Genomic DNA, 144,179 nt, shown 5'->3' with positions numbered 1-144,179 from the left:
CAGTGCACGTGGGGCAGACAGCAAAAGCTGCTCAATGATGTTTGCATAAAAGCTCGTGAGGCCTTTTTAATCTCTCATCTCATCCTTGAGATAAGAGGTGAATACAGGGTCAAGATGAGGAAAGTCTCAAAGTCAGCCTTCCTGCTGGCAGCAGACCTGTGATTTTCATTAATTCTCCATCATGTGAGCTCTCTCTCCAGAGGCCAGCCACCTGCTCTGGAGAAACAGAGGCAAAGCGTGATGGCTTTAATATCTCCAGCTCAGATCCTCGTCCTTGAATGAGTCAGAAAAAATGGCATTCTTGCCACTTGCAAAGTGTCTTTCCAAGAAGCAGCAAGGTTTTGTTTTTTATTTTCCTTTTTTCAAGCAGGTCATCATTTGTCTCCATGCCACACCCAGGAGTTACTAGGCCTGTAATTGCCACCTTCCAGGTGAAGCAACAAGCCCAGAATGGTTTAGGGGACTGGTCTTTGTCGGAGAGTGACTCACAGGACCTGAACTAGTTACCACGTCAACCGGCTCATGGAGTTCTGGTAAAGGCCAGGTCAGCATTCTCCACTTTAGGTCCTCTGTCCCCGTTGGGTGTTGCTTCTTGACTCCTTCCTACAAATTCAGGGTTCAAGGGTTCTCAAATAGTGTCTCTGCCTTCACTTCCGGTTTGGTGGTGGGCCCATAAATAAATAATATTCTTTAGGTAGCAGCCACTAGGCAAGAAAAAAGAAAAAGTCCTAGCTTCCAGGTAGGACTAAGAGGCTAAGCTGCATAGGTCAGCAGTTTAACTTCCTGCCCTTCTCACTCACTACTTGTGGAAAATCTGTAGAGCCAGAGCCAGGATTCAAATCCAAGTTCTATCTTCTGTTGAATTATTAAAAGACTAGCCACCCACCACCACATCTACAATGCCTACATTTAATTCAATAGGTTACTAGTGGGCTCATTTCTACCATGGGGCTCTAGATATTGATGATGTTAATTAAAAGCCATACTTTGCAAACCTTTGAGTTGGAAAGAAACAAAGCCAAAAAGATATGGAAGAACACAGAAAGAATGAACGATGGGGAAGCTGGGTGTGGTGGAACATGCCTGTGATCCCAGCAGGTTAAGGCCAGTGTGGGATACAGGGTGAGTTAAAAGCCAGCCTGGGCTACTTAGCAAGAACCTGCCTCAAAAAGAAGAAGAAGAAAAAAAAAAGAACAAGCAAAACATAAAAAAAAAATGATGATCACACTGAGCAAATAAAAGCCAAGCTCAAAAATAAATAAATAAATAATAAATAAGATACCATATGTTTTCATTCATATGTGGAAGCCAGACCTAGTAGATGTGTACCTATTCATGGATATAAAATATACATATTTTACTTGTAATATAATTACATATATATATATATATATATATATATATATATATATACATGAATAAACAAAGAACATGAATCCACGGGACAACTTAGCAGGAGAAAGAGAAAGGGAAAAAAAAGACAGAGGATGATTCATTTTGAGATACACTGCAACTATAAAAAACCTCAAGGAAAGCTGCTGATCAACAGAGGGTTGAGGGTTGGGGAGGGTTGGGTACTAACAGGATAGGGCTGGGCTAAAAAGAGGGGGAATGAGGATTAACATGGCCCAAGTAGACTATTTGCACATATAAAAATAAAGCAGTGGGGTGGGGGAGGATGGGAAGGGATGGGAAGGGATGGGAAGGGGAAACAAAGGAGGAGGCTACAATGCTTGATAAGAAATGTATTCATTATCTTGCCCATGTAATTGTAACTCCTCTGTACAGTATTTTCACAATAAAATAAATAAATAAATAAAAAGCAGTGAATCCTTCTGAAATTGTTTTCAAAAGAGGAGAAGGGAGACTAATAAGGTGGTACAATGGACTGAACTTCATTGTACACCTAATTGGAAATGTCATAATGAATCCCTCTATAACTAATGTATGCTTGTAACAATAGGAATAGTAAAAGAATGATCAGATAGGAAGGAGGGATCCATGAGCTACCAGTTTAGCTGAGCAAGTAGATCTAGGCTGGGTGTGACCAAAAACAACTCACTACACCCTCCCTGCATACTCCCTGGTATCTAACTTGTGGATCCAGGGCCTATTCCTCACAACAACCATAAACATTGAGAATGAACTTGAATCCAGGGCATCTATGGTGTGACTTTTATACATCTCCTTCCCTTTTTTTTTTTGGTTGGTTGTGGGGCTTGAACTCAGGGCCTGGGCACTGTCCTTGAGCTCTTTTGCTCAAGGCTAGCACTCTATCATTTTGAGCCTCAACTCCACTTCTGTTTTTCTGGTGGTTAATTGGGGATAAGAGTTTCACAGACTGTCCTGCCTGGGCTGACTTTGTACCACAATCTTCAGATCTGTCTTCTGAGTAGCTAGGATTACAGGTGTGAGCCACTGGCACTTGGCTGCATCTTCTTCCTTTAAATGTATCTCCTAACTGTTGGGAATGTTCCTTCTTTGGGCAAGAACATAGCCTTCCTTCCAACCACAAAGGCATAGAAGATACTCAGTTTATTTTGTAGACAGTTCTTTGGCTGAGGAATCAGGAACATGCTAACTTATATAACATGTGATTGCTTCACCAGCTAGTATCCATCTTGGTAGCCATTATACCTGTTCATTTTTATAGGGAGCTTATCCTACTAGAGGGGGAAAAAAAAGATGAACATGTGGGAGACCCAGCACACAGAATGCCAACCCAACAATGGCCCAAAGCTTGGGTGGGGCCACAGGAACGGGGGCATCATCTCTGGGAAGAGTGAGAGCATCTAAACAGTGGGGCATGCAATTCCTGTCCAGATGCCATGGTAGGGAGCTCTCTTACCCAATGAGGACTCCCGTTAGTTTCCAGATCTGGGAAATGAGAAAGTTGACTAGATTTATCGCTAAAATCCCTTTCAACTCTTAACGTCTCTGCTTTGATGGCGGCCCTGATGAGCCTCCAGGGTAAATCTTCATAGGATCAAAATAGCACAGATGGTTTGGGGCACATTTTGTACTGAAGAGATCAACCACAAACCACAAGGCACAGTACAACAAATTGCATTTCCTTTGGGCATATGAGGATGAATGTATTAAAGGGAATCTTGTGCCAAGCATGCTGTACAAACACTGTCTAGGGTTACGACCATCTATATCCAGCTCCCAGGACAGCTACTGAAGCTGCCAAAGAGCCACAGGCTTTGAGTGTGACATGTTTGTATTGTGAGAATACACAAGGTTTCTCAGGGTTTAAAAATATTTCAAAAGTGTTTGCAGGGACATCTGTAGTTGAAATGGAGGCAACTTTTAGTTAAGGGTCTTGTAAACATTTCTCAACCAATATATATTTAGGGATTCCCAACTGCAAACCAGGAATAGCTTATAACCCCAGTGGACCAGTTATTATAGCTGAAGGACAATGTAAAGGAAACAGGTGTCCTGTCTTCCAAATGAAATGTTCCACACCAGGTCTGGTAGTGCATGCCTGGAATCCCAGCAGTCAGGAGGCTTAGGAAAGAAATGATTTTGATTTCACAGTAGTCTGGGCTCTGCAGTCAGACTGTCTCAAATGAAGAAAGAAAAAAAGAAATTTCATTTTCTTGGGTTTTAGATACACACACACACACACATATATCCAAAAATATGCATATACATATATTGCTCTACATATATGCAGATATATGTACATATATGTCTCCATAATGGGTTAAAAGTGAATCTATCCAACACTATTTCCTTCTTTTTTGTTTCCACCAAATGTATCATCTTCATTTCTGCACCACCCCTTCTTCCCTGTCCTATTTTGAGGGTATGATCTATTTTCCTATCTACCCACCAAACAAACTCAAGTTCATTTCACCTCCTTCTATGTCTTCCTTCTTCCAGCCAGTGAGAATGGAGTTTTCCTGACTCCTCTAGACTATTTTCTACAGTGCTCAGGTTTACTCATGGACTATTTTGTGTCATTTTTCTCTTATTTATACTGACTCTTTTTTTAATTATTTCAAATTCGGCGAGCAAAGAATTATCTCATTTAGCTGAGCGCCGGTGGCTCACGCCTGTTCAGAAGGCTGAGATGGGAAGATCACTGTTTAAAGCCACCCAGGCAGACAAATCCTAAAGACTCAGATCTCCAATTAACCAGCAAAAAGCCAGAAGTAGAAGAAGTCTGGCTTCAGTGCCAGCATTCGGAATTAAAGCTAAGGGAGAACTCTAGGCCCTGAGTTCAAGCCCTAGTACCAGAATAATTAAAAAAAAAAAAAAAAAGAATTATTCATGCACCAGAACAGAGCAGGAGCTACTATGTACGTGATTTACTGTGCTCCCCAACGCCCTAGGGTCCCCTTGCCATGGCCTGCATAGTCAGTGGGGACCACCATGCTGAGCTGGAAAGATCTGTCAAGATAGCAGAGGCTGGGGTGGCTCTGGTGGCCAGACTCCAACTGAAGGAGCGAGATGTGTGTTGTTCAGGATGTGGCAGGTACAGAGGTCGCTTGGTTGATGAAGCCTCTGATCCCAGACTACCGGGTGCCTGCTGAGAGCCTGCAGACGGAGCTGGCCGGCAGCACAACTCCTATGTGCTGGGATTGTGGACTCAAATGGGACTTTCTTCCACCCAGCCCCTGGGAGTCCTTTCCCACTGGGGAGCCCAGACTGCCCAGCCACCTCCGCATGCTTCCAGTCCAGGCCTGGTTGCAGGGCCTCTATGTTCCCCGTCTCTCCCTCAGAGACTTGAGTCAGCCCTGGGCTCAGCGGAGCGCACTCAGCTCTGGAGACCTTCCAGGGACTCTTGGTCTCTGCCACATCTGGTGACCAATGTAGAAATGACACATTTACTTGAATGGAGTCTTTGGTTCTCCTGATAGTTTAGGAACGATCTCATTCTTCTTTCATATATTTCTGTGTCTGACAGGAGGATACAGGTAAATGACTGCCAGAGGAAGAGTTTGCCTTCCCCTTTGCTTAAAGCTGGAGGACAGCACAGAGCAGAACGCAAACCTTGAGTCTCTAGGTCCAGCCTTTTGGCAGCTGTCACGTTTCCTAGCTGAAGAGCACCAGCAGCACCTCAAAGGGGTCTGCCTCTGCCTTTGACCACTCAGGTGGCTGGCGTCCCAGGATAAGGAAAGGTACAGAATGTGTATACAGGGGTGAGCTTTACTCTAGCTCTATTTGCTCTCAGGATCCATGCATATCCAGATGGGGATGAGGCAGGTAGATGAGACCCTCCCAGAGTTACTTTACAGGAATCAGCCCAGAAGACAGGGAAGAGATGGACAGAAAGCCATGGTTTCTGGTCAGCCCCAAGAAGGTGCTATGATCACTGAAGTTCTGGGGGGGCAGCCATTTATAGAAAGGTATAGGGCCCAAAAAGAAGGGAATGGAGGAGAAGGTTTATGCTGGTGAGTGAAATTAATCACCAAGATTTTGCTACCAGAACACCTAGAACTTAAGATTTCTCACCAAGACTCACACTTGAATGCATTCAATGTCATTAGTATAAACATTCTTCATGGCCTGGGCACTGGTGGCCCACACTTGTAATCCTAGCTATACAATAGGCTGAGATCTGAGGATCCCAGTCAAAAGCCAGCTTGGGAAGACAAATCTGTGAGACCCTTGTCTGCAATGAACCAGTGAAAAAGAAGTAGAGCTGTGGTTCAAGTGGTCAGCTTCGAATGAAAAAGACAAGCAAGAGTATAGACAAAAACAAACAAACAAACAAACAAACAAATAAAATGTAAAGAAATACATGGTTAGAATTGGTCACATCAATGGTTGTATCAAGTTTGGGAAACATCTTTAGGTCTTTCACGGTTCTGCCTAGTTCTATAAGCACTCAGGGAGCCCATTTTCTCTGTAACTCCCTACTTAGCAATGGCAGATAGACAAGGTATTCATTCCTGCTGGTGATTATATAAAGAATCTGAAAACTTACCAATCCTTATTTAGAGCCCCATGAATGCTCAGCATGGCTCCAAACACCTGTGGCCACTTTTAAAGTACATCATTCTTTAAGCCAAAGACAGTATCTTCTAAAGATAGCTAGGTAAAGAAAGACCTCATTGGCTCTGGGCCACATCTGCTGACAGTATCATCTGAACCGGCATGGTGCTTGGCAAGAGCTAAAAAGTCACACTCTATTAATTTAGACAACTGTGGCTGAAAGGGGACCCTTGGGAAATTATTAAGATGCTAGAGGGATGTTCCATGACTTGGTTCTATCTATTATCACCCCACTTTTCTTTGTTACTTTACCCTTGGTACTGGGGCTTGAACTCATAGCCTTATGCTCTTACGTGGCTTTTTCACTCAAGGCTGGTGCTCTACCACTTGAGCCACCCCTCCAGTCAGGTTTCTTGCGAGTTAAATTGGAGACAAAAATCTGATGAACTTTTCAGCTAAGGTTGGCTTTGAACCATGATCCTCAGAGCTCAGCCTCCTAAGTAGCTAGGATTACAGCATGAGCCATTGGGCATCTAGTTCCAGCATTTTGGGGGGGGTCAGAGGAGCCTGTCCTGGGCCTCGAATTCTGGGCCCGGGTGCTGTCTCTGAGCTCCTTTTGCTTAAGGCTAGTGCTCTATCACTTGAGTCACAGCTCCAGTTTGGCTTTTTATGTGATTAATTGGAGATAAGAGTTTCAGGAACTTCCCTGCCCAAGGCTGGCTTTGAATCCTGATCCTCAGATTTCAACCCCCTGAGTAACTATAGGCATAAGCTACTAGCACCCAGCTCAGCATCTTTCATATTTGTTGTATTATATCTATATCTATATCTATCTACATATATCATGCTGGGAAGCAAAGCCAACATGGCAAACCGTCATTCCACATACTAGATAGTAACTGATACTTGTGCTCTTGAGAATTACTAGTAAGCTGTCACGGCTTTGAAAGGAAGTCTTAGCATCTATTTAGCCTGGGTGTCTGTTTTTCCTTGACCCTGAAGAACATCAGTTATAGCCTGGAAGGATTCTGATAAGTTAACCCTTTCATTTCTGGTTGCCTAAGATTTTTTTTTTTTTCCTTAAGGCTAGTTAGTATTCTCCTACTTGAGCCAAAGCTCCTACTTGTGACTTTTTGGTGGTTAATTGAGGAGTCTCACAGACTTTCCTGCCCAGGCTGGCTTTGAACTGCAGTCCTCAAATCTTAGCTTCCTGAGTAGCTAGGGTTACAGACATGAGCCATTGGTGCCCAGTTTCAATTTCTTTATTTTAAGGTGAGAACTGCAGACAGTAAGTAGAACCAGCTTAGAAAAAGAGGTGTTAACACCAAAGCAATAATAAACTGGCACACTTTAACAAAGACACAAAGTAAAATAAAGACTTGGACTAATAATGTAGCTTGTAGCAGAGCACTAGTCACACAAGTGCAAAATTTTGGGTTCAATTCCTGAACAAACAAAAACAACAAATCAGAGAACTTTAGCATGATAATCCAGAAACATGATTTGAACGTAATCTATGTAATCCATTGTTGCACACAAGCTAATGAGCAAATAAGTTAAATAAATCACTGTTCAGGGAATAACTATACTTTCCAACCTTTTCTTGATTGTGAAGATTATTTCTAAAACTCTTCTGCATAAGAAAGAATTATCTTTTCTGGTTTTTCACCACCCGATTTTCTGGTAATGGCTGTAATGAGTACATTATCAGTTCCCTACACCTTCTCCCAACACTATTTACCCTTGCCTGTGAAGCCTGGGGAAGCTCTCACCCAAAGCAAACTCGGCCTGTGGACCTTTCCATGAACAACTCAGGAGCCAGTGGGTAAGATCAAGTATCACACTGTCTGTGCTACTACTTCTTCTCCTGGGACTATCTTGACTTCAGAATATATTCCATTTGTTTCTAGAATAAATAAACCGCTAGACAAGTTCCATATAGTTGAAGATCTACTGAACTTTTAAATAGATTTTACCTTTATTCTGAAGTTTTTCAAAACATGAGCTAAAGTTCAGAAGGGAAGCATTATTGTAAAAAGAAAGACAAAAATCTTGGATTAAGAAATCTGTAGCCAGGTGCCGGTGGCTCATGCCTGTATCCTAGCTACTCGAAAGTCTAAGATCTAAAGATCACAGTTCAAAGCCAGCCTGGGTAAGAAAGTCTGTGAGACTCTTGCCACCAGAAAATGAAGTGGTGCTGTGGATCACAGTGGTAGAGAGCTAGCCTTGAACAAAAAAGCTCAAAAAAAAAAAAAAGTGTCTAGGCCCCAATGCTAAGCCCCACGACCAACAAGGAAAAAAAGGAAAAAAAAAAAAAAAAAAAAAGAAATCTATGATAAAGCTAGGTATGGTGGTACATGCCTGTAATCTCAGCACTTGGGAAGTAGAAGTAAGAACACCACCAGTTCCAGGCCAGCCTGGGTTACATTGTGAGATCAAAAAAAAAAAAAAAATCAAAACAAAATGAATCTGTAGTGAAAATATATTACATGCAGAAAATAAGGCATTGTTTGCACCTGAAAATATGCATGTTTTCTTCTCGTTCTTCTGTAGTGTGTGGGTTCTGTCCTGTGCTACTTCTGTACTTCTTATTGGTGTTACACAGTTGACTCCATAGAGTTTTCTCTATGTCTGAGTTTCCTACAGACTCTCCCAGTTTTTATAGAGCTTTACCTCTCCAGTCCTCTCTTACCCCACCCCTCAGTAGTCTGAGATGCAGGCAGAGCTCATCTCCAGAGCTATCCAATAACCAACTTCATCCTAAAGCTCTACCAGCCTGGCACTAAGCCACTGCATTAGCACAGTACATTCAGTTGGATCATAAATAACAATCAACACTTCCATCGCTTAGAAAATACTAAAAGTTTGGGATATGTGAGAAATAGGGAACACAGACCAAATGCATTTCACGTTATACCAAAGCAATATTTTATTCAATTGGCCCCTAATAATTGAAGGATTCTTACTCCCTTTTTTCTAATTAAAAAAAAAAGGTTATCTTGATTAAAAATTTAAACTGGTTAAACCTGGGTTTTTTTGGGGGGGGCAAAGAAAAATGATTTGAGCAGGTGAGGTTGATTGTGATCCTTGTAGATATGTGTGGAAATGTCACAGTGAAATCTCTCCTTGTAAAACTAAATGTATGATACAAAAAAAGAAAGTCATCTTCCTCAATAGAAGAAAGAATCATAAGAAGAAATCTCCCTGAGGTTAAAAATCACGTTGTTGATTTCTTGGCACCTTGTTCAATATGAGCAAAACCACTTCTCATAGACTTGCAATAAATATTTATAGGCTGATGAACTGAAGATAGGATATTACCACAAGGCACACGTATGAGAAAATTATTATCATGGGAAGAGATGAAAAAGGGACATAACCACGTTTCTCTGACGTTTGGTGGCACAATCTGTACCCTGTGTATACCCGTGAGGCGGCAGATCAATTCCTAACACAAGGTTAATTGTCTTTTTGAAAAGGAGCCGTCCTCACACCCTGCCTGCAGGCTCGCGTGGATCCAGTACCTGGACGGCTGCCACAGACCCTATGTTTTCTTGGTTGCCATGTGAAAAAAAGACGGTCCTTGTTGCTATGCCATCACAGAGCCCTGAGCTCAAAAGTCAAACAGAAAAATATGCTTTTGATGTCATTATCAATACCAAGAAGAGCCCCAGTGGCACAAAGAATAGCCTCCTTCACTCCTTCTGCTTCAACAAGGGCTATTTACCATTTTGAGAGGTCCTGCCTCTCTGCCAAATGTGGCACAATGTCCCTTTTATTAATCTCTGGCCACAAGTGCCATACAGCACACAGAAAGACTGCTGGCCCCGCTGAAGAACAAGAATGTGCCCAGGAGACACCGAGAAAATTACATGTGGGCCTTGACTCCCCTAAAATAAATAGTGAGGGTTACAGATGGAGCTCAAAGCTCTGTGTGTCCTGCTTGGAGCCCTGGGGAAGCCCATGGAAGTCTTCCTGAGGTGAAGCCTGGCAAAGATTTGGTTCTAGCTCATCACTTGAGGCCACTGAAAATTAACTTAATCCAACAAATATTCATGGAGTGCCCAGTACTACCAGACACTGTAGCATCAAGGAGATGTAGCCATGAGGCAGGTACATCTGGCCCCTGCCCTCGGGCTTCAAGTCTAAAGAGGAACCTTCAAAAACAGAGGAGCCTATATGTAGAAGGCTGAGACTGGGAGGATCACAGTTTGAGGACAGCCCTGGCAAAAAAAGTTCCCGAAACCCCTTTGCAAACCAGTAGCTGGGTGTGACAGAAATTGGAAGCTAAGATTAGAAAGACTACAGTTCTAGAATAGCCAGGACCAAAAATAAATAAATAAATCTGGGACCTTCATCTCAACAAAATAGTGCTTGTCCAAGCTAAGCAGGACACACACACAAAAAATAGGAGGATCACAGTCTAGGGGTAGACTCAGACAAAAGAGGGGGGGGCTGGAGGCATAGCTTAGTCATATAGCATATACCCAACAGGTGTGGGGCCCTGTGTTCAAACCCCAGTATAAGCCTCGGACAAACCACCAGGGAAACAGCTTAAAATACCAAGTGTCTGCCATTTATTTCACTGACTTATCTCATCCTTAGCAGGATTTTTAACTTCTTTTTTGCACATTTTAATGAGTACATAATACATCAGAACAGTACTACACATATGTAACTGATAATATGCTCATAATGGGGGAAAGTTTTATCTTTTGTTTTTTGCCAGTTGTGGGGCTTGAACTCTGGGCCTGGGCGCTGTCCCTCAGCTCTTCAGTTCAAGGCTAGTGCTCTACCACTTGAGCCACAGCACCACTTCTGGCTTTTTCTGCTTATGTGGTGCTGAGGAATCGAATCCAGGGCCTCATGCATGCCAGGCAAGCACTCTACCACTGAGCCACCTTCCCAGCCCAGGAAAGTATTTTTACATTTAGGGATGGGTGAGCAGAAATACTGGGCCACAGAACTCACTGGGCTTTCCTGAGCCTGATATGTCACATTTGCAAGTCTTTGTACTAGTTCTTGCTTGGGCCTAAAGAGTCTCTGCCTTCCCCAGGGTGGTCCTGGCAAACTCCTTCACCCATACCTCTGTTAATCCTCTCCAGCAGTCAGAGGGTACCCCATCCATCCAAGGCTCCCATCGCATCGTGAACACCCTCCTATGATAGAAGTTGTCATGCGGGGTTGTCACGCTCAGTTCACATAGCCAGTCCTGGACCAGCTGGCTGAGCAATCTGGTGGTGAGCCCTTGGAGTTCAGGGCTCTCATCATTTACATAATGTTTTCAAAGGCCAACACAGCTGCCTAGCCCAAAAGAGACTCTTAAAATTTATGTGAGAGCTGAGCACGGGTGGCTCACACCTGTAATCCTAGCTACTCAGGAAGCTGAGATCTGAGGATTGTGGCTCAAAGCCAGCCTGGGAAGGAAAGTCCATGAGACTCTTATCTCCAATGAACCACCAGAAAAACCGGAAGTGGCACTGTGGCTCAAGTGGCAGAGTGTTTGCCTTGAGCTGAAGAACTCAAGGCCCAGGATTTAAGCCCTAGAATTCAACCGCTCCCCCCACTTCAAAAAAATTATGTGAGAAATGCATGCTTAAGAAAAAAAAAAGGGGGACTGGGAAGGTGGCTCAGTGGTAGAGTGCTTGCCTTGCATGCATGAGGCCCTGGGTTCGATTCCCCAGCACCACATAAGAAAAAAGAAAAAAGCCGGAAGTGGCGCTGTGACTCAAGTGGTAGAGCGCTAGCCTTGAGCTGAAGAGCTAAGGGACAGCGCCCAGGCCCAGAGTTCAGGCCCCACGACTGGACCCCCCCCCTACAAAAAAAGGAAAAAAAGAAAGGAAAATAAAAGGGGGGTGAGCAAAGTTTCAGGGGCTCATGCCTGTAATCCTAACCACTCAGGACACTGAGTGTGAAGCCAGCCCAGGCAGAAAAGTCTTGAGACTCTTATCTCCAATTAACCACCACAAAGCTGTGGCTCAAGAGGTAGCTGGTAGCTAGCCTAGAGCAAAAAAGCTCAGCGACAACACCCAGGCCCCCATGAGTTCAAGCCCCTATATAGACAAACACAAAAAAAAAAATCAAAAAGAACCCTTGAATACATCAGAACCACAGAACATAATTTTAGCTATAAAATAATACCACTGGGCTGGGAAGGTGGCTCAGTGGTAGAGGCCCTGGGTTCGATTCCTCAGCACCACATACACAGAAAAAAGCCAGAAGTGGTTTGGTGGCTCAAGTGGGAGGGCACTAGCCTTAAGCTGAAGAGCTGAGGGATAGCACCCAGGCCCAGAGTTCAGCCCCCATGACCAACCAAAAAATAAATAAATAAAAATAAATAAAATGATACCATATCCAATTTAAGAAATCAGTATTTTAGGAAGATATTTATTGGCATGCATTAGTTGTAGAGGGGTGTTTCATTGTGACACTTCCATCCATGTACATAACGCATCCCCATCACCCTCCCCTTTTCCATCATGCTCCCTTATCACCTCACTCTTTTTTTTTTATTGTGAAAATACTGTACAGAGGGGTTACAATTACATGGGCAAGATAGTGAGTACATTTCTTATCAAGCATTGTAGCCTCCTCCTTTGTTTACCCTTCCCATCCCTTCCCAGCCTCCCCTCCATCACCTTCCCACCTAATCCTCCCCCCACCTTGCCTCACTCTTAAAACAATTTCATCAGGCACCTGTGGCTCATGCCTGTGATCCTAGCTACCCAGGAGGCTGAGATCTGAGAATTGCAGGTCCAAGCCAGCCTGGGCAAGAAAGTCTGTGAGACTCTTATCTTTAATTAACCACCAAAAAGCCAAAAGTGTAGCTATGGCTCAAGTGGTAGATTGCTAGCTTTGAGACAGAAACAAACAAACAAACAAAAAACTGTAGCCATTGTCTGGGCCCTGAGTTCAAGCCCCAGAACCCATGTGCATATGCACATGCGCACACGCGCGCGCGCGCACACACACACACACACACACACACACACACACAATAATAAAATTTAACAGGTGTCACTGAGCTCTGAATTTTTAAGATTTCAAATGCGTATATACTTATATGTGTGTGCATGTATGTATACGTATAAACATACAGAGACAGAGAGAGAAAAAGCTGGTATTGAATTCCTGATGCTCTTGCCTCAGCCTCCTAAAAGCCAGGCTTACAGATACGTACTACCATCCCTGGCTCAAACTTTAACTGGAGATAAGAATGTCCAGGACTTTACAGCCTGGGGTGGCTTGGGACCCCAATCGTCATATCTCAGCCTCCTGAATAACTAGGGGCATAAATGTGAGTCCAGGGCACCCAGCTCAAATGTATGTATGTATTTATTTATTTAGTCTGTCATGGGGCTTGAACTCTGGGCCTGGGCACTGTCCCTCAGCTCCTCAGCTCAAGGCTAGCACTCTACCTGAGCCACAGTGCCACTTCTGGTTTTCTGAGTGGTTTACTAGAAATAAGAGTCTTCGGACTTTCCTGCCTGGGCTGGTTTTGAACCGTGATCCTCAGATCTCAGCCTCCTGAGTAGCTTGGATTACTGGCATGAGCCACCGGCGTTTGGCTCAAATGTATTTCTTTTTTGCAGCTCACAGCATCACTGAAAACCACTTTAGTTACTCTTCAGAGCTTCAGCCTTATAATGCTGAATACAGCAATTGGAATAAAAATATCTGAACTCTGCCTTAATCTGTGTGTGTGTCCATGGCTGTAAATTAATCTCTCTCTGAGCACATTTATTTAGCCATTTAGCAAGCTTTTCCTCCATATGTACTGTGCATCAATCTCTGGGCTTAACACCAGGGCTACCAGCAGCAACTAAGACAGTATTACAGAACTCCCTGCAGAGTTTCTCACCTCTAAATGGGGAATCTGAGTAATTCACATTCCTCTTAGCTAACCAGGCTAAAGAGCAGAAGAACAGGATGCAGACAATAATATACATAAAAATCTCTTCTAAAATATTAATGCCATCGAAATGTTCATAATGTGTAGCACAAATACTTATCACAGGACCAAAACTGAGGGAAGAAAAACTGTGACATTTGCACCCCGCCCAGCAAGTGTGTGATCCTACACACCACACCAAAGCCCAATAATATGACCTACTCTCAGATTTTTTCAGAAAGCACTTGTACCAACCAACAATAATCACTGTTTTGAATCCATGAGACTGAAATGATCTCATACATGTGTGTGGGGGGAGAGGGAGGGATAATGCTTAAATTCAGGATATGGGTGCTCAAGACTAGCACCCTATACTTGAGCCATAGCTCACCTCTAGCTTTTTTTGGTTGTTAACTGGAGATGAGTCCCATAGACTTCCCTGCTTGGGCTGGCTTTGAACTGTATTCCTCACATCTCAGCCTCTTGACTATCTTAGATTATAGGCATGGGCCACCAGTACATGGCAGATTATTATATATTTCTAGTAACATCTGTGAAAGTTACAAATAGTACTACATCTGTGTATACTGAGATCCCATTACCAAATGATTCTAAAGTGGAAGTCTGACCCTAAATAGTAAAAAACTTCAACAATACAGCACCAGACTAAAAAATTTTTTTTCTTTAAATAACGTTCCCGCCGGGTGCCAATGGCTCACGCCTGTAATCCTCGCTACTCAGGAGGCTGAGATCAGAGGATCTCGGTTCAATGCCAGCCTGGGCAGGAAAGTCCCGTGAGACTCTTTTATCTCCAATAAACCACCAGAAAACAGCAAGTGGTGCTGTGGCTCAAGCGGTAGAGCTAGAGTGCTCCTCTTGAGCTGAAGAGGGCAGGGACAGCGCCCAAGCCCAGAGTTCAAGCTCCACGACCAACCAAAAAATAAATAAATAAATACTAAATAAATAAATAACGTTCCCTAGCCCATGCTAGAATGGTATAACTATCTTTGTCCTTGCATAGGTCTAAAACTACGAATAACCAAATAAAATCACCTAACTAAAAACAGTCTTCCACTCCATATGAATTCCATAAGACAGAGAAATCCAATTCTTCACCAAACTTCCTCTCATTTCAAAGGAGGAATAGTCTTGAAAACTAATTTTGAAAACAATTTCACTTTCCACTATAGATCAACCAACAAGTATCTATTTTATATTTAATTCTATTCCTATAACAGAGGAATGTTGTCATGAGAGCTACATCCAGTCATCTTTAGAACACTTGTTAAAAGTCAAACCTTCTTACCTTCTAGTGCTTGTACAAAAGTGGGAAATTACTCTGTATCAAGTAGAATTAGCTTTCGGTAACTCTTTGCAATGCAACATTTTTAAATAAATATTGATTTTGTGCTTCTGGCAAAAAAAATTGGAAAGATGGGTTTAAAACTGACATCTATAAAAGTATTTTTCCCATTCTTGGCACTCATTTCTGTATCATTGTGGTTCTTTGATTAAAAGGAATCCTGGCTGATGTAAGCAAAGAAGGATTTTGCTAGAAGCATACAGAGGCTCTTAGAAATTCAAAGAAAGGCTGAAAAACTCAGCCCCATAAACAGGAATTGTACAACTCTGTACACAGCCCTGAAAACAGCCCTAGGTCTCATTAGAGAAGTATGGAGAATGCTGGAAGCATTTAAAAATAGATAGGTAAGAGTTTTACAGAGACATCACATAGCTTGTAAATAACAAACACTACAACATTTTGACATGTTAGTAAGAATCTCTGAGGTAGGGAGCAGAAAATATGGTTTGTCAGGACAGATTCAAGATGATGAATACAAACTGAAAAGCTTTACCAAAGCTGCTCGGTAGAAGGCCCTCGCCTAACATGTGCTAGGTCCTGGATTTGATTCCTAGCACTGCAAAAAAACTAAAGAGATTTTACAAAGCAAAAGCCACATCCATTACCAATGCTGGAATACTCATCTCGGACAACGGATATTTAATTTAACTGAGGTTCTTGATTCCCAAGGTAAATATCTATCTCCTATGAATCAACAAAAAGCTGGAACTGGAAGTTGGGGTCCAGTGGTAGAGAATCAGCCACAATAGGTAAAAGCCAAGCAAGAGCCTGAGGCCCGGAGTTCAAGCCCTAATGACAAGCACGATTTTTTTTAAAAGAAGAAAGAGAGAGAGAGAGAGAGAGAGAGAGAGAGAGAGAGAGAGAGAGAGAGAGAGAGAGAGAGAGAGAGAGAGAGAGAGAGAGAGAGAAAGGGAGGGAGAGAGAGAGAATGTGGGAGGGAGGGGGAGAAAGAGAGGGAGGGAGGGGGAGAAAGAGAGGGAGGGAGGGAAAGGGGTCCAGTGGTAGAGAATCAGCCACAATTGGTAAAAGCCAAGCAAGAGCCTGAGGCCTTGAGTTCAAGCCCTAATGATAAGCACATTTATTTTAGAAAGGAGAGAGAGAGAGAGAGAGAGAGAGAGAGAGAGAGAGAGAGAGAGACAGAGAGAGAGAGGGAGGGAGGGAGGGAGGGAGAAAGAGAGAGTGTATGGGAGAGAGGGAGAGGAAGGGAGGGAGGGAGGGGAAAGAGGGAAAAGGAGGAAAGAGGAGGGGAGGGGAGGGAAAGGAAGGGAAACAGGGGAGGGTGGGAAGTGGAGGGGAGGAGAATATATGGAATGAATGCAAAGTATAGGTTAGGCTTCTTCACTCATTCACTTCATACATGAGATCCTAACATCAAGAGCAAGAATGAAGAAAAGGAGATAAACCAAGTTCATCTGAGGAATCTACACTTAAAATATAGTAACAATTGTAAAAGGTGGACTGTTAGAGATGGAGAACCAGGGAAGGGCAGGAAGGAGAAAAGGAGAGATGACTATGGAAATGATTGAAATACATATGTATAGACATGAAACTTACATGAGAAAACTTACTCATTTTTCTTAAGCAGGGTGGAAGGGAGGGAGAGAAGAAAGAGTAAATAAAAGCAGTGAATTTGATCCAAGTACATTATACTCACATATGGAAATATCACAATGATTGTACAATTAATTGATGCTAATAAAGTAACCAAAAAAGAGAAGCAGAAAGACTACAATCTAATCAAACTGCAATCTAGCAACCTCATTTAGGTTTCTAAAGTGACGTGTGAAAGTCTGGAAATTTCCGTCAGAACAAGCAGCTGCTTAAAATATGACAAAATGAAGAAGCACTGTCTCCCAGGCTAAGGAGACAATATTTTTTTAATGTGGCTTAAATTTACAACAACTTCTACAACTTCTAAATTCCAATACAACTTTATTTATAAAAACAAGGCAGTGGAACACAAGTGGCCACCATCCATATACTTTGTCTATATGTGGCATACATGATCTTCATATTTCATTCAAGCCTTTCATCAGGTAAAAGTTCTTGTTAAAGCTGGGTACAGTAGCACATACTTGCAATCCTAGCACTACTAGGTAGAGGTAAAAAGATTCACCGTTCAAGGCCAGCCTGGGCTTCTAGCAAGACTCTTATCTCAAGCCCCCAGTCAGTTCATATTTTCAGGCCAGGCATGGAGGTGCACACATGAGTGATTTCAGTAGGAAGGAGGCAGAGGCAAGATGCAGAGTTTACAGATAGCCTGGGCTACATTGGTTAAAAAAATTATAATTCATATTTCAACATGAGGAAAACATTTGTACACGCTCATTTCATAATAAGGAAAATGCTTCCTGAATATGAACTCAATTATGTTGTCCTGTTTACCACTATTAATAGCAGTAACAACATCTAACACTAAAGTTTCCAACGTGCTAAAACTTTTGCATAGACATAGTTGCAAACGTCTTATTTGTGCTTCTCATTTGATAGAAAAAGAAGCCAAACTTGAGTTTGGCCTAGTCAGCAAAAGAGCTCAGAGTCAGCCGCATTCATTTTATGTAAAACCCCCCCACAAGATTGAATATCTCGGGGCTGGGAAGGTGGCTCAGTGGTAGAGCACTTGCCTTGCATGCATGAGGCCCTGGGTTTGATTCCTCAGCACCACATAAGAAAAAAGCCGGAAGTAGCGCTGTGGCTCAAGTGGTAGAGCGCTAGCCTTGAGCTGAAGAGCTGAGGGACAGCACCCAGGCCCAGAGTTTAGGCCCCACGACCGGACCCAAAAAAAAAAAAGAAAGAAAGAAAGAAAAGATTGAATATCTCCCTTTAAAACCCTCTTTATCTTCTCCCAAAGTAATTCTTTTAGTACACTTGAAAATTCAAAATTATACCCAAATACCTCTTTATAGCTTCAGAGATCTTTACACTCTTTCTATCTTGAATCAGAAAGTCCCAGATCATTTGAGTTCTGTAATACTTCAAGTCCTAAAATCAACATCTAACCTACAGATCTTATCATGGTGTAAAAAGTTCTCTTATAAAATTACTGCCTGACCCATTCTTACAAAGGGAGTATAAGGGTCTTAAGCAAAATGTCCAATGCTTTTTAATTGTTGTTGTTGTTTAATTTTTGTCTAGCTTTTTTTTTGAGACAGAATCGCATGATGAAGCTCAGGCTGGCTACGAGTTCCAGCCCTTGATCTTTGTCCAGAAGAAGGGACAGAAAAGGCTTGTGGGAGAGAAAAGATTGCTTTATGAAAGCACACATTCAGGAGGCAGGGACAGGAAGATGGTGGTTCAAGGCCAGTCTAAGGCAAGACCCTATCTCAAAGATAGGTGGGTGTGGTGGTGCTTATAGTCCTAGCTACTAGAAGAGATAGAGATAAAAAGGCTTGTGGTTCAAGGCTGAGGATAGCATGGGCAAAAGTGCATGATTCTATCTGAAAATTACGTGCGAAAGGACATGGCTCAGGTGACTTGAGTGCCTGCCTATCAAGTATGAGGCCCTGTAACACAAAAACAAGCATACATTCCTCCAAACATTCTCATTTTGTCACGTTCTGCCGTTTCATGCCACACAAATAAAAGAATGAGTTTTAAAAACGTGTGGCCTAACACGGCACATATATCTTCATTCTGAACCATGTAGCTTTAAGGAATTAACTGCATTTCTCAGATTTAACCACAGTACATCACTGTGAATAGGTCTGGGTGTAGTTTTTTAAAGTGTTTTTTCTTCATGATAGACTGTACTATAAGCAATCTGAAGGCTCAGTTCTCAAGATTTCAGACATCTTAACTAGTTCTTGCTGTGCCATATTAATAATAGCATTTTTTATTGCCATTCCTGGGGTTTGAACTCAGGGCCTGGGTATTGTCCCTGAGCCTTTTTGCTCAAAGCTGGTGCTTTATCACTTGAGCCACTGCTCCATATGTGGCTCTTTTGATGGTTAATTGGAGATAAGAGTCTCATGAACAAACTCCTGCCAGGGCTGGCTTTGAACAGCAGTCCTCAGATCTCAACCTCCTGAGCAGGTAGGATTACAGGGGTGAGCCACCAGCACACAGCTAATGACAGCATTTTTTGAGTAAAATAAATTCTCATATCTTGTTATAGGTAGATGCACTTGAAAAGGAAAAAACTGCATCCAGGTGCTGATAGCCCATGCCTATATTCCTACTCAAGGATCACAGTTTGAAGCCAACTTGCACAAGAAAAATATGTGACATTCTTATTTCCAATTAAACACCAAAACCAAAAACAAAACAAGCAAAAAAAAAAAAAGAAGTGGAGCTGTGGCTCAAGTAGTAGAACACCAGCCTTGAGCAAAAAAGCTCAGGGACAGCACCCAGGTTCTGAGTTCAAGTCCCAGGACCAGCACCAAATCAACAACATATAAAAACCCTCCAGATAAATGTGATAGAGTAAAATGTCCTTTCACATAAACCACTAATAAAGACGTAATTTCCCCAAGTATGACTGTTCAGTGACTAGGGCCTTCTGTCTATACCCATCTATTTAGAAGCGCCGAAGAGAGTTGAAGATTAGAGTTGAAGATCAGAGATTTGAGTCCTGGCTAGAGGATCATGGGAGGAATGCTGGGGAGGTCATGAAAAATGAATGGTGTATATATATAATATATAAATATTATATATATATAAATGTGGTATATATATATATGTATGTATACACACACACACACACACACAATGAAATTCTATGCTTTCATCAGAAAGAATGACACAGCCCCATTTGTAATGGGAATATTTGAAAAAAATCTTATTAAGTGAAGTAATCCAGACCCAAAGAAACATAGATCCCATGGTTTCCCTCATTGGTAGTAATTAGTATATGTCTAGGATACTCCTAACAGATGAGTAGAATAGCTCAATAGCTACGTACATATGACCACATAAGATGATGCTAAGTGAAATGAACCCCAAGACATGGACACAAGAGGTTTTTCTTTGTTGGTGCTGTTTTCAATGTACCATGTGATTTCTTTTTTCTTTTTCTTTTCCCTATGACTTATCCCCTGTTGTCATTGTATTTGATGTTGGTGCCCTGGGTATTGTAGATACATTTACTTCAATTAGGGAAGGGGAAACATCAACATGGTGGGACAAAGGACAAAAGGCAAACCAATGCAACAGCGATACATACAAGACAATACTCGAAAATGAACTGTACAACTTGGTGGGGGGAGGGAAAGTGGCAGAAAAATGAGGGAAGGGGTTCAGCAAGAAATGTGCTCACTACCTTACGTATGACAATGGAAAGAACGAAAGAACGAATGAAAGAAAGGAAGGAAGGAAGGAAGAAAGGAAGAAAGAAGTTGGGTGCTGGTGGCTCACACCTGTAATCCTAGCTACTCAGGAGGCTAAGAGCTGAGGATCTCAGTTCAAAGCCAGCCGGGGCAGGAAAAGTCTGTGAGACTCTTATCTCCAATAAACCACCAGAAAACCAGAAGTGGTGCTATGGCTCAAGTGGTAGCGTGCTTGCCTTGAGCTGAGGAGCTGAGGGACAGTGCCCAAAAAGGAAGGTAGGAAGGTAGAAGGAAGGAAGGAAGGAAGGAAAGAAGGAAGGAAGGAAGGAAGGAAGGAACCTCCATGGGGGCACTGTCTGTGTCTGCCAGGGAGTTCTCAGGAGGTCAAGTTGCGACCAGGAAATCACTGAATGTAGATGGAATACAGACAAGAGAGAAGATCTGAAAACGTCCCAATAGTCTCCCAGTCTTCACACTGTCTCACTCCGTCCCCCAAAAACATTCTTTCAGAACTGCTGACAAAGAGCCAGACCAACTTCCTCTTCTTCTCTGTGTTCCCTTTAAGGAAAAAAAAAATGTTATCTGGTAGCAAATCATTACCCCAGATGCAAATCATCAAATTATTCTGTCACAATCAATCCTCCTGCAATAATGGTTTCTAAGGCCTTCCTGGCCCCAAACATCTACACCTGCCCGTGAAAGAAGCAGGAGTAAATGATAAGGCAGTCCTTTGCATCAGACTCCCTCTCTTCCTGGCTTAAAGTCCCCCACTGGGGCTGAGTAGAAAGTGCTGAACCTGAAGCCAAATGTGTTGGTTCCAATCCTGCTTCTTAAATTTCATGGATGTTTCTCAATGGGTTTATCCAGAGCTTCCCGCTCCCTCTCTACCCTTCCTCCACTCTGACCACTGTCAGCCTTTTTCTCTTTCTCCCTCTCCTTTTCTCCCTTTCCCTCCTTCCTCCCCCCTCTCTCCACCCCACCCCTTCACCCGCCCCTTAGTTTTTTTCACTCAAAACTGGTGCTCTACCAATTGCGGCTCTCTTTACTTCCAGTTAATTGGAGATAAAAGTCTCATGAATTTTTCTGCCCAGGCTAGCTTTAAACTGTGATCTTCAGATCTCAGCCTCCTCAGTAGGTAAGTATATAGGTGTGAGCCAGCACTGCTCAGCTGAGCTGGTCTTAGGCAACATAAGCAAAATAAAAATCATTTTTAAATCACAGTCCCGTGTCAGGACTTGAGTATAAAAGTTTGCTGCCTCTGAATATATCTCATAAAAATATAAACAAAAGGCTTCATGCATCCCATATGATCTATATTAATTGGCTTTTATTCCTACTAGTTATGCCATAAGACTCGGTCCACAATCAGTGCTACAGCTTCCAACACAAAGTGAAGGCAACCACGTTGCCTTTGGTATAAGCTTACATCTCAACAGGACAGAGTAAAAAAAAACAAAAAACAAAAAACAAGCATGTCCCTGTCATCATCAGTTTCTACTTTATAGAGAAAGAAGGGGGAAAAATGGACAAAATGTGTGATCTAAAAGCCCTTTTCTCAGCTTATCTAAGTAAAAGCACATTCTGTGGCTCTGCCAGGCAGACTGCATGCTAATTACTCCTGAAGCAGCTCTTGCTTACACTGAGCTGACTTATACAGGGCTTTGGCTGGAGCCCTTTTCTGGGTGGAGGTGTTTCTTGGAAAGACACCAAAATTCTAGGACTGCAGAAATCATTCTTTACAACTTGAACTCGAGCCATTTGCAGCTTTAGTCACACCAAGTTTTGCTGGACTTCTATTACAGAGAAAATTTGAACATCAGGGGCTGGTTGGGGGAGGGAGAGAACTTGAGGATCTGAATATTGAAAGCAGCCAGGTCCAGAATGGACTGAAGCATCTCCTAACCTGCCCAACCTGCATGGTTTCTGGGTTTTTTTTCTGTGGACACTTCTCTGTAGAAGTTACCTGAGTCTTATTTCTCCTTATATTGATTTCAACCACCAGGTGCTGGCCACCTATGCCTGTAATCCTAACTACTCAGGAGGCTGAGATCTGAGGAGGGGGGGGGGGGGGAAGGGGAGACTCAAATGCGACAGCTTCTTATAGCCAATTCACCAACAAAATAAACAAAAAAGCCAGAAGTAGAGGTGTGGCTCAAATGGTAGAGATCCATCCCTGAGCAAAAAATGGCAAGTAAGAGAGAGCATGAGGCTGAGTTCAGGTCCTAGTTCAAAAAAAAAAAAAAATCATACCCTACATTCCTCTCCCTCTCTCCCTCCCTTTCTCTTCTCTCCTCTCCTCCCCCTATGCCCCGCACCCCCCCCCCCCCCACTTCTCTGAGGCCAAATGACCTATGTGGACCATATCTGGATCATTACCGCAGCCAGCAGTCACTGAATCATTCTCATTCTGGAGTAGCTGCTCTGTGTGGGTAAGGTCGATCCACTTTTGGATTGATTCAGTCTCTGGAGGATCTAGGCTGGTCAAATGCAGCCAGGGGAATACCATTCCTCTCACCACAAAGTTGCAGATAAGACAAAGACCACAAGACACGGTTCTGCCCCAGTATCTTAGGTCAGTTAAAACAATCCCAAAAGATCAAAGCTCAACTTCCGTAGCTGGCTGACAGCTATTGGCCTGCCCAGTTTGTTGTGAGAGGTCACGGGATGACTACAGGAGATATCCTGGTAGAGGACAAAGCTAATGCACAGAGCAGGGAATCATGAGCAAGGGCATGGACGAGAAATGGACCTGGAATTCTGGCCAACACTCACCTGAAACGTAATGTTATGTTGTCCCCAGTGATTTAAGTCACTCTGTGTTGCCCTTTTGAATGATCAATTATTAAACTTCAATGATGCTTTTCTTCCCCTCTGCATTGCATTTGTTCTTGTAACCTCAACAACTAGATGGAATTCTGAGAGAATGGACTCAAACCAAGTTCTATATTTACCCTTCCCATCCCATATGGCCTGCCTTGGTTCCTTCCATTTTAAAATGGAGATGATGGGGGCTGGGAAGGTAGCTCAGTGGTAGAGTGCTTGCTTTGCATACATGAGGATCTGGGTTCAATTCCTCAGCACCACATAAACAGAAAAAGCCAGAAGTAGGCGCTGTGGCTCAAATGGTAGAGCGCCTAGCCAAGAGCTGAGGGGCAGCAACCAGGCCCAGAGTTCAGGCCCCATGACCACCACCAACAACAACAAAATGGAGATAATGGAATTATTATAAGCATACTCTACACACTGAGTAAGATCTGATGTTCTCTCAGTCTCTCTGTCTCTTTGGACATTCCTGGGGCTTCAAATCAGGGCCTGGGAGCTGTCCCTAAGGTTTTGTACTCAAGGCTAGTGCTCTACCACTTTGAACCACAGCTCCACTTCTGGCTTTTTGTGGTTAATTGGAGATATGGGCTGGCTTTGACCCTCAGATCTCAGCCTCCTGATTAGCTAGGATTACAAGCCTGAACCACCAGTGCCCAGCTCTGCTATCATTCTAATCTAGTAAAGAATTAGCTTGTTTGGACATCCACGTCTTCAGAACCTGTAAAAATCTACCCCTTCACTCACCCTCTAGGAAGATTATTATCTTTAGCCTTTTGTCCCACGTTTCTCTCAAAGCTTACAAGAAAGCATTACACCATACCAGATACAGTGGAGGCAGGCCTGGGCTACATAGCATGACCCTTTCTCAAAGAACAGACAGCCAGGCATGGTGACTCATGCCGATAATTCCAGTTACTAGGAGAGTTTGGATCAGAGGATTCACAGTTCCAGGCCAGTCTGGGGGAGGAAAAAAAAATTATAACAAGACCCCATCTTAAGAAAACAAGCTGTTGTGGTGGTACCCATTTGTGTTCCCAGCTATGAGGGAGGCTGGAGGAGGATTACTGAGTTTCAGGCGGCCCATGCTAACCACAAAACCCCCACAAAATCCTACATGGAAAATAACAAAAGCAAAAGGGCTGTGGCTCAAGTGGTAGAGGCTGCTTAGCAAGTGTGAGGCTCTGAATTCAAACCCCACTAATGAAAAAACAAACAAACAAAACCCCACACAGCCATCAGTAGCTGCATGAAGGTTAGGGTAGAGACTTAAGCCTTCCTCAGCTGCTACAAGCTGCGACCCAGCTCTTCTGCAGCTGCCGTGGGCTTCCCCAAGCCGGAGCCCTGGCGTTTGTCCCCTTTGGCCACACCCTGGCAACAGCTGCTATACAAAAACCAGACATCCAGAAGGATACCTCATCCCACCAACAGGGTGTACATTAGACTCCATCTCCCCTCCCTATCCAGTCTTGACAGTGTTGGACAAGATAGTGGAAGTGATGGTGTGCACACTTCCCACCCAGCCACAGATCTCCAGGCTTCTGCTGGCTTTGCCATGGAGAGCGGCTGTTTGTGCAAGTGCTTCCAGCCCCTCGAGCCCTCGGCCCCCAACCACCTAATAATTCCCAAATACAGCCACTGACATACATGCTTCCAAGCTTAGTGAAGGATCTCAGTTCTAGTAGACACTAGAAAAGACTGAAATGTATGATCGTTCTACAGATGCTTGTTGGTCATGGGAAAGTACTACTGAACAGCCAAGATTTTAGAAGAAGCTCTTGATTCAAATAAATACTAGAAAAAACAGGGGAGAAGAAGGGCCTTCCTTCACCTGACATTTATCTTCTTTGGAGATTGGTATACTTTATTTGGGGATTTACCCATTTCCACATGAACAGGAGACATCACTTAAATAGCAACATGGGTCTTTGCAACAGTAATCCCAGGGAGCTGGGACAAGCCATGACACCTGTAACCCCCACACTTGAGTGGCTAACATGGGAAGATTGGGAGTTGAAGGCCAGTCTGGGCAGTAGTGATAACCTAACTATCTCAAACAACCAACAACACGCAGTTGTTTTATACATGCCCTTGCTGGCTTGAGTGTTGTTACAAACCATCTATTTGTAATTATTTTCCTCTTCCCCTTCCCCTGACTCCCCCTTCTTTTTTGTTTTGTTATTGTTAGTTGGAAGAAGTGGAGCTATGGCTCTAATGGTAAGAATACTAGCCTTGAGCACAAAAGCTAAGGGAGAGTGCCCAGGCCTTGAATATAAGCCCCAGGATTAGTACATAGCATGCGCGCGCACACATGCGCACATGGAGAAATCAGCCATGGTGAGGGATGGGGGATGTACTCAAATACATTTTTTTTCTTTTTGGTATTAACGACTGGAACCTAGGGCTTCCTGAAGAATAGGCAAGCACACTACTACCAACCTCCTTCCAATTTTATGTGACAGGGTCTAGCTAACCCTATCTGGGCTAGTCTCTAACTTGAGATCCTCCTGCCTCTGCATCATCATGCTCAGCCCTAAATCCATTCTTTGGTGTGTGTGTGGAGGGGGGGGGGGATGCTTGAATTCAGGGCCTGGGCACTGTCCCTGAGTTCTTTTACTCAAGCTAGCTTTCTACCACTCTGTGCCACAGGTCCACTTCTGGTTTTCTGGTGGTTCACTGGAGATAAGAGTCTCACAGATTTCCCTGCCTGGGCTGGCTTTGGCCTGTGATCCTCAGATCTCAGCCTCCTGAGTAGCTAGGATTACAAGCGTGAACCACTAGTGTCCAGCTTTCCAAATCCATTAAGATGCAAAACTACAAAAATACATTGGACAAGGTAGTGAGACATTTGATGACAAAAGAAAAGCCTGAAGGTCATGCGGTCAAAATGGCAGGAAAAAACAAGATATTGTGGTGCTGCGACCAAACTGCAGAGAAGTGTCAGCACTGGGCATCCGGCTCCCCGTTTCACATCTGGAGCATATGATAATCACAACACCACGCTTCTCGGCATATTGATTTAGTTTAACAAAGTTCCTTCCCATGGAGTAACTCCATTTGATCCAACACCACAAGGCCTACGTGGGTGGAGAGGATTGCATTCTGCAGGGAAGGACGCTAAGGTTTGTGGATAAAGACAAAGAGCAAGGAGACGAAACTGAACGAAGCCAGTATTGAAATGTCACATCCCGGTTTGGTATTTGGTTTCCTTCACCTCATCACTGATGACCCAGAAAGCAAGGCCAGGCAAGAGAAAGCAGAGGCAAAGCCGTGGGTGGGTATGAAGCAACCAGGAAGCAGGTGGCCCGGTCATCACTAAGTGTCCAAAATCATATTGTAAAAGGGCAGCTGAGGACAGAGGACTACGCAGCGACACCAATAACAAGCTAGCCAGAGCTTCCACCCCTCCATCTATTCGGAGGCCAGGCACGCGGCCGCTTGCATCTTTAAATTCTAAAGATGGTATTTCCTTGTACTAGCTTGTCTACTGATGGCATACAATCCTCATTCGAATCCTGAGTATTTGATGGACTAGTCCCAGAGGTAAAATGATTGGGGGAAACAAATTACAGAGCTTAAATTTTTTTTTTTTTTTTTTTTTTGTCAGTCGTGGGGCTTGAACTCTGGGCCTGGGCACTGTCCCTCAGCTCTTCAGCTCAAAGCGAGCTCTCTACCACTTGAGCTACAGCGCCACTTTCGGTTTTCTGGTGGTTTATTGGAGATAGGAGTCTCACGGTCTCTCCTGCCCGGGCTGGCTTTGAACCGCGATCCTCAGATCTCAGCCTCCTGAGTAGCTAGGATTACAGGCGTGAGCCACCAGCGCCCGGCGGTTAAAATTTTCCAAAGTAAAACAGAAGTGGGTAACATTTAGTCAGAAATTGTATGTGTGTGTGTGTACACCCATCCCGGGGCTTGAACTCAGAGCCGGGGGACTGACGCTGAGCTTCTTTTACTCAAGACTAGTGCTCTTGAGCGTAACTCCACTTCTGGCTTTTTTGGTGGTTAACTAGAGATAAGTGTCTCATGGACTTCCCTGCACGAGCTGGCTTTGAAGCATGCACCTCACTCAGACCTCAGCCCCCGAAGTAGCAAGGACTACAGGTGTGAGGCACTACTAGCACCTGGCTTCCTCTGACTTTGATGGGTCATGTATCCCCCTCCCAAAAAAAAACTCCTGAACGAGATGTGTCATCACAATCAATCCCCTTTCTTCAGAGAAGAAACTGAGGCAAGACAAGTAGACGGTCTCAACGTGACAGAACTGGTCAATGGAGAGACAAATCCCGGCAGCCTGGTTCCATATTAAGTGCTGTTAGTAATCACTTGGTCTTTCCTGCCAGGTGTGGTGGCCAGAAGTCACCTGTGGTGATGCAGTGAGTCCAATAACAGTGATTCATTCCAGCAACCACTCGGAGATTGCTTGCTAATACAGGAAGGCCTGGAATGAGATCTCACCACCTCACAGGAAATACTTTCAACTTCATTGCCATTGTACAGATGAGGAAACAAAGGCTCAGAGAAGTGATCTGTCTAAGGTCACAGCTACAAGAGATAAAACGGATATAATGCTTACCATCCAATCCTCATCATAACTCCATAAGGTAAATTACATTATGAGTCATCATTGGGAATTAAAAACTTGCGCAGGGCTCTGCAGGAATTAAACCTGTAGGAAGACTGAATTAACTCTGCCTTAAAGTCCTCCCCCAAACTTAATGTTGACACCTAACTACCAGGGCAGGGTAGGGCAGAGCAGAAATCCAAGGCTCAATCTAACTCCTGAGAGAGAGAATCTATTTTTACTAACTCCTGACTTGTGCCTGTGGTGGTTTTCAGGCCATAAAGTGCTAGGAAGGAGAGCGCTGGGAACTGAGAAGGGACACTTAAGAAAGAAAGCATCATGAAGACAAAGCACTCTTCACACAATGTAGTATTTGTAGAAAAAATAAAAAGGAAGCAACTTTAGCCCCCAGAAAAGCTTTACTTCAATTTTTAAATTAGAAAATGTTTTTAAAACTGGGAAACAAACTTTTATTCCCTTTATTTTCGACCATATATATTTTTAAAACATCAACAAGGAACATTTGTCTTTGCTAACACTAAACTGGATAAATCCCTACTTCCACTTCCTGGAAGGAAGTGTGCAAAGCTGGGGTAGTTACCAAACCTCCAAGGATCTTTCCAAGATTCTCCTTCACCGGGGCCTGAAACACAGCCATCTAGAAACCAAAACGGACTGGGAAATTCAAGACAACAACTAGAAGGAACTGGGGAGCATTGCATTCGGGGGGGGGGGGGGCAGGGACCCGCGTGCCAGCTCTGCCTGCAACGCTATAAGGCTGGGTGGCTTTGTTGTTTCTGTTTTGTTCTGTATACCAGGCAAAGTGACTTGAGACCACACGCTGGGAACAGGTCGGACCGTAAATCCAACGGTTAATTACATGGCCAAGAAAAAGGAACGAGGAGGGAGGCCGAAGGCACGGGGCTGTTTCTGGGTCTGGGAGACCTGACGAGGCTTCATTCCTGCTGCAGCCCGAGGACGACCCTGGGGTCCAAGGCCCCGAGTGCGCGCGCTGGGCAAGGTGACACCGGGGCGGCGGGCCTGACACGGTGGCTCACGCCCCCTTGCGGACCCAAAGGAGAACTGACGAAATGCCCTCGGAGGGAGAGGCTCCGGGTCTCCGACAGACAGGTTCTCGGGGTGGGGTGGGGGTGCTAGCCACCATCCTGCCAGCGAGGCGGTGCGATCCGCCTCGTTTTTACAGACGGAAAGCAACGGAGTGTCAGGAGAGTGAAGCGGGACGCGCCAGCCAGGGGGACACCCGAATCTGAAGACGACCGGAGGAGGAGAGGGGCCGGGGCAGGCGCGGACCCCCACACCGCCCCTCGGGCTCTCGGGAAAGAAGAGGTGCGGGGTGCCGGCAGGAGGCCAGGCGGCTCCGGGACGTAGGAAGAGCGCAGGGCGGGTGGGGGTGAGGGCGCACAGGGGCGCGGGGCGGCGAGGGCGCGCGGGGACGCAGCAGGCAGCCCAGGGCGCAGCACGCCCCACCTCCCCGCGTCCCCGTCCCCGCGGCCCGCGTCCGCGGCGTGTCCTCCCCGGTGGCTTCCGCCAGGCGCGGACACAGCGTGGGTCCCCCCGTCCACGCGCGCCGGCCGCGGTCTTTGGGAGCCGCGCGGGACACGCGAGGCATAGAGCCCCGGTGCGCGTGCGCGCAGGGCTGCAGCGGGCACGGGCTGGCAGTGCCAACGCGAGCCCACCGGGGCTGCGCCCCTCGCCTTACCGTAGCTGCTCCCCGGTCACCAGGACTTCAGCCATGCGCTCCAGCTCCCGTTGCTGCGCCCCGCCAGGCCCGCCGGTGCTGTTGCTGTCGCCGCCACCGCTCCCGGAGCTGCTGCCCTCCTCCATGGTCCGTACCGCGCTGCTACCACCACCGTCTCTGCTGTTTGGCTGAGGACTTGGGTGTTCAGATCAGTCTGCCCTCACTGAGGCCTCCCTCCGCCATCTTTGTTCCGGGCAGTCCCGAGGCTCTGCAGCGATTGGCTGGAGAGGGAATCCCTGCGGGTAAGCTGAACAGCTCGGCGAGTCCGGCCGCTGTGAACTCCTGTAGGGGGCGTGGCCAGGGCTTCGGCGTGGCCTGGGGGCGTGGCCGAGGGAGGAAAATATCAACACCTGGGCGGGGCGGGGCGGGGCCGGGCGGGGCGGGGCGGGGCCGGGCGGGGCGTGGAAACCGAGCTGTGGGCGCGGGCCAGGTACGAAGTCAGAAGGTCTATTCTTTGGGTAAAGAAGGTTTGGATAAATAAAGGTTCGTGCAGTGGAATCCTGCGCTTTTATTGTATTTTCTATTCATAAGGTGCAGAGAATAAAACTTAGAATAAGCCGACATAGTGAGCAATCGACTATCCACATGTCACTAACAGGGCACATGCATGTCCTAACCCCACTTAGCAAGAACAACCTTCCTTACTGACCGTGTCATCAAGACAGAACGCGGACCCCTGGCTTCTCCCCTAAATGTGCTTCATCTTCTCAACAGTCATTGTAACTATGACTTGTTGACATCCACTGCATTAAAAATGCAAGCAGGCAGTGCGTGTCACTCTGGCTACAGGGTTGTGCTCTAAAAAGACTTTAGTGTTGATGGTGCAGGCTTGTGACCCAAGCACTTGGGAGACTGAGGCAGGAGGACTGTGAGCTCCTATATCAAAAAATAAGCACAAAGCTGGTGTGATGTTGCATACTTATAATCTCAGCTACTGGGAGGCACGGATTGAGGGGATTGCAGCTGGAGACCATCTAGGCAAACAAACAAAAAACCAGTATCCCATCTCAACGTAGAGCTGGGCACGATGGCACGCACCTACTACGTCACCAGCTACGTGGCAGCACAAACAGGAAGATCCTAGATTGGCCTAGGAAGAAATAAGTATAATGCTCCATCAGGAAAATAAAGCAATAAAGGCTTTAATAAAGGGGTGGCTCAACTGACAACTACCAGGTCTGGAGTTCAAATCCCAGTATCATCAAAAAAGAAAGAAAGAAGTCGATAAATTAAATGTCAAGCAAAAAAAAAAAATTAAAGTACTATGAGCCAATAGAGAAGGAAGTAAATACTTTCAAATGACAGAATTGGTTCAAAGCATACTTAGAAGTTATCGTTCAACATTCCTCCTTCTAAACTTTTGTTTTATTTTGTAAAGCTCCACTATCTACATGCAACTGAAAGATGTCTTGCAAGAAAGTATTAATTTTTAGAAATAGCTTCACATTTACCTGCTGAGAAGCTGTAGGGACCGTACCAGCCACCACAGGCTGCCCTACCTGTCAATATACAGATAGCTCTCCGGAAGACTAGCATCTGGCCCTGCAGGGGACAGAAAGATAGGACAGGCAAAGCTCCTGCTGTAATCTCTTGTAGGTAAACTGTATCAGTATCATTTGAGCCATATTTGGAAGTATTTATTATCTTATCATTATTATTATTATTATTTAGACATTATTGTCATGTAGCCCAGGCTAGCCTCAAACTAAATCCATCCTTCCTTAGCCTCCTAAGAACTGGGATTACAGGTGTGCACTACCATGCTTAGTTCAGACTATGTTGTTTAAGGAAAGATGGTATGAACTTTTCCCAATGTTGCATAAGACTATTCCTTATCAACAACTGAAAATCCACAATTTGTTGAGCACTTATTTTTGTGCTGTATGTGGTACCTTATTTATACTGTTTGTCATCACAACAAAACCTGAATGTTAGATATTCTAGCTTTCAAACTATAAATAGTCAAGCTTGAGTATAGAAAAAAAGATGAGTAATTTGCCTAAATGTCACACCTAGAATGCTCAGCAACTCTTGAGCCCTAATTCTATAGATTCCTAAGGCAGTGCCTAGTCACGGTCCAGAAAGGAAGTAACTCCCCTGTGTGCAGCCAACACTCGCTATTAGATGACTCTTGTCAAAAGAAATTACCTGAAAGCCAGGCGCTGGTGGCTCACGCCTGTAATCCTAGCTACTCAGGAGGCTGAGATCTGAGGATCGCGGTTCAAAGCCAGCCCGGGCAGGAGAGACTGTGAGACTCCTATCTCCAATAAACCACCAGAAAACCGGAAGTGGCGCTGTAGCTCAAGTGGTAACTCGCCTTGAGCTGAAGAGCTGAGGGACAGCGCCCAGGCCCAGAGTTCAAGCCCCACAACCGACAAAAAAAAAAAAAAAAGAAATTACCTGACTGATGAAATGATATCCCCTTCTGTATAACACCTCAAGAATAACAATAAAATTATTTTTCAAATAAAGAAATTATGCTTCTAGCTTTTTATTAAAAAAAAAAAAACAGTGGTAGAAATGTATGAGAGAAATGGCTGTGAGTAAATGAGCTTCTAAGAGCTTCATTCTACAGAGTCAATCTAAAAACATTATCTTGTGCTCTGCTACCTGAGCCACGCTTCCAAGCCTGCTTTTTGCAGGTTATTTTGGAGATGGAATCTGACGGACATTTCTGTCCTAGATGGCCTCTCACTAAAATCCTCCAGATCTCAGCCTTCAGAGTAGTTGGGATTATAGACCTGGGCCACAGATTTTTTTAAAAAAAAATCTGGGCACACATTTGAAAACAAAACAAACAAACAAAAAAAACCCTTTTATCACAAGTAGATGTCCCATTAACCTGCTTCCCGTACCCATAATTATTACAGAGATTATCACAAGTATCTCCCTCAAGTGTCCATTTCTTTTGCAAGCATGTGTGTGTGTGTGTGTGTGCGCGTGCATGCGCACACCTGCCAGTCCTGGGGTTTGAATTTAGGGCCTGGGCGCTGTTCCTGAGCTTTTCTGCTCAAGGCTAGCGCTCTACCCCTTGAGCCACAGCTCCACTTCTGGCTTTTTTGGAAGTTCATTGGAGATAAGAGTCTTAGAGACTTCCCTAACTGGGCCAGCTTTGAACTGTGACCCTCAGATTCTCCGCTCCTGAGTGGCTAGGATTACAGGTGTGAGCCACCAGCACCAGGCTCAAGTGCCCAATTTTCACATGAATTCTGTCATACATTGATTACACTCTTTTTTTTTTTTTTTTTGGGTCCGGTCGTGGGGCCTGAACTCTGGACCTGGGCGCTGTCTCTCAGCTCTTCAGCTCAAGGCTAGTGCTCTACCACTTGAGCCACAGCGCCAATTCTGGCTTTTTTCTTTTTTCTTATGTAGTTCTGAGGAATCGAACCCAGGGCCTCATGCATGCAAGGCAAGCGCTCTACCACTGAGCCACCTTCCCAGCCCATGATTACACTCTTATTCTAGTGACTTACCCTCTTTGGATCTGGGTTTCATAATTCCTGAGTCCTGTGGTTTAAATGAAATAAGATGGTATAAAGTTTCCATTAGATCAAGTTTTAAAGATCCTGTAAGGTCCATTCCTGGCTGGCGAGCAGACCCCGCCCAGTACCTGTGTTACCTAGGCAACTGGGACACCTGGAAGAGGTCACATCTGCTTCCGCTGAGGTCACATCTTAATCTGATGTGGCCACACCTTTTTCCCACCTGGTCCCACCTCTTAACTGGTCCCACTTCCCTTTACCTGGACACACCTTTCCCCGCCCCTACCCTATATAAGGCCTAACCCAGGGCCAGACATCCTTTTTTGCCAGCCGCGTGGAGTGCTAACCTTGCCTTGTTCCAGCAGGTCTACTAAATAAACCTACCTCTTACCTGAATACCACGTGCATGGTGCTGTTCTTACTCAGCTACCTCTTTTTAAAAACCTAACAGATCCATTTCAGTAACAAAAATGTGTCATTTGAGGACAAAAATATTAATTGAGGGAGAGTGAGCAGCAGCCTTTATTGTTCTTGCTTGACAAGGTGTGTGGGTGATGTGCGCGTGATGTGTGTGTGTTTACAGGAAATGAGAACCAGTGTGCTGGTATTGCTTTAACCTTTCCTTTAATGATCTGCTGGTTTAGAAGACCAAGCCTTTTACCTAACTTAGGGAAAGTTGAATCAGCTGACTTTGGACAACTTGTCTGCCCCAATGCCAGGAACCCTGAGGCACCTGGTCCCAGAATGCACTGTGACCCGTGGGGGGTGGGGGTGAGGGTAGGGTGGATGGTAGAGAGAAGGGCATTGATCACTCAGCAGCAAGACGATTTTAGAAGAGTTGAGGAGCCTGACCCCTTTGCTTTGATTCCCAGCTCCTCTTGTCTAAGTCCATTCCGGTCACAGAAGTTTCTGCTCTCCTGTGGTCAGTTTATCACCAGTCCCATTGGGCATGGGGGGGGGGAGGGGGAAGGAGATTAAATGAAATGTAATAAATGAGAAATGTAATAAGTGCTCTGCTTTTCTTCCCTCTCTCCCTTGTTCTTTTCCTTCCTCTCTCCCTCCTTCCCCTTTCACTCTCCTTCCTTCTTTCTTTCCCTTTTTCATTTCCTCCCTTTTCTTCCTCTTCAAGATAAAAGTCTTTCTTTGTAGTTCTAGCAGACTTCACCCACCGGATCCTCCCTCCTCAGCCTCCTCAGCTCTGGGCTAGCAGGCATGTGTGGGCATGCCCCAGTGTAACAAAAGCTCCTGTTGCAGATGGAAGCCATGCAGTGTGAATCCTTTCTTTCGCTTATCTTTCTTGCTATTTTGGTGCTTCATGACAAATGTGTCCTGGAGTTTTATTGCAGAAGGATCAGCTTTCTACCTTTATGAAATAAACCAAGATATGCAAGACACAAGCCCAGATGTTGACAGAGTCCAGAGGGAAAGAAGAATTCTGTCCAATTGCCATCCAATTGCCAGGATTTCCCTCCCTCTCTCTGTGTCTGGTTGTTGGCATCATTGCTAATGATGCCACTGGTTTTCTGCCCACACTGAATAGCACTGGTGTAATAACTGTACTTTGTCTTCCCAAGGCCACTGGCAAATGAGAGGGTGACAGAAGTCACAGAAAGGTGACTGAACGTGAGAATAGCATCAACTCAGAAGCAATTCCTGTTTACTCTTAATGCACATCTGCTTTATTCTTAATGTACATCTGTTTGGCTTCTTCACTCAAGGATGGATCTTTACCACTTGAGCCACACCTCCACTTGTGGCTTTTGGATGGCTAATTAGAGTTAATAGTCTTCTGCTCTGGCTGGTTTTGAACCACTTCGGTATAGTTAGGATTATAGGGGTGAGCCACCAATGCCTGGCCTATACTTGTCTATCAGATCTTCGTTCTTGTGACATCTTCCTGGACTCCCCAAAGATTACTGTCCCTTCTGTGAATTTATTTCCAACAGAAAGTTTAGATTGCTCTTAACCATTCATGGAAACCCTGATTCTTTAGCCACCATTAGTTTTATCCTGAATGGGAGAAAGTGGATGATTGAGCAGACATTTCTGCTTCAAGATCTTTTAGCAAAGGTACAGGGCTTTTAAAAATAGATATTAAAAACCCAGGTGCCGTTGGCTTACACGTGTAATCCTAGCTACTCAGATGGCTGAGATCCAACGATTGCAGTTGGAAGCCAGCCTGGGCAGAAAACTCTGGTAAGACTCTTATCTCTAACACACAAAGAAGTTGGAAGGGGAGTGGTGGCTCAAGTGATGGAGCACTAACCTCGAGCAAAAGCAGCCCAGGAATAGTGCCAGGCCCTGAGTGCAAGCCCAAGGATGGGCACAAAAAAAAGAAAAAAGAAAAAAAAGAAAAAGAAAAGCAAGCAAGAAATAGTGAAACTTCTTTCACCCTCATTTTTAGTGGTGAAATTGTGTTGGACTCAGCTCTTTGTAGCAATTGGAATCAACCTTACAGAGAAAGCCTGGGCCCTGCTGGGTTCTCTCTAGTGCAGCCCGGATTTCCTCCTGTGAAGTCCCCTAAAAGCTTGATTCACTCACTGAAGGGCTCCAGGACTTCATACCCTGGTGTGTGCTGCCACCTACTGACATTTTTTGCAATGACATGAATAACCGGATTGCCTCTAGGAAAACAGCCTGTTGGGAAGTTAGGGAGGAGGCTGAGGTTTGTCATCTTACCAGGAGCACGTCTGGCTTTCAGTGGTCAGGGGCTAAGATACTAGATATTCTCATATTCTCAAGAAATTGAGGGTGCCAAAAAAAATCTCCAAATCTCTTCCTTGGGAGGAACTCTTTGCACCATTTTAATATAATCCTGAATGGTCAGAAATGAAAATTACATTGTGCATGGAAAAAAGATTGGACCATGTTCTCTCACAAGCCCTACCAGAAAAGGTGCATCTTTGCACAAAACAACTCCACCTGCCGTTTGACACGCAGCGAGCCCACACAACTTAGGTCTGCATTTGGTGGGATGCATCTAGGATGATGGATCTGCGTGTGAAATAAGAATTACATTTTTGGCCTCTCTCCTTAGGAGGTGGAGATCCAAGGATTGTGGTTCGAAGCCAGCCTGGCAGGAAAATGAGATTATTATTTTTCAATTAAACAGAGAAAAGCCAGAAGTGGAGGCTCAAGTGTTAGACTGACAATCTTGAGAAGAAAAGGCTAAAGGACAGCACCTAAGCCCTGAATTCAAGATCCAGAACCAAATAATAATAATAATAAATAACCAACTAATAATAATAATTACACTATTGAACCAAAATTTAAGATGCCAAATAAAAAGAAATGATGGTAGTTTTCAGCTAAATATTTATTCTCTAAATCTGAAATGATTCATTATAAGTGGCTACAAAAGTCTGAATAACTCATAAAGCTTTCTATACTCATTGAAGTTTTGAAATACACATTATTTTATTACATATGATTTCTCTTCTATTTTCCTTCCATATGCTTTCGTAAACGCATCATTAATTTTAAACTATGTACACAAATCAAGGTTATATTATCGCAAACCTAATATAAGAAGATGTGAGAATTCTCTTTAAAAAATTTTTTTGCTAATTTGAGATACTTTCTTACTTTGAAGGCCAAGCTCACCTGGGGGTCATTGTGTAACCTAAGGTGGCCTTGAACTTGCGATTCTCTTGCCTCTGCTTCTTTAGTGCTTTTTTGCCTAGGGCTGACCTTAGATCTCAGCCCTCCCATGTGGTCCTCCTGAGTAACTAGGATTACAGATGAACACTACCACATCTGGCTTGTTGGTTTACATGAGGTCTCACTAACATTTTGCCAGAGCCGCCCACAGATGGCTCTCCTCCTAATCTTTTCCTCCCAATTGGCTGAGAATACAGATGTGAGCAACTGCTCACTCTCCTCAATTCCATATTGAAAATTTTTGAGAGTGATGGAAATATATCTTGATTTGGTAGTGGGTTCACAGCCATGTGTTTTTGTCAACTTATTAAGCCATTTTAAAAGGGGTGCAGTTTATTTCATTTACTTTATATCTCAATAAAATTAATTAAAAGACAACACAAAGGAGCTCTAAAGTAGAAGTGTGCTCTGTGACTTTGTAGGGACTTGGATGCTGACTAGAGATTCTGGATGGCTTACTTTTTTTGTTAGTCATGGGGCTTCAACTCAAGGCCCAGGTTCTGTCCCTGAGCTCTTTTGCTCAAGGATAGCACACCACAACTTTGAGCCACAGAGTTTTCTGGTGCTTCATTGGAGTAAGAGTCTCATCTATTTTTCTGCTGAGGCTGGCTTTGAATCTTGATCCTCAGATCTCAGCTTCCTGAATTGCGAGGGTTACAGGTCTGAGACACTGGTGCCGGGCACAATCCCTTTTCTAACTCAATGAAGAACAAAAGAAGGAAGCTGGTTCTCCTGTGAACTACAAAGCAATACCGCCATCTTGTGGAAAATGCCCAAATGGTTTTACAAGCAAAGCATGAAATTTTATTTATCAAGAGGTGTGAGGTTTAAACTACGCTATGTGATTTCCCAATCATGAGATTAATCTTTCTGTAAATTAGAACTTCCTTGTTCTGAAGTTATTTGAAGAAAATCAGGTTTCCAAGACGCTACAATACTATTTTATTCTATTTCTCCCACTGCTTGCAATTACTTTTTTTGTCTCTTTTTCCATGCTGGGAATTGAACCCAGAGCTTCCATGAGCAGACTAGTCTGGCATTCCCGCCTTACCAGGCGCTTAGCTCCTCCCATTTCAGCAGTGCAATACCCCCCCTCCCCAGACCTGAACTCCTCCCTGCCCTAGTACTCTCCCCGGATTGATTGGCACTCCCATCTTCCACCCAGACCTAGCTGTGCATGCAGAGTACCTCCCTCTCTAGCCTGGGAATTACAAGGATTCACCTGGATCTGGGCAGGGGCCATATTGCTCCTTCTTCCATGGGGAAGATGGTCCCACTAATAAAGTTCCTTATAAACCTCCTTCTGTACGTGACTGTCTCTCTGGTCTTCAGGATGGCGGGGATGGATTCTTTCACACACAAGCTCTGTGTCACTAAGCTATACCCCCAGATGTTTCATTTCATTTTAAGAGAGAACTTAAGTCCAACTCCCTGCAGGAATATCAGATTGATAGAAGAAATGCTTTGTTATCATTAAGCCAAAATAAAATAGTTGAATAATTAGTATCAATAAGCAAGAATGAAATAACCCACATGTACGTATGAGACCGTTTATGCTTTACAATGAATTTAGAGGAAAATACTTACATCTTGGAATACTGAGGTCAGAGTTGAGATTCTACACCTGGCCTGGTGTAATGAAAACATCAGGGCTCTCTCTTGCTGCTGCTCTGCTGCTGCTGCTGCTGCTGCTACTACTGCTGGTGTGTGTGTGTGTGTGTGTGTGTGTGTGTGTGTGTGTGTGTGTGTGTGTGTGTGTGTGTGTGTGTGTGTGTGTGTGTGTGTGTGTGTGTGTGTGTGTGTGTGTTGCTAGTCCTGAGGCTTGAACTCAGGATCTAGGATCTGTTTCTGAGCTTCTTTTGCTCACAGCTAGCACTCTACCATTTGAACCACAGCACCACTTCTGGCTTTTTCTGTTTGTGTTGTACTGAGGAATTGAACCTGTTGAGGAAGAACACAAGCTAGCCACTTAAGGGACAAACAGTTTTCGGAAAAACCAGTTTTTGGAAAAGTTCTCGGAAAACCCACAATCGAAACTGCAATTATACCCCTAGCAACTGCAAGTTAGAAAAAGGGTTGAGAAACATGACCCCAGTTACTGGAAAATGGACAAGTTGGTCAAGTTCCTGGAAAAAGCAGCTGTAGGGTCATAAACAGTTAAAAAAAAATATATTGTTGCCTGCATTCCTATAGTTAGTATTATGTATCCCAACCAATGATCTGCTTGCTATGTATAGTTTAACCAATCCTGTAATCACTAAGTTGGAAAGCCCCTACTCTTACTGGAACTGATTATGCCCCTAACCAATGAGCCTACCCTGAAATTTGCCCTTGAAATGCTGACCAATTATGTAGAAGCCTGCGAACCTTAAGCCAATCATGTAACTGCTAGGATGGAAACCCCCTCCTCTTGCTGGAAACCCTATATAAACCCTGCTGAACATGTGGCGGGGACTCACAACTCTGACTCACAGTGTTGGTGACTATTGTGAGTCCAGGCTGGAGCTTGCAATAAATGACTCTCATGTACTAGCATTGGATTCGGCTCCTTGGTGGTCTTTGGGGGTCTGCGGCCTGGCACAACAGAACCCAGGGCTTCATGCATGTTAGGCAAGCACTCTACCACCGAGCCACCTTCCCAGCCTCTGCTTGTTTTTACATAGCATGTTTTTCTTTAATCATGCAACCGTACTGATTGATTATCCAAGAGTCACTTCTCACTAGGCAGCACCTTCAAGTTCAGCCTGTCATTTCCCTGGTGTTTTCACATAGTTTGAAAGAGAGTAATAGCCAGGTGTTGGTGGCTCGCCCCTGTCATCCTAGCTACTCAGGAGGCTGAGACCTGAGGACCATGGTTCAAAGCCAGCTTGGGAAGAAAAGTCCGTGAGACATGGAGCTGTGTGGCTCAAGTAGTACAGCACCAGCTTTGAGCTAAAAAGCCAAGCAAGAACGTGGAGGAGCTGAGGTCCAGCCCCAGTACTGGCACAAAAGAAGATGTTAATGAAGGAAATGAACCAATCTATCTACCTTGCTAGGCGCTTTAATTACCTTGGGCCTTGTGTCCAGTAAGAGAAGTAAGGCAAGACAAGAAATGGGGAGACTATGGAAGGGTTGGCATTGATCAAGATGCACTGTACTCATGAACTGGCATGTTGAATTGAAACTCCTTAAAGACCATACCATTTTAATAAGCAAGAAAGGGGAAAAAGCAACCAGGAAAGTAGTAGGAAAGTTTATTAGGAAAGAAATATAATATAGAAATATGGTGGGAAAAGGAGATGGTTATGTGACTTGATGCTACAATTAGAGCGCACTTCAGTTCATCTTCAGCCATGGGGTGGGGGTGGGGCACACAAGTTTTAAAGGAAGCATTGGGTTTCAGGTGCTAGGCAGTATCTCAGTATCTCAGTTCTAGTTCTTCAGAAATCAAAACAAAGTCGTTAGCTGTTGGAGACCCGAAACCTGCCTGAGAATGCTCTGGCCTTTTTCAAACACCTGATTAAGCCATGACAAATAGCCGTTCTCAGAAATTCCAAGGTGCACATTTAGATAACTTCCTATAACAGGCTGAGCCGGTCAATTATCAAAACCGGTGGACCAAAAAGACCCTGCCCTGACTTCACTGTAAAGAAATTTCCGTCCACCCCTCCCTTCCATACAGTGCTTCCCCTTCTTTCTTTATAAAAACCTAAGTTTCTTTGCCAATAAATGAGACCTTGACACGACTCAGAATGGCTCTGTCTTTCTTAATGCGCTTGGTCTCGATCCTCTCTTGCCCCCCTTGGTTCTTTTAGGAGGTGCCCTCTCGGATCCCCCACCAAATTACCTGGCCTGCTGGACGGGCCAAGTGGCGCCCAACGTGGGGCCCGAGACGCGGTGACCTACCGGACAGCGGACAAACAAGGAGCTCCTGACACGCGAGGTAGAGACGCCCGGACCGCATCGCTCGTGGACCCGGAAAGGTCTTGAGGTAAGCATTGCTGTCAACTGACCATGGGAAGGAGTCTGTCTAAAGAAGGTCTTTTCATTAAGGAAATGAAAAGTAGTATTAGGGAGAGAGGAATTAGAGTTAAGAAAAAGGACTTGCATAATTTTTTTTTTGTTTTGTGGAGGAAAAATGTCCATGGTTAGTATTACATGGCCCAGGAATTCACCCTCTTACCTGGAATAAGGTAGGAAGGGACATTAACAAACTCCTCAGAGACGGAGAAAAGGTTCCTGAAGCCTTTTTTAGTTTTTATGGGGTCATCAGGGACATCTTAAAAGATGTGGAGGGAGATGGACGATTTTCCCATCTCTTAGCCCTTGCGGATGACCTCTTTACTTGTCCCCTGGCAGAACATGAACCTTGCTCCAAGGTCAGTTCGCCAACCGCCCCTTTAAAAAATGAAACTAATTTAGAAAAAGGGACATCAGGCCTGGATGAGGCTGCCACTGGCGCGGCTTCGCCCTCCCCATCCCTTATTGATGAGCCTATCCCCACTAAGTTGTCCCCCCCTTTATTGAGGCCACCTCCTCCAAATAAATCATTAAAAAATAAGGCACTCTATCCTGTAATTCATCAAAATGTCCCTGAAGATGATTGGCTTGACCCCTCACAGCAGGCCAGCCTCGAGATGGAGGCTGCCAAATATGAGGAGGAAAAATATGGGCCCCGCCCTCAATATCAGTCCCAAGTTTTTATAGCAGACCGGGTACATCCCAGACAACTCCACTGGCACTCTCCGCCCCCATATGGGCCATGTCCCCCCAGTGCTCCAAGCGCCCCCCCAAACGATTCAGTTCCTCTTACCCAGATTCCAGGGGTAGAAGGACTCTTAAAAACTAAAGACTCCCTGTTAAGACAGGTCTCCTCTTTAAAAGATGTCCTTTCCATAAAAAGGGAATTAAGAGATCTCACCCAACAAATACAGGAATTACAGACTGACCTTACAGGAGAAGCTGGCTTTGTTTTGCCCCGTGTGGGTTCCTTACCCAGAGCACAGGCCAGCCCAAGGATAAGTAAAAGTAATAAGACACCAACTTCGGTGTCACTCTCTTTTCCAGTAATGACCCGTTCTGGTACTCAGGGGAATCAGGCAGACACCACCCAGGGTGATAACTCTGAGGATGAAGATGCTGAACAAGGGACCTCGGCCTGTGAGGGAGAGGGGGAGGAATTAGAGGAGGAACGAGGGGGAGGTAATGTGGGCCAGGCCATATATAAAAAATTAAAAATTAAACATCTAAAAGGCTTACATTCAGCAGTAAAAAATTATGGTATTAATGCACCCTTCACCCTTTCTATACTTGAAGGACTGGGCCAAGGAGGCAGCCTGCTGCCTCACGAGTGGGTTAAAGTGGTTCAGTCAGTCCTGACTAGAAGCCAGTTCTTAACCTGGAAGGCTGAATTTATAGATAAGGCAGAGGCTCAGGCTATCATAAACAAAAAACATGTTCAGATGGCCATTACCATCTGAAGTTGCTTTTTCTGTTTGCAGTCCTTCGACTGCCGTGCAGCGCCTGTCTGGTTTCCTCTGTTTCTGTTTAGTGTTGATTGTCTCTGTTGTCTGTCTTGTTGTCCTTAAAGGGAAGGGGCGGCAACTAACAACCCCCTTAAGTCTGACTTTAGATCACTGGAAAAAAGTTACAGCTCGAGCCCAGATTGTCAGGTTTTAGGAACTTGCTTGCTTGTCAATTATGAAATTGCCACTGACCACCTGCGAGTGGCCCCAGTTAGATCTCAGCCTTGGGCCTTGGTTCAGGGGGTCTGAGCGTGGGGGAGAACCTGTCAGTCTGAGGGGACGGCCGCTAGGGATTTTTTTTTCCCTTGCCTCAAGATGACTGGGAATTCTCCTCCGCCTTGGAAGGCCCTTGGGTCAACGCTTGCAGGAATCAAAAAAAAAAAAAAAAATCCTCCGGAGGTGAGTAGGGGTGTTGAGTCCCCTGGTAAGTGAATGGTGGTGAGATGTCGCCCCATTCACTGAGACCTGATTTTGTCTTTGAGGCCACTTGTTTGTCTTGTTTAGTGTGTGTGTTCATTTTATGTTTTCTGAGGTAGGGAAGATTTGGGTGAGTGTGACAGGCTCACTCAGCAGACTCTGGATTCAGCTTGCTGAATGAGAACAGCACAGAGATTCAAAAGACTAATTAGTGAATTGCCTTGCTAGATAAGCAAGCTCTGGGAAAATAAAGCCCAACAAAGGTACCTAGTTTAAAAGAAATACTGTCTTAAATTTTTGTTTAAAAACTTTAAAAGGTGTATGTACAACTGATTTTGATTTTTGCGCGCTTTAAGATCTGTGTGAGTGTTTTGTGTGTGTCTGTGAACGTGTTCAAAGATAAGAATTGTCAGCATGCTGTAACAATTGAGTGAGTTTAAATTTAAAAATTCAAAAGGTGATGAGGTTTGGACATTACCAAAAATTTTAAAGAATCTTCACATTGTTTTAAATGGCTTTGTAAGGATTCTTTAACTTGCAAATTAAAAAATTTGGTATTTAAAAACTAATATTTTAAAATGCATAAGACAGTTTATACTGTAATCAAGTTGCCTGGCTTAACAAAAGTGCATTGGCTGTTTGGGATCTAGTTCCCTTGGCTAAAATTTGGGGATAAGTATTAGGAATTTAAATGTAAAGGTTAGTTTAACACTGTCAAAGATGTTACTTGTTCTGTCTGTCTAAAAACTGTGTATTTCATTCGAGAACCAAGAGAAGAGACGGGGAAAAACTTAGAAGCCAACAGAAGACCTATCTTTAGGGGTGAGGGGTGAACAAGCAGAAGTGCAGTTCAGCTTGTCATGCATGGTGGGACAGGCCCTGGGAGGAGTCCACGCATGGTAAAAGAGGGCAAGCTGACGCAAACACAGTTCATCTAACCCTAAATAGTCAGATTGGGTGTGTGGCCATTCCATAGAAGGGGCTGGGTGGCCCATCTTTGTTCTCTCTTTTCTCTGCAGATAGACACTGAAAACATGATGGTTAAAATGAGTGATGTGATGATCTGATTAGTATTGCTAAAACCTCCCCTTGGATGCGTTAACATTAAAATTAGGAAGGCCTTAAAAGAGGGCTAAAAAGTTATTTATATAATGTGGCTTACTTTCAATTATGTTCCACAATTAGGATGCTTTTAAAAGTTATAAAGGTGTTAAGTCTAGCTTCGTGATATAGTAAAGGTGACTGTAATTCTTGCATTAAGGAAAAATTGTCATTTGAGTTTAAAAATCTTAATGTGTGTCTGTTTTAAAACAAGCAACCAAGAGGCAATGAGTGACACTTGGCCTCAAGATTTCAAGGGATCTTTTCAAAATGCAAATAAAAACTAAAGTATAAAATATTAAAGGTAATTAATAAGAGGTTTAAAAAAATAGAAATGGATTTTGGATATAAAGTTTAAATATAAAATTGTTCTTAACATTGTCCTCAATGTGCACAAAGGAAAAATTAGGATTACCAAAATAATTGCTATTCTAGTTTGCTCTTATAGGTTTTTTAAGTTTCCAGCAAGCCCAAAGCAAAGCACAGAGGATTCTTACAAGTTGTCAGATGTAACTTTGACTCTTAATGTTTCAGGTAAGAGCATGCTTAAAAGCTACTTCTATGTTGACCACCTTGTTGCTTTTAATTGGAGTAAAATGGCCTTTTGTAAGACTCATTGATCTGCAAACTGGTTCAAAGCCAGCCTGGGCACAAAAAGGTTCCTGTGAGACTGTCACCTCTATTCAGCCAGCAGAGTACTAGCCCTGGACTAAAGAGTCAGGGGACAGTACTCAAGCCCCAAGCTTGAGACTCACAGTGGCAGAGTACTAGCCCTGGACTGAAGAGTTAGGGGACAGCATTCAAGCCCTGAGTCTGGGACTCAAAGTGGCAGAGTGCTAGCCTTGAGCTGTAGGGCTGAGGGACAGTGCTCAGGCCCCGAGTTCAAGTCCAGCGACCAGCTAAAGGGAAATGCCAATGAGGCATTTATCCCAATGTGGAGAAGACACTCCTGGGACAAAAGCAATGGAGGAGCATCCAGAGGCAGTAAAGTCACTGCTTGGATGGCAGAAATGTCAGATCCTAGAGTCATTTGTGCATGGCCCTTCAAAACTGGTCAGAGCCGGGAGGTCATGGAAAGAGTTTGTAAGCATGCCTAATGTCCATGACTATCTACCTTGTAAGGGACAGGAACTTGCCAGTCCTCTGTGATAGTAATAAAAAGCTAATGTTATAAAATGTGGGAGATAGTTTAAATCTCAACCCCTTTATGTGCCAAAAGCTCTAATTGGCAGCTCTAATTGAGCTGACACTAGTTACATAAAGTTCATCTGCTCAGGAAAAAGTTTGTAAACCTGAGAGTGTGTTTCTATTGATATCATTGATATCTGTCTAAAGGCCTGCAAAGGTAACTTAGGCATTATTTGGGATCATTAGAGATCACATTCCTAAGCCATCTAGGAAGATGCTTTTGCAAACTAGAGTGCTAAACAAGCTACACTGCTGTAGCCAGAGAAAAGGTCTGTGCAGTTGTCAAAAGTTAAAATATTATTCTTAATGACATCTAACCCTGATAGCCTCTTTGTAAAATAGGCTAAAGTTATAGGTCCCTGGCTAGGTAAGGTCAACGCTCCTGAAGTCAGCTTGAAGAAGTTACAGAAGATGGACCTTCGCCCTTCTACCCCCATTTTAAGATCAAGGGTCCAGAGTCAGTTTAAAAAAAAAAAAAGAGGCAAAATAGATTAAAAAAAAAAAGACATAAAGAATAGTGTTAACAGTTGTTGGTGTGCAAGGTGTGGAGACTGCATCTGTCAGAGATGGTTGCAAAACTAAGCCTTCTGAGCCTTCTGTGTCTATTTACAAAAATATCTGGTTAGTAAAAAGGTTGTGATTTTGGTAAATTGTCCTGGGCTATTGTTTAAAGATCTTAAAAACCAGCAGGATCAAAGCCTGCCAAGCCTATGCAATGTATCCTTGACCAGTCTGTGTAGGAATTTACAGCCCAGCATGAGGTGTGACAGTCCCTTGGAGCCACTGAGAGACCCTGCTGTTGCTGCTGCTGCTGCTGCTGCATACCCAAATGGGTAAAGTTCAACGATGGCCTGACAGCCACCTGGAGAAACTCCTGCCTGATTCCATCACCTGAGTCGGCTTCCTGGTTGACTGCTGCTAAATCTAAGATCTTGTGGTACATTCTTTTGGGTGATATCCAGAAACCCTCTATTCCCACAGTGGATACTGGGGACAAGAATATCACTGGCTTGCTTGCCTTAGGCACTTCAGTGCATAGTGACTGGAAATCTACTCTATGGTCACAGCCTAGTTTGGCTCTGGTATGGTAATAACCTGAGTGTGTTATCAGTGGAGGTAATACTCTTAGCTTTAAAATCTAGCAAGCTTCTGCATCACAGTGGTGCCTTAAGGCTGTTTTAAGATAAAGGTTCTGCAAGCCAAAGGAAAATTGGGCAGTTTTAAACTACAGCCACAAAGATGCTCAAAAAATCATAAAAAAAGAGGGTAGTAAAGAAAGCCTTGAAAAAAAAATGTAAGGGGCTCTGGTACTGTTATTTTTGTTACAATCGGACCTTGTATACTCAACAGACTGGTGTCTTTTGTAAAAGAAAAAGATCAGCGCAGTCCTTCTATTAGTTCTGAGATCCAAATGCCAAGCATTGAGAACAACTGACACCCCACAAGATAATATAGAGACACCCCTACGACTGAGATAAGAACCCCCTAAATTTTAAGATTAAAATTAGCCCAAAAAATGGGGGAATAAAAGATTAAAAATTAGAGTTACATTTTACAATTGCTAACTGCTGGTTTTGCTTCTGTAAACTTGCTTGCGCTAGCACTGACCTTTCCCCTCCCTGGAGATATATAAAAAGTTTCAGAGTCTAGATGTTGGCTAAAAAGTAAATTCCCCAAATGGCCAAATGGGACCCAAGATAAGAAACAAGGAGTATGTTCCTCTGCATTCCTGTGTAAAAACTCCCGATTTAGGGGGCTCAAGATAAGGGCCATTTGATGAGCCCAGCAGACTAGGCCAAGTGTTAATCACAAGCCTGTAACACTGTAGATTCCCTAACCCTTACCTCCCAGAGTGACTACCTCAGTTTGATCATCCGCGCTAATTGCTTTATTGCAAAGAGTGTTATAAACTTCCCCAGGTAGTATGACATTGATGTTGGGATATCCTCTTTTTCCCTGTGCAACAATGTTATTAATGTTTTGCCTCCCTATGCTCACAACAGAGCCAGGTTTTTGTTTGTGGCAATAATATGGCCTACACTGTACTTCCACAAAATTGGACAGGGCTCTGTATTCCAGCTATTTTGCTCCCAGACATTGACTTGATTTCCGGAGATGAGCCAGTACCCATTCCTGCCTTTGATTATTTTGTTCCCCGACATAAAAGGTTGGTACAATTTATTCCCCTACTGATAGGACTTGGAGTGGCTGGTGCTTTAGGCACTGGGACTGCAGGATTAGCCACTGCTGTCTCCTCATACTCCAAGCTTTCACAACAATTAGCTGATATTACTAAAGTTTATCAATCTGTTAAAGATCTTCAGGATCAGTTAGATTCATTAGCTGAGGTGGCTTTACAAAATCGCAGAGGTTTAGATCTTTTAACTGCTGACAGAGGTGGCATTTGCTTAACTTTACAGGAAAAGTGCTGTTTTTATGCCAATAAGTCTGGCATTGTAAGAGATCGAGTTAAAAAACATCAGGAGGAGATTGAAAGACGGTGACATGAGTTTTTGAGCACCCTATTTGGGCTGCTTGGGGGGGACTTTTACCCTATGTTCTTCCCCTCTTGGGTCCCCTTGTTGGATTACTTTTGCTTATTTCCTTTGGCCCTTGGGCTTTTCAACGGCTAACTCAGTTTATTAAAAACCAGATCGATTTGACCCTTACCAAAACCGTTTCAGTGCACTACCATCGAGTGGAAACCCAAGAACAGGCTGTTGAGGCAGAGCAAGGGCTCAGGTTCAGCGCCTCACGGTCCCGACCCCCCCCCCCCCCCCCAGCTAGAGAGTACTCAATGACAGGATTAGTATGGGGCCTGCGCTGGAGGCACAACGTACAGACCAGACCGGCTCAACATGGCACGTTGCCAGAAGCAGGAGGCACCCCATATAGCCTAAGACAGGGGCTCTCTCAGCCGGGCCAAAAGTCAACTCTGGCCATTTTTATAAAAGGAGGGGGAATTGTTGGAGACCCGAAACCTGCCTGAGAATGCTCTGGCCTTTTTCAAACACCTGATTAAGCCATGACAAATAGCCGTTCTCGGAAATTCCAAGGTGCACATTTAGATAACTTCCTATAACAGGCTGGGCCGGTCAATTATCGAAACCGGTGGACCAAGAAGACCCTGCCCTGACTTCACCGTAAAGAAATTTCCGTCCACCCCTCCCTTCCATACAGTGCTTCCCCTTCTTTCCTTATAAAAACCTAAGTTTCTTTGCCAATAGATGAGACCATGATGCGACTCAGAATGGCTCTGTCTTTCTTAATGCGCTTGGTCTCGATCCTCTCTTGCCCCCCTTGGTTCTTTTAGGAGGTGCCCTCTCGGATCCCCCACCAAATTACCTGGCCTGCTGGACGGGCCAGTTAGCAACATCACATTAAGGAGAATGCAGGCTGAGCACTAAAGGTATTCCCATTGTGTGTGTGTGTGGGGTGGCATCTGTCCTGAAAAGCTCCACTGTTCCTTCTGAGTTTAGTCCTTTGTCACAAACATGGTGATTTATCAGTCCTGTGTTTCCTTCAGCAAAATTAAACACAAGATGGAAGCTGAGCATCGAGGCTTTTTGTTTTGCCTGCTTTTAGTTAATTCATGGCTGCAAAACACACTGAAGCACCTGTTGTACATAGACTTTCAGTAGTAAAAGCGGGCTGTCTCTAGGGTGCAAACAGCACTAGCCGTTGGGGTTGAGGATTTATTGGGAATGCCTGTGAGACACTTGCAGCCCAAGTCCAGCCTGCGGAGCTGAGCTCACCTGAAGAAAGGAAGTTTAATGCCTCCTGATCTTCTTTTCCATTTCCTGCTCCTTTTGCATTTCCCCATCGCTATGGGCCAGCGGCTGCCCTTCCCTTCCTACCACCAACTAAAGTTCCCTGCCCTGTTCTAGTATTTTCATATTATCCCAGAAAGAATGGGGGAAAAATACCTACTCATTACCTTTGAATTGTAACCCTCACCCACCTCCCACATAACCACATTCTTTTTGATGTGTGTGTATGTTTGTGTGTGTGTCTGCATGCCAGTACTGGGTCTGAACTCAAGACCTACAAAATGAACTAACTCAGCTGCACAGCTAATGAGTTGAATGCTAGGTGCAACCACCTCTCATTGCTTGAGTTCTATAAATGTTACACAGGGCATTTTTTTTTTTTTTGGGTCTGGTCGTGGGGCCTGAACTCTGGGCCTGGGCGCTGTCCCTCAACTCTTCAGCTCAAGGCTAGCGCTCTACCACTTGAGCCACAGTACCACTTCCGGCTTTTTTTCTTTTTGCTTATGTAGTTCTGGGGAATCGAACCCAGGGCCATGAGGCTTGCAAGGCAAGCGCTCTACCACTGAGCCACCTTCCCAGCCCCACACAGGGCATTTTCCACGTAGAAGGGACATGCTTTGAAACACACCCCTGTGTGAAGACAACTTACTGCTACAAGTTCTTCTCAAAACTTATCACTGCAAAGCTGGGTACTGGTGATCACACCTGTAATCCTTGCTACTCAGAAGGCTGACATTGGAGATTGCGGCTCAAAGCCAGCCTGTGCAGGACAGCCTGAGACTTTTTTTTTTGGGGGGGGGCAGTCGTGGGGCTTGAACTCTGGGCCTGGGCTCTATCCCTCAGCTCTTCAGCTCAAGGCAAGTGGTCTACCACTTGAGCCACAGCGCCACTTCCAGTCGTTTATTGGAGATGAAGAGTCCTGTGAGACTCATATCCACTGAACTACCAACTAAGCTAGAAGGGGAGCTGTGGTTCAAGTGGTAGAGGGCTAGCCTTGAGCACAAAATGCAAAGGTCCAGTGTCTAGGCCTAGAGTTCAAACCCCAAGACCATCACCACAAAAAAAAAAAAAACCCTTACCATTACACTCAGCTGTGCTCACTTGAACAATTCAACCCTTGAAAAGCAGTGTGAGTAGTGGCAACACCAACACCAATAAACATCACATAGGCCTGACCAAAGAGGCAGTTCATCATCATATTAAGAGTAGGTTGAGCTGGGTGGCTCATGCTTGTAATACTAGCTACTCTGGAGGCTGAGATTTGAGGACTAGTTCCATATCAGTCTGGGCAGGAAAGTCTGTGAGACTCTTATCTCCAATAAACCACCAAAAAATTGGAAGTGGTGTTGTGGCTCAAAGTGGTAGAGTGCTAGTCTTGAGCCAAAGAGCTCAAGGGCAGGGCCCAGGCCGAGTTCTAATCCCAGGACCTCCTCCTCCCAACACACACACACACACACACACACACACACACACACACACACACGAGTGAGTTGGTGTTTGATCAAAACGGTAGGCTAGTTTTTAAACTTTTAATATAACTTCACGAAGGTGTTGTACAGAGGGGTTACCATAAGTCAGGTAATGAGTACAATTCTGGTTCTTTTTAGACAATGTAACGCCTTCCTTTCTTCCCCTCCCTTCCCTGCCCACAAGTTGCATAGTTCATTTTCTACACCGTGTATATGACTGCCTTTGTTCATCCTCCCTCCCTCCCTTCTCATCCTAAAAAGACAATACACAAAAGCAAAAACAAATGACACACTACCACCAAACCCGTTTCCACTGCCTGGAATTCACTGTGATAAGCAGTAATTTGGACGTTCAGGATACACACACACACACACACACACTCATATAGCGATGTAGTCTTTACATATAGTATATGTGCATATAGTGTTTTTTTTTTTTGGGGGGGGGTCCAGTTGTGGGGCCTGAACTCTGGGCCTGGGTGCTGTCCCTCAGCTCTTCAGCTCAAGGCTAGTGCTCTACCACTTGAGCCACAGTGCCACTTTCGGCTTTTTTCTTTTTGCATATGTGGTGCTGAGGAATCGAACTCAGGGCCTCAGGCATGCAAGGCAAGCGCTCTACCACTGAGCCACCTTCCAGCCCTAGTGTTTTTCCATAGCATCTTTAAAACATATCACAATATGCTATACATAAACAGAATACGCAACATACAGAACACATTGGGGCTGGGAAGATGGCTCAGTGGTAGAGCACTAGCCTTGAGCTGAAGAGCTGAGGGACAGCACCCACGCCCAGAGTTCAGGCCCCACGACCGGACCCCCAAAAAACCCAAAACATATAGAACACGTACTGCATATGTAAAAGGCCGAGGCTGGCCGAGCCCGTGGGCGCCGGGCTGCAGGAGCGCGGGGCGGCTAGGCGCGGCGCTGCTTGGCTCAGGAAGTGGGTTTTGGCGGGAAGGGAAGGGCGGGGCGTGGCGGCGGAAGACGGCGCGGTGAGAGCTCGGGGTCGGCCGGGGTGGCAGCTCCGGCCCCCGTCAGCTTGCCCAAGCTCGGTGCCCCGGAGCGCCACACTCGCCACCCCTGCGGGGTCCCGGGACACCGCGGTCCCCGCGGCCCGCCCCGGAAGCGGGCTTGGACGCTCCTTCCTCCCTCCCCCGCTCCGCCCGGGGCTCGGGATGTCCCCGCCCGGGGCCGCGACTCAGAGGACCCGCGATGAGGTGGACGCCACGCTGCAGACCGCCAAGCTGGACGCGGCCGAGCTGCTGCCCACCGCGCACTGCCTGCGCTTCGGCCCCGGGGCCAGTGGCGCGGCCGCCGGCGACTTCTGCCTGCTGGAGCTGGAGCCTGCGCTGTGCCAGCAGCTGGAGGCCGGGCACCGGTGAGCCGGGGTGGGGACCGGGATGGGGGGCCGGGGGAACGCCAGCATGCGCCCCGCCTTCCTCCACGTGCGCCAGGCCTTCATCTGAGCGTGCCCCGCTTCCCGCCCCGCCTCGCCGCCGTGCGCCCCGCCTCCTCCCCTGCGCGTCCCGCCTCTCTCCACGTGCGCCAGGCCTTCATCTGAGCGCGCCCCGCTTCCCGCCCCGCCTCCTCCCCGCGCGCCCCGCCTCCTCCCCGCGCGCCCCGCCTCCTCCCCGCGCGCCCCGCCTCCTCCCCGCGCGCCCCGCCTCCTCCCCGCGCGCCCCGCCTCCTCCCCGCGCGCCCCGCCTCCTCCCCGCGCGCCCCGCCTCCCCCGCCATGCGCCCCGCCTCCTACCCGCGCATCCCGCCTCCTCCCCGCGCGCCCCGCCTCCCCCGCCATGCACCCCGCCTCCCTCGCCATACGCCCCTCTTCCCTCGCCGTGCGCCCCGCCTCCTCCCCGCGTGCTCCGTCTCCCCCGTCGTGTGCCCCGCCTCCCTCGCCGCGCGCCCCGCCTCCTCCCCACGTGCCCCGCCTCCCCCGCCGTTCGCCCCGCCTCCCCCGCCGTTTTGCCCCGCCTCCTCCCCTCGCGACCCGTCTCCCGCGTCGTGCGCCCCACCTCCCCCGCCGTGCACCCCGCCTCCTCCCCGCGCGCTCCGTCTCCCACGTCGTGCACCCCGCCTCCTCTCCGCGCGCCCCGCCTCCCCCGTCGTGCGTCCCGCCTCCTCCCCGCGCGCCCCGCCTCCTCTCCGCGCGCCCCGCCTCCCCCGCCTATCGCCTTCTGCTGTGTGCCCCGCTTCCTGAGCTGATACACCCAATACCAAGGAGGGAGGGAAGGAGAGAGTGTGTGAGTGCGCGCGTGCTGTACCAGGTAGGAAGGAGGGTGTGTGTATCCACCATCCCCGGGGAGGCGCCGGAGCCTTCTGCAGCTTCAGATGCCCAAGGTCCCATTAACAAGTGCTTTTATTGAGTTTACTACAGGAGAGTAGGTGCAGAAAGTAAGGTACCAATATCTTTGACAACGCCAACATATCACATAATTTTGTATGCAAGTGATAAATGACTTCCTCATCTTGGGAAGTGGAGGTAAGCACTAAACAAACGACTTAGGATTTGTATAAGCTTTGTGTACCCCCAGGCTCCCAGACCGCTTGGGGGTAGTAATCTGAATCTCTGTTAAGTCAGGATGTTTGATCTTTGCAGGGCAAACTCCAGCATGCTGAGGGTCTCGTTAGAGAATGGCGTTCCAATTCTCTTTCCCTATCAGACCTCCTAGTTTCCCTTACCAATACAAGGGGTGTGTTTGTGTGTGTGTTGGTCCTGGGGCTTGAACTCAGCCCTGTCCCAAGCTTTTTTTTTTTTCTCTCGTTGTTGAAGGCTAGAGCTCTAACACTTGAGCCACGGCTCCAATTGTGGGTGTTTGGTGGTTAATTGGAGATAAGATTCTCCTGGATTTTCTGCCCAGGCTTGTATCAAACTACAGTCCTCAGATCTCAGCCTCCAGAGTAGCTAGGATTACAGCCATGAGCTACCACTATTGTAATCTTGATTTTGAATAGTGATGTATATCAGAAAAATCCACAGAACATTTTATCATTCCGAAGCAAAATATGATAAAAAATAATCTAGTAATTGTAGAGTTCTTGCGCTCCCTCCCACACACTGTATTTTTTTTAATAAACGTATTTTTTTACTGTGAAAATACTGTACAGAGGGGTTACAATTACATGGGCAAGATACTGAGTACATTTCTTATCAAGCATTGTAGCCTTCTCCTTTGTTTCCCCTTCCCATCCCTTCGCGTCCTCCTCTGGCCCCCCTCCTCCCCACCAAAGTTGTAAAGTTTGACTTTCGACATAATGACTTGTACTTCTCATTGTTGCAATGGGGCCTCCTGTATCCCTGTTTTAACGATTTGTTTTTTCCCTTCCCCTCCACATATATCAACATCATATATAGTGGAAGCAGGGATTATACCGTTGGGGAGGGACATTCAAAGCAACAAAGACATAATCTTATAAATATGGTAGAAACAATCACATGAAAGATCTTTTTTTTTTTTGTCAGTCGCACACACTGTATTTCTTTTATGCAAACAGTAGGTAGGAGATATATGAAATCTAAGGTTGCATTGCACACTTTGGTAGTTTGGGAGGCCTCCAAACAACAGACTTGCTTGAGACCATTCACTGGAGATATCAAACTTTGTCATTCTAGCTCAGCTGCAAATTTGCTGCCAAGGTCTTGGATTTCAAAGCCACAGAGGCCTGGCATGGTGCTGCATGCCTGTAATCCCAGCAGGGGATTATTTCCTCAGGATGCTGAGGAAGGAGAGTCCAGAGTTCCAAGCCAGCGTGGGAGGTTAAAGTAGTTCTTGAGGACAATCTGGAGAAGCCCAGAGAACCCCCACAGCCAGCTGCAGAACTCTCAACAGTGGCTGTCTTCTAGCTCCTACAACTTGGTTCTCTTCTCCAACACGTGTATCTTATCAGGCACATTCTCTCATAGGTTTCCTTTTTACCATTTTATTTTTGTTGGTCAGAAGGCTTGAACTCGGCCCTGGACACTGTCCCCGAGCTCTTCTGCTCAAGGCTGTAGGCACTACCACTTTGAGCCACAACTCCACTTCTGGTTTTCTGGTGGTTAATTGGAGATGAGTCTCAAGGGCTTTCCTGCCCAGGCTGGCTTTGAACTGTGATCCTCAGATCTCAGCTTCCTGAGTAGCTAGGATTACAGGCATGAGCCACCGGTAGTTGGCCCACAGTATTTTTGAGAGAAGCAAAGGGGAGAGTACTTCATTCATTTCCATGCCAGCTGAGCTGGTGGAGACTGAGAAAGGACTTCAGGCGTGAGGGCCTTCCCTTTTGTCCGGTTAGTGGTAATTAGCTGACAAGCAACAGAAGGACCTGAAAAACAGGCACTTATTTATTTTCTTTGAGCAAGGGTTGGTATAAACGATTTCAAAGTGGGAAGAGTGGAATGTAGAAATGAACATTGAAGAGCAGATACTTGGGCTTATTAAATATTATTAGCACCAGGAATTTTTTTTAAAGTTGTTTTTAATTTTATTTAACTTGAGGTTTAGTTACAAAACTTTCCAGTTTTCTATTTCATGCTCATTATTTACTTGAAAGAAGTAGTTGGGAGGTGGAGATCAGGATGATAGTGGTTCCAGCCTAACTCGAGGGAGGAAAAAAAAAAGTGAGATCCTGAGGGGGAGAAAAAAAGTCTAAACACAAAAAGGGCTGGGGGCATGGCTCAAATGGTAGACTACTAGGCCCTGAGTTCAAATCCCAGTATTGTCCTCCCCCTACTACTACTAAATAAAAAAGCGAGCAGTTCTTAGAAGATGTGACGCTTTGTACCTGAAGAAAATTAGGGCCAGTTTTCCCATCATCAACCTCATCTTTGTCTTGCGTGTTTGCTCTTTCTGGCCCTTCCTTGCTTCTCTCACTTTCCTTCAGCTGGGATGAGCTCCTTTTGTTAAATCTTTTGTGTACTTGGTAAACATATTCTTTTTTGTGATTTTTCATTTAGTACTTCAATTTTCTTTTCTTAAGGCCCCAGTGTGCCCACACACATGCTGGTTAAACCAGCTAGGCTCTGTTGATTGCTCAGAAGAAAACAAAGATGATGACAAGTGGATTCAGGTGTCCAGATGCTTATTCCTGGGAAGCTTGTTAGAACTGCAGACTCCGACCTCTCTTCCCATACCTTCTGTTGCCCAGTTTGCTCTGTGTGTTTGTGTGTGCATGTGCATGTGTGCACTAATCATGAGGCTTGAACTCAGTGCCTGGATGCTGCCTCTGAGCAACTTTATGCTCAAGGCTAGTGTTCTTCTACTGAGTCACAGCTCCATTTCCAGACTTTCCTGGCTGGGCTGGTTTTGAACCACCATCCTCAGATCTCAGCTTCCTGATAGCTAAGACTACAAGTGTGAGCCACCAGTGCCTGGCTTTAGTTTGTTTATTAAGAAAATTTGCTTGATTGCCTGTGCATAAGTTTGAAAATAGTGACTTTTTTTTATGCCAGTACTGGGGCTTTAACTCAGTTATGGTATTGTCCCTTAGCTTTTTTGCTTAAGGCTGAGCGCTACCATTTGTGCTACAGCTCCACTTACAGTTTTTTTAGGTAGTTAATTGGAAATAAGAGTCTCATGGAATTTCCTGCTTGGATGAGCCTCCGATCTCAGCCTCCTGAGTAGCTACGATTACAGGTATGAGCCACTGGTGTACAGATAAATTGTAAACTTTTAAAATTGGTTCTGGGGCTTGAACTCAGGGTCTAGGCAATGTCCCTGAGCTTTTTTGGTCAAGGCTAGCATTCTACTTCTACCACTTGAGCCACACCTCCACTTCTGGCTTCTTTGGTAGTTAATTGGAAATAAGAGTTTCATGGACTTTTCTGCCTAAGCTGGCTTTTTTTTTTCTTTTAAAAAGTTTCATTTAATAGATAAGGGCTGAAATTCACTTTCATGACACCATTCAAGGGATATAATCGCTTCTTACAGTAAAATTATTAACCTTACAAAAAAAAGAATGTGTCATTTCAACTGCATACAGTTTCAACAATGAGCTTTGCATGTAAATACCTACTTATGAATAGTAAGCAATTCAGACTGACAAATTTTTATTGTCTAGAAATATATATATATATGTAGATAAAATCCCCCACAAAAGGTGCCATTCTTTCATTTCCCACCTTTTTTTCAATACCTTTTGTCACAAGATGGACTGGAAAAAAATATTGTCTAGAAATATATAAAAAAGATCCCCCAAGGGCTGGGAAGTGGCTCAGTGGTAGAGCGCTTGCCTTGCATGCTCAAGGCCCTGGGTTCGATTCCTCAGCACCACATAAGCAGAAAAAAAAGCCAGAAGTGGCACTGTGGCTCAAGTGGTAGAGCACTAGCCTTGAGCTGAAGAGCTGAGGGACAGCACCCAGGCCCAGAGTTCAGGCCCCATTACTAGACCCCCCCCAAAAAAAATCCCCCAAGTGGCTATTCTTTCATTTCCCCATCTTCTTTTTCTTCAACACCACTGATATAAAGGGCATTGTTACATCTAAGCTGCTTTGAACTGAGATCTTCAGATCTCAGCCCACTGGATAGCTGGGGTTACAGGTATGATCCATCGGCATCCAGCTAAATTGTGACATCTTGACTAAAGCTTCTACACGTTTTGTCGTATGCTCTTCCCAGCAGTTCGTACAAAGAGGTCACCTGGTGGCTAGTTGGCCTCTTGACCCCTCCAAGTGGTGTTTGTATTTCGTTATTTTCCTTGTGGAGGCACTAGATTGCCAACTGTCTTTCCATCCAGGCCTTGCTCTGTGGGATCTGCCACTCTGCTAGGGGGCCAGACACCACATCAGGGCGTCATTTTAAGTTCTAGAAGCTAGGGGACTTAGGAACTATTTTAAGGGAAGATGTCTGTTAGAGCATCAAGTAACCCTGTATTTTTTCTCCCCCTTTGTTTTCCTGCAGTCTTGTGATTCGTGGTGATAAAGATGAGCAAGCTGTGCTGTGCAGTAGAGACAAAACCTACGACTTGAAGATAGCAGACACTTCCAATATGTTGCTTTTCATCCCTGGTTGTAAAACCCCAGACCAGCTGAAGAAGGAAGAATCACAACACAGCATTGTGCACACTGAGGTACTCTATTCTCTCCCCTGATTTATGCACATGTGGTTTTTAGTTAAAAACTAGGTATAAAAATTTATCATGGGAAATCTTAGTGAAGCTTAAAATTTGTCATCATTATTATATTATTATTTTGTGTATGTGTATGTATGCTCTCCTCAGGGTCTGGGCTCTACCCCTGAGTTTTAGTGCTCAAGGATAGCACTCTACCACTTGAGCCATAGCTCCACTTTCGTTTTTTTGTGGTTAATTGGAGATAAGAGTTTTATGGACTTTTCTGCCTGGGCAGGCTTTGAACTGCAATCCTCAGATCTCAGCCTCCTGAGTAGCAAGGATTACAGGTGTGAGCCACCAGTGCCTGCCATATAATTATTATTTGAACTCAGAGCCTTGCTCTTGCTACAGAGACCCTCCACCACTTGAGACCCATCATTTGTTATTTTTGTTTGAACTATCTATGCATCTGTCTTTATTTTCCCAATTGATTTTTGTGGGCATATGTGCTGGGGGCTTGGGCTCTGAGACTTGAACTCTCTCTCAGCTTACTTGCTCATGGCTGGTGCTCTATCACTTGAATCACACCTCCAATTCTGGCTTTTTGTTGATTATTTGGAGATAAGAGTCACTTAGATTTGTCTGCTGGGACTGCCTTCAAACTGACATTCTCAACTCTCAGCCTTCTGAATAGCTAGGATTATAAGCATGAGCCTCTGGTGCTTGGCCCCATTTAGATTTTTAAATTTTATGTGAGATCTTTATTACTTAGAGCGGCAAGTTTACTACTGAAGTGACTCATCCTTAAAGTTTTACCTATTTTTAGTAGATTTATTTCAATGGATATATTTTGAAAGTCTGTCAACCCCCGATTAGCTTTATGAGGTAGAGAAATGAAGACATTTGTGTTTTTGAAGGGAGTGTGTTTGTTAGCTTTGAAGTTGGGTTAGTTCATTAATATTTGTAGCCAACTGTAACACATTTTTAATTATTCTGGAGAATTTTGATGGCAGTTACCAAACAAGTCTCCCTCCTGTCTAGGTTGTGGTTACACATATAACAAAGCACAGCCCTTAATGCTTTCAAAATGACTTCCAGCCAACTCTTTCCTTAAAAATGGAATTGCAGAAACAAGAAGGGGAAATGCTGGAAAAGCTGGGTGATTCATATACTGTAACTAGACTGAGGAATTTCCAGTCACTTTTCTGTATGGTTGGAAGTCTTTCATTGTGATTAGCCCCAAATAATGACAGTTTACTCTTTTGGAAAAGATAATGTTTTTTGTTATCCCTTACTTGTTTTTTTTTGTTTGTTTGTTTTTTGGTCGGTCATGGGTCTTGAACTCTGGGCCTGGGTGCTATCCGTCAGTTCTTCAGCTCAAGGCAAGTGCTCTACCATTTGAGCTACAGCGCCACTTCTGGTTTTCTGATGGTTACTTGGAGATAAGAGTGTCACAGACTTTCCTGCCCAGGCTGTCTTTGAACTATGATCCTCAGATCTCAGCCTCCTAAGTAGCTAGGATTATAGGTGTGAGCCACTGAAGCCTGACCTCACTTACCTGTTTTTTTTAAGAATGATTGTAAAAGTATAATAATACTTATGAGTACTTTTGGGTTCTTAATTGTTAATGAGAACTCTGGGTACTGACATTGGATAAATCTTTTTTGTTTTAGTGGTACTGGGGTTTGAAATCACTTGCACTCACTCAGCTTGCCTGGTTAGTTTTTTACTACTTGAACAATACCTCCAGCCTTGTTTTTTACTAGTTAATTGGAGATAGAGTCTAGCAAACCTCTCTGCCCAGGCTGGCTTTGAACCATGATCCTCTAGATCTCAGTCTCCTGAGAAGGTAGGATTACAGGCATGAGCCACTGTTGCTCATCTGAGCCTGAGTAAATCTTAACAAAGATCCACTCACCAAAGTTATAATGCAAAGTTATGCTTGATGTGCCTAACAAGGACACATGAATAAAATACACTCGGCCTGACAAGTAACACTGGATTCCAAGAAGTGGCAGGGACTGTTTTGTTTAAATCTATGGCTAGTTGTCCATAAGTCCTGAGTGGGTGGGGATGTGTGTGGCTACTTGAGGGTGAGCAGGCCACGCATTTCTGTCTTGCTTTTTGTTGTTGTTGGTGGTTAGGTTTGTTTTTCATTCCCAGTACAGCTCAAAATTTGGATTTTGGGGGCTGGGAAGGTGGTTCAGTGCATGCATGGGGACCTGGGTTTGATTCCTCAGCACCACATAAGCACAAAAAGCCGGAAGTGGAGCTGTAGCTCAAGTGGTAGAGTACTAGCCTTGAGCTGAAAACCTGAGGGACAGTGCCCAGGCCCAGAGTTCAAGCCCCACAACCAGCCAAAAAAAAAAAAAATTGGATTTTGGTGGTAAAATTTCCTAAAATTTTTTAAACAAATCTTTTAAATATCCTTTTTATATATTAAAGATATTTTTAATTTAAATGCTAGGCCAACTTCTTCCTCTCCTGCATAATATAGAAGCATACGTCAGTATGTGGGCATTGCATAGAACCAGATGACTACTACTTTGAACCATTGATAGAATCCATCTTTCTAATTTGGTCTTAAAGCTTGGTGTGTGTGTGTGTGTGTGTGTGTGTGTGTGTGTGTGTGTGTGTGTGTGTGTGTGTGTGTGTGTGTGTGTGTGTGTGTGTGTGTGTGTGTGTGTGTGTGTGTGTGTGTGTGTGTGTGTGTGTGTGGTCTTAAAGCTTGGTGTGTGTGTGTGTGTGTGTGTGTGTGTGTGTGTGTGTGTGTGTGTGTACTGGTACTGCAGCTTAAACTCAAGGCCTTGCACTTTCACTTGGCTTTTTTGCTCAAGTCTGGCACTTTAACTACTTGAGCCACAGCTCCACTTCTGGCTTTTTGCTTGCTAAATAGCGATAAGAATTTCACAGACTTTCCTGCCCCTGTTGGCTTTGATCTTTGATTCTCAGATCTCAGCCTCCTGAGTAGCTAGGATTATAGGCATGAGCCTCCAGCACTTGGCTCTTTTGTTTTTTTTTGGAAAGGCCTCCGATTGAACAATATCTCCTTTAGGTGCTAGAGCTCATCTTATCAATCAAGCCTTTTCCCATTTTGAGAGAGAAAAATATTCTGTTCTTCTGTCTCTTAAGTTGAAGGTCCCCCACAGATTCCATAGTTAAGTCTTACTTTCAGGAAACCCTTTCGGGTACCGACTCAGTGCTAGTCCCAAGGCTATGCCTATAGACACAGCAGGCTAGCAGGCATCCATCATCTGACCTCTGACCTCTATCATCTCAGTATCTTCATATAGTAGGTGCCTTACTGTGTCATAGCTGCAATTCTGTATAGTAGAATGTCTTGCATTAAACAAGTCTATCTTATATCCTGCTTAATTTTGTCATCATGAATAACACAGAACCAACAGTATGTCCTTTTCCCTTTAACATTCCTTTATTATTTGAAGATTATGGTAATGTCTCTTCTTTATTTTCCATTTTTCAGTGTAAGTATATTTATTTTCAGTGATTTCTGGTGTGTCAAATTGTCACCAGGGCCTATTCTAGTTTATAAGCATACTTGATAAGTAATGCTTTGAAAAGATCTTTTAAAAAAATTGTTGTTATTATAAAGGTGATGTACAGAGGACCTACCATTTCATAAGTCAGTTAATGAGTACATTTCTGCTGGCCAGAGTGGTTGTACTAGTTTACATTCCAACCAACAATGCAATAGGGTTTGTTTTCCCCACATCACAACTAACATTTGTTGTTCAAATTCATGATGTTGGCCAATCTAAGTGGTATGAGATGGAATCTCAGGGTTGTTTTGATTTGCATATATGGCCAGGGAAGATGAGCATTTCTACATGTGTTTCTTTGCCAGTCTTACCTCTTCTTCTGAGAAGTCTCTCCTTAGCTCCTTTGCCCATTTAGTAATTAATTCTTATTAGTTTTGGGTGAGGGTCATTTCTTGAGTTCCTTTTGTACTTTTGAGTAATAGGCCTCTGTTTGGATGTATTGCTGGTAAAGATCTTCCAGGAAAAGATCCTGAGAATAATCAACCATCTACTTGAAATGATTGATTAAGTGCCTTCCAGAAGCAAGATAGACTACCTTGGCCCCTTTTCTTGGCTGTTGTTGAGGAAAGTTCAATAGTTTGAGTTTTGAATGAAATTTTCTTTTGGAATGGTTGCTGAAAGGTTCTATTATGATTTCTAGATCTTTGGTTTTTCTAACAATTATTGGGAATTAAGAAGATGCAGACCTAAATTAAAGAAGCTAAAGAAACTTCTGATGGAAAATACCTACGAAGGACCTGACTGTGAAAAAGAAGGTGATTTGAGTCGCTCAAAAGTAAGATTGTTGTTTTCATTGCAAATTTAAGAATTCTAAGTTTTTAATTTAAGAATTCTCATGGTGACTGTTACTTTCTGGAGTTCACATTATAGAAATTTCAAACATAAACTTGTCTTAGAAGTTGTGAAGCGGCATCTTGCCAAGGTCCTTAGCACTTTTGCCATCTGATCTCAGCAGCTAAGCAGGCAGGGTCTGTGCTGTAGTCCCAGCAACTGGGAGTCAAAGGCAAGAAGATTGTGAGTTCAAGGCTACCTTGGGTGACACAGCAAGTTTGAGTCTAGCTTGGGCAATAAAGCAAGACCTTGTATCAAAACGAAAAGGAAAAGGAAAAAGAAGAAGCAGCCAAGTGTAGTACTTAGAATAGTAGGTGCTGTAGGTTTTAAACAAATAAATGATTGAAATAGTATCTCATTGTAGTTTTTTTTTTTGTTGGTCATGAGGCTTGAACTCTGGGCCTGGGCGCTGTCCTCAGCTCTTCAGCTCAAGGCTAGCTCTCTACCACTTGAGCCACAGCACCACTTCCAGCTTTCTCTGTTTTTTTTTTTTTTTTTCCAAAGTGGTTACTAGAAATTTATTTAAAAATTGATTTTCTATTCCAGCACATGCAGACAGCCAGCTACCTGCAATGAAAACATACTTTAAGCCACATTTCTTGGTTTGAAGTTCAATTGTTTCAAGTTGCCAGCTTTTTCTGTTTGTGTGGTGCTGAGGCATGCATGCGAGGCAAGCACTTTACCACTGAACCTCCTCATTGTAGTCCTCATTGTAGTTTTGATGTACATTTCTCTAATGACCAATGACATTGAACATCATTTTATGATGACTATTTGTATATCTTTGGAGAAATGGTTAATGGTATCATTTGCCTTATTTTTGTTATTATTTTATTATTGAATTGTAGGAAAGTTTTTAATAAATGGTCCAGATTTAAGCCTCTGGTCTAACATTTGATGTATGTGAGTTATTTTTATTTATTTATTTATTTATTTTTTCTTTTTTTGAGGGAGGGGGGAAGGTGCTAAACTGGGGTTTGAATCCAGGGCCTCTTGCTCTTACTTGGCTTCTTTTGCTCAAGGCGTGGTGTTCTACCATTTGATCCATACCTCTACTTCCAGCTTTTTGCTGGTTAATTGGAGATGAGAGTCTCTCAGATTTTTTTGTCGGTCGTGGGGCTTGAATTGTGGATCTGGGCACTTTCCCTGCGCTCTTCACTCATGGCAAGCCCTCTACTGCTTGAGCCACAGCACCACTTCTGGTTTTCTGGTGGTCTATTGGAGATAAGAGTCTCACGGAGTTTCCTGCCTGGGCTGGCTTTGGAGTTTCCTGCCTGGGCTGGCTTTGGAGTTTCCTGCCTGGGCTGGCTTTGGAGTTTCCTGCCTGGGCTGGCTTTGGAGTTTCCTGCCTGGGCTGGCTTTGGAGTTTCCTGCCTGGGCTGGCTTTGGAGTTTCCTGCCTGGGCTGGCTTTGAACCATGATCATCAGATCTCAATCCCTTGAGTAGCTAAGATTGTAGGTGTGAGCCACCAGCACCTGGCTTGATTGTTTTTTGGTTTTTGTTTTTAATTTTAGTAACATACATAACATAGCACTTACCACTTTAACCATTTTTAATAGTGAATTCAGTAACAGTAAGTACATTCACAATGGTGTGCAAATCTATTACTAGAGCATTTCTAGCCTCCTAAACTGAAACTTTATACTCCTTCAGTAATAATTCTCCACCCCTACTCTCCTCTCTCCTGAGACAATGGCCACTGCATTCTACCTTCAGATTCTGAATTCAGTTACTCTAAGTATATCATAGGAAGATAGAAATCATCTTTTGCATCAACAGTGCTTTGAAATACAAGGTTACTATTTTGATGAAGTCCAGGTTCTGGGCACTGACCTTGAGCTATTATACTCAAGATTGGAGCTTTTCCACTTTAGCCACAGCTCTACTTCCAGTTTTTTTTGTTCGCAAGTTTGCTTTAAACCAGGATTATGTGATCTTAGTTTCTTGAGGAGCTATGATTATAGGTATGAGCCTTTGGTGCCCAGCTGATCTACATTTTCTTACATTGCTTGTGTTTTTGGTGTTGTATTTATGAAACCACAGCCATAATCAGTGAAGATTTATCTCTGCTTTTATATCATAATCATATATCAATGAAAGAAACTAGTGCATAAATATTGCCTTATTCTGTTCTATGCATTCCCCGAAGTTTAAGAAGAAACCTGAAATAATATTCAAAGTATTAAAGTGTGTGATTTTTGTTTTCAGTATACAATTGAAGATTTGCTTGATAAAATTCAAGCAAGTGAAGAAGAAATAATGACCCAGTTGCAAGTTCTAAATGCCTGTGAGATTGGAGGTAGTGTTATTTACTATTGCCATTTGTAATGATGGAATTGGGTGTCACATGAGAGAAATCTTTACCCTTTTGCATCTTTATTCTTCTTTGACATTAGGAGCTGGGATATAACTCTGTAGAGTACTTGCTTAGCATGTACTCAATCCTGAATTTAAGCTATAGAATCAAAAATGAAAGTGATATTTTTGGGGGAGGTGGTAGGGAATAGAGACCATGTGTGATTCTAGAGGTCAGTCTATCACTGTGACATTAACCATTCCTTTGGATTAAGCCATAATAGAAGAGCTATATTTGATTGAGAAGGGTCTTTAGATATTAGGTATTCTAATGATTTCATTTCCTTAAAATATTTTTTAATAGATAAAAACATTAAGGCCTAGGAAGGAGAACTAATTTGTCTAGGGCTACATGTTGGGTTAGAAGGTAGGTCTTTGAACTAAATTTTCAGAGTGAAAATGTAATAATCTCATTGTACTGCCAAACCGTTTGGAAGATGGAATTCTGAAACGAATGCTAATAATTGTGTATGTGTGTGTGTGTGTGTGTGTGTGTGTGTGTGTGTGTATGTGTATGTGTGTGTGTATGTATATGTTGTTCTGTTTTATTCTTTGTGCCAGTACTTGGGCTTGAACAAAAGGCCTGGATGCTCTCTCATAGTATTTTTGCTTAAGGCTGGTGTTCTATCAATTGAGACACGCCTCCACTTCTGGCTTTTTGGTTAATTGGAAGTAAAACTCTCACAGATTTTTCCTGCCCAGGCTGGATTTGAACCATGATCCTCAGATGCTCAGCTTCCTGAGTAGCTAGGATTATGAATCATTAGCACTCAGTTCGAGATAAGGCTTTTAATTCCTGCCATATGGACGCCCTAAGTGTTAAAGTTAAAAGGGGAGCAGACAAACCAAACAATATATTGATATATAAGCTTTCTGCATCATTTCCTGATGGCCAGAGGAATGGATAGTTTTCTTATGGTAGATATAGATTCCTTCTAGCTCTCTTGTTTTACATCACACAGTCTACTTCCCTTCCTCCCTTTCCTCCCTTCCTCTAAATTCTTTCCTTCTTCCTCTCCTTTCCCATTTCCCTTTTTCCCTCCCTCCTCTCTTCTGCCTTCCTTCTGTCTGTCTTTGTGTCTTTCTGTCTTACCATCCTGCTTGAACTCAGGATTTGTGCTTGCAGGGTCTTTACTGCCAAGCTACATCTCCAGCTCACAACACACAACACAGTATTAAATGATTGGGAAGGCGAGGAGTATACCTCAGGAGTAGAACATGAACTAGTATGCACAAGGCCCTGGATTCAATCCCAACACCAGAACTAAAACTAAAAGTAGAATGATTGGGAGAAAAGCTAAAAAGAATCATTTATAAAGAAAATGAAGACTTTCAAGTGTCTTTTTTTTCCTTGCAATGGGCAAAGATTATACTACAACTTTATTCATCTATTATCTGATTTATTTAAGATGTGTTTTTATTTAAAAATTTGTTATCTTTTATTAAATAAGTTTTTTATTGTGAAAATACTGTACAGAGGAGGGGTTACAGTTACATGAGCAAGGTAGTGAGTACATTTCTTATCAAGCATTGTTGTCTCCTGCTTTGTTTTTCTCCTACCATCCTTTTTTTTTTTTTTTGGAGGACCAGTCGTGGGGCCTGAACTCTGGGCCTGGGCGCTGTCCCTCAGCTCTTCAGCTCAAGGCTAGCACTCTACCACTTGAGCCACAGCGCCACTTCTGGCTTTTTTCTTTTTGCTTATGTGGTGCTGAGGAATTAAACCCAGGGCCTCAGGCATGCAAGGCAAGCGCTCTACCACTGAGCCACCTTCACAGCCCTCCCCCCCATCCTTTCTATGTAAGATGTTTTTTGGTAAATTGAACTTTTGGGATTTGTAGGTTATTGGAGGATTCTTGAATTCGATTATGAGATGAAACTTCTCAGCCATATAACTCAGCTTGTGGATTCAGAATCTTGGTCTTTTAATAAAGTTCCTTTGAACATATGCCTTCAGGAACTTGGACCATTGGAACCAGAGTAAGTATCTTAATTATTTGTTCCACTACAGTTCCTAAAGGAGAAGAATTCTTTTTCAGACTAGAATTCAGTCCAGGTTATATACTGTATATATTTTGAGAATATAGAAAAAATTTAAAATACACAATCAGACAAGATTTGGGAATTTTTATCACTGGGATGGATAATTCTTTCTTTTTTTGTCATAAAAATGTAAAGAAATAATTGTATTGTTATATTTGAACTATTTAATGATAGTAAATATGTGGTGACATAACTCATAATGTATAATGTGGAGATGAGACACAGTGGCTTCCTAGAATATTTTAGTTAGTTCCTGATTTAAATAAAATATTATTTGGCAACTACATACTATTTCTCAGATTTATATCTTAGCAATAGGGTTTGAAATATAGACTGAAAATGTTGATAATTTTTCAAATGAGTGGTTTTAATTTTTCAGAGAAATGATAGAGCACTGTCTTAAATGTTATGGAAAGAAATACACAGATGAAGGTAAGTTTTGGAAAGTAAAATGGGTATTTTAATTTTTGTGTGTGAAAATTAAGTAGGCTTTTCTGAAGTGTGTTGGTGTTGAAAAATGAGAATTGGATGATATTGACCATGACGCATCGTGCTTACTCTGATTTGTTGAATTGAAATCCTTTTTTTATAACAAGACCAAAAAAAAAAAAAAAAAAAAGAACCTTAGGACTGTGGGAAGTGAGTGGAGATGTGTAATTCCTTTTGAAAACTGCATTGAGGAAAAGAATATGTCAATATTGTAATTCTTGAAACTCTAATGTCTTTTCCATAGGTGAAGTTTACTTTGAATTAAATGCTGATAAGATATGCAGAGCCACAGCACAAATGTTACTTCAGAATGCAGTGAAATTTAATCTTGCTGAGTTTCAAGAAGTGTGGCAACAGAGTGTTCCTGAAGGAATGGTGACCAGACTTGACCAGCTCAAGGTAATGCCAATTGGGGTGGCTCTGAGACTTGACAGATAGTGCTAGGTGAAATGATACTTCGTTGTTGTTGTTTTTAAAGTGTAGTGCCCTCTTTCTTTCTTTCTTTCTTTCTTTCTTTCTTTCTTTCTTTCTTTCTTTCTTTCTCTCTTTCTCTCTTCTCTCTCTCTCTCTCTCTCTCTCTCTCTCTCTCTTTCTCTCTTTCTCTCTCTTTCTTTCTTTCTTTCTTTCTTTCTTTCTTTCTTTCTTTCTTTCTTTCTTTCTTTCTTTCTTTCTTTCTTTTTTCTTTCTTTCTTTCTTTTTTTGTCAGTCATGGGGCCTGAACTCTGGGCCTGGGCACTGTCCCTTAGCTCTTTAACTCAAGAGTAGCGCTCTACCACTTGGGCCACAGCGCCACTTCCGCCTTTTTCTGCCTGTGTAATGCTGAGGAATCTGATCCAGGGCTCATGCATGCAAGGTAAGCACTCTATCACTGAGCCACCTTCCCAGCCCCATGATACTTGTTTAGAACTGAATTTGGAGCCAATTTATTTTTCTAGACACCCATTAGGAGTACAAGGTTCATTCACTGAAGCACAGAACCTTAAAAGCCTTCCAATACTTTAGGGAGATAAAATTTACATATAAAGCCAGGCACAGGTGGCTCATACCTATAATTCTAGCTATTCAGGAATATGAGATTTGAGGAACTTAGTACAAAGCCAGTCCAGGCTATATAGTCTATAAGACTCTTATCTCTAACCATGAAAAATACCAGAAGGGGAGCTTTTGCTCAAGTGGTAGAGTACTAGTCTTGAGAAAAGAAGCACCCAGGCCCTGAGTTTGAGCTCCAGGACTGGCACACATACAAAAATTTACATATAAAATTCACCTTTAAAAAATTTTGTTTTGGGGCTGGGAAGGTGGCTCAGTGGTAGAGCGCTTGCCTTGCATGCTCAAGGCCCTGGGTTTGATTCCTCAGCACCACATAAGCAAAAAGAAAAAAGCCGGAAGTGGCGCTGTGGCTCAAGTGGTAGAGTGCTAGCCTTGAGCTGAAGAGCTGAGGGACAGCGCCCAGGCCCAGAGTTCAGGCCACACGACTGGACCCAAAAAAAAAAAAAATTTTTTTTTTTTTTTTGTTTTAAGGCTGGGGGGATATAGCTCAGTTGGTAAAACATGTATTTGGCATGCACAGAGTCCTGGATTCAATCCCCACCAAACTAATGAAAACTATTTTTAGCCAGGTGCCAGTGGTTAGCTACTCATGAAGCTGGGATCTAAGGATTGAGATCTGAAGTCAGCCTGGGCAGAAAATCAAGAGACTCTTACCTCTAATTAACCATCCAAAGGATAGAAATGGAGTTGTGGCTCCAGTGGTAGGGCTCCAGCCTTGAGCAAAAAAGTTAAGGGAGAGCACCCTGGCCCTGAGTTCAAGACCTAGTACCCAGCCGGGCGCCGGTGGCTCACACCTGTAATCCTAGCTACTCAGGAGGCTGAGATCTGAGAATTGCGGTTCAAAGCCAGCCCGGGCAGGAAAGACCGTGAGACTCATATCTCCAATAAACCACTAGAAAACTGGAAGTGGCACTGTAGCTCAAGTGGTAGAGTGCTCGCCTTGAGCTGAAGAGCTGAGGGACAGCGCCCAGGCCCAGAGTTCAAGCCCCACGACCGACAAAAAAAAAAAAAAAAAAAAAAGACCTAGTACCGGCACACATGCGCACCCACACCAATAAAGCCAGTCATGGTGGCTATTCCTGCATATCCAGCACTTCAGAGGCCTACGCAGGGATCACAATTTTAAAACCAGCTTGGCCTAACTAGTGAGACCCTAAGATGATCAGAAAAACCCAAAGAGTCTTAGTAAATTTACTAAGTTACACAGCCATCACCACAAACATCTCAATAAGATCCCTTGACCCCACTTATGATTAATCCTTATTCTTAATGAGTATTTCTCAGTTCATTCTGTTTCCTTTCCTGCTGTCCCAGTTCAAACCACCATCACCTCCTGTCTCTATGGGATCAAGAGTATCATTTAGAAAGTCCCTGCATTCATCATTTTGTTGCTCTTTAATCCATCCTCTGTGATGCTACTAAAATGACCTTTTCTTTTTCCCCAGTCCTGGGGCTTGAACACAGGGCTTTGGGTGCTGTTCTTGTGCTTTTGAGCTCAAGACTAGCGCTGTACCACTTGAGCTTTGGTTCCACTCTCAGCATTTTGGGGTTAATTGGAGATAAGAGTCTCATGGACTTTCCTGCCTGGACTGGCTTTGAACCAGCATGAGCCACCAGTGCCTGGCATAAGAAAAAGGATAGGCTGGGCTCTGGTGGCTCACACCTGTAATCCTAGCTGTTCAGGAGGCTGAGATCTGAGGGTTCCAAAGCCAGCCAGGGCAGAAAAGTGTGTGAGACTCTTACCTCCAATTAACCATCAGGAAACTGGAAATGGCACTGTGTCACAAAGTGATGGTACTAGCTTTGAGCAAAAGAGCTCAGGGACAGGACCAGGCCCTAAGTTCAAACCCCACAGCTGACTTTAAAAAAAAAAAAAAGCAAAAGAATAGATGGATAGAAAGTTGGTTAGGTTAGAAAAACGAATTTTCCAGGCTTTCCACACTTAAACACTGTGTTTAAAAGAGTGCTGGACAAGGAATAGGTAATGGCAGGTGGTTTGAGAAATCTTGAGGCTTTAACATCTGTAGTATAGGATTTTTGTGGGTTTGTTTTGTTTTATTTTGTTTGAGACAAGATCTCACTACATAACTCCAGTTACCCTTTAACTCTCAATATTCCTGCCTTAGCCTCCCAAGTGCTAGGGTTGCAGGCATGTACAACCGTATCTGGCTATTCAATTTGAATATTAGCATCTATGATAATACCTACATTTCTCATTTTCCTAAGGTTTGCGTGATAAACATAATGAGTCTGTCCAATGATTTGTACATATAGGGATTTGGGACTTGGGGATCTGAGCAGAAGATGCAGATATTACAGTCATTGGCCAGGGCATGGAAAGACCACCCATTAGGTGGAAGTTACCTGGGATACAGAGACTGGACATTAGGTTAGAAAGGTCAGGATAGAGGCCCAAAGAATTACCATATCAAAATATTTTCTGCCTAGAAAGTAGGACAGTGATATCAGAGTTGGAAAAAGATGTGAAGAGAAAGGAATACTCAACATAAACGAGAAAATAGGGCTGGTAAGGAGGATCCAAGCAGAGGTCTGCTGCAGTTGCCATTGACAAGCCATGGTGATACTTAGAACAAAAGTGGTCTTGATAAATTGGTTGTGGTAGAAACCAGACTTAGAGGGAAAAGAAGTCCTTGTTTAAAAGAGTCCTTTTAAAAATATTTTTGGAAAGGTTCTTATAACTCTGGATAGTCTATGTAAGATTCATGGTTGACATTTTAAATTTCTTTTTTTTTTTTTTGTCGGTCGTGGGGCTTGAACTCTGGGTCTGGGCGCTGTCCCTCAGCTCTTCAGCTCAAGGCGAGTGCTCTACCACTTGAGCTACAGCGCCACTTCCGGTTTTCTGGTGGTTTATTGGAGATAGGAGTCTCAAGGTCTCTCCTGCCCAGGCTGGCTTTGAACCGTGATCCTCAGATCTCAGCCTCCTGAGTAGCTAGGATTACAGGCGTGAGCCACCAGCGCCCAGCTAACATTTTAAATTTCTTGAGCAAAGCTAAACCTAATGGAAAAAGAATGAGTCCTATTTAAACATTAGAGCATTATTTTTTAAAAAACTATTCTTTCTTGTAGGGTTTAGCACTGGTGGATAGACACTCAAGACCGGAAATCATATTTTTGCTGAAAGTAGATGATTTGCCTGAGGGAAATCAGGAACGTTTTAATAGCCTATTCTCACTAAGGGAGAAGTGGACAGAAGAAGATATTGTTCCATATATCCAGTAAGTAAATGATTAAAAATGGATCTTAGCCATATGCTGGTGGCTCACACCTATAATTCTAGCTACTCAGGAGGATGAGTTCTGAGGATCACAGTTTTGAAGCCAGCCCGGCCAGAAAAGTCCCCGTGAGACTCTTATCTACAATTAACAACTCAAAAAACAGAAGTGGAGCTGTGGCTCAAAGTGGTAGAGTGCTAGCTTTGAGCAAAAGAGCTCAAGGACTGAGTTCAAGCCCCACAACCGACATAAAAAAGGGGGGAATCTTGAGTGGAGCCATGGCTCAAGTGGAACAATACTTGCCTAACCTAAGGCCCTGAGTTCACCTCCGATTATTTTGTTCAAAGAAGTTTTGAAGGTTATTCTTTTTTGTAGAATGGCATAAAGGTTTATAAAGAATGCTGCTTCCTTCAACTCTTTCTCAGGGGGGTCTTCTCTATTATTGCCTATAATAAGTTGACCTTGAAGTTGGGTTACTACTCCTTCCAGATTTACTACTATTCTCCTTCCTGCACAACTATGGCTTCAAAGAACAGAATATCTAGCCAGTAGGACTCAAAGGAAAACACCATTCTGTGATTGCCACCCCTGATCTTTCCTATTGCTTTTTTATTTTATACTTTATGCTATCTTGTTATTTTCTTCTATCTTTTACACAGGTCTCATTGTGTGGCCTTCTCTGGCCCTAAACTTGCTATATTTAGTTCAGGAATTTCTAACCGAACAGGTTTAGAGCAGAACCATTGGCTCTCCTTTCTTTACCACCCAGTTTCTTTATCGTGGTGAACAGCATCTCCACACAGCCCATGACTCAAGCAACAAGTGTAACAATGAGCCTGGCATTGTGGTTCAAGGGAATAGTCCCTGTTACTTGAAAGATTGATGAAGGATCACTTGAACCCAGGCATGCAAGAGCAGCCTGAGCAACAAAGGGAGAATCTATTTCCAAATAAAGACAAAATTAAAGTCTAGGAATTACCCTTGTTCTTTCCATCTTTCACCTCTGATTTTTTCTTTTTTTTTCTTTTTTTTGGGGGGGTAGTCTGGTAGTGGGGCCTGAACTCTGGGCCTGGGCGCTGTCCCTCAGCTCTTCAGCTCAAGGCTAGCACTCTACCACTTGAGCCACAGTGCCACTTTCCAGCTTTTTTCTGCTTATGTGGTGCTGAGGAATCGAACCCAGGGCCTCATGCATGCAAGGCAAGCACTCTACCACTGAGCGAACTTCCCAGTCCCTCAACTCTGATTTTAATTGATGAACAAATTTTGATGGACCTTCTTGTACCTAACCTCTGTATCGGTCTTCCTATGTCTACTTTGGTCCCTTTCTCCTTTTTTGCTGCCTATTTTGGGAATTTTAAACATTTAAAGGGGACAATATAATGAACTCCCCATATATCTACCACCTTTTTTCATATAGAGCACATTATGTTTCAAATATGATGTGAAACCGTTCTAGAGATTTCCCATTAGAATTAAATCAGAACTTTTTTCAGGTCCTTCATGGCTGTCCACAACACAATCTAGCCCTTGATCCCTTCTCCAGTTCATGTCCTCTACTCTCGTTCCAGTCATGGTCTCCTTCCTTTTGGACAGTTGAAGCTAAAATCCAGGAAGTGTAGGTAACCTATACAAGTCTGCACAAGTATCCAGGCTTGCTGACTGTCTCCTCCAGTGGGCCACAGTGCTTGTGTGAGTTCATATATTATACATCAGAAATAACATGAGCCTTGAACTCCTAGTGATCTAATGACAAAATTTGACACTTATTTGTTACTTGTTTAAGTCTTTGTCTTCTTATCAAATACAGGGTTAAATAATGTATTGCTCCTACTTTTATTATGGAAGATTAAATGCAATAGTACATGTAATCTACTTAGCTCAATTAAGACAAAGCCATCATGCTTATCAGAAAGGGTAAGAGAGAGAAAATAACTAGCATTGTGAATATTGTATGCTCATTAAAATATTTTCATTATTCCTATTTTTGTTCTCACAGAGATTTGTGCGGAGAAAGGCAAACCACAGGTGCATTGCTCACTAAATATTCTCGTTCTTCTATGCAAAATGGAGTTAAAGTTTATAATTCCAGACGACTTATTTCTTGAAAGACCAATTTTCTTTTCTTTGGGATTAAATTGTTTTATAAAGTTACTGGATATTAAAAAAATATTCTCATCTGTATTTTATTCCTCAATTTTTAACCTACCCCTTGAATTCATTTTAAACATCTTAATACTAGTATAATTTTTTTTGTTTCTGGAAGACAACAGGATATTTCTTTACTTCCACTTTTTAAATTGTCTTCAAATAGTTATACAGGAGGGTTTCAGTTGAAAATGTCCATTGCTGTGAACAGTGCATCTTGTTCAATGTCATTCCATCCTTTCATCATTCTTCCCCATCTATCCCATCGCCACACATCCTGAAGTTTCCTAGTTCCATTTTCTCATATGTACACTGAGTGTTATGACTGTATTTGCCCACTATTTCTTTCTCCATTCATTTGCCCTCTTCCTCTTAGTCCTTTCCCGCTCTGAAAAGATATATTTGATTAGGATATTTCTATATCCTTCAGATTATAGTTATACTATGTACACTGCACACAAACAAAAGAATTACTTTGTGTACTTAATACGTCTGAGGTAGGTATACATAGTTCTCTTTATCCAAAGAATTTTGCTTTTATAAAAGCATTTGATGATCTGGTCACTTAAACAGCAGTAGTTACATAGAGGAGATATTCACTTAAATTCCATTTCTCAATTAAGTAGGCTTTTACTTTTCCTTCCACCAAAACAGGAAGTCATTAAGTGCTGTCATTTATATGATTTGCATTGATGAAACTGCTTAATAATTACCTGTGTACTTTGGAAGAATAATTACCTGTGTACTATGTGAAGAATATTAATAAGAGTAGTTTCTAATCCTAACATAGGTAATAGCATTAGGAAAACTAGAGCTATTTGTTTTTGGAATGCTTGATAAAGTTCCTTTATAACTATGTTTTCCTAATTTGCTTGGGATAGACCAAAGTTTGCATTAATTTGAAATTACCTAATGATTTTATCACCAGGACAGTTGTATAGGCCAAGGTTAAACAGTCCAAGGTTAAACAAAAATGTTAATAGACTGCAGGATACTGGTGGTCAACATCTGAAATCTTAGCACTAGCCTAGAGCAAAACAATTTAGGGATGGTGCCCAGGCCCTGAGATCAAGCTTCAGAACTGACATGCACATATGCACACATACACAGATTAATAAATCCATAATTAACCAAGTTTTAGCTCTTATTGAAGTTCACTTGTTTTGCACTGATATATATATATATATGAATATAGATGTGAATATATATATATATGAAATGCATAAGGGATGGCTTCATAGTATTTGTCTTTAGTTTCAACAAATCCTAATCCATTATAGGGATTATATGGTTCAATAATTATCTATAGGTTTACATATAAGAAATAAAGCAGGCTGCTGGTGAGGATTCTGGTGTTGTACAGACAAGTAGGATTTACTCATTTATTTTGTAGTTCAAATCACTGGGTCATAGTGAATGAATTTATAGTGTCCACACACAGTGAAACAGATGCAAAGCCCTTGGCTCCTCCCGCTCCCCCACTTATTTCTAGTTGTCACAAAAGTCCAAGTTTCTCAGTGTCGCTAGGTCCCCTCTCCCCCTCCCCACTTTTTTTTTTTTTTTTTCGGTGCCAGCCCTGAGGCTTGAACCCAGGGCATGAGCACAGTCCTGGATTTTTTTTTTTTTTTGCTTATTGATGACTCTACCACTTGAGCCACAGCTCCAATATCTGCTTTTTTGGTAGTTTACTGAAGATAAAAGTCTCACGGATTTTCCTATCCAGGCTGATTTCGAACCGCGATCCTTGGATCTCAGCCTCCTGAGTAGCTAGGATTACAAGCATGAGCCACAAGCACCCGGCTTTGAGCTTTACTCTTTTTCAACAGTGTCCTCTCCCCTCCTACCTGCTCTGCTTTACCAAGCGAATATTTCCTTCGATCTCCGAAGTGCAAACAACCTCCACCCGCAGAGCATCTGTACTCGCAGACCTGGACAGTAGATGAACGCTAAACACTAGGTTCATCGCGCTAGTCCCGCCCACGGACGCAAGGCTTCCGGGTTCCGTCCACGCCCCGGCCTCACTTCCGCCGGCGTCCTACGTCAGGGGTGACGGGCAAGATGGCTGCCGGCGGTCGCTTTGAGTAGTTGCGGACCAGAGAGTCTCCGTGTGGCCGAACCTCGGCGGAGGCGGCTGAGGAAAACCGAGTGGTTGGAGCGCGCTTGAAGCGGCGGAGGCGGGATCTGGGCGTACCGAGCGTCCGGAGCGCGGGGCGGCCCTGCTGGGGTCGCGAGGGAGCCCGAGGCCCGCCATGCCGCGCTGCCCCGTGCGGACCCAGGATTCGCAGCTCCGCGGGGCCGCCGCGCGCTGCCGGCGGGGCTGAAACCTTCCACGATGAACCGGAAGAAGGGAGACCGGGGCTTCGAGAGCCCGCGGCCGTACAAATTATAAGTATTCTTTCCCTTGGCTCGTCTGGCTTGTCCGATCGGCTGCCTGAGACGGACTCGGCAGGGGTGGGAAAAGTCCCGTCCAAATGGTGTGTGTGGCCGGAAGGAGGCGCCGAGTGGGCGGTGCCTTCGGTAGATTTAATTCCCCTGACAGGTTAATGGACGTGAGTGCGTGTGCGTGCGTGCGTGCGTGTGTGTGTCTGTGTGTGTCTGTCCGTCCGCGTGTCCCAGCGCTCGGGCGCACAGTCCCTGAACATCTTTTACCCAAGGTTGGCGCTCCACTGCTTGAGCCACACTTCCACGTTTGGCTTTTTGGTTAATTTCACACGAGAGTCTCACAGACTTTTCTTGCCCAGGCCGTCTTTGAACCGCGAGCTTTAGATGTCAGCCTCCGGAGTAGTTAGGATTACAGGCGTGAGCCTGTAATTTTTTTTTTTCCCCTTACCTGTCTGTTTGTTTTTGTTTTTCATATACAACCCATCAGGTCGTCTGCATCAACAACATAAACTTCCAGAGAAAATCTGTTGTGGTAAGTTTATTTCCAATGACTATAAATAGTAGTAAGGTTACCTTTCATGCTACTTAGAAAACTTACATTCTTCCAGATAATGGGATTTCAAGAATAGATGAGTAAGAGTTAGAATTCAGGTCTGTTTGCTCGAAGTCCCATATTGATTCTTCCATTCATCCATTCTTCCTTTTTTTCTATTTTTATTATTCCAGATAATGGTGTTTCAAGAATAGATGAGTAAGATCAGGTCTGTTTGCTCTGAGTCCCATCTTGATTCTTCCATTCATTAATTCTTTTTTTTATTTATTCCAGTGTTCTTTCTTTTAATCTCTTGTGAGATAAGCAGCCTGCACAGCCAGGCATTTTAGAGTTGTATTTGAAAGAAGGGTATATGGCTTAGTTGTAGATTGTACTCCTTGGTTGTATGAGGTCATTGGTTACATCTGAACCACTGAAAAGTATTTAAACAAGAATAAGCCCCCCCATGTAATTGTAACCCCTCTGTACGGTATTTTCACAATTAAAAAAAAGAAAAAGAATAAGCTCATGATAGTTCCTCCCATGAAAATACAATGATAACTAGTCTCATAGACTTGACAGTTTCCAAGAGACCACATTTGTTCTCTGATTCTTGTTTGTCTTGATTTAGTGGTACTGATATGTAGTGAAGTTTGAGACAGAGTATTTGAGATATAGTTAGCCCCCATTCCATCCATTTAGATGTATAGATTGCTGATACCCACTGTGGGAGAATATCTGAAAGCATAAATACTTAATTTACCTTATCTGAGGGACCTGTATTACAAAGACTTAAATCTTATGAGTTGGTTAATCTTGAATGCCAGTATCAATTTCAGTTTTTAATCCCAGGATGTTAAAAGTTGCAGTTGATATTTTGCATGTCCTGATTTATGCCCATTGAGCAGACACTTGAACTTGTTAGATTCAATAGTTTTAGTTTTGTTTTATTTTTACTGTTCTTTGTGTGTGGGCTAGTCCTGGGCTTGAACAGGGCCTGGGTGCTCTTCTTGAGCTTTCATGCTCAAGGAGGTCCTCTACCACTTGAGTTACAGCTCCATTTCTGGCTTTTAGTGGTTAATTAGAGGTAAGAGCTGCCTCCCGAGTAGATAACAGAGGTGAGCCACCAGTGTCTACCCCTATTTTGGGGAAGAGGGGATTGTTGTTTTTTCACTTACCAACCTCTGATGAAATAAAATTCTCTATCATTTTTTTCCTGTTCCCTGTTTGGGTTCCTCTTCCTAACGGGCTTAATTTTCACAGATAGTGCAGTTGAGCCATCAAAATGATAAAGTATAAACATAACTGTATCCATTCAGTCACTAGCACAATTATGTTTGAGATTAAGATATTTGGACAACATTTGTATACTGGTAGATTGTAGTATATGTGTTAAATACTTAAATATCAAACAGAAGAAATATATTCCAAAGCATACTGATCTTTATAATGAAATTATTATTTTTCTTTGCAGGGTTTTGTGGAACTGACTATATTTCCTACAGTTGCAAACTTGAATAGAATCAAGTTGAACAGCAAGCAATGTAGAATATACCGAGTAAGGATCAATGATTTAGAGGCTGCTTTCATTTATAATGATCCAACCTTGGAAGTTTGTCACAATGAATCAAAACAGTAAGTTTAGCACTTCATTAATTGTATAAAGAGAATTTATGTAAGAAAAAAGTTTTTATTAGAAAAAAATGTGCTGAAGAGAAACTGGATAGGCAGTTTGAATAGGAGGTGGACTACCTCCAGATTATCACCATTTGGCATTTCAAGAATTCATTAGGGTCAAGTTTTTCAGTGGCTTGAAATCAAGGTCTTGGTGTCCCTCTAGAAATGGCTCAAGATAGAGTATGGACCTCAAAGCGAAAAGTCTTGTGTTCAACAAGTACCAAATAAAGGTGTTATTTGAGAATTTTAAGTAAAATTTTAAAATCATTTTTAATGTTTATGTAAGTATTAAATAAAGGTGTTATTTGAGAATTTCAAGTAAAATTTTAAAATCATTTTTAATGTTTATATAAGTATTTCATAAATATTAAAATAATTTTCAGAGTTTAGTAGTAATAATCTTTAGATCTCTAAAATCCTTTGACTGCTTAAAAACACCTTATAAAATATTATGTGAACTATATTTGAGGGTATTTATTTTTTAAAGTTTAACTGACTTTTGTTCTTTTAATAACTTTGGTTTTAGTTTTGCTTTAATCATTATGTATTGGGTGTAAAACTAGTCTTTTAACAAGGTGAAAAGCTAAGGGAATGTCCCTAGCTTTACCTGTGCCTTACCTTATAGGAGGTTGATAGAAATAAAGGTGGACAGAGAAAAGGATCATGTCTTTCATCTTGTTTTCTTATTCTCTCTTCCTTTCCTTTTTCTTTCTGCCATATTCCTCTAACTGATTTCAGTGAGCAAATGTATATTTAATATGTACTTTTTTAAAAAACGAAATTAAGTTAGAAAATAGAAGAAAATTATTTTTCTATTTCTATAAGACTTTTGTTTCATCCAGTGGGAAATCAGGGCATATAATTATCAAACAAATACTATTTTTCAATTTTACATATTCTTTTTTTTTTTGTCGGTCGTGGGGCTTGAACTCTGGGCCTGGGCACTGTCCCTCAGCTCTTCAGCTCAAGGCGAGCGCTCTACCACTTGAGCTACAGCATCACTTCCGGTTTTCTGGTGGTTTATTGGAGATAGGAGTCTCACGGTTTCTCCTGCCCAGGCTGGCTTTGAACCGCGATCCTCAGATCTCAGCCTCCTGAGTAGCTAGGATTACAGGCGTGAGCCACCAGCGCCTGGCTACATTTTCTCTTTACAGTTGTATCAGAAAACTATAGAGATCTTAGCATTCCAAAATTAATTTAAGAAATAATGATCATAGAGCATTGGAGAATATGTATGCCATTGTGTTTATACAGTTTAATAGTTTTTCCTTGGTGAGTAGAGTACTTGACTAAAACTTACTCCTATGACTTGTGTGAGAAGATACAATGTTTATAAACAAACACTGTCCAAGTATGCTTTCGAAAAATATTAGCGAAATCTTGATTTCCTGCTAATAAACATTGGCTTTTCCTCCTGTAGGCGAAATCTCAATTACTTTTCAAATGCTTATGCTGCTGCAGTTACTGCTGTTGATCCTGATGCAGGAAACGGAGAACTTTGCATTAAGGTTCCATCAGAGCTGTGGAAACACGTTGATGGTAAAGCACCAAGAATAAGTGACTATACATTAAATCATGTTACATTTAGAGGCCAGAAGAATGACATGAAAATTCTTGTTATCTATGTTGCAAAATAACTTCTTCAAATATATAGAAGGGGTTGGAAGCTCTTTTTTTGTAATTAGCATAAATTTATTGTCCCAAAGCTGTTTTATTGTGATTGTTTCCATACATGCCTATAATGTACTTTGATCAGATTTACTCCATTTCATAAATTCTCTTCTTTTTCTTAAGGCCCACTAGCTAACAGGAAAATACTAATCATGGGCATGACAAAAACACATAGTTTCATTTGTATTAGCATTATTTTTTTTTCCTGGTTTACTTTTTGTCCTGTATGATACAGCAGGTTGAACCCAGGGCTTCAAGGAAACTATGCAAATTGTCTGCCACTGAGTTATATCCTTTTTATTGATTGTATGTGTGCATGTGCGTGCTGTTCCTGTGGCTGGCACTATCCCAAGCTCCTTTGCTCAAGGCTCATACTCTACAACTTGAGCCTCGGTGTCTCTTCTGGACATTTCTGAGTAGTTTACTGGAGATAAACAAGCCTTTCCAAGGCTGGCTTCGAACTGCAATCCTTAGATCTCAGCCTCAGTCCTTAGATCTCAGCCTCCTAGGTAGCTAGGATTAAAGGTGTGAGCCACCAACCTCTGGTATTAAAGATATTTTTTAAAAAGTCATGGATGTAACAGTGTAAAGATTTGATACTCTATGCAGTATCAAATTGGTTTAGAATTTAGAATATTTTAGTAGGAAAATGATTAAAAAGTATCTAGTTTAATTCCTTCATTTAACAGGAGAACAGCCTGAAGTCTGATGAGGTTCCTGGCATTCTTTTTTTGTTTTTGGTTGGTCATAGGGCTTGAACTCTGTGCCTGGGCGCTGTCCCTCAGCTCTTTAGCTCAAGGCGAGTGCACTCCCACTTGAGCCACAGTGCCACTTCCAGTTTTCTGGTGGTTAATTGGAAATAAGAGTCTCACAGACTTTCTTTCTCAGGCTGGCTTTGAACCGAGATCCTCAGATCTCTGCCTTCTGAGTAGCTAGGATTACAGGTGTGAGTCACGACCAGCGCCTGGCCCTGGCACTTATTCTGTATACTCGAAGCATATCTTTTCTGAATCTTGATTTTCTGTTTTTTCAAAGATGGTGCATATTGTATACAGTTTCTTTTCCGTTCCAGGCAGATGTACTACCAATGAGCCATATAACCCACTTCTTCATTTCCTTCTCTATAAAGTTTTATCCTTAATAATTATTATGCTTTTGCCTATTTTTATTTAATCTTATAAATTAATCAAGAAATTAAAAGACTTGTTTGGTTTGCTTTCTGTTTTGGAGGCAGGGTATATAGAAGGGTTTTTATGTTTTATTGCAGGGCACAGAATGGAGTTTATGTGTTTAGGGCAGAAATTGGTTCATCATTTGTATTCAGATGGTTGTAATTGCTGGGTGTTAAATAATTTTAATGTTAATGAAAGCAATACGTTTATTCTAAATCAACTAGAATTATCAGTTTTGAGAGAAACACAACAGGAAAAAAACTTGAAAAGTTTGCAGTTGTATTTGAAAGGCCTTAAGTGTCTATTATAGGGGTTGTGTTTGTTTTGTTTTGTTTTGTTTTGTGATACTTAGGATAACCCAGGGCCCAGAACATACTATGCAAACACTTCACCAGTAACTTACATCCCCAGCTGTACTTTTTTTTTTTTTTTGGTCGTGGGGCTTGAACTGTGGGTCTGGGCGCTATCTCTCAGCTCTTCAGCTCAAGGAGAGTGCTCTACCACTTGAGCCACAGCACCACTTCCAGTTTTCTGGTGGTTAATTGGAGATAAGAGATTCACAGACTTTCCTTCCCTGGGCTGACTTTTAACCACAACCTCAGATCTCAGCCTCCTGATTAGCTAAGATTACAGGCCTGAGCCACCAGTGCCCGACATTCCTGCTGCACATTTTTCCTTTAATACATTGAAGTTTGTCAGAAACATTGAGGGGTACGACTTTATAGAAGACTATGAGCACTGATTAGATTAATTGGAGATAGGAATACCTTGGAGTAGAGCATGGTATTGAGTAGACAGAGAAATGATAAATCCTAACATAAGTCATGATGTTTAATATAAAATTCAGGTTTTGATTCTCATTTTGTATTCACTGTCTTTAACCTTATAATATAGGTCACTTTATATTTTTATGTGTCAACTGATATGTATATATGTTTATTTCTTGCAGAGTTAAAGGTCCTGAAGATACACATTAATTTTTCTTTGGATCAGCCGAAAGGAGGTCTTCATTTTGTGGTACCCAGTGTAGAGGGGAGTATGGCTGAAAGAGGTGCTCATGTCTTCTCTTGTGGGTATCAAAATTCCACAAGGTAGATTATAAACTATTTCAGTTCATTTGGTTTTCCAATTGTGTATTTGTTGTGTAGATATTTTGTACATTGTGGCAAGTATAAACATACCTCTTCCAAATCATGTCCCATTAATTTTTTTTTGTCATTCTTGTGTCTTACTCTTCTTTGTATCCTTTCAAGTTGTATTCTGACATAATCATTTTCCTTGGTTCTTTACACTGAAGTAGCACATACATACAGAAAAAATGCACAAATGTTTTGTGTAATGCTCAGAAGTACACAAGACCATAGTCACACTGACATCAAGACCCACAGCATTTACTAGCATTACAGATGCATTTCCTACTTGTTCTCATTCACCATCCCCCACCCCAAGCATGTTTCTCTCCCACGATCCTATTAACTTCATGTAAATGGAACTATATGTATTATATTTTTCATATTTAGTATTTTTGTTTGTTTGTTGGTCATGGGCCTGAATGCTGGGCCTGGGCACTGTGTCTCAGCTCTTCAGCTCAAAGCTAGCACTCTACCACTTGAGCCACAGCACCACTTCTGGCTTTTTTTCTGCTTATGTGGTGCTGAGGAATCGAACCCAGGGCCTCATGCATGCAAGGCAAGCACTCTACCGCTGAGCCACCTTCCCAGCCCCTATCTAGTATTCTTTATATTTAATTTTTTTGGATCAATTGATAGTGACATTTACTTACATCTTTAGTGTGGAATTGTAGTTCATTGTCATAGCTCTGTAGTTAGCTTTATGTTATTAAATTATTTATAAGGAATACTTTTCTCACATTATTTTTGTAAGCCAGAGATAATGTCTTAGGCTCATTTTTGTTTCAGTATCAAGTCCTAGCCCTGACAGATATTAAGACCCAACCTGGACTGATAGAAAAGCAAAAGTAAATTTCCAATCTGGCTTTATCAGCACTCATTTGGGTTACTGCAATTCTTGAGATCAAATCCCAAGGACTGCATTCCTGGCAGACAGTCCTCCACTGAACTGTATCCACAGCCCTTCTTTTCTTTTTTCTTTTTATTCTTTTGTTCTCTCTCTCTATTTGTCTCTTTTCCTTTTTTACTGTAGTACTGAGGCTTAAATTCAGTGGCTCATACTGTTACATTTGAGCCATACCTCCAACCTTGCTTCTTGCTGGCTATTTTGGTGACAGTTGCAAGTCCTCTGGATCTCAGCCTGAGTAGCTAATATTATAGGCATGAACCATTATGAGCCATTAATGCCTCACAAACTTATGGTTTGTCTGGAAATAGAGCTTTTTTTTTTTTTAATTGTGAAAATACTGTACAGAGGGGTTACAATTACATGGGCAAGATAATGAGTACATTTCTTATCAAGCATTGCAGCCTCCTTTGTTTTCCCTTCCCATCCCTTCCCATCCTCTTCCCTGCCCCCCCACCAAAGTTGTAAAGTTCATTTTCGACATAATGACTTGTACATCTCAGTGTTGCAATGTGTCTACCTGTATCCCTAGTTAAACAATCTTATAAATGTGTTAGAAACAATCGCAGGAAAGAAAAAAACATTTGAATATATATCTTAGGGTTCATTTCTCTAACATCAACTTATCTGACCTTTTCTGCTTGACTAATTATTGCAAATAAGGGAAACCATGGGACCTATGTTTCTTTGGGCCCAGCTTACTTCACTTAATATAATTTTTTCCAAGTCTTTCCATTTCCTAACAAATGGGGCAATGTCATTCTTTCTGATGGAGGCATAGAATTCCATTGTGTATATATACCACATTTTCTTGATCCATTCATCTACTGAGGGGCATCTGGGTTGGTTCCATATCTTAGCTATGGTAAATAATGCTGCAATAAACATAGTCGTTTTGGTAGCTTTAGTGTGGTCTTGTTTGTGAACATTTGGGTAAATGCCCAAAAGTGGGATTGCTGGGTCATAGGGGAGCTGTATATGAAGTCTTTTGAGGTACTTCCATACTACTTTCCAAAGTGGTTGAATAAGTTTACACTCCCACCAACAATGCAGTAAGGTTCCCTTTTGTCCACATCCCCTCCAGCATCTGTTGTTAATAGAGTTCTTGATTATAGCCATTCTAACTGGGGTGAGGTGGTATCTCAATGTTGTTCTAATTTGCATTTCTTTTATGGCTAGAGGTTGAGCATATGTGTCTACTGGCCATCCTTCTTTCCTCTTCAGAGAAGTTTCTCTTTAACTCTTTAGCGCACTTATTTATTGGGAAGTTGTTTCTTTGAAGATTTGTTGTTGGGGGATTTAATTTTTTGACTTCCAGGTATATTTTAGATATGAGACCCTTGTCCGTTGTATGGCTAGTGAAGATCTTCGCCCAATCTGTGGGCTTTCTATTGATCTTGTTAGCTATGTCTTTTGCCGTGCAGAAGCTCTGTAATTTCATGCAATCCCATTTGCCCAACCTTTCTTTGATTTGTTGTGTTTCTGGGTCTTTATGAAGAAAATTTCAGCCTGTGCCAAGGAGACCTAGGGTTTCTCCTATTCCATCCTGTAATGTTTTCAGAGTGTCTGCTTTGAGGTCTTTGATCCATTTGGAGTTGATTCTTGTGCAGGGTGATATATAAGAATCTAGCTTTAGTTTTCTAGAAGTAGTTAACCAATTTTGCCAGTACCATTTACTGAGGAGGCTGTCTTTCTTCCATTCTATTTTTTTAGCTCCCTTATCGAAGATTAGATGACTATATGTCTGTAGGCTCATTTCTGGGTTTTCAATTCTATTCCATTGGTCCTGAGGTCTGTTCTTGTGTCAGTACCAAGCTGTTTTGATTACTATGGCTTTGTAGTAGAGTTTGAAATTTGGTATTGATATTCCTCCAGCACTGTTCTTTCTGTTGATCGTTTTTGCTATTCGGGGTCTTTTATTGTTCCATATGAATTTTTGGATTGTCTCTTCTATTTCTTTGAAGAATGAGGTTGGAATATTGATGGGTATTGTATTGAATTTGTAGATAGCCTTGGGAAGTATTGCCATTTTCACTATGTTGATCTTTCCAATCCAGGAGCATGGGAGTTTTGGCCACTTTCTAAGTTCTGTTTTGATTTCCTTTTTCAGGTTTTTAAAGTTTTCATCATAGAGGTCCTTCACTTCTTTGGTTAAGTTAATTCCTAGGGAGATAGAGCGTTTTATGGAGCTCAGGCTCCTGGCACTCAGTGTTCCATACTTTTCTTCCCTTTAGTTTGTGTTTATACAATGTATTATATACTCTGGAAAAGTAGTCTCTTAATTTAGAAACTAGATTCTGAGTATTCATCTAGTATTCATTATCTCAAAAAACTTCATGTTGGGCTGGGAAGGTGGCTCAGTGGTAGAGCGCTTGCCTTGCCATGCTCAAGGCCCTGGGTTCGATTCCTCAGCACCACATAAGAAAAAAGCCGGAAGTGGCGCTGTGGCTCAAGTGGTAGAGTGCTAGCCTTAAGCTGAAGAGCTGAGGGACAGCACCCAGGCCCAGAGTTCAGGCTCCACGACCAGACCCAAAAAATAAAAAACAACAACAAAAAACTTCATGTTAAGCTGGGTGCTGGTGGCTCAGCCTGAGGAGGCTGAAATCTGAGGATCCTAGTTTGCCGGCAGCCCAGGCAGAAAAGTCTGTGAGACGCATACCCCCACTTAACCACCAGAAACAAGAAGTGGTGCTGTGGCTCAAAGTGGTAGAATACTAGCCTTGAGCCAGAGACCTCAGGGACAGTGCCCAGGTCCTGAGTTCAAGCCCCATGTCCAACATACACACACACACAAACTTCATTTTGGTAAGTGAATGCTCTGTAACTGCTGGCTAACCTAAATATGTGAGTTTAAATTACCTTTCAGTTGAAAATTAGAACTAAGAATTGTAGTTTAGGATTTGAACTGGAGTTGCCATGTGATAGTTTTTTATAATTCCAAATACCAGTTGTGAACAGATTTTATTAGTTTTTTTTTTTTTTTTTTTTTTTTTGTCTGTTATGGGGCCTGGGCACTCCTTGAGCTATTTTTGCTCAAGACTAGTGCTGTACCACTTTGAACTACAGCTCTACTTCCGGATTTTTGGTGGTTAATTCAAGATAAGAGTCACAGGTACTGGGAATATAGCTTAGTAGAATACTTGCCTAGCATGCCAGAAGCTTTGGTTTTGATTAGTCAGTACCACATAAACAGAAAAAACTGGAAGTGGCACTGTGGCTCAAGTGATAGTGCTAATCTTGAGCAAAAGAAGCTCAGGGTCAGTGCCCCAGACCCTGAGTCTAAGCCTCAGGCCTTAAAAAAAAAAGTCTCACAGACTTTCCTGCCTTAGCTGTCTTTGAACTGCAATCCTCAGCTCGTAGCCTTCTGAGTGGCTAGGATTACAGGTGTGAGCCACTCGTATATATAGAGATATATACTAAAAGGCGTTATTAGCCAAATACATGAAGTTTCCTACGTGTTATCTAGAAATGTCAAAATAACTTAGATGGGAAAGCAATATTTTCCATACTGTCAATCTTTTTTTCTAGATTTTGGTTCCCATGTGTTGATTCATACTCTGAATTGTGTACGTGGAAATTGGAATTTACAGTAGATGCTGCAATGGTAGCTGTGTCCAATGGAGATCTGGTAGAGACAGTATATACCCATGATATGAGGAAGAAGACCTTCCATTATATGCTCACCATTCCAACAGCTGCCTCAAATATCTCTTTGGCCATTGGACCTTTTGAAATACTTGTAGATCCATACATGCATGAGGTAAGTCCATTCTTCCTCTCATTTACATCTGTCCTTCCACTCTAAAAAGTATTAATAAAACAGGGTCTTCTTTCCTTCTTTTCTTCCTTTCTTCCCTCCCTCCTTCCTTTCCTTTCTCTCTCAGATCTCTCTCTCTCTCTCTCTCTCTCTCTCTCTCTCTCTCTCTCTCTCTCTCTCTCTCTCTCTCTCTTCTTTTTTTCTTTTTTTCTGTCAGTTGTGGGGCCTGAACTCTGGGCCTGGGCACTGTCCCTCAGCTCTTCAGCTGAAGTCTAGCACTCTACCATTTGAACCACAGTGCCACTTCATGCTTTTTCTGCTTATATGGTACTGAGGAATCTAACCCAGGGCCTCATGCATGCAAAGCAAGCACTCTACCACTGAGCCACCTTGCCAGCCCAACAGGGTCTTTTTTCTTTTGGCAGTACCAGGTTTGAACTCAGAGACTTCACTCTTGCTAAGTGTAAGCCACTTTACCAATCACTTTTTCAGTTTTCTCACTAATATAAGCTGCCTGGAGCTTTCAGAATATACTTGAAATGTTAGAGCACTACAGTGATTATTCTTTATTACAATTCTTTGGATTACTAAAATACAGGGACTTAGGATATTTCTCAATGTAGAGGACTTAGCTAGCAATTCTAGCAACTTACAAGTTGCTAACAAATTACTATGAAATGTACTGTTTTCACTAAAGTAGCTACTTTTGAATGAGAGGTAAGTTTACAATAAGCCCTAGAATTTTAATTCCTTCTTGTTCTGTATGTATGAAAGAAGAAATTCTAATTTAATTTGGAACCTAAGTTTTATTTTCAGGAAGTTTAAGTATTTCTCTGATACATAATACATCTTGATTAAAATTTCAGAACTGTGGATAGTTTGTGAATAAAATCCATAAACATCAATAATTTTTGTTTCAGCACATTTTTTTTTGTCAACATCATGAAATTGCTAAAAATAAAATGGATTTATCTAATTGTTTAGGAAGCTTAACATTTTGAAATTATCTTGTACTTAATCTTCCCTGCTTTTTATTTTCAGGTAACTCACTTTTGTTTACCTCAACTTCTTCCATTGCTTAAACATACAACATCTTACCTTCATGAAGTTTTTGAATTTTATGAAGAAATTCTTACGTGTCGTTACCCATATTCCTGTTTTAAGACTGTGTTCATTGATGAGGCTTATGTTGAAGTGGCAGCCTATGCTTCCATGAGCATTTTTAGGTAGTGTATCCTCAAATTTTAAATGCCTAAGAAAATAGGAGGAGGTAAAATTGGTGTAATGATCATATAAGGATTTTTGATTTTTTTTTTGCTCTAGTATAGGTGTTGTTGACTATAAAAATGTTTAAATATGAGCAAATGTTCAAATATAGAAAAAGATGAAGAAAAACTTAAAGAAGACTCATCCTTGCCGTGTACCAGTGGCTCACATCTATAATCCTGGCTACTCAGGAGGCTGGGATCTGAGCATCACCATTCAAAGCCAACCTGGGCAGGAAAGCCCATGAACCTGTTATCTCCAGTTAATCTCCAAAAGCTGGAAGTGTAGATGTGGCTCAAGTGGTAGAGCACTAGCTTGGATCACAAAAGCTCACAGATGGTGCCCATGCTGAGTTCAAGCCCTGAGAACACTGCCAACAGCAACAGCAAAATTAACAGATACTAATATATATATTAATATGTATGTGTTGTGTGTTAGTATATATATATATATATATATTTATACATATATATATATTTATATATGTGTGTGTGTGTGTATGTTTTTTTTTGTCGGTCATGGGGCTTGAACTCTGGGCCTGGGAGCTGTCCCTAAGCTCTTCAGCTCAAGGCTAGCGCTCTACCACTTGAGCCACAGTGCCACTTCCCATTTTCTGGTGGTTTATTGGAGATAAGAGTCTCACAGGCTTTCCTGCCTGGGCTGGCTTTGAACCAAAATCCTTAGATCTTAGCCTCCTCAGTGGCTAGGATTACAGGCATGAACCACTGGTGCCCGGCTATATACTAATATTTTTCATGTTTGTTTTACTATATGTTTATAAAAGCTTAAAATCATAAATTAATTTGCTGATAGCAGAAATTTGTTGCTGAAAAGTTAGAAAATATTTCTTTTTCATTTTCTTTTCCATTTTCTTGTTACCTTTTCTGCTTCTGTTCTTCCCTTTCTTTGGAGAGTTACAAATTTACTCACTTGTGTCTTAAGAACAGTTTTACCTCTGTTCCTGAATTTTCTTTTTTGACCAGTGCTGGGGCTTGAACTTAGGGCCTGGGCACTATCCTGAGCTCGTCAGCTCAAGGGGAGTACTCTACTGCTTGAGCCACAGGGCCACTTCCCATTTTCTAGTGGTTTATTGCCTTTCCTGCCAGGACTGGTTCTGAACCGTGATCCTTAGATCTCAGCCTTCTGTGTAGCTGGGATTACAGGCGTGAGCCACTGGCACCAGATTTTTTTTTTCTTTTTTGACACCAACTTTCTGTATAGTTAAGGATCCTCTGGCTTCACCCTCCAGTGTACAGGCATGTGCCACCATGTCTGGCAGGGGAAGATACCTTTTCCATTAGATGGCCCTTTCATGTTAGTACCAGTTTCTAATTAACAGCAGTTTCTTCCCACCCTCTAGAAAAGTTAACTACATTTTTTTTTTTAATGGAAAGCATTGGGAAACCTTCCTATAAATGAAAATTACCAAGATGAATTTCAGTTAAGTTTTGAAAAGATTTATAAAGCTGTTTGAAAGGATATTCTGGTTTTTATTTTTTGAAACTAACTTAAGTTCTTTTGTCTGTTTGAAAGTATGACTCTTCTATTCTGACTAAATGTTTCTTGATTATAATTAACTTTCCCTCTTCTTTTGCATTTCAGCACCAATCTACTTCACAGTGCTATGATTATAGATGAGACACCTCTGACTAGGAGGTGTTTAGCCCAGTCCTTGGCCCAACAATTTTTTGGCTGTTTTATATCCAGAATGTCTTGGTAAGTAATTCCAGAGTTTAAAACTACTGACAAAAAGGAATGATTTCTGGGGCTGGGAAGGTGGCTCAGTGGTAGAGCGCTTGCCTTGCATGCATGAGGCCCTGGGTTCGATTACTCAGCACCACATAAACAAAAAGAAAAAAGCCGGAAGTGGCGCTGTGGCTCAAGTGGTGGAGCACTAGCCTTGAGCTGAAGAGCTGAGGGCCAGTGCCCAGGCCCAGAGTTCAGGCCCCACCACCGGACCAAAAAAAAAAAAAAAAGGAATGATTTCTTTGTTTTGTTTTCTTTTTCTGCAAAGTAAGTTGAGTTTTGCCCATTTTGTGGATACCTGTTACAGAAAATGTTATTTGGAGCCTGATTATGGTGACAGCATGACTTTAATTATGGTATGAGGAGCACATTTTTTTTTTTTTTTTTTTGTCAGTTGTGGGGCTTGAACTCTGGGCTTGGGTGTTGTCCCTGCATTCTTCAGCACAAGGCTGAAGCACTCTATCACTTGAGCCACAGGTCTACTTCCCATTTTCTAGTGGTTTATTGGAGATAAGAGTATTATGGACTTTCCTTCCCAGGCTAGCTTTGAACTGTGATTCTTAGATCTCAGCCTCCTGAGTAGCTAGGATTACCAGCATGAGCCACCGGCACCCGGCTAAGGAACACAATTTTGAAGTTTTCCTAGACTACCATAGTAAAACCTCATTTCAAAGAAATAAAACATAGAAAAAATATTTTCTATATAGCTCATGAAAAATAGTTTTAAGTTTCATCTAAATTTTTGGCCTTAAAATCAGTATAATTACTTCAACAATGTATCTTAAAAAATGAAGTATGACACTTCTCTAATTTGGGGAGGGAAAGGGAGGGAGGGGAAGAGCAAAAACAAAATGCTTAAGTAGGGATACAAGTTGACCCATTATAACAATGAGATATACAAGATACTATGTTGAAAAATGAACTTTACAATTTAGGGGCGGGGTGAGTGTAGTTGTGGAGGTAGGAGGGAAGAGATGGTAGGGGAAATATAAAGGAGGAAGCAACAATGCTTGATAGGAAATGTACTCATTACCTTGCTCTTGTAACTGTAACCTCTCTGTACAGTATTTTTACAATAAAAAGTATTAAAATTTTAAAAATGAAGTGTGAATTTTGTTAATAGTGTCCTAAAAAAAATCTGAGTGCTAGCCAGGTATTGGTAGTTGTGCTTACAATCTAGCTACTAAGGAGGCTGAGATGAGGATTGTGGTTTGAAGCCAGCCTGGGAAGGAAAGTGCACAAGAGTCTTTCTCTCCAATTAGCCACTGAAAAGTGGAACTGTGGCTCAAGTGGTAAAGTACTAGCCTTAGCAAAAAAAGCTTGGGGACAGCATCCAAACCCTGAGTTCAAGCCCCAGAATCAAAATGCAAACAAAGAAGTCTGAATGCTAACTGGGCACTGTTAGTTCATGCCTGTGATCCTTGCTGGTCAGGAGGGGCTTTGGTCAGAGGGTTGCGGCTCAAAGCCAGCCTGGGTAAGAAAGTCCTGTATACTCTTATTCTCTAATTAACCACCAAAAAAGCTGGAAGTGGAGGAGTTGTGGCTGAAGTGTTAGAGTGCAAGTCTTGAGTTAAAAAGCTCAGGGACAGTGCTCAGATTCTGAATTAAAATCCCAAGACCAACATAATACATGCACACAAACACAAATCTGAATGCTACATGAATGTGTGAATATACAGAAAAATATAATTAGAATTCTAATATCAGAGTAGTTGGGAATGTTCCAGGTAACATTTAAGATAAGGTAATTCTCCTGTACAGTACTGATATTAATAGGCAGGTTTTTTTTTTTTTATCTAGTGTTTAGTGTTATATCAGTTTAATTGAAACATGCAAGTATAACATTTTGTGGGCTGGAGGTATAGCATATTTGTAGATCACTTGCTTAGCATGGGCCCAGGCCTTGACTCCCTTAAGATTATAATCTTTCATTGTTTACATCTTATACCATATATACTATATAAATCTTAGATTCTTTTTCTGTCTTGCTGCAGGGGAGAGGACAGGATAGGGCCTCTTGATTTGATTGTCCTAAAATTACATCTAGCTTCATTAAGGTATAATACTCAGAACATTGTAGGCAAAATGTTCAGATAGATGAACATAGGAATGAATAAAGGAGTGAATGGTGCTAATTACCTTCTGGAGAAACCAAAAAATAATTTGCCATTAGGTTTTAGAATATTATTGGAAATTATGTGTAGGATTGACAATAGCAGTGCCATCTTGGTTGTAGGCAAGTCCTTCCCTAGAAGCAGACAGTATGAGCAGAATTGGGCAGGAAAGTTTCACTGGGAGGATAGAACATATATACATTGGTAAATTTTACTTGAAATAATACTTATGAAGCTTTTTTTTCCCCCTGTACTGGCTTTGTATAATACTTATAAAGCTTTTTTTGTTTTTCCCTCTGTACTGGCTTAGTTCATGCTAGGCAAATGCTCTACCACTGAATTACATTGTCCCAGCCATAACATAGTCTTATAATTAAGGTACAGCCAGATATAAAGACAGCTGAATGGCAGCTCAGCCAGAGGAATCTAGGAAACCTAATAATTTGTTAATAACATTTTTTTCTTTTAGAAAGCAGAGAAATACAACTATTTTTGCTGACCTCATGTAAAGAGTTTTTATAATTAAAAAAAAGTTTATTTTGATGTTTTTGCTTAGGTCTGATGAGTGGGTGCTGAAAGGAATTTCAGGCTATATTTATGGACTTTGGATGAAAAAAACTTTTGGTGTTAATGAGTACCGTCATTGGATTAAGGAGGTAAGAAGAACTGGGTCATTTACTTACAAATCAGAAAACTATATTATAGTATTTCCTTGATTTCCAAGTTATCCTATCCATGTAAAATAATTTAAAAATGTTACTGAAAAAAGCTGATTTCTTTTTCCTCGCATAATGAGACTCACTTGACTGAGAAGGACTAATGATCTGTCACAATTAGGTCTTGAAGACTTTTCCCGAAGGAAGAAAACATTTTTAAAAACATTTTTATTGTTATGATAAAGGTGATGGATACATGAGTAGATGAGTTACTGTTTCATAGTCAGGTAGTGAGTACACTTCTTTTTGGACAATGTTATTCCATGAAGCAAACGTTTAAACTATAAATTACAAGTTGGTCATCCCAGCTTCTCATTGGGATGATTTATACCATTTCCTAAATTTGTTTAGCTTCATGGTCAGTTAATCTCTCCAAGTCTTATCTTGGTGTTTACCTCACAGGCAGAGATTGTGACAGATATATTTTTATACACAGACACACATAATATACATGGTGCTTTTTTTTTTTTTTTTTTTTTTTTGGTTTTTTTGGGTCTGGTCGTGGGGCCTGAACTCTGGGCCCTCAGTTCTTCATTTCCAGGCTAGTGCTCTACCACTTGAGCCATAGCACCACTTGTAGCTTTTTTCTTTTTGCTTATGTGGTACTGAGGACTCGAACCCAGGGCCTCATGCATGCAAGGCAAGCGCTCTACCACTGAGCCACCTTCCCAGCCCACATGGTGCTTTGTATATAATAAAACCAGAATTTTGGACCTAGGCCTAAACTCCAGGAGTTCCATGTGTTTCTTCCATATGTCATAATGAAGGGTAAAGTAAAGAGATTTATTACATGATGCTGGTTGCCCTGGGAAGAATATTTCAGCAGTCTTCAGTCATCTTCAGAGTACTGACATGAACTTTAGCTTAAAAATGATGGGAAACTGGGAGGGGTGGGGGAAAAGGTATGCTTAATTAAACCCTCCCAGTCACTGCTGTGGCCTTGTTGCCCATTACCTCAGTCTCTGGAGAGGTCAGTGTGAACAGGGACAAACTCTGTTGCCTGGCTGGCGGTTTGTCTTAAGCTTTTGGATGTTCTCTTCTTTTGGTACAACTTAGCCTTCGCCAGGAGATGATAAGGCATTGATTGCCTGAGGGGCAGTTTGCCTTTTGTTACAACATGCTTTTCTGTACCTAAATCCTGTCCTTTCTAGAGCCCAAGGTGATTTCAAAAGTTGCTGCAGGAGAGGATGACTCAGCTCATGACACAAATGCAAAGTGAGGGCTGGATATACAGTTTCAGTCATTTCTTGAGCCTAAGAAAGGAGTTTCTCAGTTAAAAAGTAATTTAAGTACCTTTTATAGTTAGTAAACGGTTTATTAGATGTTAAGTAACCTTTTAATGAATTTATGTTTTGTCACTGTCACATCTTTTTCATTATTTTTCAAAGATTTGATCAAAAATTAGGTGGCTCAGTTGGAAGACAGATCAGAGAGAATGAATATTAAAAACTTGCCAGGCTGCTAGCCTGTTCTGCAGTTACGAATTACAGAAGACTGGTACTTAGTAGCCAGGCAACTGTGTAGTTTGCTTCTCTAAATCCTTTACACTTAATTTAAATTTTGATTCCAAGAATGAGAATTTAAAGTTGACTTATAAAATTTGTTGTGTGGCAAAGGTTTTACTGACTTCTGTTTTTGTATCTTTTAGGAACTAGATAAAATAGTGGCATATGAACTGAAAACTGGGGGAGTTTTACTACATCCTATATTTGGTGGAGGAAAAGAGAAGGATAAGTACGTTTGTTTTTCAGATGATATTAGAAACCTTGTTTTTATAGAAGCACATGTGTGATGTTTCTTAAGGCTAACACAAGCCAAAGAAGGAGTAATAGTAGCAAAAATATTGATGCACAGCTGGGCACTGGTGACTCACACCTGTTATTCTAGCTAATTAGGAGGCTGAGATTTTTAGGATTGCAATTTAAAGCCAGCCTAGGCAAGGAAGTCCTGAGACTCTTATTTCCAAAAAACCTAAATAAGCTGTGTTTCAAGTGGTAGAGTGCTAGCCTTGAGCAAAAACTCTAAGGTACAGCGCCTAGGCAAGTTCAAGCCTTTGCATGTGTTTCTTTTCAGCCATATAACTTACATTAAATTCATTTTAGAGATTTATTACTACTAAAGAAACTGGTTATATTTTCTCATGAGGTGTTTTTTTTTATCTTGAAATGTGTTAATGGTCAAATTTGTATATTAAACAAATTTTTTTTCTTTTAAAGTCCAGCATCCCACCTACACTTTTCGATAAAGCACCCGCATACTCTCTCCTGGGAATACTATACTATGTTTCAGTGTAAAGCTCACCTTGTGATGAGATTGATTGAAAATAGGATCAGCATGGAATTTATGCTACAGGTAAGTAATAAGAGAAAAAATGGAAGGTGTGTGTGTGTGTGTGTGTGTGTGTGTGTGTGTGTGTGTGTGTGTGTGTGTGTGTGTGTGTGTGTGTGTGTGTGTGTGTGTGTGTGTGTGTGTGTGTGTGTGTGTGTGTGTGTGTGTGTGTTCTAATTACTGTGCTGCAGAATGGAGTCTGGCTTTTAGCTTTGCTTGTCCATTGAGTAGTCTTTCCTCAAATGCAGAATGATTATTAGGAAGATAAATTAGAATGTGAAAACAAGGCCCATTCATTTATATGATTTTATGTTCTGCCATGCAGGTTAGGTCTGAAATTATATTTTGAAAGGTTTTCAGAAATAAGATAGAGCCAATTTAAATCATGTTTATTTTTGTTATTGCTAACTTTCCCTGTATTTCTAAACAAGCTTTAATATAAGAAGTTACAGTGCAGGAGATGAGTTAGTAGAAATCAGACAAGTGCATTATAAATGTTCAGCCAGTTTTTCTATTGATAGCCTTCTTAGATCCAAGCAAGTGTAACTAATTTCATAAAAGCATTTTTTTGGCTGAGTACAGTGGTTTATACTATAATCCCAGCTGCTCAGGAGGCAGAAATTGGGAGGATTGCCGTTGGAGGCCAACCCAGACAAAAGGGAGACATTGTAAAAGTGGCAAAGATTGAAGGCCCTATCAAAAAAACAACAAAATCATAAACAGAAGTGCTAGGAACATGTCTCAAGTTGTAGAGTATTTGCTGAGCAAGGAAATGTCAGCCTTTAAGTCGTAATACAGCTCCCAAAATTTTAAAAAATAAGCAGCATTTCAAATTTGTCCTAAGGTTTTTTTTATCCTTTTGTGTTTCATGTTACATTTAGATTAAAAAACAAGTATTTTTTAAAATGAGAAAGATTGTCCATAAAATACTCACTCTACTTTTTATAATGGCATAAATGCTAATGAAGTTTTTGTTTTTTGGTGCTAGTCTTGGGGCTTGAACTCAGGGCCTGGGCACTGACGCTGAGTATTTTGCTCCAGGTAAATGTTAGTGTTCTTTCACTTGAGCCACAGCTTCATTTTTGGCTATTTGATGGTTAATTGGAGATAAGAGTCTCATGAACTTTCCTGCCTTGCTGGCTTTGAACTTTGATCCTCAAATCTGTTTCCTGAGTAGCTAGGATTACAGGCATAGGCTACTTGTGCTTGACCCTAATGAGGATTATCATTTATGTACTTGTTATTTTTTCCAGTGTTGGTGATTGAGCCAAGGTGCTCATGCATCCTAGGCAAAGCGCTCTATTACCAGTGTACTCACTCCTTGCATTTTTTTTTTTTTTGTCGGTAGTGGGGCCTGAACTCTGGGCCTGGGCGCTGTCCCTCAGCTCTTCAGCTCAAGGCGAGTGCTCTACCACTTGAGCCACAGCACCACTTCTGGTTTTCTAGTGGTTTATTGGATATAGGAGTCTCATGGTCTTTCCTGCCTGGGCTGGCTTTGAACCTTGATCCTCAGATCTCAGCCTCCTGAGTAGCTAGGATTACAGGTGTGAGCCACTGGCACCCGACAACTCCTTGCATTTTCCTCTCTCCACCTTAACAAAACATTACCATTATTATTATGTAGTTGTACATAGGGGTTTCAGTTCCATAAGTCAGATTATGAGTACAATGCTTCTTGGTCTGTGTCACCCTTTTCTTTATTCTCCCCCATTTGCCTCAAATTATGTAGTTTATTTTTTACATGATATATGTTTAATATAATGACTATATTTGCCTGCCCTCCCTTCATTCCTGTGGCATTCCCCCCCCTCGTCTATCTTCTAAAACATTTTTCTACTTCCTGGTGTTCATTTTAATAAACAGTACATTAGTTGATCAGAAGAGTTACGTCTTTGGATTCCTCCCCTGAGTATACCTTTCTTTAGTCAGTCTGTTGCTGTATAAATGCCTTGGGCATAGTTTTATTTTAGATCTACTTTTTCTAGAGAAAACCTGTGTGCCCTTTCTCTCTCTCAGCCTGCCAGCTATTTCCTGGCAAATGACATAATATTTTGATGGATGAGTAAAATTCCTTTGTGCATATGTACCACATTTTCTTGATCCACTTAGTTGTTATAGGGTATCTGTGGTTATTGTGAATAGTGAAGCAGTGCACGTGGATGTGCAAGTGTCTTTATGCTGTCCTGGCTTGTGATGTTCTGGGTTGATGCCCGTCTATCCCCCTTTCCCAAGTAGGAAAAAGAATACAAGAACATTACATGTCTCAGATAAGGGAGTATTGGGCTCCTAAAAAGTATTCTTAAGTTGTTAATTTTTAGTGTCTATGTAAAACTCATAACAATTTATAGATATTAAGTGTACTGTTCTTAATAGTATTCTTTGATCAGTATATCATTGACATTGAATAATGTTTATATGAAGAACACTCATATTTTGGCTGATGGAATGTGTCATGTTTCTGTTGCATGTAGTCTTTTAACCTGAACAACCTATGTAATAAGTTGTGAAATTTTTGTCCTCTATAATCGATATGATAAAATTGTAGGGCAATATGGATATTAACTTAATAAATGATACTTTTATTTTTAAAGGTTTTCAATAAGCTGCTAAGTCTGGCTAGTACTGCTTCATCTCAGAAGTTCCAGTCACATATGTGGAGTCAGATGTTGGTTTCCACATCTGGATTTTTGAAATCCATTTCAAATGTCTCTGGCAAAGACATCCAGCCCTTAATAAAGCAATGGGTGTATCCTTTCCAGTGAAATGGGGAAGATGGGAGAAGAGGGATGAGGTGTGTGTGGGGTGAAAGGAATATAACTTGTTGATATTACTAAAAAATACTGAAAATAAATGAGCTGTGAATCATTTGGTGTCAAGCTCCTACTGATTGAGATAGCATACATACACATTTGTTTATGTTTGTAAACTTGGATATGTTTTGGAGCACTTTTTTTTAAGTGAGTTAAAGATGCAAGTTTGAAGGTAAATGAAGTAAACAGTCTACAGACAGGCCTGTAGTATAACTTGTAATAGGAAATGGACTCCTGACTTTCAGATGTGGTTAAAGGTTGGCACAACTTAAGTAGTACTTTGGAATTTTGCAATTTTTGCTTTTTTCATTTCAAAACACTGTTATATTAATAATCCAGTAGAGTGGTTTTGCTTTCAAAACACAAATTTCTCCATGTTTCAGAAATGTTTTCCCAGATGTAAACAAAATTTTCATAAGAATTTTGAATACTTTGCAACCTGGAATATTATAAAGTATATTTTGAGGCTTTGATCTGGTGAAAATATATTTGAAAACTTTTCATACCAGGATGGATAATCTTATAGTATATATTTATTTCAGTGTGTCAGATTTCCTTTACTATTCCTTAGAGACCAGAGTGGAGTAGTAAAATTTTATGGAAGTTTTGCATTTAATAGAAAACGAAATGTCTTAGAACTCGAAATAAAGCAAGATTATACATCCCCTGGAACTCAGAAATACGTGGTAAGTGTTACTTTTTTTACAAGAGGTTCTTTTGCACTATTATCCAGTTTCAGTGTAGAAAGAATTTAAGATGGGATTGGTGATTAGAAGATTCATAAGGAGATTTTTTTTGTAAAGAATACTCAGAAAATACCATATATAAACAAAGAGAAGGGCTACAGATGAGAATTTCAAGGGACTTAGACTAATCATTCCTCATTAACTATCAGAAGATACCCCATTTTGTTTAGTCTTAGTTTATATCTATTTTAAATATGTATATATAAATACATACGTATAGGTCTGTGCATATAAGTATACAGTGGTATGTATCCAGTACTGTCTTTGAATAGTATTTTGTTTTTTAAAGGGACCACTTAAAGTAACAGTACAGGAGTTAGATGGATCTTTCAATCATACACTGCAAATTGAAGAGAACAGCCTTAAACATGATATTCCCTGCCATTCCAAAAGCAGAAGGTAGGTATTGAGTCGTAACTATAAACTGGTTCTTAAACTACGGATACAAATACTAGCATAAAAATCCTGCTGAACACCAGGTTTTTTAGGTTAAATATTGGTATCCTTTTTCTTACTATATTAGTTCAAGGTAACATTACCAAACATGCTTTGTTTGCATTCTGTCTTGACATTTTCATCTTTATGTTTAATAGCTAATTTTTAAAATTGGGTTTGAGGACAGGGGAATGGAAGTTTCAGTCTTTGGAGCTAAGGAAATCTTTAAGCCAAATCACTTATTTGATTAGTCTTGTTAGATTAATATCTACAGGAAATACTGGAAAAATGATCATTTAAAGCAAATAGCTAAATATGCTATTATAGGCTCTTGCATCTTAAACTCTTGATTAACTATCACCTTGTCCTCCAGAACTTTTTTTCAGAAGTTTTATTGTCAATAGCCAAATCTTGTACATCCAGAACTCACTTATGCATTGTGTAATTCTTGACAAAATGCTTACTTTATACTATAGCTGAATATAATACTTTTGAATTAATTGAGAATATGCCTTACTCTAGCCTATAAAATATGTCTCTTGTTTGAGTGTTCCTTACCCCAACCCATAAAGCATGTCTCTCATTTGAAAAAAAACTAATTTTTTTCAATACTACATTGTATAATGTTTAAATCGTGTTGTGCATACCTATTTTTTGAACATGTCATTTCCTTATAAAAATATTCCAAAAGCTGAGCACTGGTGGCCCACGCCTGTAATCCTAGCTACTTAGGAGGCTGAGATCTGAGGAACTTGATTTAAAAAGCCAGCCAGGCAGTAAAATCCCTAAGATTCTTATCTCCAGTCAACCACCATAAAACCAGAAGTGGCATTGTAACTCAAAGTGGTAGGATGTTAACCTTGACCAAAAGAGCTCAGGGACTGCCCACAGTCCCTCATTTCAGCTCTATGGTCAGAAAAAAAAAAAATTCAGAATAATTTTTATTCTGGCTTTTTGAAATAAACACAGAATTGTTAGTCTCCCTGTTGTACATTACCAATCAGAACTACTTTCTCTTGTCTGTCTACAACTTAGTGACCACTGAGTAGTTTTTCTCTTCTCTTTTCCCCTGTTCTCCCAGCCTCTGGTAATGCCATTCAATTTTTCACGTCTGTGAGATCAACATTTTTTTTTTTTTAAGCTGGTCATGGGGCCTGAACTCTGGGCCTGGGCACTGCCCCTCAGCTCTTCAGCTCAAGGCTAGTGCTCTACCACTGGAGCCACAGTGCCACTTCCGGCTTTTTCTGCTTATGTGGTGCTGAGGAATCGAACCCAGGGCCTTATGCATGCAAGGCAAGCATCTTCCCAGCCCGAGGTCAACATTTTTATGTTACACATAAAAGTGAGCATGAGATACTTGTCTTTGTGTGATTAGTGTATTTAACACAGTGATCTTCAGTTTATCCTACAGTGTTGCAAATAATAGGATTTCATTCTTTTTTATAATTGCAGAGTATACTGTGTTTTCTGTACTCATCCATCAGACAGTAGGCATTTTTATTTCATGGCTATTGGGAATATTGATACAATAAAAACGGGAGTACAGATGTCTTGATAGTTTCTTTGGATATATAACATCAGTAGAATCACTGGATCATAAGGTACCTCTTTTCTTTTTTTGAGGAACCTCCATATTATTTTATAATGACTACACTAACTTATGTTCTCACCAACAGTGCAGGCCTCCTTTTTTTCACGTCTTCTCCAACACTTATCTTTCACCTTTTTAACCTAAGAAGAAATGGGCAATAGACCTAAGTAGATTTCTCAAAAGAAATATTCCAGTGGCCAATAGATATGAAAAATGTTCTACATTACTAATGAGGGAAATTCAGAGTGAAATCCCTTTTGTTTTTGTTCTATGCACCTTGGAAATTAGGAGCATCTAATTGCAATTTCCATAACATTTCCTCATTTTTTTCTTCTGTAATATTATGTGATTTGAGTATTTTTTAGATTAAGGAACACAGAAAGACTCGTTTCTTATTTTTGTTTTCCCCCAGTTTTCAGTGTATGATCCTTAAATAGGTTTCATGAGAAAGTAATAATTAACAGGATAACAGTTCCTTATGTTTTTGCTAAAGTCTTGTGAAGGAGCCTTGTACATGTAACACAGTTTGATCTGCAATTACTTGTATCTCATTTTAGTTTTGGTTATAATTCTATTGGTTAGAAAAGATTTCTTTATTGATAGAACTTTTTTTCCCTATGTAACACTGTGCCTGCTTGTTCTTGGGAATATGCATATTTTAAATTGTAATTTAATCATATAGTTCTAATTTTCACTAAACTTTGGTTAGGTAAAGATTTCAAGATTTACTTCATTTACTCTAGCTTCAAAATAAACTTTGTTGTTTCATTACATTTCATAATAATTCTTCCATAGGATATATGTTGTTTAAAATCATTTCTTTGAACTTTAAAATCATTTCTTTATCTCCATTCAGATTTGGAAATCTCAGTTTTCAAACTTTCCCTTAAATACAGGAATAAGAAGAAAAAAATCCCACTGATGAATGGAGAAGAAGTTGACATGGATCTTTCTGCAATGGAGTAAGTTAATTAAAAGTATGTAATTATCCTCAAAATGAATGCTTTTAAGATTTTTCATTTTAGTTTTTGAGTCAGGGTTTCAGCTTTGAACTTATGATTCTCCTGTCTTAGCCTCCCAAGTTCTTGTTGTATAGGTATATACTATACTTGGCTCTAAAACTTTTGAAAGTCAGTAGAACCTTTGTTAGAAGTAAATTTTAAATAAAATCTTAATTCCTTCAAAAGCTAAAAAGTCTTAACTAGATTGGGTGAGGTGAAATTAGGAGGATGTTACAGTATTAATTGTGGAAGTGGGCATCTGATTATTCATTACTTATTCACTACTTTATTTTTACTTCCTGGTCTTTTGTGATCGACCTCTTAAGCAGATTTCTCAAACTGTGAAGTGCATGTGAATCATTTGCCATCTTAAAAAGCAATTTCTAGCCGGGCGCTGGTGGCTCACGCCTGTAATCCTAGCTACTCAGGAGGCTGAGATCTGAGGATCGCGGTTCAAAGCCAGCCCGGGCAGGAGAGGCCGTGAGACTCCTATCTCCAATAAACCACCAGAAAACCGGAAGTGGCGCTGTAGCTCAAGTGGTAGAGCGCTGGCTTTGAGCTGAAGAGCTGAGGGACAGCGCCCAGGCCCAGAGTTCAAGCCCTACGACCGACAAAAAAAAAAAAAAAAGCAATTTCTAATTCAGTACTGTGGGACCTGATCATTTGTATTTATTTGTAGTGACTCCAGGTAATAGCAGTCAGTTAATATTCACTGTATTTGAAACACAGCTTCAGGGAAAGTGGCAACTCTTTGTGTTTTCAAAGCCCAATTTACAAAATACTCTTCTAAATTTTATGTGGTAATATTTATTGATTGACAGTGCTTCATTTTTAAATAACATATGGTACAAGCAAATTTGTCCATCCTGTATCTTCATGCTTTTTATGAAATATATATGTATTTGCTAAGTTGGATGACAAACTTACTATTGTTTACATACAGGTTATGTCCACTTGGCCTTCCAGATCGATACTGTTGTAACTTTTTCCATAGCAAGTTCCTTGTCAGTAGTAAACACACAATGGTGTTTGTTGAATTGATTTAATATTATAGATGGTAGTGTTTTGATGAAAATATTGACATAGACTTTTTTTCAAGTGCTTATTGAGAAGTCATGAGGCTAAAGTCAGGGTAGGCCTTTGAAATGTGTCATACCTTCTAAACGTAATCATGAGGTTAACATTTTTAAAAAGTGTTAAGTCTGCTAAACAAATTAATTAAATGGTTTCATTAGTCACAAGTTGATTTTTGTTTGTGGATAGTATGCCTAACCATAGTTAACAGTTAGGCTACAGGAGGTCAAATGAAGAAACATTTTTTCTTTCTCACATAATCTCAAACTAATATTTTAAGATGGAAAATAAGGACTTTAATGTGCTATCCGACAACTCTTCTTATCCTTGAAAAAAATCTCTTTAGCAAGATTGATACAGATTAAACATTTCGGAAAAAGTTAACAATGTAATAAGAATAATGAAAAAGTTGTTAATACAGTTTTAAAAAATGAATATAGCTGGGCACTGGGGACTCATGCCTGTAGTCCTAGACACTTGGGAGGCTGAGATCGGAGGATTACGGTTCAAAGCCAGCCTGGGCCGGAAAGTCCATGAGACACTTATCTCCAATTCACTACCCAAAAATCTGGCAGACCCTTGAGCAAAAGAAGCTTAGGACATTGTTAAAGCTCCAGGATTGGCCCCCACACAAACCCCAGTAGAAGAACTCCAGTTTTGAATACTGTGTCTGAAGGTGAATCTGATTATTCACTACTTTATTTATACTTCCTAAACGAGATTTAAGTATTAAAATGAGAAAATTGTATTTTCTTTTAGTGCAGATTCTCCTTTGCTATGGATAAGAATAGACCCAGATATGTCAGTACTGAGGAAGGTAGAGTTCGAGCAATCTGATTTTATGTGGCAATATCAACTCCGCTATGAAAGGGATGTTGTGGCACAACAGGAATCCATCTTGGCCTTGGAGAAGTTCCCTACACCCGCGTCCCGCCTTGCACTCACTGACATCTTAGAACAAGAGCAGTGTTTCTACCGAGTGAGAATGTCAGCTTGCTTCTGTCTTGCAAAGGTGTGGTCAACATTGTTGTTTATTCTACACAAAGTCTCTGAATATAAGTTCATTGTAATTTAAAGTTTTTTACAATTTACAGTTCTCCCTCTCTCAGCCTCCCATATGCTGGGATTACAGGCATGCACTATAATGCCTGGCTATATAAAAAATTCTTAAAAAGCTTGAGTACATGCCAGGCGCTGGTGACTCAAGCTTGTAAGCCTAGCTACTAAGGAGGCTGAGATCTGAGGATCATGGTTCAAAGCTAGCCCACGCATGAAAGTCCGTGAGACTATTATCTCCCCAACAAACCACCAGAAAACTGGAAGTGGTGCTGTGGCTCAAGTGGTTGAGCACTAGCCTTGAACTGAAGAGCTCAGGTACAGCGCTCAGGCCCAGAGTTCAAGCCTCACAACCAACAACAACAACAAAAAAAAACCTTTGAGTACACTATATTTGACTTAGTTTTCAATTGGTATATTGAAAAACCTTGTTTAAAATTGGTGATGTTTTTATCTGATGCATGTAAAATATTAGAATAGTATCAACCTAAGTGAATAGAAAAAAGTCTGTTCAGAGGATATGCCTTTTAGAAACAGGAGCCTCCTAAAACATGGGAAAATACGGCAATTTAAACATATAAGACTTTTTTGGGGAGAGCAAGTTTGTTTTCTTGGAAATGAATGGTGAAAACCATGTACAACTGTAGTAGTTTTTAGAAAGCTTATTTATTTAAAAACTATTTACAGTAGTGATGGAAAATATTTTCCAATTATTTTCAGATTGCAAATTCAATGGTGAGCACATGGACAGGACCACCAGCAATGAAATCGCTCTTTACTAGGATGTTTTGTTGTAAAACTTGTCCAAACATTGTGAAAACAAACAACTTTATGAGCTTTCAAAGTTATTTTCTACAAAAGGTACAGTTTACTTTTCAATATTCTTAGGCTCTTTTGACAATTATCCTAATTTAATTCATGTTCCACTTCTAAAATTTGTCTTTTTAAATTAAACAAATTCAGGTATGCAGGCGGTTTGTGGTACCTGAAGAGTATATTTTCTAAGCTGGATGCCAGTGGCTCATGCCTGTAATCTTAGTTACTCAGGAGGCTGAGATCTGAGGATTGCAGTTTGTAGCTGGCCTGGGCAGGAAAGTCTGTGAGACTCTTAGCTCCAATTAGCCACTCAAAAACCAGAAGTGGCGCTGTGGTCTAATGTGGTAGAGGACTAAACTTAAGTCTAAAAAGCACCCTAGCTCTGAGTTCAAGCCCCCTGATTGACCAAAAACAGTATATTTTCTATAAATGATAGCTTGAAGTGATGATACAATATGTGTATAATAGTGTCACATTGAGGAAAGGGAATTGGAATGGGAGGGTGTCTAGCTTTGAGGTGGTTTAGAAATAATTCCTAGAGTTTTTTGAGTCATACAAAAATGAAGACAGTGGATTAACTAGATTAGAGCAATTAGAAAACCAAGGAGCCTATTCCTTTATGATTTTAGTTGAAGAATATTAGAAGACCTGAGGTTAAAATAGAGTTTGATAAAAGGGATATTTGAGGCTTATTTTGCTTCATACAAAGGAAAAGGAATAAAAACCATTGGAAAGGGAGAGATGAAACATTTAAGTGGGAGAAAGTAAGTAGAGAAGATGGATCAAATTTTGAAAAGGAGAGGACAGAGCACAGTTAGGAAGTAAACTGTAGCAATGATAGGAACATTTCTTTTTCTGGATTGGGGGAAAACACTAAAAACAAATGAAAAGATAGATATTGAAGAGGATGTTAAACAAGTTTAGATTTATATGTGATAAAAGGAAAAGTAAAAGGATTACCCAGCAAAGTTGGGGAGGGAAAGCCAAGATATGTTTATATTTATATATTTATAGAAGATTTAATCAGCAGAGTAGAGTCTGGATGATCTAGATTGGGAACGGTAATGTAAGTGTGACCAAAGAAACCTTTGGTGTATCCTTATTATATTTTGTTTTTTTTTTGTTTTTTGGGTCTGGTTGTGGGGCCTGAACTCTGGGCCTGGGCGCTGTCCCTCAGCTCTTCAGCTCAAGGCTAGCGCTCTACCACTTGAGCCACAGCGCCACTTCCAGCTTTTTTCTTTTTGCTTATGTGGTGCTGAGGAATCGAACCCAGGGCCTCAGGCATGCAAGGCAAGCGCTCTACCACTGAGCCACCTTCCCAGCCCTCCTTATTATATTTTGAAGAACTGAGCATTGGATATTACTTAAATGTGTTGTCTGCCCTTGCCTCTTGTGATATGGGAAATAACTTTGTGTGTACCTGATACATTCTTTTCATTGTTACATTGTGCTTTCCCTATTCCTTAGGTGAATGTTTCAAATTGGAGTTGTGAACAGTGAAGAGCCATGAAATCAATTTAGAGGCTATTGTGGATTTTACTTGTGTTGCTTTACTTTTACTTACTTGTTATTTTTTTTTCTTCTTTTTTTGCCCATGCTGGGGAGTGGATTCAAGGCTTGAGTTTAGGAGGCAAGTGCTTTACTACCAGAGCACCAGGCACCCAGCCCTGTTTTTATTTTATTTTATTTTATTTTTAATGAAAGAAAACAGAATAGACAGTATTATAAAGCATGGTGTATAAATTTTTATTTTTTTTAGTTTGTATACATTGCTTGTAAAATTGTGTATGTGGGTGGGTGTGGGTGGGTGTGGTGTGTGTCTGGTACGTGTTATGAAATTATTTCTTATTATGGATTAAGGCAAAAAAAGAAAACAGCTAATGCTATTGGTACTAGGTAGAGAGTGAAGGGAAGGAAGGAGATTACTGGTTCATAACCCTTCAAAGTTGAGTTACAGGACAGAATAGGCATAGGATACTTTATATGGAAAAGAGCTTTTCCTCATTAGGTTACAGAATTATTGCTGACTGTCGCTGCTTCTATTATTTATGGTCTTGTAGGCAAGAAAGTAGCCACTTCCATTCCAGCTCTCCCTTTTAAAAGAAATAGTCCAAATCTCTCTATGTTCTAAGGACTAAGATGTCTGTCCATCTGCCCTTCTGCTTAGGATTTAATTGGCTTCATTTTAATTCTAGAATTTGCCATTGTGTGGGGGCAGTGTTTCTACTATAGAAAACTTGCAAAAAACTTGTGGCAGAGGAAGGCTTAGTTTAGCACCTTTCCTTAGTGTGAAAGTTGGGTCTTATTGGAAAATTAATGTTTTCAAACTGATGATTAAGCATTACTATATGCTACATAACTTTATTCACTAACTTAATCACTTAACTCCAAAATTGGCTGGGAGAAAGGAAGGCCTCCTACTCAGTAAACAACTAGCTAAAGACTTCTTAGCCTAGAAGATAGTTAAGTTAGCAATCAAATACTTGTCTGATGCTAAAATTCATAACCTTTTCCACTGTATTGCTTAGAACTAAATCTGCATAACTTACATTGTAAGTATTTTCTTCCAACAAATGAGTACCAAGGCACATGGCCTATAGAGTATGTCCAGTCGTGCAACTCCTTCTGGGATTTTCTAACTCTTCGAGTTTTAGAAATGTGATCTCAGCACATTTGAGAGAGGATTAGTGTCCATTCAGATACCTGTGCCAACTCAAGATGAACTTTTTCAATGCATAGTTCAAATAATTGTAATAATGAATAAGTTGAATTACGTGCTTTAAAAAATTCTTTTTTTTTGTAGACTATGCCAGTTGCAATGGCTTTGTTAAGAGATGTTCATAATCTTTGTCCTAAAGAGGTCCTAACATTTATTTTAGACTTAATCAAATACAATGACAACAGAAAAAATAAGGTAAGGTATTTTGTTTAATGAATATTATAAAACTACTCAATGACATTTTGTTGAAAGAAATACATCAAAGTCTAGCACTGCAAAAAAATCTTTTATGTTTGTAAAAGTCACTGATGATCCCATGGTACTTTTCTAGATCTATAAGCATACAGTTTCTCTGCTTTTTTAGCTGTCCTGTCACCTCTTTTGTAAATCTTTCTTTTGTAAAAAGTTTCTCTGTTTTTCTGATGTAGTCTGTCTTTTGCTACCTGACTCTACTCATTCAGAGTCACTTGGAGGAAGCTTCTAATTCACTGTCTTACCCTGGAAATCGCAGCCTTTGGATTTTTGTGTGGCTCAAGCTGGCTTTGAACTCCATATTTTCCTGCATCAGGCCCCTGAGCGCTAGGTGCTGCCAGGAGGTCTAGCTTTTCAAGTTTTTGTTTTGTTTCTTGTAATACTAAGAGTCACACTGGATCCAGGCCTTATGCATTCTAGGGAAGCCATTATATTCCTAGCCCCCACCCCCTTTATTTCCTTTTATAAAATGACTTTTTATAAGCACTCCAAATTATCTCATAAATTTGATGAATTTGACTGTAAAAAGTCATATTTTTATTCATTTATTTAGAAAATACTTATCGGATACTATTCAAAATTTATTCGCTACTTGTTTTCAATTTAACAGTCAGCTAATAATTTTGAGAATATAAGCTGTAGCAGGTAGTGTATAGTGTTAAGTAGAAAGAAGAGATGGTTGATGTCTTTAGATGCCTTGTTTTTACCATTATTAAACATTTATTGAGCAGCTGCTATATAGCATGAGTCTGTGGTGATTATTATATTAGGATGGCCTCATAGAAATATCACTCATGTAAACAGTTAACAGTCATTTATGGTAACCAGTGCACCAGAGGCATATATAACTTTGTGAGCAGATCATAGAGAAACCATTTCAAGGATGTGAGAGGAAAGATTCAGGGAAGTTTTATATAGAAGTATGGAGCCAAAGACTCATGTCTAATCCTAGCTACTTAGAAGGCTGAGAGCTGAGGATTGTGGCCTGGGTTCTGTCTGCTTTTTTGCTCAAGGCTAGCACTCTACCACTTCCAGTTTTCTGGTGGTTAATTGGAAATAAGAGCCTCATCAGCTTTCCTTCCCTGGCTGGCTTTTAACTGTGATCCGTAGATCTTAACCTCCTGAGTAGCTAGGATTATAGTCGTGAGCCATCAGCTCGTGTGAAAACTACTGGTTTCTGTATTACAAACTTTTCCATAAAAGGTTACTATGTGACTACATATATCTTCCATCAATAATTATTTCTATGTTCATCAGCTTTTATTAATAAGACCATTCAGGCTCCTATCTGCTTTAGTCTTACGATTGGATATAATCATACCCTTTCATGTATAGCAGGGCTTCTCAATTTTGGCACAAATTAATTTTGGTGCTTACACTGTGCATATTTCTTTTTTTTCACTGTTATGCCAGCTTTATTATTTTTGTTTTTTTATTGTAAAAATAGTTTACAGAGGGATTACAATTACATGAGTAAGGTAATGAGTACATTTCCTATCAAGCATTGTTTTTTTTTCTTTCTTTTTTTTTTTTCTATCGAGCATTGTTACCTACTCCTTTGTTTTTCCCCTACCATTGCTTCCCTTTCCAACTCTCCCCTCCCCTACAACTTGTAAAGTTTGTTTTCTACATAGTGTCTTGAACATCTCATTGTTACAATGGGTCATCCTCTGTCCTTGTTTCAGCATTTTGTTATTTCCCTTCCCCTCCCCAAATTAGAAAAATGTATATACAAGACGCAGGGCATTGACATCAAATACAGTGAAAACAGGAGTTATACTGTCGGGGAAGAACATACAAGAGAAACAAAAAAAATCACATAGTACATTTTAGATACATTAAAAACAATAGCAAGAAAGAAAAAACAAGTTGTGTCCCTATCTTGGGGTTCATTTTACTTAACATCATATTTCTTTTTAAAAAATAATTAGGTGCTTTTGGAATGAATATCATCAGTTATTTCTAGATCAAATTAATGATAGTTTCTGAGAGATTTCTTGCCCCCTAGTGGAATTTTTTGTACCATGCATTCTGTATGTCTTCCACATTGCTTTTGTTTCTTTTCATTCCAAATTATTTTCTCTTTGTATTGATTTTTTTCTATTATCTGGCAGTCCTTGTATGCTGTACGTTCGCGTTTTAAGCTAGAGCTGACTTGAAGTTTTGTATTCAGGCAGGATTTGTGGACTGTAGTTAGTCTTCCTGAAATGGATCTGGCTAGGTTACTACAAGAGTGTTGTACATCATACACATAATAAACATTTATTTAGCATACTGATAGGTCAGTGATTAATGAATCTTTTTCACTTTGTTTTGAGAGTGTGACTATACAAAGGACAGAGTTGAATATTTACTGGAGAACTTATATTTCCAGATGGAATATGTTTTTATTATTTTGTTTTCTCTTGTGCTGTTCAAACTAGAGGTCTTGTGAGTGCTAGACAAGCATTTTACCTCTGAGATACATTGTCAGAGCAAGTCACGTTTTCAGTTTACATGTATTAATTTTTTTAGAGTTAGTTTTATCTTTCATTATTTTTTTGTATTAGTTTTCAGATAACTATTACCGTGCAGAAATGATTGATGCTCTGGCCAACTCTGTTACACCGGCAGTCAGTGTGAATAATGAAGTTAGAACTTTGGATAACTTAAATCCTGATGTGCGACTAATTCTTGAGGAAATCACCAGGTTTTTGAATATGGAAAAACTACTTCCAAGTTACAGACATACCATTACTGTCAGGTACTACTAAATTCTTTGCCTTTAAAAATACTTATTTTTATACCTAATATGCACATTCTTGCTAGATAAAATTGGAAAGTGTACTACACAGGGAAATAAAAATTCTCCTATTCTGTCATCCACTTATTCATATCTGGAGAATACCCTTTTAAATTTTTTCCCTTTGTATCTATAGAAGTTTTTATTTATTTGAGGTAATACAATTTATTTAACAGTTGTATCATAAATATTTTTATTTCATCAGAAATTCTCAATGAGCATTATTTTTGGTGTCTGCATGATTTTTTTGTTTCAAGTCTGTGTATATGGCTTGTCAGTATTTATTTGAGTTTGTTAACAGTTGATAACTATTTCAAACAGGAACAATTTTAACCTTCCATTTATGTAATGAACAGACTATGTTATTAAAAATTTTGGAGAAAATGCTTTATTTAAATTATATTTATGCTAATACTTCTTTCTGAAGAGTATTCCTGTTTTAAGTATAATAATGAATGTTATGAACCTTTGAGAGCCCAAACAAGTTTTGAATTTTGTTTTCTTTTTTTTGGGGGGGGTCCAGTCGTGGGGCCTGACCTCTGGGCCTGAGCGCTGTCTCTCAGCTCTTCAGCTCAAGGCTAGCTCTCTACCACTTGAGCCACAGCGCCACTTTCGGCTTTTTTCTTATATGTGGTGCTGAGGAATGGAACCCGGGCCTCGAGTATGCAAAGCAAGTGCTCTACCACTGAGCCACCTTCCCAGCCCCGGATTTTGTTTTGTTTTATAGAATTTAGATAATTTGAATTTTTTATCATTATCTAAAAGTTGAACATTATGTAACTGAATGTGGATTCGATTCAGATCAGTTTTTAAATTTACTGAACAAATGAGACTAATATTTAGGAAACAAATTTGATTCATAATACCTCAGTGAAAATGTTTAACTTAACATTTCTTTTTTTTCCTCCAAATATTTTTTTTAATTGAGATTGAATAACTACATAAGTTTCACAATACTGTGGCATAGTTATACTTTGCCAAAGTCACAAACACATTCTTAACCTTCACAATGACCATCATCATTATCTTAATCTACAAAGCTAATGAACTCTCTGAACTTTAACAGTAAAACTATTTCTTATGCATCAGGTGATATGTATATTTCTTTCCTTCTGCTTAGTATCAACTATTCCCTCTTTAACTTAACATTTTTCCCTAGTTGCTTGAGAGCCATAAGGGTGCTTCAGAAAAATGGACATGTGCCAAGTGATCCAGCTCTTTTTAAATCTTATGCTGAATATGGCCATTTTGTGGACATCAGGATAGCAGCTTTGGAAGCAGTAGTTGACTATACTAAAGGTAATGCTTTATAGATATAAACATATGTCATTTTATGAAAAAATATTTTAAAAGCTATTTTCTCTTATTTTTAATGGCATACTGGAGTTTCCTTGGTAGACATGTGCTGCTGCTATGGAACTACACCTTTTTTTTTGTTCATTGTTTTCAAAATAGAGTCTCCCTTTCTGCCCAGAGGTTAGGGAGGTTGTTTAATACATATTGGCTCATTTTTAAATGTTGAAAAGAACATATATGTAAATCATTACACTTGTGTGTGCATTGTGAGTTGGTTATAGGGCTTTGAAATTTGGGCCTGGGCACTGTCCCTGAGCTTTTTCACTCAAGGCGAGGGCTTTAGCACTTTCAGCCACAGCTTCACTTCCTGTTTTCTAGTGATTAAAAGTGTGATCCACCAGCTCCCAGGCCTTTCCACTTTATAAATGTCAATAAAAATACTAATTTATAGTTAGTGAATAAAGAGAAATATGTATGAACTACACATGTGAAATAACAGAAAGAGCTGTTATTTTTTTCTTATTGTCTAAAATATGCTTACATTTAATTGATTGGTGGTATATAGTGATCTGTTGTCATTAAATGGGTCATTTGGGAAGAAAACTATATATATACAATCCTCTTATCAGGCTCCATTTCTGCTTTGACATCACCCACTAAATGTGCTAGGATGCCTCAAACTTCTTTCTTTTTTTTTGTCCGGTCGTGGGGCTTGAACTCTAGGCCTGGGAGGTGTCCTCAAGCTCTTTACCTCAAGGCGAGTGCTCTTCCACTTGAGCCACAGTGCCACTTCCGGTTTTCTGGTGGTTGGAGATGAGTTTCATGGGCTTTGTTGTCCGGGCTGGCTTTGAAAACCATGATCCTCAGATGTCAGGTTCCTGATTGGCTAGGAATACAGGCATGAGCCACCAGTGCCCAGCTCAAACTTCTTTCTAAAACTTAGACATAATATTGAATGTCTCATAAACATGAGGACTAATATAGGAGTTAGTACTACCACCTGAAATGAAATAAGATGCTATTTATATGGTTTCCAAAAGAATGCTAATCTATTTAGGGCATTATATTTAAATGTGAACCCTGAACAAGGCTTTATTGTTAAGCTGTACTAAATATTGAATATTCATTCCAAATTTGAACCTAAAAGAATAAAAACTGTAAAGAATAAAATTTTAAAAAATAAAGCCTTTTCAGTAACAAAAGTAAAGCATATTGAACAAATGAATAGAAATTAGCTAATGAATCATTTTTAATAGTTTTTGTAAACTATGTGGGCATAAAACAGTCTACCATGTTCTGTCATAGAGTGGATATTAAACTTATCACTTAAATATCTAGAAATAATTTGGACAGTGTTGGTCCCAGTTAATCAACTCTAATTTAGGGCTGCTAATAAATTGCAGTTTGCTTTATGTTGCATTTGCCATTGATTTAAACTTTAGCATAAAAAATAGCTATATGTACATACACACATAGGTGTTTGTATTTGGCCAGATATGGTGGCCCATGGTTATAGCTACTCTGGAGATTGAGATCATGGTTAAAGCTGGGCAAAACAGTATTTCAACCAATAAAAACATTGGCACAGTAGTGAGCCACTAGTGCCCAGCTACCAAATGCATTTTTTAAAAAATCGTAAAAAAATGTGCTTGCCTATACCCTTGAATTCTGCATGTAAAGTCAGCTAGATAGTTTCCTGCTTAAAATATGAACTCCCTACTTACCACTTGTTAATTATTTAATTTGTTATAGTTGTCACTAAATACATTTCTTTGTGTTTAGTGGACAGGAGTTATGAAGAACTGCAGTGGCTACTTAATATGATTCAGAATGATCCTGTACCCTATGTAAGGTTAGTTTATGTACTATACAGTATTTTGTAAATTCTAAAGTAAGTTGAATAATCTCAGAAGACTATTCATAGAACAGTTATTTATTATTTTTGAAAGTATGGGAATATGTTGTACATTTTTTCATGTCCTTATCTGATTAATGTGTAAATATATTGTTAATAAACTAAAGTTTTACTCTGTATAATTTTAAGAGTGATTTCTGTTGAAACTTCAAGAAAGCTTATGTAATATTTGAGTGAACTTGGGTTGTCCGTAATATGTTTCAGCCTTTTTATTGACTGATTAAACCGTTTTGAAAGAAATTCAGAACAATGTTGTCTCAACTGAAATAGACATTCAGAAAGACAGGAACTTGTGTTCTTTTACCATTGTATAACATAACATGCTGTATTTTTCTTCTAATCATATATGTATGTATATAATGTAATTCACATGTGAAAGAAATTCTCCTTTTATTGTGACAATTGCATATAGAGAAAAAAATTAAGATGTATAATAGTTTTAAAATATTTTTGGCAATTCTCAGTCTTTTGTGTTAGATTAATATCTTAAATATGGTGAGACAGGAATATTTTCTTCTGTAGTCTTAGGTTTTTGTTTTTTTTTTATTTATTTTTTTATTGTGAAAATATTTTGTTTCTTTTTTGAGACAGGTTTTCACTAGCGCTCAAGCTGACTTCTTAACAATCCTCCTCCTTAGTTGCCTGGGTTCTGGAAAACTCAGACCGTCCTGGCAAGTTGTTTTAGAGTTTCAATCTGCCCTTCATTAAGGTCTTTTATGAATTTCTACTAAACAAATTCATTTTGGTTAACCTGTAGAGTCACTTGACAAATTACTAGTGCTTTTCCCCACATAAAGTCTACTGTTAGCCAGGCATTGGTATGGCTCATGACTATAATCCTAGCTCCTTAGGAGGCTGAGATTTGAGGAACACGGTTTGAACCCAGCCCAGGAAGGAAAGTCTGTGAGATTCTTACCTCCAGTAAATTACTTAGAAAAAACCAGAAGAGGCACTGTAGCTTAAGTGGTAGAATGCTAACCTTGGGCAAAAGAAGCCTAGGGACAGCACCCAGACTCTTGAGTTCAAGCTCCAGACCAGGAAAAAATAAAAAGTTTTCATGTCTATTAGAATTTTAAAAAAAATGTGTATAGAACGCTATAGATAGAATTTTAAAATCTATGCCTGTTGTTTTTACACTAAAAAATCCAGTTTGTAAATGATAATTGAGTAGGAATGACTTTTTTAAATAGTCGTACTGATTTTGGAAAAGTACAGAGTCTCTAGAAGTTCTGCGCAATAACATAGTTATATCCAGAAAGATTTCTTATATGTTTTGTTTTATTCATTTCTGTTTTTTTCTGTGCATGTTATTCTTTTTACATTGCTAAGAAGAACCATTCTTTTTGTTTCCTTTAGATTATATAGGATTAAAGATGCCACGGACTTATCCTCATACTTCAGAATTATATATGCTCACAATCCCTCCTTGAGGGAGGAGGGGGCATATTAATATGCAGTGCTTTTTCTTCCTGAGATTTGAATATTTTTCATTGGTTTTTGTTGTGTGCCTTTTGTTTTTTGATTCAGCTCTGTTTCTTACAGTTACTGGAAATGTACTTGGCAAAAAATTCTCAATTGGTTAGGCAAGTAATGATGTTTTTGTTGTCATAAATGTCATAAGCCTATGACTTGAAATTTTCTTCATTTCTGTTTCAGATGTACCTGTGAATTTCGATGTTTAATACCTGAAAAATTAAGAATAGGCTTTTTAATTGTCTTCTCTCCTTTTGTTTTGGATCTTTAGTTGTTTTCCAAAAACAGTTAAGCTTCAAAGAAAAACAAAAATTTTCAATTAATATCGAGTCTGTTAAAAGACACAGTTTGACTGACCAGGATTTTGTGTTTCACAGATGGGGATGTTTATTTTTAGGAAACAGGATCAGGAAAAGTAGTTAAGATTATATAGGCAGATTTCTAATTACCTGATTGCATAGTAAGTTGATTTGAGGAAGAAAAATCCACAAGAACTTTTTTTTTCTTTTTTTTTTCGGGTCCGGTCATGGGGCCTGAACTCTGAGCCTAGGCACTGTCCCTTAGCTCTTCAGCTCAAGGCTAGCGCTCTAAAACTTGAGCCACAGTGCCACTTCCAGCTTTTTTTTCTTTTTGCTTATGTGGTGCTGAGGAATTGAGCCCAGGGCCTCATGCATGCAAGGCAAGTGCTCTACCACTGAGCCACCTTCCCCGCCCCAAGAATTTTTTTAAGTGGAAAACAATATTAGAATGTAACATATAAAGTCTTCTGAAATGAAACATAAAGCGAGGCCTATTGGAAAATGATAAAAAGAGAAAGGAAGAAGTGTAATTTTCGAATATTCTGTGGTGTCTCCTATTCATAGCAACATATTCAGCAAAAAAAAAATTTCTTCTTTTTTTTTTTAATCTTTTCAGGCATAAGATACTAAATATGTTGACTAAGAATCCACCATTTACGAAGAACATGGAGTCTCCCTTATGCAATGAAGCCCTGGTAGATCAACTTTGGAAACTTATGAATTCTGGTGAGAGAGCAGTAATTTTTCAAAAACAGATTATTAAAGAATTTCCATTTTAAAACAGGTTTTCAGTTGAATAGTACTTGAAAACCAAAGTTAAATGTTTGCCTTTTTCTCTGTTTTTAAGTAAGTTATCATACCTTCACATTTGTTAAGGATATGTTCATTTTGCTCCATAGGGTAGTTGGGGGCAAAAAAAGGTAATTTAGTAGAAAGTGTTCCAATGGTTATAAGATTGCCAAGAATTAGTATTTATTTTTATTTCAAAAATTTACATGCAAAATGAGTCTGTCCATTGCTTTTTCTCTAATTGGTAGCATTTCCCAAAGGTAACCAATTTTTTGTGTATCCTTCTAGGGGCAGTTAGTGCATACCAAAATACTGAATTTTAAATATATACTGTTCACATTCTATACTATGGAGAATGTGTTGTTCTCACCATAGTTTCAATTTACATTATTTGACTTAGGTAAGGTGGTGGGATAATTACCCTTATGGGCAATAGTTCTGGAACCATTTTGCTCAGGGGTATATATTAGTAGCTCAATTATTTACTCACTTTGTAACTTGCATAAACATTTCTCAACTACAAAATGTAAATGATTATTTCTAGTTCTGCATACTCATAATTAAGCGAGTTAGCATTTGTTGTAAAACACTCTGGCTCATCAAATTATTAAATATTAAAAATATTCTTATGATGTTTCATATATTTGACCTATCTGAAGGATTTTTTTGTTTTTAATGTTCTGGGAATCAAACTCTGGACTTTTGTGTTTGCTAGATGATTAAGCACTTAACCATTAGACCATACCCCTACCTCATGTATATATATATATATAGTGTGTGTGTGTGTGTGTGTGTGTGTGTGTGTGTGTGTGTGTGTGTGTGTGTGTGTGTGTGTGTGTGTGTGTGTGTGTGTGTGTGTGTGTGTGTGTGTGTGTGTGTGTACACTCAGGGTCTGTGCTCTATCCCTGAGCTTTCTTTGCTTAACTCTAGCAGTGTGTGTGTGTGTGTGTGTGTGTGTGTGTGTGTGTGTGTGTGTGTGTGTGTGTGTGTGTGTGTGTGTGTGTGTGTGTGTGTGTGTGTGTACACTCAGGGTCTGTGCTCTATCCCTGAGCTTTCTTTGCTTAACTCTAGCACTATGCCATTTAAGCTTTACTGCTGTTTTTTTGGTAGATAATTCTAGGCAAGTGTTTCAGGTTTCAGGGTAAGAAAATTATACACACACACAAACAAACATTAGCAGGTTTCAGAGTTCTCAAGGTAAGAAAATTATACACACACACACACACACACACACACACACACAAACATTAGCAGGTTTCAGAGTTCTCAAGGTAAGAAAATGATACACACACACACACACACAGAGTAACATTAGCAGGTTTCAGAGTTCTCCCCTTGTATCTCTTTTTCTCCTCAGTACCTTCTTTCTTAGGGATAGAAATGACAGAGGAAAATCTAAACACACTAATTCATCTTTGTAGGAATTTTGCATGTAGACACACAGCTATAAAAGTTGATCATTTTACTGTTTTGCATAATGTAAAATGGACAGGAAAATTAGGACATTAATGCCTAGTGGCAATTGGGTCAACTTAGTACACATTGTTAAGCTTTAATAAGAAGGGCCAAGTTTATTCAGAAATGTGCTGAAAACAAGTGATTTTCAAATTGAATTTGCTTCTTAGCAGCTTTTAAAATAGCAATTTTATCAGAAATGAAGGGACTTTTTTGATAGAAACAGAGTGCTATTTTAAAAGCTTGTCCTAAGGCATTTTTTGATTTGAACAGAGAACATTATTTTAGAGCAGGAAAAAAACCATACGGGAATTTCAAGAACAAAAATGTTCATTTTTCAACCCACCCAAGGCCTACCTACAAATAGCCCAAATAGAAATGAAAAGGCAGAAATCATATTTAAGGGTTTTTGTGTACTTAGCAGTTTTTGTTGCCTACATATCTTTATGCTTATGTTCCAAACCAAAACCTAGTTCATCAGAGTATATTTTCACTTGATATTATTGATACTTTAAGCATTTAGAAATTGACAATTATGTGGCTTGCTTTCTTGATATTTATATCATACAAAGGTTTAGCATAGTTATTTCAGCACGCATAAGAGGACAAAACTATCTTTAAAGTTTAGCTATCTTCCACTCTGCAAATGCACACTAGCAATGAAGCTATTCCAGTTTTCTTTATTGATAAAAAACCTAACAGTACTCTTTTTCTTGCTACATCTTAAGACAGTGGATAGAGGATCAGCTCTAGTTGGCTGCTGAAGACTTTACCGCTCACTGTCCTCATCCTTTCCTTGCCTCACGGGTTCTGCCCCTCCAACCTTTGCTTATAGAAGTCTCAGGAATTTGTTAACATGTCATTTATGGAATCTTCACATACGTAAAATGCTTTAAACAAGAGATTAATGGATGCCTATAAAACAATAAATATGTCAATTTGTCTTAACTGTCCATATATTCATACTCCAGAGAAGGAAAGTTATTTCCAGTGCAAGATTACTATTTTCACTCTATCCTGTTCTTTCCATATTTAGTATTTTGTAATTCTTTTTTTTTTTTTTTTTTTTTTTTTGGGGTCCGGTCATGGGGCTTGAACTCTGGGCCTGGGCGCTGTCCCTCAGCTCTTCAGCTCAAGGCTAGTGCTCTACCACTTGAGCCACAGCACCACTTCCAGCTTTTTTTCTTTTTGCTTATGTGGTGCTGAGGACTCGTACCCAGGGCCTCAGGCATGCAAGGCAAGTGCTCTACCACTGAGCCACCTTCCCAGCCCCAGTATTTTGCAATTCTTATGTAAAAACCTGATTCTCATAAGGAGCTTTTGCTTCTTTCTGTTGCTTCTACTAGCATTGTATGTCTTACCTCATCATAGCAGCGGAGTTGAAACCATCTCAGATAGGAATAATGAGAGTTGTTTCATACAAAATGGAATGCAAAGTGCCTTTCACTATGAACTCAATAAAATTATTTCTCCCATTATGGAGGAATACGAAATGTTCCCCATAGACTCATGTACTAAGCTGGTGGTGCTGTTTTGGGATGTTATGAAAACTTTAGGTGGTAGGGCTTAGTTACAAAGCCTGGGAAGTCACTAAAAGTGGGCCCTGGATGGCTTTGGTTCCCAGTCTCTTCCTTTCACTCTACTTCCTGTTTGCCATGAGATGATAGGACGTTGTCAGATGTTTTTGCCTCCATGTTCTGCCTCACTGTGGGCCTAGCATCCTCAGAGCTAAGGACTGTAGACTGAAACATCAGAAGCTGTTATCTAAAATAAAATTTTCTTTCTTATATTGGTTTGTCAAGTATTTTGTCAGAGAAATAAAAAGTCTAACCAGAATATTCGTACCAGAGAAGTTGAGTCTTTGGTGCAGAGCCTTTGGGACTGTGTTGTGGGAGGAATTTGGAACTTTGAAGAGAGGGCTAAAGAAGTCCTAGCATACTGTAAGCAGAGCTTATGGACAATTCTGGCAGTAGCTAGGAAGACCAGAATGCCAATGGGAATAAGGATAGTAATAGCTGTGCTTGTGTGGTTTCAGATGGGAACAGATTTCTGTTGAAAATTGAATAGAGGCCATCCCTGTTTCAATATGGCAAATAATGTAGCTACATTTTGTCATGAGACGTCACTGAATACCGAGTTTAAGGAAGAGGAATGGATATTGGTGCTGCTTGTATTATTTTGAGAAGTGGTAGATACCTTAGGAGGGAGGGCCAGTCTGAAGGGAGTGGATACTGAGTGTGTTTTCTGAATGGTTATGCCTGGTTCTCAGCTTCTTCTCTGCCTCCTGTCTGCCATGAGGTGAGCAGCCTCTGTCATGTGCTCCTGTCACGATGTTTTGCCTCAGTTCAGGCCCAGAGTCATGGTCTGTGGACTGAAACCTTGAGCCAAAATAAACAATTCCTCATTTAAATTGTTTTGTCAGGTATTTGGCCAAATCTATGAAAAAGTTTACAACTACAGATTTCATTCATATATCGTGAAATAGTTATTTGCCTGTTAGGACACATATATCTCATTAGTATTATTACTGAATTATTATTAGTGTTTACTAAGGCTAATATTTGTGTTTGGAAACTACAGAGTTTAATGTTTATGATGTCCAAAATGTAATATAGCCCTTTCTTCCTTTTTTCTTTTTCTTTTTAAATGTCATGCCATTCTTTGGAAACTACAGTTCTCAGTCAGAATGAAGTCTTTCTATGTTTTATTTTCCTTATCAAGAGTTTTCCATAATTAAAATCTCTAGATAATCTTCGGTTGTGGGGCTTGAACTCTGGGCTTGGGCACCCGGCTCCAGATAATCTTAAACTCCAGCTGTAACTCAAAGAGATCATATAACCCTGGGTTTGTTGTTGGTCAGTTGTATTATATGGCAGTGTCTACCTAGAGTGATCTACTGGGAGGGAGAGGTGAGAAAGAAATCTGCTATTATTGTGTCCTGGTCTGTCATTTTGGTGGGTATAGTATGATCTCAAACCCAAACTTCTTTATTTGAAACCAAAGAAATCCAGAAACCTACTGGTCGTCTCTCAGCTAGTTTAAACTGATCTACTTACTTATTTCTGTTACTAAAAAATACACAGTATATAAAATTGTTTAACCAAGTATTTTCCTTGTATATACTAAGTCTATGTTGAGAATTATGTTGTTTTAAGTAGCTGTACCCCCCAAATAATAATTCATTCCAGCATTAGAAGAATGTGTTTCAGTGGTAGGATACAAGAAGGCTTGTGGAGTGCTGTTTTCCTAATACACTACTAATGAAGAAAGGCAAACAAGGTAGATAAAGAATAAATGAATGAGTGAGTTGAGTGGGTGGATAAATGGTAATTACTGAGAAGGAAGAATGAAAAGGAAGTCTTAAGGTCAGAAAATGCCTTTTTAGACCATTAAATTTTACCTAATATCTAATATTAATTTCCTATGAATGAAAATATAGTAATGGCATTTCCTATGTTCTTCTTAGGTACTTCACACGACTGGAGGTTACGGTGTGGTGCTGTGGACTTGTATTTCACACTTTTTGGTCTCAGTAGACCTTCCTGTTTACCCTTGCCAGAGCTTGGTTTGGTTCTTAATTTAAAGGAAAAAAAAGCTGTGTTGAATCCTACCATAATTCCAGAGTCCGTAACAGGCAACCAAGAAGTTACAAATAATCCAAGCACTCATGCACAGCAAATTGGATTTCAGAACCCAGTAAGAATCACATGCTTTACAAAACATGTAGTATATTTTGTAGAGCTATCTAGAAAGAGTTTCTTGTCAAGAACTGGTGAATTTAAATCCACTAAGACAGTTCATTGTGCCATTTAAAAACCTGGCTGACATTTGTTAGCATTTTACAATTCATAAAATGCTGCTATCAGTTACATAACTGAGTGTAACAAGTGGTGTGATGCTGGCTTCCTTCTTTTGTGATGCTGCAGTAATACTTTGGTACATGAGCATAGACTTTCTCCTCTGAATAGTATAATAGAAAAATGAGTAATTAACTTACTACCTATTAACTTGTTTTAGCCATATATGTTAATGACAATTGTTTGAGCACAAATTGTTACTCTATAATAGTTTAATTCTGAACATAGGGTAAGTATTTGGCAAATGGTTGTTGAATGAAAGTAAAACAATAGCGATAATTAATCAGGTAAATGAATAATCTGCTGGATAGAGAGGGAGTTATATTTTGAAATGTTACATATTTGTGGGTGTTTTAGAAAAGCTTTTCTTTCTAACTGCACTATAAAATTTCTAGACTTAAAAATAAAAACCTTAAGATATTAGTCCTTTTATTGTTTTCTGGAAATAATTTTCAGCCTTTGTTTATCACCAATATTTATAAGACTTGCCTAGTCATTTCCTACTGGTGTTTTGATACTCTGAAACTCAGATTCTTTCATAATAGGCATTTTAAAGTTCATTTACCAACATTTCTGAAATATAATCACACGAATTTAAAATTTGTCCTAGAGTTTCTCCAGTGTCCTAGAGATCCTTACACAGAGAGTTTGCTTAAAGAGCTCTATCAGATCTAAATCTTTTATAAACTGTAGAAATAGATATGTCTATAATTCTGGCTCACATATGTTAATCTATCCACATTTACACTTCTGAAGAGGAGAAAGTAATAAAAAGATAAATTCTTTTGGAAAAACCATAGGAGATTAGTTAGTACTTCCTTTCTTCCCTCCAAAAAGAACAGACAGGAAGCCCATTTAAGCCCATTGCTAATTATTTTTAGCCACTGGGCATGCTCGAATCTGCATGATTGTTATAGCTATTAGATTTTAGCTATAATATGAGCTACTGTCTTCAAAAATCTAATTTTGATCTTAAATATTGCCACAGGAAGATGATCACCTTGCCAAGGAAGCATCATGTAATATATCAGCTCATCAGCAGGGAGTGAAGAGGAAGGCTGACACACCACTGGGGTCCCCACTAGAACCTGGTCAAATTCTGGAGAAGAATGAGGATAGCAGTAAAGTCAAACTCAAAATCAGAGTAAGAAATACAGGTTAAACCTGTATTAACAGTGTAGGATGAATACCCACCTTCTAATACACCTTGTTGAATACTTGTGATGGTTTTTCCTTAGCAGGAACACATGGGGCAGTTGGAATCATAAAAGAACCCACATGTCCTTCTAAGGCATTCCAACCAATTATTTAACTTCTGTTATCACGTATTCTCTGTTTGGACAAGGAACCCTTGTACACATTCCACCACAGCTTACCATTCCCACAATATAGGAGTAGATTTTTAGTTGCTATTGTATTTCTAGTAAATTCTAACCAGTTTCTTTTGTTGGAGCCTAAACCAAGTAGTCTTTTCTTTTTCTTAATACTTTTTGAGGAAGAGAGTACGATTCCTTTTAAGATTATATGAGGGTATATTTTATAGTGTCTCAGCTACTTTTCTTGAAAGCTAAGATTCAAGTGTAAAGTGATGTAATGGCTCTTTTATGCTTTCATTTGTGTGTGTGTGTGTGTGTGTGTGTGTGTGTGTGTTTCAGTTTTCAAGTTCTCAAGATGAGGAAGAGATTGATATGGATACTGTTCATGATAGTCAGGCCTTCATCTCCCATCATCTGAACATGCTTGAGAGGCCATCAACTCCAGGTGAGATTAACATTACAAGCCAAGGAGATGGTACCTCAATTTTAAGGATATCTCCTTTCTAAGTGTGCCTTCCCTCCCTTCCCCTCCTTTCCCTCCCCTCCTTCCCCTCCTTCCCCTCCTTTCCCTCCCTTCTTTTCCCCTCTTCTCTCTCCTTGCCCCTCCCCTGCCTCTACTTCTTTGTTCTTTCTCTCCCTCTCCCCTCCCTGCCTTCCCCTTTCTTTTCCTTCCTTCCTTCCTTCCTTCCTTCCTTCCTTCCTTCCTTCCTTCCTTCCTTCCTTCCTTCCTTCCTTCCTTCCTTCCTTCCTTTCGTTCTTTCACCAATCCTAGGGCTTGAACACAGGGCCTGGGCCCTGTCCCTGAGCTCTTTTCCTCAAGGCTAACATTATACCAGTTTAACCACAGCTTCACTTCCAGCTTTTTTAGTGTTTAATTGGGAATAAGACATTCTGTCCAGGCTAGCTTTAAAAAGTGATCCTCAGATGTTCGCCTCCTGATTAGCTAGGATTACAGGTGTAAGCTATGGGCACATGGCTAAAATGATACGTTTTGATTTGATATCTTACTTTCGTCCTTTAAAATGTTTGGTATGCTTTTGTATTTTTTAATTTATTCATTAGATTCCTTATCATTGGTTTAATTTCTTATCTGTGCCTATCTGAGGTAGATTTAACATCAACAAATTTTATATCTGGTTTATATGTCTGTAATATAACTATTATTATATTCAATTTTTTAAAGTTAATGCTTTCCATAACACAATTTTTTTGTCTATGTCATTAGAGTTTTGCATACATTTCTCAAATAGTATTAGGGTTACCTATGACACTGTTGAACTGATATACTACAATTTACTTTTTCTTTATCGGTAGACATTTAGATTGTTTCTGATTTTTTTTTTTTTTTTGGTCAGTCGTAGTCCTTGAACTCTGTCCCTCAGCTCTTCAGCTCAAGGCTAGCTCTTTACCACTTGAGCTACAGCGCCACTTCCGGTTTTCTGGTGGTTTATTGGAGATAAGAGTTTCACAGACTTTCCTGCCTGGGCTGGGTTTGAACCGTGATCCTCAGATCTCAGCCTCCTGAGTAGCTAGGATTACAGAGTTGAGCCACTGGCACCCGGGAAGTATTTTTTTCTTTGTTAAATTATATTCTTAAAATGCTTTAGATTCCCTAAAATGTATATTCCAATGGATCTTGCTGTGTAGTTCAGGCTGGCCTCATGTGTGATCTTTCTGCCTCAGCCTCTTGAAAATCAGAATTACATGTGCACACCACCACATCCAGCCTTTTTTTTTTTTTTTTGCCAGTTAAGGGGCCAGAATTCTGGGCCTGGGCACTGACCCTCAGCTCTTCAGCTCAAGGTTAGCACTCTACTTATCACTTGAGCCACAGTGCCACTTTTGGCTTTTTCTGCTTATGTGGTGCTGAGGAATCGAACCCAGGGCCTCATGCATGCAAGGCAAGCACTCTACCACTCAGCCACCTTCCCAGCCCAATCCAGCCTTTTTAAAAGTTTGTAAGGGCCGGGCTGGTGGCTCACGCCTGTAATCCTAGCTACTCAGGAGGCTGAGATCTGAGGATCGCGGTTCAAAGCCAGCCCGGGCAGGAGAGACCGTGAGACTCCTATCTCCAATAAACCACCAGAAAACCGGAAGTGGCGCTGTAGCTCAAGTGGTAGAGCGCTCGCCTTGAGCTGAAGAGCTGAGGGACAGCTCCCAGGCCCAGAGTTCAAGCCCCACGACCGACCAAAAAAAAAAAAAAGTTTGTAAGGTATAAGTGAAGCCTTTGATAGTCATAAAATACAGTAATCCAATGCCTGCCTCTCAACATGTACATTCTGCTCCATGAATGGACATTTTTTGCAGGCTTCTTTAGTCCTTTTTTCCTGATCTATGATAAAAATGATGTGGTTTTCTTCATTCAACATTGTTTCTGAAATTCATACTGATACCTAAAGTATAGTGCATTAATTTTCAATTTTTGTATTTTATATCTGTTTTGGCATTATTGTATTAAGAGTCTAAGTAAATAACTAATAAATTCATGCTTATGCGTTTTTCTACATGATTATTATTTTTTCTTTTTTTCTCTATCTTTGTTTTGTCTATTTGAAAATTCTAACTATATGCCTTGGTGGTTATCTTTTATGGTATTTGCATTTGAGCAAGTTTTATTTATTTATTTAGTCGGTCATGGGGCTTGAATGCTGGGCCTGGGCTATGTCCCTCAGCTCTTCAGCTCAAGGCTAGTGCTCTACCACTTGAGCCACAATACCACTTCCAGTTTTCGGGTGATTTATTGGAGATAAGAATCTCACAGACTTTATTGCGTAGGCTAACTTTGAACCTTGATCCTCAGATCTCAGCCTCCTGAGTAGCTAGGATTACAGGCATGAGCCACTGGTACCCAGCTTGAGCAGGTTCTTAATGTACTTTTTAAGAAGTTTAATTTGTGCTCCAGCTCCCATTATTCGCCTCAGTTTGCTTTTTGTTTATGTGACTTTTTGTTGTTGTTTTTTAATTTGTTTAATTTGTTTTAATTTTATTTAGTGATTGAAATTGTTTTTTACTACCTAATAATCTGAGATAACAAATAGAATTTGAAGAGTCTTCAGGTAGAATATGAGCCTAAGAAATATTTGAAACTGATCAGTCATAAATTCTTGAGCACAATCTTAATGGTTATCTGTTCTGCCCATTTTTGAGGTCTAAACCCAAATATGGGGACTGTTCTGTGTTATAAGTGACAGAACTGATACATAAGCAGATAAACTTGTTCAGAATACATTTCTAATTTGTAGGTAAGGTTAGTATTAGAATCTGGTCTCTGAATTCCTACTGTAATCCTCCTTATATAAAAACACCTGGTGGATTTTTTGGTTTGTTTGTTGTCGTTTTTGGGGGGACTTGTTACTAGGTTTGAAATCAGGATCTAAACTTACGGGCTAGGTGCTTTTGTGTTCAAAGCTAGTCCTCTACTACTTGAGCCACAGCTCTACTTTTTGCCTTTTGGTGGCTAATTAGAAGTAAGTCTCATGGTCTTTCCTGCTGGCTTTAGATCATGATCCTTATATCTCAGCTTCCTGAGTATTAGGGTTATAGTGTAAGTGTGAGCCTACCTACCAAGTTCTTGTTTTAAATGTCTTCTATAATACCTAAATAACCTATTTTTTAGTAGTTCCTACACTGGAACTTATCAAAGTTTGGGAGAGCCATTAATAGAACATGAATAATAAAACATGAAATGGTTCCTACATGTCTGATTTGTTTGTACAGGTACTCAGTTTACAGTCTTTCAAAAGTGAATTATCTTCACATAATCCACCTTTTACTGTGGTTGAACTGCTTCTAATTTTAAGGCTAAATTGTAGGGGCTGGGAAGGTAGCTCAGAGGTAGAGTGCATGCCTTGCAAGCATGAGGCCCTGGGTTCGATTCCTCAGCACCACATAAACAGAAAAAGCCGGAAGTGGCGCTGTGGCTCCAGTGGTAGAGCACTCGCCTTGAGCTGAAGAGCTGAGGGACAGCGCCCAGGCCCAGAGTTCAGGCCCCATGATTGGCAAAAAAAAAAAAAGGCTAAATTGTAGAAACCTGTCAAGCCTTTTTCTCCTTTAGGAAACTAAGAAATCCATCTTTTTCCTATCATTTGACATTTTAGGGCTTTCAAAATACCGACCAGCTAGTTCCCGATCTTCTTTAATGCCCCAGCATTCATCAGGCTGTGACATCACACCCACCACAAAACCACAGTGGAGTATGGAACTTGCCCGTAAGGGATCAGGTAATACTAACTTTTGTTTGACTTAACAACTAATCTATAAACTTCATAGAATCACTTTTATTAGTTAAAAACCCATTGTAATAATGAGATGTACAAGAGAAAATGAACTTTACAACTTTGTGGGGGAGAGGGGGGATGGGGGTAGTTGGGGAAGTGAGGAGGGAAGGGATAGTAGGGGAAAAACAAAGGAACAAAGGAGGGTATAACTACTCAATAGGACATGGACTCATTACCTTGCTTATGTAACTATAACCCCTCTGTACAGTATCTTTACAATAAAAATATATATTAAAAAAGTGCTTTAAAATACAGATTTGAAAACTTGCTTTTCTTGCACTGTATTAATTTCATAGTCTCTAATCTTAAAGGCTGTTCTAGTTAGTTAGCTTATTTATTTGACATTACTGGAATTTGAACTTGGGAGCTTGCACTTATTAGGCAAGTGTTCTCATTTGAAGCATGCCTTCAGCCCTTCTGTTTTTCATCAGGTTGGACTCAGACTTTTTAATCCTAGGCTGGTTTGAACGGAGATTTTATTTTTTCACCATCTAAGTAGCTGGGATGATAGACAGGAGCCACCACACCTGGCCCTACTGTTTTAAATTAAAGTTTTTTCTTTCTTTTTTTTTTTTTTGTCGGCCATGGGGCTTGAAATCTGGGCCTGGATGGCTGGGAAGATGGCTCAGTGGTAGAGTGCTTGCCTTGCATGCATGAGGCTCTGGGTTCAATTCCTCAGCACCACATAAGCAGAAAAACCCCGAAGTGGCGCTGTGGCTCAAGTGGTAGAGCACTAGCTTTGAGCTGAAGAGTTCACCCAGGCCCAGAGTTAAGGCCCCATAACTGACAGGAAAAAAAAAAAGGTAGGTGTGTGTGCGTGCGTGCGTGCGTGCGTGCGTGCGTGCGTGCGTGCGTGCGTGCGTGCGTGCGTGCGTGCGTGCGTGCGTGCGTGTGTGTGTGTGTGTGTGTGTGTGTGTGTGTACCTGGGCACAGGCCCCATAACTGACAGGGAAAAAAAAAAACAAAAGTGTGTGTGTGTGTGTGTGTGTGTGTGTGTGTGTGTGTGTGTGTGTGTGTGTGTGTGTACGTACCTGGGCACAGGCCCCATAACTGACAGGGAAAAAAAAAACAAAAGTGTGTGTGTGTGTGTGTGTACCTGGGCACAGGCCCCATAACTGACAGGAAAAAAAAAGTGTGTGTGTGCGTTTGTGTGTGTGTGTACCTGGGCACTGTCCCTGAGCTCTTGAGCTCAATGATAGCGCTCTGCTAAAGTTTTTTCTATATCAAAATTAAAGTTTTTTCTATATCAAATTTAAAGTTCGGTGGCTCAACTCTGTAATTGTAGATACTTGGAGAATCAGAGGATCAGAAGCCAGTCCACTAGTGACTACATCTCAACTCAACCAATGGCTAGGTGCTGTGGCACGTGCTTGTTAGTCCCAGCTAGATGGAGAAGCCCAAAATGAGAGATTTCATCACATGCTAGTATAGAGACATCCTGTCTCAAAAATAACCAACACACAAAATGGGTTTTGGTGGCTGGCTTAAGTGGTAGAATGCCTACCTAACAAATGTTAGGCCTTGACAGTCAACTCTCAGTACTGCCAAAAATACATAAATAAGAGAAAAATGAGAAAAAGAATCTTCCATCCTTATATCTGTACATCTCTGTGTGTTAGTGTGTATGTTAACATTTTGCTGTTTGCTTGCAGTAATTTTTCCTAATGTATGAAAAAATTTGAATTCCATTAGGAATCATAAAGTATGTATAACATTATATCTTTATAAAATACAAAAATGAATCCCATATCTCCCACCCAGTGTTTATGAATTGGTGATTAATTCTTAACAACTGATACTAAGGAAGCATTTAACATGTCCTGTCTTTTAAGTTATTTCATACTAATTATGCTTAATTTATGAAAAGTAAGTCAGATGTGATCTCTTTTTTTTTTTTTGGCCAGTCCTGGGGCTTGAACTCAGGGCCTGGGCCCTGTCTTTTGTGCTCAGGGCTTGTACGCTACCATTTAAGCCATAGCACCACTTCTAGCTTTTTCTGCTTATGTGGTACTGAGGAATTGAACCCAGGGCTCCATGCCCTGGGAAAGCACTTTGCCACTAAGCCATATTCCCAGCCCCTTAAATGGTCTTTTGCTTATTCTATTCTATTGCTTATAAAGAGAAGCTAATCCAAATAAAGAGTAAATGTTGGATACAGATGAACAAAGATTAATTCTTCAAGAGTTGAAGGATCAGGGAGTTAAAAACAAGAAACACAAGGAAAATCATTTTTAAAGAATAGTTTTTCCAAAAGTTGTTGGATTTTAAAAATCTGTGAATTTCTAGTTATGTTTGAGTTGATGGATTTTTGCTTATATAAGCTATGTTTTCCCCTGGTACTAAACAGAATACTGTTATTGGTTTGAAGATCTTAACAGCTGACTGATTAATAGAATACTTCAGACAAAAGCAACACCTCAAATATTTTGATGTCAAGACCACAGTCTGTTATTTGCTTATAATTCTTTCTGTACTTCATGAACTTATTGAAATAGCTTTGTACAAAATATATTGCAAAAGGAAGTCAGCTGGAGACTGGCACTTGCTTTTTTTCTTTCTTTTTTTCTTTTTTGGTCACTCGTGGGCCTAAACTCTGGGCCTGGGTGCTGTCCCTCAGCTCTTTAGCTCAAGGCTAGGGCTCTACCACTTGAGCTACAGCGCAACTTCTGACTTTTCTGTTTATGTGGTGCTGAAGAATCGAGCCCAGGGCCTCATGCATGCAAGGCAAGTGCTCTACCACTGAGCCACCTTCCCAGCAGGCACTTTCATGAGTGACTTTTTACCTTGACTGTGGTACTGATGATCAAACCCAAGACCTTCTATGTACTAGGCAAGCAGCATTCCACCACCAAGCTACATTCCCAGTCCCTGCTTCTTTTGGATTTTATTTTATTGTAATTTTGCTTTATTCCTATACTTGTTAAATTTTTACTAGAAATGAAGAATTTTCTATATTTGTAAAAGCTATAAGACTTATATAGCGTTTCAAACTTGTTGATTTAGCTTGTAGCTCATGCTTCTGCATGCCTTCCTGGCTTGTAAAAAGTAAATTCTGTTTTAATTTCCAAGTATATCACCTGTTTTGTTTGTTGGTTTGTTTTTGTTTTTGTTGGTCATGGGTCTTGAACTCTGGGCCTGGGCACTGTCCCTCAGCTCTTCAGCTCAAAGCTAGCGCTCTTCCACTTGAGCCACAGCGCACTTCCACTTTGTATTGCTTTTAAAAATACATTTTGTTTCTTTTAAATCTTCCTCCTTGATGCTATAGTTCATATCACATCATATGCCAAGACTAGGGGTGAAAGATGCAGGATAGTTATGGGAAATAGGAAAGTACAAAATTTAGCCGTGCCTTTTTTATTATGAGGCCCTATAGAATAGGGTCCAACCTATTGGAGCTCCTTCCTCTTCATCACTGAGCTGCCCTGTCCTCTGTATTGGCCAGTGGTAGTGGAGACAAAACCATTTCTAGGTTCTCTCAGGGACTGCAGTGATGAAGCAGAGAGGAGGAGGAGGAGTGAGAGGAAGGAGGAACAGGGAATTTCCTAGTGGGTTCTGTGGGGGGAAAGAGAAGAAGCTGCTACAGCTGCCTAGCTCTGTCTGCTGTGTTATGTAACCCCTTCTTGTGTAATTGAGAACACAATTCTAGTACTTTCTTTTTCTTTTTCTTTTTTTTTTAAGAAACATGGAGTTTGGCAGCTTTCCCTAGAGTTCATTTTCCTGAAAATCAGTATAAAAGCAGATTTTGAATTTCTGTCCTTAAATTATAATGACATAATGTAACAGCAGTTTTTGGTTGGTTTTATTTTAACTGAGATCTAAAGGATCCAAATAACAGATTTCCTTTCCTAACAATACCTGTAGTTTTGTCTTGAATTTAAACATACTCATGTATGTCCAAATCTGAATTAGCAGATTATTCACTGCTTGTTATCAGCACTTTCTTCATCAGATGAGCTGAAAGCCTCCCATATTAGGCTTCCATTAAGTACTTTGTTTTACATTTGTTAACTGTAGCTACCTCTTATTCATGTTACAAGATTGTATGTCAGATCAGCAAAACAATAAATACATTTCTTTTCCGTATAAAACAGGGAACTTGTAGTATTTTTAATTATGTGGGTTTTTTTTCTTCTTGTATATCTACTGTCTAAAATAAAAATACATATCTCAAGTAACTGAAAGGGCTTTGGTGGGTAGTGTTTCCTGAGTTTGAATTTAGGGCCTTGTGATTAACTATGCAAGTGCTCTACCACTGGATCTATGCTCCCAGCCCCACTGAAAGGACTTCTCTAAACTTAGAATTGAGCCTGGACTGTGGAGTGGGTCACAAGTTCCTAGGTATCTTGTGAACCCCTGAAATGATGTTAAAATTTTTTATGTAAGTGTGTGTGTGTCAAGAGGATGGTAATATATGCGTTTTTCTTGATAGAGTTTCCATTGGTAACTTCATTGCGTTACTGTGAAAGTGAACTAATATATGTCTTAATTTTGGTTGTTTTTATGACTCATATGCAAAGGAAATTGTGCTTCGTGTAACTTTTAGATTAGATTAGACCTCGCAAAATATTTTCAGGAAAGATAAAAAAAAATATGTGTACATGTATGTTTTTATGTGCTCATTTTTGTTCCCATTCTTGAACTTGCGTACTGGGTAACCTGGCTGTTGTCCTTAGCTTTTTCATCAACGCTGGTTCTCTCCCACTTGAGCCACAGCTCTGCTTCCTGCTTTTTGGTGGTTAGTTGGATATAAAAATCTTAGACTTTCCTTCTTTAGGGCTGGCTTTGAACCACAATCTTCAGATTTCAACCTCTTGAGTAGCTACAATTATGGGCCTGAGCTGCCAGCACAGAGCTTGTATTTTCTTAATAAATAGAATCTTTTTTTGGGGGGGAGGAGGGGATCCGGTCGTGGAGCCTGAACTCTGGGCCTGGGCACTGTCCCTCAGCTCTTCAGCTCAAGGCTAGCGCTCTACCACTTGAGCCACAGTGCCACTGCCGGCTTTTTTTCTTTTTGCTTATGTGGTGTTGAGGAATTGAACCCAGGGCCTCAGGCATGCAAGGCAAGCGCTCTACCACTGAGTCACCTTCCCAGCCCCCAAAAATAGAATCTTAAGAGCCAAGGATTATAGTGAACACTTAATTCCTGTGTCTTTATACACACATATGAGCATGTGATTGTGTATATTTATAGAAATGATTGGTTTTTTTGTTTTTTTTTTGTATACACACATATATTTATAGAATAAATGTATATTTATAGAAATGATTGTTTGTTTTTTGCTGTTTTTTTTTTTGTCGGTCATGAGGCTTCAACTCTGAGCCTGGGCGCTGTCCCTGGGCACTTGAGCTCAAGGCTAGCGCTCTACCACTTGAGCCACAGTGCCACTTCTGGCTTTTTCTGCTTATGTGGTGCTGAGGAATCAAATCCAGGGCCTCATGCATGCAAGGCAAGCACTCTACCACTGAACTACCTTCCCAGCCCCTGTAAATGTACTCTTACTTGTTTCACAATTCAGTCTGTAATTCTAAGGGATAGCATGTATAGATTATAACCATAGTAGTATTAATATTCCTAAAATTTTTTCATAATTTTCTCATCATTAAATGTCTACTCCTTATTTAAAATTCAGTTGACTCATAAATGCAATTATTTTTATTTTTAATTGTGCACTTGTTTAGGTCACTGTTCCCAAAAAGTCTGGATTGCAGTTGGCTAATCCAAACATTTATCTTTTTAAATCTAAAGTTTCCAGTCTCCATATGTTTTTCTTTTTCCTCCTTTGTACCTTATTTGTTAAATCAGATTTTTTGCTCTGTAGTTTCTAAGTCTATTTTGCTAATTGTTACTAGTGGTACAAATGAGTTACCCTGTTGTTTCTGCAAATTTGTAGTTGTATATAGGAGTTAAATTTGATTCAGGTTTATAGGTGGTGGTCTGATCTTTTATCTGGAAATATCTACTGTCTGGTTGACTGTTCTAAATGGTTAACTTTTATTGACACTTGGCATCTTTCCCTATTAACTCGGTAAGGATTGTAAGATGAAAACATCCAGAACAAGCTGAATTCCTTAACTACTTGAGTTTAAGCTGTCTGTTTTACCATTTTCAAATAATGAATTGTCTGACTAGAATACAGTTTCAGTTCATTGTAATTACTCTACTTATCAGTGTTCAAATTGTTCCATCTTTCAACACCAAGAGCCTTTATAGTTGACTCCTAAGTCAGTTGACAAGACTTAAACATCCCTTTGTGTCTGTGTCTGTCTGTGCTGGGGCTTGAACTCAGGACCTGGGTACTGTTTGTGACCTTTTTTCTCAAATGCTCTACCACTTGAGCCACAGCTCATTTCTTCCTCTTTGGTGGTTAATTGGAGGTAAGAGTCTCATGAACTTTTCTCTCTGGTCTGGCTTCAAACGATAATCCTCAGATATCAGCCTCTAAGTAGCTGGGATTATAGGCATGAGCCACTGCCCCAGATGGTTTCACTTTTGAAAAGGTTGTAAGTATTCTTTGGCGAAGTGTCTTTTTGGCACTCGACTCTGCTGAGAAGTACAGGTTCCAAAATAATTATTAGCTTTTCTGCAATTTAAGTAGGTTGGCAGGTGTTAGGACCTCATACCCCCAGTGCAAAGAGCCAATAGCAAGTTGCAGAAGGCTGTCTGAAGAATGACTGAATGATCTGGGAGCTAAATTTTTCATGTGGCTTTAAAGTCTATTTTTCTAATCATTACCTTCCTCTTTATTCTGTTTGATATGGGTCTATTTCCCTGTATTTATAGCATCAGCAGCATGTTTATGTGATTTATTTCTAATTGATATTAAGATTATCTGATAGCACATTTGATTCAAACTTTAAATCAAATGATTTCAAAAGTTCTCTTTTTCTGGACAATATCTTGGTACCAATTATTATGGACAATATAGACCTCCTAAGTTTGCTACTGTAAAATATTTATTTTTTTCAGTAATACTAAGGTTGCCTTACAAAAAATGGAAAAATAAACATGTAATATGAAAATATTTTTCAGTGGTATGAATAATCTGTGAGGATAGAAACTGTCTCACTGGTTCATTTGTTTTAAAACATATGTCAAGCCAGGTGCCAGTGGCTCATACCTGTAATCCTCCAGCTACTCAGGAGGCGGTGATCTGAGGATCGTGGTTTGAAGCCAGCCTAGGCAGGAAAGTCCATAAGAATCTTATCTGCAAAAGCCAGAAGTGAAACTATGGCTAAATTGGTAGAGCTCTAGACTTGAGCAATAAAGCTTACAGACGGTACCTAGGCTCTGAGTTCAAGCTCCAGGACTGACATAAAACTAATAATAATTATAATAATGTCAGAAAGAGTGCCTAACACAAAGGCATTACAGTAGTCAGAAAGTACCATGTGAATGATCTTCGTTGGGTTTTCTGCCTTCTTCCTGTCCGTCCTTCAAGATCAGTGGCCTTCAGATTGCATTTTTTGGGACTAAGTTCTCATAACATCCTGTTTGAAAAGAAATGTGACTATATCATCCTGTTAAATTAATTCATTTGTTTACCAAGCTTTGTCAGGTGTGGTAAAGTATGTTAAATACTGTGTTATACACCAGACAGAGATGAAATTAACTCCTTATTCTTATGAAGTTGTCAGTCTAATGGAAGAGAATATTAATGGAAGAGAAATACTGCAGCCTCTTTATATGAAGGTGCACAGTGGTGTCCATCTTAGAGCTACATAGCGCAGACTAAAGTCAGGCTCTGAGTTTCCAGCTCAGATCTGCTAGTATCACTATGGTCAAGTTACTTGATATCTTTGTGTCTTAATTTCCTCCTCTATATTATGCTGTGAAATACGAAGGAAAGTTTGAGAAAATGTCCTAAAAGAACATAGGAGTTATGCTTTATTAAGGGATGATTTTTTTCTCTTTCCCTTCCATTAGATTACAACTTTACTGTTACTTTGAGGAAAACTTTGCCCTCTGGTTCTTCCTCCAAACGAATCCAAATCCCTTCTTATCCTCTTTCCTTATTGATTTTTTTCTTATTCCCCGCACCTCTCCCCCCTCCCCTCCCCCCCCCCCCCCCCCCCCCGGTTGTAAGGCTTGAACTCAGGGCCTGGGTCTTTTTGCTCAAGGCTAGTGCTCTACCACTTTGAGCTATACCTCCCAAGCTCCATGTCTAGTTTTTAGTTAGTTAATTGGAGATAAGAATCTCAGGGACCTTCCCCCTTCCAGGGCTAGTTTCAAACCACAATCCTTAGATCTCATTCTTCTGATTAGCTAGGATTACAAGTGTGAGCCAACAGTGCCCATCTTGTTTTGTCTTCTTACTACTCAGCTTTTAAAAGTGTCATTAGAGCTGATATCCCATTTGTCTCTCTCTCTCTCTCTCTCTCTCTCTCTCTCTCTCTCTCTCTCTCTCTCACACACACACACACACACACACACTCTTTGTACTTTGTAGTTTCTAATGAGTCAGACGAAGTAAAGGATGGGTCTTTTCAGGAATAGGATTGGCATTTAGAAATACATAGTGGTATGACAGGGTGGCTAAGAGAATGTGGAGGGGAAGCATAAAGCTAGAAAGGCAACTTCAGGACAAATTGTAATTGTCAATAAAATTAGTGCTGCGGTGTAATTTTTAGAAAACATCTGTAGTGATGCCTGTTTTGGTGAAAATCATGGTTTGGGGGCTGGTTTGGATCAAAATTAGTGCTGAAAAATTACATTTTTACAAAGAAAAGCAAGTTGAGGTCTATTTTAGTAAAAGTTCTTTTAAAAAATCATTTTGGATAAAAAATATATATATATTAGAGACTCCTCCATTGAAGCTCACTCTTCAGTAGAACCAGCTGAGTTTTTAAGCAGATGCCATCATCAGCTTAAAGAACTCACCTTGCAGCAGGATTTCCCAATGTGGAGATCAAAGGATGCTTCAGGCATTCTGGGGGGAGGGGTGGGGTTGGCTGTCTTGTACATTGTGTATGATGTTTGGCAGCATCCCTGGCTTTCTACCTACAAGATACCGTAACATTTCCTCTACCCAATTTTGATAACCACAAATGTCTCAGATACTCTGTCAGCAACCTTTGGAGGGGCAGAATTCCCTCTGGTATTCTGAGAAGCACTACTCTGTAACTCTGTCAAGTATAAATTAGGCTATGAGACTAACATTGGGCTCCAGATGAAATGAAGGGATCTGAACTCTTACAGTTGCAGACAGGATTGGGTTGGGCACAGATTTAGAAGATTACTTGTGAGAATCGGCACAATTTGGCAACTAGTTAGATCTGGAAGGGAAAGGATCTGAAGTGAGTTTCATGCTTTTTATTTCGTTGAGTGCATTATAAAACAGTACCACTAATCTATAGTAAAATAAAGATCATTGTTTTGGGGAACAAGGTCTGAGCCCATGGGTTCGAAGGTAGGAAAGTTTTAGAACTACTATTAGCGATTCCTATTCTGATAGATTGTTAGATTTAGAAAGGACAGTCTAAGTAAGCAGTTGATGTAGGTTTAGATTGAGGACTAGGCCCAGAGAGAAATGACATACTTTAAGGCAAAGAGAATGTCTCCTAAATCTCAGTTCTTGGTGTGTGAGTGGAAGGGGAGGTAACTAGGGCTTATACCTAGGTCCTCACATTCCCACCCAGCTTTCTTGTTCATAGCTAGTACTCTACAACATTATCTTCAGACTGGTTTTTTGTTTACTGGTTAATTGGAGATGGAGACTCTTCTGTCTGGCCTGACTTTGAATTTCTATCCTTAGATCTCAGCTTCCTGAATAGCTAGGATTACAGGTGTGAACCACAGTACCTAGCTATTATTTGTGTATTAATAGTTCCTTAAGTGATAGAAGTCAAGTAACTGCCATTCCCTTTCTACCCAGACATACTCTCTGTAATATATTAGGAGAGAGCTTTATTTGAAGGAATTATATTTTCATTGACCCATGTAGGTCTTAGTTAAAATATACATGTGATCATTATTGTTTCTTTTTCATGTGTGTGTGTGTGTGCATGCACGCATGCATGTGTGTATGTGTGTGTATGTATGTGCTGGCCTTGGGACTTGAACTCAGGGCCTGGGCACTGTCCTTGAGCTTCTTTTTGCTCAAGGCTAGTGCTCTACCACTGAGCCACAGCTCCACTTACAGCTTTTTCTGAGTAGTTTATTTATAAATAGAAGGTCTCACAAACTTTCCTGCATGAGCTAGCATCAAACCTTGGTCCTCAGATCTCAGCCTCGTAAGTCACAGGCACCCAGCTTATTTTGTTTCTTCTTAAAATTTACAAAATAGTAATGCTCAAGAGATGATTTGGTAACACACTGGCATATGTCATAATTTGCATAGACTTTTAAGGAATTAAGACACTCAGTTCCTGACCAAAATGCTGAAAATTCTGTGAAACTAGTTGTGTATGTGTGTGTCTGTATCTGCAGATGCTTATTTCTCATTCCTAGGAGAAGTAGTAAACACTTAGGAATTCCTTTTTCCTTAATATGTCATCAGCCTCCTTTTTCTTGAATTTTCCTTCCCTTATTACCAACAGGAATTCACTTGGGTATTTTTAATCTTGAAGGTAAAGAGCAGTCACCTTTGGAGATGAGTATGCATTCTGGAGTAGCGGCTCCTCTCTCAGTATTTGCTAAAGAATCTGCATCCTCCAAACACAGTGACCACCATCACCATCATCACCATGAACACAAGAAAAAGAAGAAGAAGCACAAGCATAAGCATAAACACAAGCACAAAACCCAAACGTAAAGTGAGAGCAAAGACAAGGACAAGCAGCTTTGGCTTTCTCCAGCCCTGCCTATACAAGTGCACGTTCTCCTTCTCTCTGAGACTGAGAAAGGGACAGAGACCCTTTCCCCTCTGTGTCCAGAAGATACATCGATGCAGCTTTGTTCTCTAAAGAATGACAAAGGGGAAAGTGGAGAATCCACTGAAGTTCTAGGCACTTGATATATATATATACAGTTGATTTCTAATTAGGAAATTGCATTTTATGGTTCTGGATAAAGTGTTTCATCCCTTGTTTTCTGCACACACACACAGCAAACTTCTTTTTACAAAAAGCCCTCGTTTCCATTGGCAGTCCCATTGACATCATGGTCTCTATGTGTACTGCCAAAGTCAATTATGTTTGAAAGCCTTTGATGGATGTTATGGGATAAACTTGTGTTTCAAACAGTAGCAACTGCCAAATTTGTGGTGTAACAACTGTTTCCATCGAAATACTGTATAACACCACGTGGAACTGCCGAAAAGAAGGCTTTCTGTAGGACACTTCCTCTTGCACTTTTTTTTTTGTGCTGACCAGACAGGTTAAAGTAATTTTTGAACAAAGAATATGCTGTATTTCCCTTTACCTTAACTACCAAAGTTTTTGGAAGAGGTTAACTTTTTAACAAAAAAAGTTTAAGTGACTATCTTTTGATTACACATTTGGCTGTTAAAATGTTGGAGTTTAGCAAAATAACCGTATCAAAGTTGTTCTCAAATCAAGATGCTTCAATTATAAGTTTTGTTTTTGTTCTCCATGTAAATGAGTAGTTCACATGTAAAATATGTTTTGCCAGCTGTTCACTCACACAACACATATTCTTTGTAAAGTTTTGTATATCACAAAATAAGTTTATATGTTGTTTGTTTGATCTTCACACCAATAGATCTCAAGCATCTTAAAAACACAGATGTTTTGATTTTATAGTTTGTACTGTTGTGTACTTTTTATTTTTATTTCTGCATTTACCATGTTCTTTATTGTTTAAGAATGTTTTTCAGGTCTCTTCACTTTTTAATCATTTTCCTTAGTAAAAAAAAAAGTTGACAGAATTCTTATTCCCAAAATAGATACTTCAAAAAGGAATCCAATAACATTGGACTTTTAATGTACTTTTAGTTATATTTAACTTGTTTAATAAATAATTTTTTAAATGGAGTGTTTGCTTTGTAATCATTTTGTCTTTTGTGTATAACCCCCCCGCCCCTTGCTTCTCTCTGTAGGATATAGTTCAAATGTTTTCAGAGATTTCTAAATGGGTAACATTTGAGCTGGCTGCACCAGCTTGGATGGTTTTAGTCAGAGATGGGGTAAAGTCTCAGCAGCAGAGCTAACTGTATTGTCGGCACAAAAAGAATATGATCAGAGGTTGAAAGGGCCTGAATGAAGATCCAATTAATGAAATGTTGGATGAAATTATTTTTGGAAAATAGAATATTTTGTATTACAGTATGTAGTGCTCCCCTATCTAGAATTGCCCATTGGAGACTACATTATCAAAATAGCAATAACTCTTTCTGGGGAAGGAGACTGAGAGGCATTAGGTAATATCCAGGCATTTTATTTTTTCATCACTTTTTCAAGGGGCTTCCATTTTAAATGTGTTCATTTATATATACAGAGTATCTTGGACAAAGTCATCTCCATCTTTCCTCCCCCATCCCAAATCAGTCTCATCAAACAGGTTGCTTTGTTTCATTTTCACATTTATAGTATATAGATTATTATTTGCTCTCTTTCCTCCTTTACCCACCCACTAGTCTAGACATAGTACGACTTCCTAATATTCTGTCTACTAAATTGCATGTTAATCGTTGAAAGGTTTTTTTTTTTTTTTTTTTTTCCCCAAAGGTTTTTACTATGGTATCTCCTAACTGCATGAACCATGTTTTACTCACATTGGTCATATGTATGTATGTGTTTATACATGTTTCCATATGTATATTCTGTATGTGTTTACACATTTATGATTTAGGTCTAACAACTAAAAAAAAAAAACCACTTGACCTTTATTTTTAACTTGGCTTGCTTTAATATGTCTTCAAGATTTACTTCATGGCAAATGATATAACTTAACTTTTTTGGCTGAATATTATTCCATTATGTGTATGTATATATGCATACCATATTTTCTTGGTCCATTCTTTCGTTGTAGGGCATCTGGGCTGTTTCCATAGATTGACTGTTGCAATTAGTGCTCTGATGAACATAGGTGTGCTAATCGCACTCTAACATCCTGGCTTAATCCTTTGTATAGAAGACATTTATATAGTGTTTATTTGTTTTAACAAATGGTAGCACTAGATATGTACTTGGAGAATTCTTTTTACTTTTGTATTTCTCTTTGATAGCTTCCACACTTTGTCATAGTTATAAATGTGTTCCTTATTTTGTGATTAAAACTCCATTTTGTTTTTCTTTTGTACCTTTTTTTTTTTTTTTTAATGTGTCAAGCTTATAATCCTTCATTGAACTAATGTCTACCTGGACTTTATTTTGGAAAAGCTTAGGTAGGGCTCCAACCCTTCCTTCTAGAATGTGATGCTTAAAAAACTTCAAAAAACTTTTTTTTTTTTTTTAGAATTTTATGTATGCACACTTTCTTACAAATTGGGTCCATGTTTGAACTTTGTAGCTGATTTCATAGATCTATCTACTCACCTGCCAGTACCATACTGTGCAGATGATTGTGGCCCTCTGATATGTTTTGCTATATTTGCTGTTCATTACTTTCTATTTTCAGAATTTCTTTTGTATTTTGTGGATTATTTTTTTCTCTGTTTAAGCTAGTAATGTATATCTAGAACATTTATGAATTTTGCTCTTAACGGTTTGTTTCTGTGAGTTTTTAAGAACTCATCAAAGTACCTTCATGCCCTGCTTTGTCATCTCCCTTCCTTGATATCATTGATCAGTTTTCCAACCTTATAATTTCGTATTTTTGTGGGGTTACTTTTCTTTATAAATACCTTAACAAGTGTTTTAACCTCTTCACAAGATTGTTTTTATATTTGTATTGGTTGTATGTTAAGAAAGGTTGTATGTTAAGAATTGATGTCCTGATGTTGGTTATTCTTAAGAATGCTGATACTATTAATATAGCACTTTAAAACTTGTTACTTATTGGAATCTAATTATCATTTTCATTATGAGATTATACTAATTTTGTGTATAGTTACCTCACGGAGTTATTATTTCCAACATCTTAAAGCATTTCTTTGATCTTACAGAGAAGTAATCCCAGCCACACTTGGTGATGATTTTCTTACCTCTTTCTAATGGGTATACATTTAACATTCTGATTTCCCCAATTTCCTTTTTCTTGTGGAGTGTAAGTGAGAGCTGTGGGTTAGATATCATCACACTTTCCTATCTACCAAGTGCATTTGGCAGTCCTTGTTCACATGTGCAGGGTAAGAGTTTCACAGTTCTTGTGAGGTAGAAATATATAGGGTTGTTTCTTTTTTTTTTTTTTACTTTTTTTCTTTTTTTGACTGAGTCTTAAAAATAATAGTGGAGAAGCTACTTATCTGCAGTCAACTTCTTGCAAGTTCCTTAAAAAGATTACTTTGATTGAAGCATTTTTGTGTTGAAGTTCTTGGCAGAAATAACTGGAAAGCTACGTAAAGCACTTGGCTTTTTAGATTTGACAAATGCATTGTGCTAATAAGAAAAAAACAGTAAAAGGAAAGAACCATTACTAACAGGCTTGTAATCCCTCCCAACTATAAAAGTATTTTTTTCATTTCTAGTACCTAAATTATTTACTTTTTCCTTCATATTTTTGTTATTCGCATCAGTTGTACGGAAGGTTTAATTTTGGCACATCTGTATGTGCATTCGACTGCTCCATTACTGTTCCTCATTCCTCCATGCTTTTCCCAAACTCACTTATTATCTCCACGAAGAGATAACATTCACATTCCTCTCCTTTAGATTTAGAAGAAAATTTATATGCTTAGTGAATAGCATTGAAGACAAAGATAGCAACAATAATGACCCACAACTTGTAAGCTCAAGAAAATTGGCAGGATATCTTCTAAAGGAGAAACACAATAGCTGAGAAGTAGATAGCCTTTTAAAAAACAAAACCAAACCCCTATTATTAGCTAAGAGCTTACAGCTGTGCATATTGGTGGAGTATGAAGTGACTGTCTACAATGTAAAATAATGAAACTAACGTGTATTCCCTGAAATGCCTTTTTTTTTTTTACCTGTCCCTGGGCTTTTGCTGCTCAAAGCTAGTGGTCTGCCACTTGAGCCACAGCTCCATTTCTGGCTTTTTGGTGTTTAATTGGAAATAAGAGTCCCACAGACTCCTGCCCACACTGGTTTCAAACCATGGCCCTCACATCTCAGCCTCCTGAGTAGCCAGGGTTACAGGCATGAGCCACCAGCGCCCAGCTTCAAATTCTTTCTATTTTTTTGTGGGTGAAAACATTTGAACTTTACTCTCACCACTTTTGAAATGCATAATATAGTTCTATTAACTATTCACCATATTGTGCAACAGAATTAAAAAGAAAACAACTTTATTCCTTCTGTGTAGCTGAAATTCTGTACCCTTTGACCATCATCTCCCCATCCTCCAGTCTCTGCAACCACTGCATTGCCCTTTCTCAGTTTAAATGATTTAGATTTCTTATATAAATGAGAATGTATATTTATCTTCCAGTGCCTGACATTTCACTTAGCTTATTGTCCTGTAGATACATCTATGTTTTCAAAATGACAGAATTTTTTATAAAGCTGATTACTATTCCATTTCATGCATGTGTGTGTGTGTGTGTGACGTTTTCTTCATCTGTTGGTGTATATTGGGTCAATTCCATAATGTGGGTATTGTAAACATGCACAGAAATACACAACAAACTAATTTCAGCTCTACTGGGTAAATACACAGAGGTGGGATTGTCCAGTCATATGTTAAGTTCTTGATTAAGATTTTGAAGAATTCCATAATGGCTGTACTGATTTACATTTACTCCAATAGATTTCTTTTTGATCATAGCCATCCTAATAGGTGTGAGATGGAATCTCATTGTGGTTTTGATTTACAGTTCCCTAAAGATGAGTAATTTTTTCGTATAGCCTTTGCTTTTTATGTCTATCTGCTTTTGGGAAATGTGTATTCAGATCTCTTGCCTGCTTCTAAATTGCATTGTTTTCTTGCTGTTACTTGAATTTCTCATGTATTTTGGCTGTTACCCCCTTAATGGACGTCTGGCTTGCAAATATTTTTCTCTCAGTCCAAAAGTTGTCTCTTCACACCATTTCCTTTGTTGAGAAGATTTCTAGTTTCATGGAACCCCAGCTGTCTATTTTTGCTATTGTTGTCTGTACTCTTAGGCATATATTTAAAAAGTTATTGTCCACACCAGTGTTAGAAGTTTTTCTGTTTCCTTTCACAGTTTCTTGTCTCATGTTTAAATCTGGAATTCATTATGATTGGAAAGACCTTCAATTTTTCACCATTGAGTAATGTTACCTGTGAGCTTCTCATATATAAGTGCTGAGAAATAGTCCTTCTACATTTAATTTTCTAAGAGGCTTTTTTTTTTTCATGAAGGGGTGTTCAATTTTGTGAAATAACTTTTGGCATCTAGTGAGAGGATTATATAGTTTTTATCCATCATTCTGTATGATATATTAAAATAATGCTTTGAGCCAGGTGCTGGTGGCTGAGATCTGAGGATTATGGTTCAAAGCTAGCCCAGGCAGGAAAGACCCTGAGACTTTTTTTTTTTGTTTGCCAGTCATGAGGCCTGAATTCTGGGGGCGCTGTCCCTCAGCTCTTCAGCTAGCGCCCTACCACTTGAGCCACAGTGCCACTTTTTATCTGCTGAGGAATCGAACCCAGGGCCTCATGCATGTGAGGTAAGCACTGTACCACTGAGCCACCTTCCCAGCCCAACCCCTGAGACTCTTAATCTCCAATAAACTACCAAAACTCCAGAGCTGTGGCTCAAGTGGTACAGTGCTAGGCTTGAGTTAAAAAGCTCAGGGGCAGCACTGAAGTCCTGAGTTTAAGTCCAGGACCATCTAAATAAATAAATAAATAAATAGTGATTTGTGTATTGAATTATTTTTACAACCTATTGATGTACTCCATTGTATTATGGTGACCTTTTAATATTTTTTAAATTCCCTTTCTAACTTTGGCTTATCTAGTATTCTATTGAGAAATTGTGCATTTCTGTTTGTTATGGTTTAGTTAGCCTTTGCCCCCAGCAAACTCAAATGTCAAAGGCTTGGTTCCCAGCTAATGACAGGATAGAGAGATGATTGTATTATAAGCATATTAATTTCATTATTGAATAATTTATTAATGGGCTCATAATAGAATGGACTTGTAGGAGGAGCCTGAAGATCACTGGGGGCATGTCCTTGAAAGCTCTGTTTTCTCGCTGACCCCTTTCTGTCTCTCTCTGCCTCCCTCCCTCCTGTCTGCATTGAGGTGAGCTACTTTACTCCACTGTATTCTCCTCACTGTAATATGCTGCCGCATAGGCCCAGAAGAACCAGAGCCAAGCGACCATAGACCAGACTTCCAAATAAATAAATCCTTCCTCAGGTTAATTCTTGCAAGTCTTTTGTCACAGTGACAAAATGCTATCTAATAAAATGGAAGTTGTCGGGCTACCACTAGACATTCTATCAAAGACCATGCTGCACTTTTGTTTCTTCTTTATTTTTACGGCTATTGTAAAGGTAATGTATGCATGGATTACAGTTACATATGTCAGGTAATGAGTGCATTTTTTTGTTTTTGGACAATGTCACTTCTCCTTGCTCTCTACCTATGCTGTACTTTTCAATGAGCGCATGATTGGACATGATACTTTGTGTAGCACTTGTCCTACACTTTGCCAGACATGTGACACTTTTGATGACAAGCTGGCAGCATGCTCAGGAATTGGAATAATCACAGACTCCTTGTCTTCAAATGCCACCTTAGCAGTGGGCACTGCTTAAGTCGAGATCTATTGTCCTGTCTTCTCCAGAATCTCATTTGTCTCTCTCAGTGTATAACACAAAAGATCACTCAATTTCATGAAGGTTATGTAAATGATCTCCATTCCAAAGTTTAAAAGAAACCAGTTATGAGCCCTGTCTTCACTG

At 40.6% G+C, this 144,179-nt stretch overlaps 3 protein-coding genes across 8 annotated transcripts in view; 2 read left to right on the top strand and 1 right to left on the bottom strand.

Moving 5' to 3' along the window:
* Deptor (DEP domain containing MTOR interacting protein) overlaps positions 1-29,696 on the bottom strand; it is a 127,330-nt gene extending 97,634 nt beyond the window's left edge. The window contains exon 1 of the mRNA XM_069991328.1: positions 29,569-29,696. Within this exon, the coding sequence (XP_069847429.1) occupies positions 29,569-29,693 (125 nt within the window). The 5' untranslated portion in view covers positions 29,694-29,696. The remainder of the gene's footprint in view (positions 1-29,568) is intronic.
* Positions 29,697-51,190: 21,494 nt separating this feature from the next.
* Positions 51,191-72,949, top strand: Dscc1 (DNA replication and sister chromatid cohesion 1). 2 transcript variants are annotated; one of them, XM_069991325.1, is made up of 9 exons: positions 51,191-51,576; positions 57,073-57,241; positions 61,424-61,558; positions 63,824-63,914; positions 65,809-65,947; positions 66,390-66,442; positions 66,744-66,898; positions 70,637-70,785; positions 72,779-72,949. In XM_069991325.1, the coding sequence occupies exons 1-9, from the start codon at positions 51,374-51,376 to the stop codon at positions 72,885-72,887; spliced, it is 1,203 nt and encodes a 400-aa protein (XP_069847426.1). In that variant the 5' UTR covers positions 51,191-51,373; the 3' UTR covers positions 72,888-72,949. The 2 variants fall into 2 exon arrangements, with proteins under 2 accessions (XP_069847426.1, XP_069847427.1); XM_069991326.1 differs by lacking the exon at positions 70,637-70,785 and having other exon boundaries at positions 72,779-72,919.
* Positions 72,950-74,997: 2,048 nt separating this feature from the next.
* On the top strand, positions 74,998-138,896 carry Taf2 (TATA-box binding protein associated factor 2). Of its 5 annotated transcripts, none has more exons than XM_069991320.1 (27): positions 74,998-75,313; positions 75,788-75,841; positions 77,316-77,476; positions 78,939-79,057; positions 81,311-81,452; positions 85,927-86,158; positions 87,197-87,381; positions 89,024-89,137; positions 91,838-91,937; positions 93,646-93,731; positions 94,214-94,349; positions 96,917-97,071; positions 97,707-97,821; positions 98,171-98,280; positions 100,804-100,869; positions 102,742-102,994; positions 103,759-103,899; positions 106,658-106,768; positions 109,375-109,568; positions 110,767-110,906; positions 112,686-112,755; positions 115,207-115,316; positions 120,301-120,530; positions 121,680-121,835; positions 122,347-122,452; positions 126,105-126,227; positions 136,821-138,896. In XM_069991320.1, the coding sequence occupies exons 1-27, from the start codon at positions 75,260-75,262 to the stop codon at positions 137,033-137,035; spliced, it is 3,678 nt and encodes a 1,225-aa protein (XP_069847421.1). In that variant the 5' UTR covers positions 74,998-75,259; the 3' UTR covers positions 137,036-138,896. The 5 variants fall into 5 exon arrangements, with proteins under 5 accessions (XP_069847421.1, XP_069847422.1, XP_069847423.1 ...); XM_069991321.1 differs by having other exon boundaries at positions 75,000-75,313; positions 136,851-138,896; XM_069991322.1 differs by lacking the exon at positions 121,680-121,835 and having other exon boundaries at positions 75,001-75,313.
* Positions 138,897-144,179: the final 5,283 nt, after the last annotated feature.

The sequence above is a fragment of the Dipodomys merriami genome, unplaced genomic scaffold (genome assembly GCF_024711535.1).
Source record: "Dipodomys merriami isolate MVZ:Mamm:240054 unplaced genomic scaffold, mDipMer1.0.p SCAF_4, whole genome shotgun sequence".
In the NCBI taxonomy this organism is placed as follows: domain Eukaryota; kingdom Metazoa; phylum Chordata; class Mammalia; order Rodentia; family Heteromyidae; genus Dipodomys; species Dipodomys merriami.
Note: the sequence above shows the minus strand (reverse complement) of the source record. Positions and strands in the feature narration are given on the sequence as shown.

What these genes read in the sequence shown, in the direction of transcription:
- Dscc1 (XM_069991325.1), top strand. Translation starts at nt 51,374, where the DNA reads ATGTCCCCGCCCGGGGCCGCGACTCAGAGGACCCGCGATGAGGTGGAC. An exon ending in CTTGGACCATTGGAACCAGA is followed by an intron (nt 65,948 to 66,389) that starts GTAAGTATCTTA and finishes TTAATTTTTCAG; the next exon opens with AGAAATGATAGAGCACTGTC. An exon ending in GATATTGTTCCATATATCCA is followed by an intron (nt 70,786 to 72,778) that starts GTAAGTAAATGA and finishes TTGTTCTCACAG; the next exon opens with AGATTTGTGCGGAGAAAGGC.
- Taf2 (XM_069991320.1), top strand. Translation starts at nt 75,260, where the DNA reads ATGAACCGGAAGAAGGGAGACCGGGGCTTCGAGAGCCCGCGGCCGTAC. An exon ending in GATCCTGTACCCTATGTAAG is followed by an intron (nt 112,756 to 115,206) that starts GTTAGTTTATGT and finishes TAATCTTTTCAG; the next exon opens with GCATAAGATACTAAATATGT. An exon ending in AAATTGGATTTCAGAACCCA is followed by an intron (nt 120,531 to 121,679) that starts GTAAGAATCACA and finishes ATATTGCCACAG; the next exon opens with GAAGATGATCACCTTGCCAA.